The sequence below is a fragment of the Anabas testudineus genome, chromosome 9, assembly GCF_900324465.2.
Source record: "Anabas testudineus chromosome 9, fAnaTes1.2, whole genome shotgun sequence".
Classification (NCBI taxonomy): domain Eukaryota; kingdom Metazoa; phylum Chordata; class Actinopteri; order Anabantiformes; family Anabantidae; genus Anabas; species Anabas testudineus.
Genome location: NC_046618.1, coordinates 8810228 through 8926528, shown reverse-complemented (window position 1 = coordinate 8926528; position 116301 = coordinate 8810228). Strand labels below are relative to the sequence as shown.

Sequence of the window (116301 nt, the reverse complement as noted above, 5' to 3'; positions counted from 1 at the left end):
CTGACTTTAGACTGTGTCAAAGGTACAGCAGCTGTGTGTTTGGTAAAATGGGAGCAAGTGCACGATTATGAAGGTTAAAGGAAGGATCCATAAGAACGCAGAGACAGAAACCTTTTACTATAATAAACGTAATAAAGATAATTGTATGGACTCCATGTGAGAGAAATCCCCATAATGGCAGGTTACTGACTGAGAGCTCTCTCCCTCTATCGATTCCATCAGTCCTCTGCTCACACTTTGTCTTTGTTACTACAAACCTGTCCTTCTTATAATCCAAAATCCTGCACGCCATCTTATCAGCAGTGTTGGGCAGTGTACTGAGTCCGACCAGCATGCCAACCTGCATGAAGCAGGTCGTATAAAGTTGTACACTCACTTCTTAGGCCACATTGTTGGTATGCAGCTTTACAGTGTATTTATACTTCACTTTATCTAAATAAATGGAATGTGACTAGATGAGCTACATAGGTATATGAATAAAATATAACATAAATTGAATACTGGAGATACCAAAGTGGTGGTCAAATGCTTTGTTGTGTGCTGCAACACTTCAAATATGTTTGTATTGTTCTTCATTTTGACTTTTAATCAGTATCCAAATAAAGCTTGAAACTCACAAAGTCAACCTGGATTTTTTTTCCGTGCCATGATTTAACTTAAGTGCTGAGTCAGTGGTTTTCGGTCACAACAAAGACTTCATCAAGGGCTGTCATGGATTAGTTCCTGGTCTGGCCTGAAGGTGTATTCTGTTTTAGTTTCTCCACCACTTGAGCCTAATTCAACATTGTGGTGAGATATTAGACAAATTGCTCATCTGATTAATGCTCATCCTCGTCCTTTTACTTGTTAAGTTGAGGCTTGGTATTTTGTGCCTGTGACTATCTTGCAAACAAAAGTGAGCTGTGCTGGAAATGGAGCATAACAATCGTCATTACCTCAGATAACACATCCACAGAAAGACACACACACACTGAGTGGAGGAGGTGCAAACAGATGAATGTGAAGCATTTTAAATAGAGGTGAAATGGGTGCTGTCACGTTAACAGTCAGCTGACAATGTTCTGCATGACCGATGGGCAATTATTCAGCCAAACCTCATTCAAAATTTCACTTATTTTGTTTGCAAACCACGTTTTATTTAACGTAATCAAATAATATTTAAATAATTAACTTGAATTATAATGAAATCAAAGTTTATAAATATCAGAAATTACTACTGCAGTACAATGACTATTAATCAGAACATGGGTACAGCCCAAACACTATGTTCAGGAGCAGGAGCACAGGTAGTCAACACAAATTAGTAGTTTTTATTTGATCAACAAGGCCAAAAAAAAATCCAGAATCCAGCACCTACATCAGAACCAAAGCAATGTTTCAATGCAATGACTAAAATTAGAGACGTCTTATATTTTACATTTATGCAAAAACACAAAAAGTCGTTGGTGTAAATCTTGTTCAGTTCAATCTCCTTTTTCATGAGTACCATTTGAGGTACCACTAGTGTATTTCATCTATAATTAAAATGACTTCTTCTTCTTCTTCTGTGTGATTTTATGTAGTTTTTTTTCCATTGCATTAGAGCCTTTTGAAATAGTTTTCACATCTGAAAAAACATCTGAGATGAAATATATGTGGTTTACTTCGAATTATTAATTTTTCTATAATAAACAAATGTGCTTTGTTCTTTCCAGGAGTCAACTGCGGCTGCGGAGCCGTTTGTCACACTCTCTCCTTACGTCTCGCAGCACAAGACATGTTACTGAACAGGTTTTGTTACTGTAACAGTCATTACCACATGCAGCAGACAGGTCGCATGATGGATTCTCTACTTCTTATCACAACAGCACAAGCATTTTCTGATTAGTCTGTGATATTGGAGACAATGTGGGCTTGTTTTTTATTTAGAGAATAAAGAGCCCGGTGTGAGCCTGTTTCCACTGGAGTTTTTTTTTTTTTCTTTTGGTCTACATATAGTGCTTCCTTTAAGGGGATTTGTTTTTATTCATTTTATTTCTTTTAGGTTTTGACCTTTCTATGTAAAGTGACTTGAGATTCTGTCATGAATGTTCTTTCCTCACTCAGATGTTTTTATCTGTCATTTCCTAATGACCTCATCTGTTTAATATTAATAAAAATAGTTCAATTATAGGAAATTCTTGTGGCCAGGCAGCTGCATTTGAGGCATTCAGGGCTCAGTGTATTGTCCAGGGACACTTTGACATGTGGCCAGGAGCTGGGAACCAATCATGTGGTTAATGGACAAATGCCCTACCAACTGAGCTACGGTCTCCCACATGGAAATCCAGCACTCTACCAGTTGAGCTAAACTGCAAATCATCATGAAGTTGTAGCTCAGGTATATTTCCTGATATGCCTCAAATATAAAATTGTTGTTTCATGGTGTCATTCAGTAGCTTTCCTCATGTTGTTAGCTCGGGAAAATTGAAAAGCAGTTTACATGAGTTTAATGAGCTCACAGGCTCAAGTTTCATTCCTCAACCCTCCTTTCAGCCCCCATCTCAGTCTTAACTCCTGCTGTTGTTTTTGTGTCAGAGTCAAACTCTGCACATGTAGTTCACTGTATTTGTTCCCAGTGCACTCAAACACTCAAAAAGTCAGTATCAGTGCTACATTTACCATTTAGTTTAAACCCAAGCTGCTTCAAAGTTAGCTAAAAGTATTCTGAACATTATATCATTTAGGAATTAGAGATTTTTTTTCTTCTTTCCTTGTGTAATTTGACAAAAACTTAATGTAATTTTTTTGAATGTGGAGCTTTAATTAAATAATGAATTAATCAGCAGTTCTACACTGACTTAAATGATCAATCGTTGAACATTCACATCTTGTCAAAAAAAGCAAAACAAAACGGACGTATGATTATGTAGAAACATTGAACAAAACTTAGAAATGACAGGATGTGTTCATGAACAGCTATTTTAGACAGTGGTAAAGGTAACAAATGGCCATTCAATGGATTAAAACCCAGTTTCAAACTATCAGGAATTAACTTGAAGAACAATAAAGCCTAATTATCAGGGATGCAAATCACAGTTTCACCAAAAAGTTGGTCCCCAGGAGGGACTGCAGTCCCACAGGTACGGTCGGTACTGGTAAGCTTTGCAGAAGGAGCTGATCAGTGATGATCGGACCAAATCGTCTCTCAGCCCGTCTGCTTTGTGAGCATCCTTACAGAACTCCGATGTCTGCTGCTTTCGTTTCGTCTTGTACCTCCGGTTCTGAAACCAGATTTTCACCTGGGTCTCCGTTAGTCTTAAGGTGCTGGCCAGGTGAGCCCTCTCTTGGGCGGACAGGTATTTCTGGTGGTTGAATTTCTTCTCCAGTTCAAGCACTTGGAGGTGTGTGAACGCGGCTCTGGAGCGCTTCTGTTTCCCTGCTGAGGAGAAACTGCTGGACTCTGAGGAACTGGGACACGATGTATGCGGAGACTCTGTGAAGTACAGATGTAATCAGGTTAAGAGGAAAAGCTGCTCTGTACCAGTCAGTATGATGAACTGTGCACATTCAGCTGTGAAGTGACTGTTCAACAAACAGTTTATGATCATTACAATGGAAACAACCCCGGCAACTTCAACTATCCTCAACTTCTTCTTTAAAACAACTTGTTTATATTACATTGCTTCAACTTGTCTCACAAACATTTGTTCCATGTTTTTAATTATTATTCTACATTAAAGTCAAACACAGAATTTATCGGGTTAACTCCTGCTAGTCCAACACTGGACCTCAAACCTCACCTGTCCGCGCTCCGAATGCTGCGTCCTGAGGGCGGAATTGCTCTGACAGCTTTTCAGATTCTTCTTTCCACTCTGAACATCTTTCTGTCACCTGCAGACAGCATTTGCCATTAAAGTCTGTGCCGTCCTTGATGGACAGAATGTCCTCTATGAGAAAGGAAGTCAGAGGTTTGACTGTGTCAGTCATGTCCGTCCGCTAATCCACAAACCAGGGGCCTCTCAGTGCCACGGGGCTGCAGAGAGGGGATGTGCGAGCAGTGTGTCTCCTCACACACTCACTCAGAGTGAATTTATACAAGAGCAGGGGCGGATTCATCCAGACTGACAAGTGAGGAGGGAAGGACACCTATCTCACTGTGTTATCTGTTCAACGTATCTTAAGTCACTTTCACTTTCTAGTTGTTGTTGCAGTGACTACTGCTGCAATCAAATCATGTATTTGAAAATAAGAATTCATAATATTTTTACAATTTAAGAAACTATACCATGCAGATAAATGAACAAACAGATGTTTTGATCCAATGTGTTTTATATATTACCATCAGCTGGACATCCAGTGTCTTATTTAGGATCTGCCCATACTGCACTGTGCATATATGACAGGTACAGTGTTTCTATATGCACAGTAGACAATAAGTGAGTTAATTTATATCCAGCAGTTAGAAATACAACTTAATGTGTATGTCACAAAAGTTAAATGGGTGACTGCAGGGCAGACACTGTCTGCAGGAGGAGATGGTGGTATGGGGTGGGGGCGTGGGGGTCGGACATGGGTGGTCATACTTACTGGAGCACTAATGAGTTCGACACATTTAGGTCGGCTCCTGATCGGACACAGTCATTGTTCGGAGGTTGTTTATTTGTTGTTGCCTGTGGTTCAGCCTGACCTTTCTCCAGAGACTGGGACATTTTCTAGCAGCTTCTGTGTTCCTTTGGGGGTTTATGCATCGTTTGGAAATGCATGAATGTAGGAATGATAAACATGATCCTCTTCGCGCCCCCCCTGGCCCTGCTGGCTCCTCCAGTTTACCAAGCACATACCAAAGAGCCAACTACCGTATGTCACATAGATAAGTGTTTGCAGTATCTACAACTCTAGTTTGACGCAACAAACAAACTTCTTTTCAGATTCCTTTCATTAAGTGTAAATGAAAATATCTAAAAACTTGAATACTGTATAGTGTAAAAACTAAAAGTCACAGACATAAGCTGAATGTAAAGTGATATGTTTTAAATCTACAGAGATTCCTCTTAAGCATTAGTAGCTGCCCTGTCAACACAGTATTAAGATGAGATGATACGCTTCACCTTGAATTCTTTATCTCCAACCGTCTGTCTGCAAAAGTATGTTGAACTGTAAAGCTTTTACCCCCCTGTCTAGACACAGTATTTCTTTCTGGTTTCAAAGCCCTAAAGCGTATGTTTAAGTCACACATTAGTGACGATATAATAAAATGCAAAAAATAAATCTATGAATAAAATAAAACAAAACAATTCTAAATAATTAATAAATAAAATTACACAATATACATAATTATACAATTAATAAATATATTGAGTCTCTATCAAGTTTCTTTGTCCTTCAAACTAATTTTTAGATGTCAAAATGCTGATTTTGCATTAAATGCATGTTCACATGTCCCAATAAGAAAAGAAATGCTCTCTGTCTATCAGTGAGAGTGAGTGGTGTCCTCGTCTGGACCTGTCATCCACTTCCAATCACCGTTTTAAGGCTCTACCAGTGCTGCTGTCATCCTCTGCTCTAGTTTTTCTCACACTACTTTTGATTGTGTTGTGTCTGTCAGGGACAGATATTTAGCTCCATGGTTCCATCATTGGACGTGATGTAGTAGAACCTCTGACCTCTGAGCCTGGACAAGCGTTTGTCTTCCACAGCAGGTAACATGTGGTCAGAATGTTTTCTCGTAGAGAGAGATGCTGTGCCATCAATCTTCTGCTGTTTTCCTGCTATTTCTTGGTCTGAGATGAAGAATAACGAGACTTTGTTGCAACAGTTGTCAAATTAATCAGTTCAGCAGGAGATAATTTTGAGAATGTATATTAAAAAAATCATTTGTAGCTTCACACTCTCTCTTGCTAGTGGAGTTACTTGACCTATTAACGTTTATTCATGTTGTATTGAACATAATCTTAAAGTGATGTAGCAGTTTTCCACTAGAGGGAGCTTTAAAGCCACACAACAAGTCCACACAGGCCAGGAGCCACTTGAAGCTACAGGAACATTCACACAATGAGCTGTTTACCAAAAAAAAGAAAGAAAGAAAAGAAAGAAGAGCCACATCAGCCTCTATCAGTGCTTATTCTTCATGGATTGTTTAATCTTTGTTTAGCTCACATCTACAAAATCTGTTGTCTCTCATGCTGATTTAGCTGCAGCAGGGCGGATGGTTGGGCAGAGAAACACTGATGGCAAACACCAGATAATCAGGCATCTGCTTTTCTGAAGTTGACGTAAGGCTGTCTGAAGGATGAATTAAAACCTTTTTATGTAAACTATAATGGTGTCTTTCACCGACGGCCACTCATCATACAACATCCTCTATTTAAACTGGCCCTCATGCTGTGGGAATCATAACAGTCATACATCTTGATTTAGGGTTTTCTGATTTCATTCATACATTTCTCTCTCTGTGTCTCTCTCTCTCTCTCTCTCTCTCACACACACACACACACACAAAGTATAAATATCTAAAGCTAGTGAGGCAGCTGAGCATCCAGAGGTAGGTAGGTTAACGTCCCAATAGATCCATAACCCCCTCCCACTGAGTGATGTGTGTCGGTCCGTGCTTCAGCCTCGTGCCCTTATTTTACATCTCTCTCAGTCCACTGTCTGTCTGTCCACTCTATTTTACTTATTACGTGTGGACATCTCATGTCCATGTGCACACATTTTTTAAAAATTTAAAAATTACTGCATAAACTGCCTTTTAGCTAAAACAGGTTCGGCAACGCTGTGTTCACTGAACAAATTATTAGGAACAAGCTGAACAACAAAACAGCCCTTTCATTAACACTTACCTTTAATATTTAGATTATAGTTACATAGTGGAAAGTAAAGAAAAGTTGGAAAGCTCCATCTTTACCTGCTACAACATTAAAATGATAAACTCACTGATGTCTCAGTAATTATAATCTGCTGATGTTATATTCACTGATGTGAAATTTATTATTTGTAATATTCTTTAATACTTTTTTTCACTTAACATTAATTGATAACAATTAAATAACATTTTGAATGCAGGACATTTACTTCTGTAAAAACGTCTGTATTTCTATAATGTTATAATGATACTTTAATTTAAGTTAATTATACTTCTAAACCACTGGTTAAAGATAAAGGCATTATAATCATTGGTGTCTCTGTACTTTTGTTTTCCACATTTATACACTTGAGGAGCTCAGGATATCACAAACTCTAATTCTACTGTGTTTTAAATTTTGTATTGATCACGTGTACTGCCCAACCCCTAAAACCCCTACATTGCTCTTTAACCCCCCTCTCATTGTGAGGACCTGCTAAAACGTCTTCACTTTGTAAAAATGTCCTCAGTCCAATGGTTAAAAATTCATGCTGTTCCTCACAACGATGGCCACACACACACACACACACACACACACACACACACACACACACACACACACACACACACACACACACACACACACACACACACACAGATCCATTATCTGATCTCTTCAAGTGTCTCTGGACTCCTCTCAGTCTGCAGCTTCATCCTTATCTGTGAAGAGATGCTCCTCCAGCTCCTGTCTCCTCCCGGAGATGATTCTCCTCCTCAGGTCATTCAGCTCAGAGCTCATGTCCATTAAAACCGACACACTCAGTTCAAACGTGACCTGAAGACTTTATAAGACCTATAAATTAAATGTTTCCAATCCAAGGAAGAAGAAAACGTCATTAGTGTGACGTCGATATGTGGGACAAGGGATGGAAACAGCAGTAACAGCCTGAATTCACATAAGAAACAGTGAGTGAGTCCTGTCTGAGTGACAGCTCAGACTGGAGCCGTGTCCCGTCTGATTGAGAGTTTGAAAAAGTTAAAGAGCCACTCTGTCTGCGGGTTTGTTTACCAAGCAAAGCTCCGGGACAGGACAAGCTCTCCGGCCTTATCAGCGGATTTGTGAATGGGACAATAATGAGCTCAGTTTGATAGAGCAGCGCTGTCAGGTCGGATGTCACTCCATCCATTAGCGATTTGATGGCTCTCTTTGATAAAACAGCGTCGCGTAAAGAGTCTCTGCTCCAGCGCGTCCTGGAGAGGAAACACGCACTTTAACTGGACCTCACTGATGGAGACATCAAGTCACATTTCATATTGTTTAGTTGCATTTTATTACATAAACCTTCAGATATGTCGTCTTTCTCAGTGAGATAATAAATTCAAAAACACAATAACTATATGAAAAAACAAGGATTTTTAATCTTCGAAGCATGTTTGACATAAAAGAACTTGAGCATTAATTTACAAATATTAAATGATACATGTATAATTTGGGATTGTTAAGTCTGTTTAAAATGAGATAAAGGTTAAATACAACCAAAGAAAACTAAAAAAAAAGAATAATCTCTCTTGGAGAACCCCATACAAAATACTAATACAATAATCATTTGACATGTTTTCTATTACACAGGCCCTTTTAACCCTTCAGTCACCAGCCTCGTATGCCCTGTAATGAAGTCTGAAAGTGTCCGGTGCTGAAGGGCCCCTCGCTGCTGCCTGTTAAATCAAACAGCTGGTTATTAGACATCTGTGCTGCAGCCACGCTGCCGGGCGGCGACGCGCTGTGATAGCTGCAGCCGTACACGCTGCTGTTTCCATATCCAAACACGGGGTTATAATGTCCCACGGTCACACTGTAGGCTGCTGGGTGGGAGCCTGCGCCGCACACTTTACCGTCCCGCACCAGCACCGGCACCGCCACCCTCCTTGGTGCGGGGGGATAACCCACCAGCTCCAGAGACTTGTCCTGCCTTTGGCGCTTACACTTGTACCTCCTGTTCTGAAACCAGATTTTAACCTGGGTCGAGGTGAGTTTGAGGATGTGGGCGAGGTGCTCTCTCTCCGGGGCGGACAGGTAGCGCTGCTGTCTGAAGCGCCTCTCCAGCTCGGACACCTGGGACTGGGAGAACAGGACGCGGGGCTTCCTGCGCAACCTGGGTCTGCTTTTTGCGCTTTTGTCGCAGTCAGGTGAACTGTCAAGACCACTGAGCTCTGCACACCAGGAGAGAGAAACAGTAAAATAAGTGTGGGTGTCCAAAACCAACCTGTATTCAACACGTTTACATTTAAACATCATTATATCTAATCTAGTATTTATATATATATATATAATTCATAAATTGTCGCTTGACTTGAGATGATGTGTTTGGCTGCATTTCCTCAAAGAAAGTCATTTTCACTATGTTATATATTATTATTATTATCTATTTCACATGGTTTGTTAGTATATTTAAAAGCACAAGTCTTATATAAAAATGTAGTGCAAAGTGCAAAAAAGAAAGTTAATAATAATAATAATAATAATAATAATAATAATAATAATAATAATAATAATAATAATAATGTGTCTACTTCTGATATTTTTAAAGGAGACACAAATGACCGATTTTAGTATTTGATCATTTTCCACTTGACATTACTTCAGTTTTAATATTTTAGTTATTAGATGGAAAAAAACTTTAGGAAAAGGTCAATATAAACATAAATAAATATCAAATAATGCACCTGTTCATATACAACGATTGCAGCTCATATTAAAAATTTGAATTTTCTATTAGTTTGCACCATTTTCCTTATGTAGGTGATTATTTTATATTTTATATTAATAATGTATGGCAAATGGTGGCAAAGCACGTTAAATACATGGGATACCCCACACAACGTAGGATTACTGAGTGTAAAGTCTTAATAATTTGATTTCTTTTTGCCAAAATAGAGATTTAAAGGAACATTATAAATAGGCCTTCACCCCTTGCGTCGAGCACCAAAGGCCGGCGGGCGGCCTAACTCCACATAAACAGCCTGATTAAGTGGCTTTACTGGGCTCAATAGATATGCACTGGATACATATGATTTATTTATTTAAGCATGTATATATTTTTACAGTGTTTATTTCTCACCTTGGTCATTTATCTCCTCGTCCGCTGCTGAGTTGGATGTCTCCAGCTTCTCCTGCATCCCAGAGACGCACGGCTCTGAGTAAAAGTCCCTTCTCCGCGACGCTGCGTGCAAGTGCTGGTGATGCATCGGAACAACCTGGTCAGTCATCAAAAAATCATTTTCATAGTCATGGTGGTGCTCCAGCTTCAAAATATCCTTGACAGAAAAAGGAGTCGAGGTGATTGAACTGGGATGCATTCCCACCCTTTGAGTTGGCCGCAAATGATTTTGCTCCTGGTTTATTTCTAAGCTGTGGTCGGGCTGGTGGTGATGCTGCTGCCGGACGTGCCTCTTAACTGACTGATGAGTGAGGGGCCTGGGAAGATTGGAATCATTCAAGGGTCCAGCTAAAAGAGCAAAGGTAGAGATATATCTGTCGCCCCTCTCCAAAACATAAGGCAACACCCAGCCTGCGCACGAAGCTCATATAGCACCCTCCTGTTCTCACCTTACAGGAACACCTCTTATCATGTGCAGCCTTGTGTCTGTGTGACGGGCTGTAATTAATAAGGTTAATTAAAAGTAGTTTGTAGCTCGCGTCGTTCAGTGCAATGGGTTATGGGAGACCAACAAAACAGGAGCTCTGCATTTGTGAACGATTTTTTTAAAACAACGTTTTACATAACTTTACTTTATTTGTAAATCTGTGTCAGGATAGGAAATTACTGTTGTTAAAGTTTTATTTGAAACAAAAGTTATTTTTAGACTGCTCATCAAATATTAGAGACAAACCAGACCATTCAATATGCAGGAAAATGCCCGTGGAGAAAAATGAAAGTTGGTGAAACCAGCTTCATTGAGCAGTTTAACAGGGCCTAATTTATTCAGTGCATATCTTGTTGAGCCCAGTAAAGCCACTTAATCAGCGCGCAGGTCCTCGGGGGCTGAGTGATCCTGGGTGATGTTGAACAGCTTCACCATCAACATTGTTTTCCAGCCACGTTATTTGCGCTCTCAGGCCACAACAAACAGTAACACTACACCTGATGTTGTGGAAGTGGAGTGGCGGCGGCGCCAGCCTGCGACGCATGACTGAGGCCGAGACGTGCGTCCACGCAGACAGGAACAAGGACAGACACGGGCTGTCCCACTGCGGGACACAAGGGAGATATATGGAGACCACTTAAGGGGCTTGTGCACGTGTTTTTTTTTTTGTAAAGCTGTCTGACTGAAACTGCTGATCAAAAAGATGAGACGCAAACCAAAAAGCTCCGCTTGTTACTTTTGAGAACCATCTGCACCACCGCCACCTGTCGAGTGAACAGCTTCCACAAATCTGCATCTTCAGGTTAATTAGCTGTTGGATCTGCGCTCCTCGGGTTTCACTCGGGTCGATCAGAGCATGAAATAAAGAGTTGCATGGATTGGAAATTGTTCCACTTAATCAGAATGAATGAAAAAGGACACAGCCTCACACTCCTGAGAAGACAAAAGACCTAAATGTCATTAACGAGCTGCTATTTATATTTTAGCACAGGGTTAGGGTTTAAAATCTGCTGTCTGGCACAAAGGGTTAGGGTTACCGCTGTGTTTTTGTAAGTTTAAATTGCCACTAGAGGGCACTGTTTCAGAGGGACATCTTCAACCTGCTGCAGATGAAGTTCCAGCTGAGGAGTAAGATTGAAAAGACAAATGAAACAGTTGGATATTATTGTGCTTTCCTGGTTGTAAAAGTAAAAATACTTTGGAAAATGATTCCTCTTTATGTGGAGAATATTGGCTTATGAAGGTTAATACATTGTCTCATTTGTTGTTTTAATTATAGGAGTTTCTCTTGGATACAGCACCCTACAGTTCCCCCTGAGACGAATCACCAATCCAATTACTAACCAGGGCCGACACTGATGATTTCAAATTACACCCTCTGTCCAGTTGATGAGGTTCACCTGTACCTGATTCTAACACATTCCTATTTGTACAATGTCATAATTTTCTCACTTTTACCTTGAAACTGTCAGAAAGGTGATTATTCTTCTATATGTTTACTATTGAGGTCAGTGGGTGGTGGAGTCGTACTGGAATAAACAAAAATTTAAATATTTTTATATATGGGTTCAAACCTCTGTCTACACTGTGGATGCTGCTTTACTGCATTTGCTTCCGCAGGCAAATGACAGTTTTATTGTAAATGATACAAGTGTAAAGGCACCTTATGCAATACTTAGGTTCTCAACAGTGGTATTCTGTGAAACAAGCACACTTTATTCTGGCAAACCAAGAAACCTGAACTTCAAAGGCAGAGGAGGAAAACTCAAACCAACTGTGAGTTGTTTGACACCTTAGGGATTTCAGGGTGTCCAGTTTGATGGCTAAATTACTTAATTACTGCAGCTGTGTTCTCTGAAGGCTTGGAGCAATGTTCTCTCTGAGCTTCTGTGACTCCTGTTCCTTAAAAGGCTTTTTCTATTGGTTCCACTATATGTCCTCTTACTGTAACATAAGAACTTAGCCAAGTACAGTTTACACAAAATAGCCCTAATTAATCATACGGCAAAATAGGAGGGTGATAGCAGCTGAAACAGAAGATGGCGTCATCTTGCACAGAGTGAATTTGAGCCCAGTCATTCTAAAGATACTCGTCAAAATGTTATAGAGACACTGACGTTTCCATTCATAAATGACCTACGTGTTCAACACTAGTATCATCATCCCTGTCAGCGTGAAGCCCTGCGCTGTATCCATATAACACGACAAAATACAGGGTCTCTGGCAACCATTCCCATCATTCATTTCCCACTCTTCACATTTGGGTCATTTGTACTTTAATCACAATCAATGCCTGTTTTTGACAAAAGTCATATTTGATCCTCATCATTTCAAGTGTCATTTCATGCAAACTGTCACCTGTAACAACTGTGATGCCAATGACCCGATTAACATCAGTTCATGATATAATAATTTCTCATCTCCAGCTCATCATAATTATTCTCTTGTGAATTCATAAACAAATATTCCACACTGGAAATTCTCATTCACAACATTTGTGGAATCAACATTAACGTGTAAGTTTATTATTTTCAAGCTAATTCCAAAATTTCTATTTTTTATTCACAGAACTTGTAAACAAAACTTGTTCTGACTTAAAGTCTTTTAACCTAAAATTATGAATTGAACAAATTAATTACTGAAATTTCACTCAACTCATTACGGTGATGAAAAAACAGAAGTGGCAGATTCCCAACATGCATTGCTTGACAGTTAGTGTTCTTCAGATATTGTTGTTTTTTTGTAGTTTAAAGAAAATAGTCATGGTTAAAATTTGCTGTCTGCCTTTAATACATATAAAAATTAGTTGATGGACGTTTATTTTCACAGTTAAAACAGTAAAAACAATGTGAAGCAGGATAAAGACAATGTTAAATTCAGTCGCTGATACACTCAGAATATAACTTCTTTTTATAACTTATAAAATCAGTTTAGAGTGAGGATTTTAATGTCAACAACTACATAGCCTCAGTTCAATAAACTAATAAATCAACATCAACCAACACATAAGAAATAAGGGATGTGCAAAAATAAATAAAGATGATGTACAGTGGTGTAACAAATAGCTGTGTTGACTTCTCAGCCTTTTGACTCATATTCTTGAGTTGAAACAACAAGTTCTATTTTAAAGTGCAGCAAAACGTATTCTCCTGAGCATGTACACCTGCAGTAACAAATCCCTGGTTTCATCCATCTTAGAGCTACATTGTGCTTGTGATTCAGATTACAGTGACATCCTACCTGAACTGTTATTGATTAACATATCCACGATTCATCTGGAATTCCTGGCCATGATACTTGTGGTGTAATGTAGCGAAATTGACTTTTTTATTACATGTAGCACTGATTAAACAGTAAATATCTCTCAGTGCTGTGCTTATGCATACTGCTACACTATAATAACACATTTTAATCAGCATTCATTTTGTTTCAATGCAATTTTGATTATTGTAGCAGGTTAATTATGCATAACGGCCCAACATCAAAATGCCTATTGTTTCCAGACTTTATCTAAAATGTGAAACGCTTGTGGATGTTTCCTTTCATACAGAATTACATTTCTTCAAATCCTGGATGATGAAAAGCTCAATCCTGTAACCTGTTTTCAACCACTAGATGTCTCTGCCACACAGTGTTGATTCGAAGGGCTGCAACAAAAGGATCAAGTTTTCAACACTTGATGATCAATATGTGCATTGGTTTATTGCTGTTCAGTGTCCTGCAGAGACACCACAGAACCATATGTTCAGTCCCCAAATTATGCAGAACAGTGATGCAGCAAATTCCTGATTTCTTTACCACTGGCAGCCTTTTTCATACCAACACAAAAGCAACATAGACACAAGCATATCTTAATAATACTTACATACTTTATTGATCCCTTGAGGAAGTTGTTGTTGGACTGCTACTACAGTAGTTTCAGTGCTACCTTGATGGGTAGCCAGGGAATGGGACCACCAACCCTGGGGTTTGTTGATGACTGCTCAACCGACTAAACTATTACCAACCCATTACAGCAGTTTATCACTTTCCTTTCGTTGAAACTTGAAATCAATTCTAAAACTTTTTCTAGCAGATCCTACAGGTGAGTTTCTCATCAATGACGCAATCCTGTTGTGTTCTGTTCCTGTGTGTATTAGCATTCCCTCCATGTGTTACAGGAGGGCTTAAGCAGACAAGTGCATTTGGCACTAAGGACAGTCATAAATTCTCTTGGCACAAAACTAAAACAACATTGTGTGGAATGTGGCTTCATCCATATTGGTGAAACCTGGACTTGTTCGGGCTCAGTGTTCACTGGGAGAGCTGTTAAAATAGTCAGGTGCTAGAAGTGAAAGCAACATTTAAGAGCATTCAAGAGCATTTCAACTGCACAAGTGAAGAGACTGAATATGATGCTCAGTTGGCTCCATCAGTTTGATTAGCGAAGGCAGATGATGAGTGCAAATATAGCTTGGTGTTGTGCAAATATTTATCTACCTATACATCCCACGCAAGAGTAAATGTTTAGTTGAACACATTCAGCAAATCCAGAACCAAAAACTGCATTGCATTTGAATCCGAGACAGATCTGGAGATGCTTTGGCAGAAAGGGAAAATGCTCTGTTTCATCTCTTTCCCCTGCCACTCCAATGCTTTCTTCAGTAAAATTTGATCCAATTTTCTTCCCCGTCCTTGGGTATTTCCCCACAGAAATGAAGGGATAGTGATTGCTGGGTAAGATTGGAGTGGATCTAATCTTCCACTGCTCTCAGTCATACTCCATTTCACTGCACATCTAATTTGTCACACTGCTGATGAATATGCCACAAGTTTCATGGGAAAGAGAAGGACATAATGAATATAAAACACACTGGGAGAGGGGAGAGGCAATTGCTGTACCGCACTAACCACATTGCATTGTTCATTTGTCCCATCAAATTGCTGACACTATGCATGCACCAAGGATACATTTCTTTCTTCCCTCAAAATTTGATCAAGAGGTTAAAACAATGACAAACAATGGTGGGTTTGTTGCTTGCCTGCAGATTGTAGACATCAGCTCCATGGTCGTTTATGCTGATCAAATACAGGGTCGCTGCTGGTCCAAGGAGGGCATGCATCACTTCTCAACCCCGTGTGCAAGGAATGCATGCGTTAATTGTTCGTATGTGTAGGAAGACATGTTTTACTGACTCGTGTGCAGATGATTTACACAGCATTGTGTAGAAAGAGATGGTACTGTAATATTCTGTAATATTGTATGTGGCAGAGCACTGTTTTATTACCAGCTTTAAAAAGCAAGTAAAAAAACAAACAAATAAAAAAAAAAAAAAAAGCAGATGCTAGGAATTGCATCTGCCTAATGATATTGTAATGTTGTCATTATTCATTATTGCTCTGCTTGTGATTGTCAGTGTGGTGATACACTCGGCAGCAGTCCAAGCAACAGGCAGCAAAGTGAATAGGCCGGGTCAAAAATGTGTTCAAATGTTTCCTGGCAACAAGACGTTTCTGTGTGTTGAAAGCAGTAATTCCATCCCTGTTTGCTTTTAAAAGTTGCCCACTACATAGCTGCAGCTCTGTAACTCAGCGAGAGACAGACATGTGCACTGACCATGTAGAGAAATGCAAAACGGTCTGTCCATCGTGCTTGTGTTAAACTCATTGATGAGTTGAGAGCGGAATGTCTCTTTAAAAAAGAGATGGCAGAATCTGTGTGCAGAGCTGCTGCATCACCTATCCATGAGGGGTGGAGAGCGGCTGATGAGAAAGCCCTTCAGGACTCTTCTCTAAATAGGCATGAAATTATATCTCCCTCTGACTGAGATTAGCGTCCACGGAGCCTCTTGCGATTCGGCCCCCTCTTTTCCTCAGGCTCTCAAACCAAACAGGCACTTTGCAGTTTCAGCTCGTTTGTGCTCAAGTTTAAGAAAGTTCGTTTTCATCGGGAGGTGCTCTCTGTGTCCTTCATCTTCCTTCATGGGTCTTGCTGGATTTGTCACACATACAGCATACCAGAGGGATGTGGTAAACTCTAACAGTGTTAGGTGATGGTGATTTGGACAGAATATGACACACTGTTACTTTCAGGACATGCAACACATAGTAATGACAAATTAGAACATAATGACAAATAGTTCATGTTTGGCAAACAATCAAAAAAAGTTAAAAGAACATACAGAACATTTATAGATGTGGATTATTTGAGTTCAGTCTCTGTCACACTGAATAAAAATCCCTTCTGAAAAGAACAAACTCTAATGTCACAATTGGGAACTCATACACAACTAAGACAAAGGAAGTCTATAGAGTTAATTCTTTAACTCTGAGGTGAAATGGACTAAATGGAATCAGAGTGGAGAGTGTTTATCATCAGAGCCTCTGGTAGAGACACTGTAGGCAATCAGGCCAGTTCACAACACCTTAGGAGAACATTTATTTGAAAGGAGGCAGTAGTGAATAGTATAGGGTAACTGGCAGCTCACCTCATACAGGCTTGTATGTCCTGGGTGGGGCGGCACGTTGGGATGGTTAAAACTGTTGCCTCACAGTTAAAAGGACCTCAGTTTGAGGTTTGATGTGCCTTTCTATGATCATGCCTGCCTACTCTGGTTTGCTCCCCCAGTCCAAAGACATGTAGTCAGGTTAATGGTGACCCTGAAGTACCTGTGGGTGTGAATGGTCGTCCGTTTGTCTATGTCAGCCCTGTGAAAGACCCGTGCCCTGTTCTGGGAGTATCCTGCCTCTCGCCCAGTGACAGCTGGGCTCTGCTCCAACTCCCCCACGACCCCCGTTAGGATAATGAATGGACGTCCTCGGTGACTACAGCAGCTGATACTAGAAGAGCAACGTTGCTGCCATGTTGACTCACCACTTCCGAAGTGAAACACGCTGGTGCCATTTAATGTTAATTGAGCTTCTGGGTCTTATCTTTGATATGTTTTTTTTTCTTGGATTCATGGTGGAGTTTTATTTTGCATTTATTAGTGATTTCTAGTACAGAGTTGTGTCTGTTTTTGATGCAACGCTGTTTGAGGGCCCGATAATCACTGCCATTAAGTATTTACAGTTTTCATTGTCACTTATGTACTAATTCCTCCAGTTTCTCTGTATCTTCTAATGACATGATGCACACACAATTTTAGGCTGAAAATTCTTGAATTGTTGAACTCCTCAACCGTTTTATTCATGCAGTCCTTTGCAGATGAACCTCGCCACGTACTTACAGAATCACGATGCTGACATTTTGCCAAATTAACCTACTTAGCTGTCAGATGTTGCACCAGGTGTTTTTCTCCTGCATTACACACTTTTTGCAGTTTTTGTTGCCACATCACAACTCTTGAAATGTGTTTAACTTCACAGTGACAAAATATTTCAAATAAATTCTAACTCCTCAGTTTCAAAACTTGCTTTGGAGTCCATCAAATATAGGTTTTAAATGATTTGCAAGTCATTGCATTGTTTTTATTTACATTTTGCACAGCACTGCTGTTTTTTATTTGTTTTTTGTTGATGCTGCTTTTTTGGTGTCTAGTGTTTGGGATCATGTCAAACTGATTAGCCCGTTTGCACTTTTTCATCTTGCTGAGGAAATTAGAAATCCTAATAGCTCTGGATGTTATTATGGTGTCATTTTGTGGTCTGGTCAGAGGGGTGGTGATGAAGGGAATCAGCAATCCAAAAAAATCCAGCAGAAGTGTTTCATAAAACAAACTGTGTGGCTTGCTTACACAACAGTGTATTTCATATTTTGACAAATAATTGGAAAGTGGTGGCAGTTTCCTAACTTTGTCTTTATGTGTTTTGTGGTTCCCAAACATCTTTCGGTGGGGGTTATATTTGTAATACCATCGCTGTGAACTATAAAATCCGAACTTGAGTACTTCTTGAAGCTGATCTAGCAAACAAGGGAAAATGAAAAACTTTCCTCACTGATCATCAGCTTCCATACATGGAATAGCACACTTTGTTTTGTTAATAGTTAAGTCATGAAGTCTGAATGTTAGATGATGCTGAACCGTGAATGATGATGTGTTCAAATGAGCGCAACAAGAGCAAAGTCACATATTTCATACCATATGCCAGATATGATCAATTTTATTTCCGATCAGCAAAAGACACACAAATGATGCATTTGTATCTTTCATGACTTTTCAGTACAGAGGAAAAACCCAAACATATACACAGTATGGGTATATATGTATATATGGGTATATTTTAAAGTGCAAGTGATTCACAAGGGTCAATCATGCGTTACACAGCATCTGTATCAGGAACTTCAGTAATCTCCTTAAATCTGTGATAACTTTTTGAAAGAAAGAAACTCTCTTTTATATATGAATACAAAATAAACTTTACTAGTCACCGAAGCTTTTTGATTTTGTTTAAGCACAACAACATTTATCAATTTATTTCAAGTCTTGAGAGGAAAGAGTACCATGAAGGTGTGAATGTGAGGGAGTCTTTAGTCTCTCAGGAGAATTAGTTTCACAAATCTCACCATGGGTCAACTGAACAATCCTCCAGTACCACCTTAAGCACCCTATGCTTGAATTAAGATCTAAAACAGAACGAAAGCAAAAGCCTTATACTTCTAACACTTTGAGTGTTTCTTAATAGCCTGCACGGGTCACTTAACTTGGGCATGTCCTCTTTGAAACAGACATTCATTATACAGGTACATTCTCTGAAAATTACCGTTACATTTGACTTGGTGGGGAAACAGTCAATTTGCCTTTGCCAAATATTTGACATAAGGAATGTTCATAGAAAATAAATATGAAATAAGACATTACAAAATGTTTAAATGCAAATGTAGACTGATGCTGAGCTCACTGTATGTTGACAGATCAGAGCGGCCACAGTAGAGGGGCAAGTGGACAGCATCATATGGGGAAGTAAGAGTTTAGCAGCAGCTGTTGGGTTTTGGATTTTCCCATGGGAAACAAATATACAGACATATGTATCAAGAAGCCCTGACCCTTAAGGATGAGAAATATTCAGACTGATTTCCATTCACTGGGTAAATAAAACATGTCTCAGTTGCACATGTGCTAAATGTTTCAATGCCCTTTATAGTGGTTAAGATGAAAAGTGCATATTTAACAGAAAATAGTAAGCTAGGATATACTACAGTTTGACTATAGCTCATTCCTTCAGAACAGCTGTCCTTATGCACCAAATGACACACAAAAAAAGATCATACTGAGAGAACAAAAGAAACACCAGTTTACAAAAATAAAACACAGAAATAGAAAGTAATACAGAGGAGCAAAACCTTCACACTGGGAGTGCAGGTCGAGAGCGCGCATGCTGCTGCTTTATTCGCACAGCATCAGCTGGCACTGAATGAAATAAAGGTCAGTTTCTGTGTTGCTGTGAATCCTTTGTGTGTGAGATTATTGCATAGTTTGGAAATCTTAACATAGCTATTACATTGACACTGAAAAATAAAAGGTCTCTTTTTCTGGTCTGTGCTTTTCAATCCAGGACAATATATAAATGTTTTTTTTTTTAAACAGGCCTGGGTACAATTCCTTTCATTAAATCAAAGTAAAAACTGTAATGAAAAGCAAAATCAGGTGAGCAGAACGTTTTGCTCAATTGTATTATAAAACAATTTGTAACCTTTGAATTTCCTGAATCAAACTGCTTGATAGTGAACTGAACTAAGCCCTGGCTCCAAGTTAATCTCTATATTGCATTGTCAGTGTGCACAAACATTTGGAAGTTACTCCCAAACAGAAACAAACTTAAGCCACTGATTATCTCATTGAAGTGAATTACTCCGAACCACCATCTATGTCTACCAGGTACCCAATCGATAAAACAAACACCAGCATGAAGACCCGAACTGTTTGAGTGGACTGATTCAGATTGATTGTCTTGTAGGGACGTTTTTTTAATCAAAGAAGTCTTTTTGTTACGTTTACATATGGTCATAGTGTCTTTTAATTTACAAAAACGAATCGTGTTTCTTACCCACTGACAGCCTAACGCCTGAGTTTGACTTTATTTGAATTTGCCCATCTAATAGTAATAAAAAAAGATAATAATAAAAAGGAAAAGTGAGCTAAATCATACACAAGAATATGGAAACTAAGCAGTCTGCTACTCTTCACTGGAAAATACTTCACCTGGACAAACCAAATGTGTTATCCTATAAAGTGTGAATATCTAAATGTTCTAGTTTAGTTTTGACTGTAATGTGGAAAAATGGGGCTTTTAAAATAAAAAACTGCAATCAAGGGCTGATACATACAATACAGTTGTTAAGACATGACATCTAGTTGGTTATATAGAATATATGTATCTGTAGCCACCTACATATTACTTCATTATTTCATCCTAAATACTGAGTGCAGAACCACCAAAAACATCCCTTTGAAGGTACTTGATGCTGGAGTTTATTTTACTATGATTACACCTGCTCAGTATTCAATAGTGTGCACAAACCCCACAGCAGTGAACAAGAGCATCTAGCAGCTGCAAAGACATTTTTTTGTCCTTCGTTTTTTTTTTTTTTTTGTTTTGTTGTTTTTTTTTTTTGTCTTTTTAACCAGAAACTGTGTCAAAATTAAGCTATAGGTTTGTTGTGGTCCCTTTTAACACCCATAAAGTAAATGAACTGACTTGAATGACCAACCTGTTCCCCTATGGCCAGCACAGAGTCATGACATGGGTCCCATTCAGTCACCAGAGTGTTAGCTCTTTTTTTTTTTGGCATAGAACTCATGTTCAAATAGGAGCCATGACTGAACTGTTGTTTAAATCTGTAAACTAACTAAAACTACAATAATGCATTAAAATAAAAAACAACATTAAATAATATAGTAGGAAAATAAATATCATTCCAACAAGGCTTTTTTTTTTAAATAGTCATTCTCTATCTTGACACTGGAAGCCAGTGTGTATGTCATGTGATTCACCTCAGAGAATGATGATCATCAGTCCAAGAAAGATGGCTGCTCTCAGTCTCATTGGTGAACATGCCAATCAGCTACTGCACATACACGACCGCTTCATACTCGGTTAAGAACATGGATTAAGATTCAACTAAACATGGTCCCACACATGGAGCTCAACAGTCCTATGCATTACAAGTATCTAGATCCAACATATGCAAAATGGACTTTTTCTGATCGATAGACTTGGCCACGACCTGGACAATCCTTACGTGCAGGACGATGATTTGAAACACATGGCTACATCTGCCATCAGAAAAAAATATAAGTGCTATAGCTATACACTATTTTGGTATTTCATGAATAGCAATCAGGGCAGTTTGAAGTTTTTTGGTCAGTTTACCTCTCAAAGGTTATCATGAAACCTCTACAGACCTCACTCCATATGAGCACTCTCCTTTAGAGGGCTAGCTATGGCTGTCTCAGATAACTCAGTATACAGTACATTTAAGTGTTATGTTGGTGTCAGAAAATAGATATGAAATTCATTTCCACATCTCATGCTCACATTTGACTGGACTCGTTGCTAAAATGTTAGATACATCTACCAATAATTTTCCATTTCCATCAATTGACTAATGATAACCTAACTACTGATTTCTATTAATGATCAAATGTCACAATTATGAGATTGTGTTTTTGTCTTTTAAAGTATGGACTTGTGCTCTAGAGGTGTGAACAACTATGGCTAATTTTTTTCTTTTTTTTTTTCCTTTTGCTCGACGTCAAAAGACGTCATAAGGATCTGTCTCTGATGGAGGAGGTGAAGAGGAGTGAACAGGATTATGTTGCACAGATGCAACAGCCACATGTTCAACAATAACTGTGAGTCGATGGAGTGGGGGGGGGGGGGTTCTCTCAAGCCTAAAGTGTAGGATATACAATATAACAACAATCAAACTCTGATATCAACTCTATGGGCGTTCCAGCATTCCCTAGAAGTGCATATTTCTGCAACTTCCAGTCTAGAGGAGGAATGGATTTTTATCACCCCTAGGGAATAGCGGAGCTGTCATGATGTTTGAGGAGTGTTTTCTGAATCTGAGTGGAAGTTAGGAGCTATCAGTGGCAGAGCGCTTTTTGCCAAAGTTACTGGCAGAGTCGCTGTTTCGCAGATTAGGCTGGATCTTGTACATATGGGGACCCATGGAAAAGCGCCAGCTCCCACGGCCCTCCACTCCAGTTGGGATAGCGGCAGCTGCAGCCACAGCAGTGGATGGGCAGGGCTTGTTCTGCAGCAGCTGAATAAGCATGGTCATCTCTGGGCCCAGCCGCGACACCATGCTGGTCCTAACGCGGTCCACCGTGTCCTCATCACAGTCCATCAGGCTTTGAAGCAGCTTACCATAAAACCTGGGACGACAACAAAGAATTGCAGAATGAATTTTTTAGATGCAAAAATGTACAACAATCAATTCCTGTTGTGCTCAAAATCAAAATCTGTTGTTGTTTGTGTATATATATTGATATACTCATATTATGTGTGTATTTGTACACATGCTGAAAGGTCTGATGTCATCTATATGGGAGTGACCATCCCAGCTCCAGTCACTACTAAGCCCTGTGCTCCACCCTCTCCACCCTTTTGTATTCCCTCCCAAACTGCAATCCAACACGTATTAACACAACAATAGGAACAAAAACATCCAAACTTGATATTCCTGTTTTATATTTTATTTCATTGTATGAAAGAACTTATATTGCAGATGGTAACCAAAACATGGAAATCAATACAGACGTCATAATCTGTCATGCTAAATATATGAACCAGGGTTAAAAGGACATCTATTTATGACAAATAGCAGATACATTTCACTTCATTTCTTATTGTTCGCTGCAGGAAAACGGAACTATTATTTTTCAGTCTATTCTGGGGTCCGAGATCCTGCTGAACACCACATTACTCATATTTGGAACATGCAAAGTATATAAAGAACAGGACGAGCTCACCTATTGGGGAAGTGACTCGGTAGCTGTGCCACTTCACCAATAGCATCTGGATTAGATCGGGCAACAGTGCAGATATCCAGTTTGCTGTAACACTCCTCTTGGACGTCAGATATCATTCTTTGGAAGGCGGAACAGCGGCGGATGGTGGGGAATGCCTTCGAGGTGATGCCATTGGCAATGCACTTAAGGCTCTCCTTCACAAATGCTTTACCCTGTAAAAAAAACATCAGCAGTGCTTCACACATTCTCGCCCTGTCAGTCCTACATGGCTGAAGTCACACAGACACAGAGAGAATGACACATTGTATGCAGTCTTTGTGAGGTGAAGTAATGTGTATACCTGAGTGTCAAATTTAGCAGCACTATATAGGAAGGACTTGCAGATGTCATGCATGCCATCTGTATCACAAGTTGAGTTTTCCAGGCAGGCGAAGGCTCCACAGCCAACTTGGAGGGCACTGTTGAGACAGCGTGCCACATCTGCTGTGGGCACAGAGAATGAACCATCAGCAGGGGACCCAACAGTGGGTTCACTGGGAATCACTGCACACTCACTGAGCTCATTGCACAAGGGTTGCCAGGGTTTCAGCTAAAAAAATGCAACGAACAAAAGGGGGTTTTCATACTTTGGTGATTCACAAAAGACATACAGTCACTCGGGGCAAACAGTGACTTGACTGGAGATTGGACACCTTACAACTCAGCGTCTCAGACATTATTTGGCACTACTGTACTTTTCTCTTGGCAGGGACTCGTATTTCACTGTTTGGTTCTTTTCAGCAGAGCTTGGATGAACGGCACCAGAAATACCAAAGAGTTTCCTGAAAATTGTTGGCGTGCCTGTAGACACACATAAACATACACGTACTGTTGGCACTCACACATACAAATGCGTGCTACCACCAGACTCTGTATTCAATTATCTTACACGAGTCAAGATTGTCAAGCTGATTTTCAGCGCACTACTTCCAAACCACTTTAATATTTTTAACTATTAACTGCGCACAAGTGACAGTTCAGTTTAATATCCAGAACTGATCCCATGTGCGACTACGTAATGAAATACACATTCACAAATACACATTGGGAAAAATGCTGCTATACTCAGGAGCACCACATGACTGGAATAGTTATTAGGCTGATTAACCCACTAGTAACACTGATCCCCATCTTTGCAAAGCCTCTGAAACTGCCACCCTGCAGCCACAGTCATTCCCTCAATCCATTTGCCAAAAAAACTGATCTTGGCCGTAGGGGACATAACTCGGGCATAAAATTTTACAAGATGAAGCTATAAAACCTAATCTGTATATCAGTCTATCCAGATAGTTGGCTTTCCTTATACTTCATCCAAGAATTCACAGAGATGGCAAGCAGCCTGACTCAGATCCTTTGTAATAACCATTAAGAAATGTCACAGAGAAGCCTAAACCTACTTGGCAGACTTCAAATCTGGGGCCCCATGTTGACCTGCACAGTCAGATAAAGTATGTCTGCCATCAGGGACCAGAGATTGCTCTCAAAATACTGAGAATTAGCTGCGAATCATATGATGATGAAGCAATTCCTGTAGAGGGAAATCAGCATCCCTGTTACCCACTGCCTCTTATCACTGGGCTGTACCTTTGTGTTAAAAAGGAAAAGTCAACATTTGAATGGAGCCATGCACATTTCTGATTTGCAGTGTCATTTTCACTTACGCCTTGATTTTCTTTAATAGGTGACAAATGCTAACTAAGGGGGATGCATTGATTTGTCCAAAAAGACACAGCCCCAGTGACAAATGATGTAGCCTACTTTTCTGACTTAAAGGCTCCATACTGTAGGAAGGCTGCACAGGAAGCTTTTACGTTTTATGCACTGAAAGCCCCTTAAGTCCACTGTAATGCTGAACAGTGAGACACATGCAGCAGCCAAATGAGAAAGACTATCAGCATGACACAGCCTGCACTCTCAGGTGTCAGCACCAAGCTCCATGCTCATCTGTTGCCGGCAGGACACCGGCAAAAACCACAGCGTTAATCCCGCAGCCTTCTCCGAGAATCAACGCGCTCGTTTGGACAGAAAAGGCTGCATAGGCCAAGAACAAAAAAAAAAAAAAAAAAAAAAAAAAAAAAAAGAGATAGAAAACATATCCACATAGTGAGCGAGCAAAGGTAGAGACTGAGCACTGTAAATGATGTGTAAAATAAAAAGCAAGCAGTGCAGATGGGAGCAGCGTGGTACTTACAAGGGCTATTGGCAGAGAAGCGGGCTCTCCTGGGCGAATAAGACTCGTTCTGATCCAGTTCGTTTGCAGATGCGTTCAGCACCATCAGGAGAAAAAGTCCGGTCCTCAAAGGCATCGTCCTCTCAACACAGATAATACAACTAAATGGAAAGAGACGCCTCCCGCTTTGCGTGCAATTCATCAAAAGAACGCTCCAAAAGAAAATGTAGGCTAGTACAAGTAGGCTACCAGCAATGTCTCTACACTGGACTCCTCACTGTGCTTTGGACTTGCATGACAGATTGCACCGATGTCAAGTCTGCACGGGTTTATATGGGAGCGCTGAACATTACGAGTTTTGCGTTGGGACCAATCAGATCGCAGGATTCCAGACCGCGGACCTGGTCTCTCCACTACTAATTGATAAAATCATTTAACAGCGGCCAGGATTGTAGGTGCTACAGCATCGACATGTTGGTGATTACTTCTTGTAACAAAGCTGTGAAACGTGAACTGTAGTTTTTATAGGGGACTTTTGAACCCCCCCTTTCTATTACTACATGCGACTCTCCTTATTATAAGCTCATCCTTTCCAGCCACCTGTCACTCCGGCTGCAGCTGCACCTCATTAATACTATGACAGTAGAGAAGATCCCTGACAAAAAAAAGAAAGCAATCTGAGAGAGTAGAGAGTTTTCTGTTGACTGATGGGAGGATGAGCTGACATTTTGTCTTGTGAGGTTTATTTTCAAAATATGATTAATTGAAATCAAATTTTATGATCATAGCATAAATCATCCAGGTGAGCTTGGACATTTGTAGATGAACAATCCTGTCTCTGTGTGAGGACTTTATTTTCTTTAGCACCTTCATACCAACTACTCACTTTTTGTTAGATGTGAGTCTTTATAGTATTCTGCCTCCTCTAGTAGTATCACAGTGATCACCGGTGTTAGAGAGTTCAGTGGAGTCCACTCAGGTCCAGGTTAACACTAACATATTAAGTAACACCTCATTTCTGCAGAATCAAACATCAGCATAAACAAATTCCCTCATCTTGGGCTGAACTATCAGACCCAAATGTATTTAATCGACTGTTGGTACACATCCTCGTTCATATATCAACCCAGGACATTCAAATGACCTTTTTTTTATCACTCACTGGCATTTTCCTGAACCGTACACACTGATGACGCCATTGTTGCTTTAGCTAAAGGAATCTGCTTAACACGGAGGCAAATTACCTGTGTTATTGACAGTGTGTCGTATATATTCTCCATTCTCTTCCTCCCAAGCTGCACGTGTCAGCATACAGAGGATGATGTGTGGGACTCATGGCTTCACGCCTCTTCACTCAGTGCAACGCTCAAACATTATCAGACACCAGGAAGCTGGACTGCCCTGATAATCAGAGTGTGGAATAAAGGAAATGTTTAATTGTGACGTGATAAGACGCAATTTCATTTAGATTTACAACAGAAACTTTTGTTTTGTCAAAATAGTATATGTACCATCCTCTTCATTGTGTCTGTGTGTGGCGAACTTGAATCATCACATTTAGAAAAAACGTTTCTAGTTTGCGATCCGGTTCTGCCAAAACACTTTTCTTTCCTGTGGTGTTTCAGAGAGCCAAGAGTGCCCATTCGCATTTCTCTTCTGTGTCTGCGTTGTCTTTAGCAATCATTGTGCAGAGTGTTATCAGGAGACAGTCATGATGTCAAGCTGCTGGCTTAAATGTGCTGGGGAATCCCTGCCAGCTGCATCAATAGATACTGTGACCATTACACTAATAAATGAGAATAATATCTACTTTCAAAATCAATTGTTATCTACTTCTTAGCCTGAGAAGGGCATATGTTACATATTAGACATATGATTCGTGACTGTTTAGACCAATTTATCATTCGAGCAGGATGTCAAAGACCTAAGTTGATTAGAGGTTAAGTCAGCACTAAAGAAAGCGTACATTTCACCAGTGTCAGATTTGAGTCAGACATTGAGCTGCTCTCTGTGTTTCTTGCTCTCTGTGGGTATGTGGCTGCTCTTTCGTTTGTTGCTTCCCCAGGTTTCTCGTTCACCGAAGATGGTGAGGGTTCGGTGTGTCTCTCGGCTGAAACTGAAGATGCGAGCTGAGAGTTTATTCATGAGTTTGGAAGTCAGTTTCGTCCTTGTTAGCACATCACTGCAGACTCCTCCTTTTTGGAGCGCAGCCATACCACAAACACATTTGAGAATACCACTTCTTCGTCCTCTGGGGGAAAAGATAATGAATTCCTTTGTCAGGTAGAAGAAGGTGATTCACTTTGTTTTCAGAAATATAACAGACAATATTGGCATGGCACTGAAGCAGCGCAGAGTTCACTGAAAGGACAAATGTGTTAGAGGGAACGAACCTATAGCAAAAAGAGTTTTGCATTGGTTTACACTGAGATGGATGAACTGATTCTCCGATTAGAGGTCACTTTGCATCTAAGTTGAATTTTGCCCTAAAGCTTATTGCTGTTTGCCTTACAGCAACTTCCTCTGTAATTATGAGATTACCAGATGGCTCATTAAAAGCAATACTTTTGAAATTGGTGTGATAAAGGGGAGGTTGATCACATATCAAGCTCAAGCAAATTTGTCAAAAATATCGCTTATGTCTGCAGTAAAGCTTTTTAATGGGTTTATGTAACCAGTGATATAAAAGCACAGCAAGATGTCACCTAAAGGTCAGTGCTAGTACTTCTGTGTCCACAAGAGGGACTTTAGTCAGATGTTACTGTTTTAAATGTGCTATTACTGTAAAGCACCACCTCCAAACAGTCTGGTGTTCTGGTGTATTGGAGGCTTGGAGAGTAAACCTTATGATTAATGTGATTTGAGAAATGGAAAGGATGCAATATATCCTGCAAGATTATAATCAGCCACATGTTAGCCATGTGTACACACCAGTCAGTGGTGTGTTTTTACAGTATGTGTTATGCTAGGGTGATAATGCACTTTTCTCTCAAGTGTCAGATAATAACATAATAATAATAATTTTGGGGGAAATCTTTTGAAAAGAAAGTGGCTGTGGGGATTGCACAGTAATCATTTTGTTGCAGCCCGGTGGAACTCACAGTTCTTAGAAATACAACATATGCTTATTGTCACGTCACCAGAATCGAAGGCGTAATTCTTTCAGTTCAATTTTAAGAGCGTTAAATCCATTTCTTCCTACACCATCTGAACGGATGGTGTATTAATGAAACAGATGTCTGCATGACTTGAATGTAACACAAAAAACGTAGAGAATGTAAATTCCTGAACATGTGTCCAATGCGAGCAGCATAGCAGGGCTATACATCTGGAGGCTGGAATGAAAACACACTGCAAGTCTGCAGCATGAGACTAGCACCAAAACATTGCGTTAAAAGGTTAATCACCGCAAATGGTTTCACACTTTCCAAGTTCCAGGTTGCAGCTCTGCAAAAAGAATAAGAAAGAAGAAAACGTAAAAACATACAAACGTCTTTTAGAAAAAAAAAGTAAAGAAAAATGATTATGCAAACTTAGAGTTTGATGCTTACATCACTCTCGAAACAAGTTGGGACAGAGGCAAAAGAAGACTAGAACGTTTATAAGATAATAAGTAAGTAACACCCTTCTGGATGATCGCAAAATTAGAAGCTTAGTTAATAACAGGTGAGCCATTCCACCACGTTCTCAGGCTTTGTAAGCAACAAACTTTGTGCCAAATTTCAACACTATTATGTAAGGAGAAGACCATACATCAGTTCTGTGCAGCGGAGGTCTCCGGGCTCGAGCTCATGTTGGATAGACCAAATGTTCTGTGGTCAGACGACTCCATGTTTCACCCATTCTTCTTGTCAAATACAAAACAGACATGAAGACTTTCACAAAGTCTTTAGCAAAGCCAGTATCTGTTATGGTAGCACACCCACAGCTTGAGTGACTTGTACATGTGTAAATGTATCATCAACAAAGAGGCATGAATTAGGATTTTAGGGTGACATGCTGCTCCCCAGGTCTAATTTTCCACTACTACAACAGCATGGCTTCACAGACACATAGTGTGTGTGCTTGACTGGTCTCCCTGCTGTCCAGATCTGTCTCCTATTTAAAATATATCATTAAGTGAAGTGGAGAATCAGAAGATGAAGAACAGGGACTGTTGAGCAGCTCAAACCTTGAATTCAGTAACAATGACCAAATATTCTATTTGCAAAACTGCAACTTGTTCCCAAAAGTAGATTTTTAATTGCACTTTTAATCTTTTTTTTAAATGGGGTTTGTGCATAATCAAGTTTAGAATCTCTTTGCATATGCAGTAACATATCAATTGTATAGATGTGATGATATTTTTTTCAGATCCATCTGTTGAAACTTGAAATTCCACTGACTATATGGAAGACCTTGTCCTTCTAGTTACACTAAATACAGAAACAACAAACTGTACTTGTTAAGGAAAATGTTAAAGCATTGCACCCAACAGTTTATACATTCATTTCTGTTTACAGATCTATTCAATTTAATTTAATATTATTTTTATAGCGTCAAATTACAACAAAATCATCTCAAGGTACTTTACAGTATTTAAGGCTTAAGATCCTACAACATTTTAACTGTATACAGAATTATAAAGAAAACCCAACAACCCCATTTGAGAGGACGTTTGTGGTGGGCAATAAAATATGAATAAATATTATCATTTGACTTAATCTGACAAAACAAAACACATGAAAATGCAAATCATCATAGAGATAACCTGAAAAATGTGCAGTGAAAGTCTGTGTAGTCAGTCCCTTAAGAGATACACGTCACTTTTCTGCTTCCATACTGTGTACTGGAGATGTGTGTTCACTTGGTGTTGGGTGGGGCAACTGTGACTGAAGGGATGAAAAAAGTTTATTTTTCAGGCAAACATTTCTTTCATCATACATTAACAGATAATAACCTGATTACACCTGTGAGACAACTGGAATGACTTACCTCTCCTTATGGACACGACTTGTCTTCCCACAAATCAGGAGCCCAAAGCCATTTTCCAAGAACAAAAAGTGTGGTTCTGATATTGTGTTTGCTTGTCTATGTTTTGCTTCAATTTTCTGTTGCAAGCAGCTGATTGGAAACATTTTTAATGGGAATGCGTTTGATGTAATATGGTGGGTTTTAAGTATTTTCTACTCGCGTGAGCCACGCTGTTAAAGATGCATTCGAAATGAATTAATTTATCAGACCCATACTATTTCCCAAAGGGCAGAGCCCAGAGATTTATTGCTCCATGTCATGCAGTGGTGCTTTTGCTGTTCATTCTGGGAATTATCCACAGGTGAACATGTGTGTATGCCATTACGGTTTCCAACAGCAGCAACACTGATTTTAGTGCAATGAACTAAGACTTTACTTTGTAAAGTCTTAGTTCATTCACTCGAATATCCATACGTGATAGTACATAATTATATACCAAAACTTTTTTTAATATAGAGAGGTACTGTTATTGACTTCAGTGGCTGAATTAAACAACCTGGCACCATTGCAGATGTATAGATATATTTCTTTCTATGTTTCTGAATGAGCCTCATGCTTCTAACCAATCACAAAATGGCAACATTACAGTTCATCACCCTCAGTGAACTCCTTTAGGTCGACTGCTCTCCTTGTATCAAGCCCTCATATTTGATTTAATATTATTTCTGTTTGACTAGTACGTTTAGTTGGATCCTTCTTAATGAAACGTCTTTTCAAGTAACACCTGAAGGGCTGGGCAGAGCGTTGTGGACTGGGCACAGTGGACTGATTTAGAAACTCATGCTATCACTAGCATGTGACTGTGTTTAGTTTTCTAATACCTCATGTGCAGTTTTTGGTTTACTAACTGGTTGAATTTCTCTGTGAACTGATTTGAAATAGTGGTGTAATTGGTCTTCCCTTTCCGTTGACCAAACTCTATGCATTTGCAAATGTGCATTTGTACGTAGACACACACCAAACCAACCAAATCACAGTGCCTGTACCTTAGAAGGAGTCTGTCTGTAGGCACCATGCAGTAGTACCTAGGCTGTGTTTCCTTTAGTAGCCATCTGGTTTCAGTTCAGATCCATCTGGATCTCTCTCCAGCCCAGGCATCTCAGGAATACATTTTGGATGGGTGCCCACATCCGTTCACACAGACAAGTGTTTTCAATTACTCAATTTTAAATGTCTTCAAAACCCATGTGAAGTGATTGAGCATTTTTTTTAAAGGCAGCAGTGGTGGTAAACACTATGTTAAAAGAGCCGCTTCAAAGGGAAATGGCCAACTGGTACCTAACATGTCAACTGAATTACACCTTGATGACTGGCAGGAGCCTGTCACCGCTCAGCTCTGCAAAGCGAAGCACAACCACAGCTCACAGCCTCCAGAATCACAACCCATACTTGTTTGCTGATTTCAGTGCTACCGCAAATATCCTCTGAGCCGACACGAAGCAAATACAGAGCCCAGAAGTGATGAGAACCATGCGAAGAGCTCATCTCATATTAAAACTGAGTGATGACTGATGATTCCACAAGCTCCCACACCAAAAAGAAAGAGTTAGCTTTTTATGGAGCTGAGGTTTGAATCATAAAAAACAGAAGCCAATTTAGGTTTTTAGCAATTCACTGCATTTATATGGGCCTTGTATTAAGGATGTTTTTGATTTTACTTGTACAATTTTCATGATGTGATGTGTTGACTATATACACCAAAATGTGAACAGCAAATGTAGTAATATACAAAAAACAGCAACATTTGAAGCATCTTAACCATTTCAATACATTCTACTAATGACTAAGAGCAATACTCTCTGAGTGTGTGTGTGTGTGTGTGTGTGTGTGTGTGTGTGTGTGTGTGTGCGTGTGTGAGTGTGTTAGTTCATTTTGATGAATTCTGCTTTGTCACTGTGACATTCTTCCTGAATCTATTTTAAATTGAGACCTTCCCCAGGATACCCATGGGCATGTACTCAATACTGCTACAGTATTTCACATAGGTGTGTGATAAGGTCTATAACATTTATACAGTGTCACAGGCACTGACAGTTAATCCAAAGGAAATACTGCTTCTTTTCCCATTTGCATGTTAATACCATTGCTGATTTAATGTGATATGAGCTGCACAGTTTTAACCCTCATATAAGTTCTTCATCAGGCATCCAGTCCACATCATTCACATCTATTTTGCATTAGTGCTTCAGCAGCTCTCAGTATCTTATTCAAATGTTTTAAGGCCTCCTTTAAACCAACTGTGTCGAAAAAAGTAGCCTAATTCATTTGAGTGATATTGCTGCACTGCTATAGATGTGGCCAAAAGTTGTTCCTGTCTCTGTTTTTGCTGCATCACAATGCATTGTCATCCAGCACTGCAGCACACTGGGCACTCTTAGCACAGAGAATCAGCAGCTTTTTTTTAAATAAACTGGTTTCTTTTTTATAAATAAAACTTCTGAGCATCTACACTGATGCTAACAGCTCTGTGAAGCTATACAGAGGTAAAGCAGTGCTTTGAGCTAATACAGTTTGTTAGTCTGCTGCACCGTGCACACAGGTATACCACATGCTAACATACCGTTCATGCGTTGACAATAGTAACATGCTGATGTTTGGCACATATATGAATGTCTGCATAAAATTTTGTGTCAGGAAATCACCTAGATCTTAGTAAATGAGTGACAGGCTTGACCTGCTGGTGGTGCTACAGGAAAAGTCATTAGGATTTATCCTCTGGGGTCTACAAACCCAACATCATCATAGGTCTACAGCTTCAACATGGGTAAAAATGAAGGTACAAGATTGTGCACATAAGTCATTTAACACTTACTGCTCTAGTTTTTGCAGAATAGTTAAAGACTCTTCATACCATCTGAATCTGTTGACTGCAGAATAAAAAAAAAAGATTTCTTTGTTCTGTTTGGAAAGTTGCAGCTGTTTGTCTAATCTAAACAGAGATGATAATCTCTAGACTATCATGATAATTTGATTGACGTTTGATGTTACATTGATGTTGCTTTATGATATTCTATCTCTTTTCCAATTTAAAATTCTGTGTTTATATTTTTATTATTTGGTGCTTTATCTTTTAGTTAGCAAAGAATTGCAATTTGGGAAACAATATTATTATTATTATTATTATTATTATTATTATATCTGCAGTTGACATAACTTTTTTTCCATCCAGATAGTTAAAGAAATGTTTAAATGGTCGTTTTGGGATCATTGTAACTTTTCATCTATTAGAAAAAGCTGTTTTATTTTACGAACGTCATGAAAATACATGGTACACACACTGGGCATAGACTGGCCTGAATGCAAACTAATTTTAAACCATCTAAATTATGGCTGTGTACTGAAAATGAAAGAGAGCATTATTTGAATCCACAAAGTATGGGCAGTCTGTACTTTGTGGATAGATTTCCATTAAGAACCATTAGTTAAGTGAAAAAAGATCAAACTAAGTTATGAGTTTAAACATTACATCAGATTTTTATGGTGCTCTTGTTGTCTACTTCTGTGTGTGTGTGAGTGTGTAAGTTGCTGAAAAGTAAATAAACTCTTTCCACATCCAACAACAAGAAACTATAATTCTCATCACTGAACTAATTCCAAGTTGTTGAATGTGTTTATACAGATTTTTTTCTGATATCCAGAAGTGAACAGAGCTTGAAATCTGTAGGATAACTATAGTTTTGATTTATGAGTGCTTCTCAATGGTCTTGTGGTATTCATCACTTCTATGCGTAATCCCTAATCAGGGTTATGTACATGGCACTCCATCAAGAGCCCTTCAACATCACTCAGAGAATGTTGACTTGGTAATTGAATTTGAGCATAGCTTACGATGGGAACATAAGCCAGATGCCAGGATGTTTATGATGTTGTTGCTTTGTGGGCAGCAGTGTACACAACCTCTGTCTCTCCTTGCAGCCCAATTTTCCATGCCCAGTGCATCCTTATGGTCGAAAACATCTCAAGTAATTTATAGTAATGAAACTGGTGTTAGCAGTGATATGCATCATGTACATTCATTACAGTACTCTGACAGATGCTGACAACAAAAACATGGTTGATTATTGTTCTTGCTCAACTGGATAAATTGTTATCTTCTACAGCGAAATTAATGGAAAAAAAGTAAATCAGTGGAAAAATGCACATAATTAAATTTATGGTACGAGGTACACTGAGTCCACTGAGTTAAACATACTTGTACAGTCTGTTCCATGGATAACTAAAGGTGTTTTCCTGGTTGCCTTGGTAAGATAGTTTAATTTGTTGCATATCTTTGGCCTTTTATTAGGAACACTGTCCAGATTGTTATGATTTACTATGTGTTTTCATACTGTTAAAATAGTTAGCTGGTGCAACTTCAGTTATATAGGTAGAGGCAAATACTGTATATAGCTCACAGCAGACCATCTATCAACTAAATATGTTTTTATTTAATACAAGCTAATACACACAGCCTGTTGCTTCAGTTTATATGATGTTGCCCTAGTGTATTTAACATAACATCCTCCCCCAAAATTTGTGGTCCACCATGACAGCCATGAATCAAACCAACATTACTACAGTCTAATTACAAACATTGCATGTAATTAGACTACAAATACATAAGTCAGCATAAGTGAAAAATAAAACAATCAACACAACTAAACCATTTACTGCAAGATACAAATGAGCTGGACACTGAACACCACCACACTTCAAAACCAGCATCAACTAATCCCACACAGCAACTGACGCTATAGCCAACTCTGCACCCAGTTGTTTGTCGTTCAGCGTTGCTCCTATCAATTCATTGTTCTGTTTATGTATCTGAGTTGCTTGAGCTAAATGTGTGGGTTTCATTTTCCCAATGCTCAATTAGGATTTAGTACATTGCTTGTTTTGGATTATACAAAGTACGTATGAGTGGAGAATTTGATATTTACAATGCTGGTAATTATAAAGGGACAATTATTCACTCATTGGCAACATAAGCCACATTTCTACACTGCTGCAGTGATCTAGCTGTGTATCGCATAGCCTTGACCTGCCTTTGCATAGTTAAGCTTGAAGCAAGCAAAAAGTGTGTTACCAAGCCACAGCCCACAAGTTTCATGGCAGACACACTAACCACACAACGACTGCGATGGATAATGGATAAAGCAATGGGATTTGTAGTAAAAGCGTTGTGCATCCACACTGAAATACAGCCTCCATGTCTTCCAGAGGCTCCGCAGCTTGGCCAATTGTTGTGAGTGAATGCAGATGGGAGAGATGCCCAACAGTGGAAAACAGGGAATAAACTAGCTTAATGAAAGCATCATGGCACAGTGAAAATCCAGTCTAAGCCATCAGTGAGAATGTCCTGGGGGTAGGAAGATGGGCTGGTGTGCGTGCTGGCGGCTGGAAGCTTGCCTAGATCCAGGAGCTCTGTTGGCCCTCTGTGGGCTCGTGACATTCCACTCCCTCACCGTGCAGTCCATCGTAGGAGCAGCCTGGAAGCTGATGTCCCATGTTACAGGTTAGGCCTCAAGGTACTAAGCACAATATCAGTAAAATTAGACGCTTAGTTGAGAATGGAATTGGTCCAAGCTCATCTGTTACAGATGTAGTTGCATCTGCATTCAACACCCTTGACAGTGTCAGAAGAAGAAAAAGCTCTTCTGTTGTTCTCTGCAGAATCTCCACACTAGTCTTGTGCTTCTGCAGAGTTGCAGGACTGCCGATTGGCATCAGCTGTTGACCTAACATATATTTCCAGTCATTCAAAGTTAAGGGTAATTGTCAGATTTTTATTTTCCTTCCATGTTAATGCCTAGAGAATTTATTCTTTTTCATGCTTGTGTTGAAATTTTTTTGCTGTTGCCTTTTGTAACATGGGAGTGCCTTATACTTTGAGCGACGTTGTAAGCTGCAGCTTCTGATTTGTATATTTTGGATAGTCTAAAGCTGCACCACCTGATTGATTACTTGGGTCAAAAGACCAGCACTCTCATCACACTGAGAGCAAAGTTAACATGGCATAGTGGAAAGTTTAGCAGCTAAAGAACCAGAATGAATAGGCCAGACTTAAACAGAGTTAAATGGAGAGTGTATATTGGACCCCATAAACATGAACTCAAATTTATAACACGACAATAACATTTATTGCTCCATGTCTGCTTGACGTGGAATCAGGCAACTTTGTGTTAGCATGTTCAATCTTTCTAGACTATTTATCAATGTTGTAGCTACAGTTTCTTTGACTGCCCCCTTGTGGACGACAAATTCAGTTACTGCTGCTTTAATGTATTTTATACTTCTCATATTTGTTTTATCGCATGAATAACATTTTGTTGTGAGCATGTAATCAGTGTGGGAGTTTACAATTTGAAGAAATGTAGTGACTGCTGCTCAGCCTTTATTCAAGCAGCTCACCACTTTCTCCTCTCTGAACTCATCAACCTTTTCTTAAGGGTTACCTAAGTTTCATTCACAGGCCTAGATAGAAATCCAATTCAGCTGAAAAGGAAAAAGGCCATTTATTTATAACATCTATTAGACCCAGTCAATATAATTTTAATTAACTATTTTTTTTTATGCTCTTCTCATTGACTTTCATTCCCACAACTATGAATAAAGTCTGTCAATAGAGGCCACGTTCCCCTCTTCACAGGGGCAGAGCCTTCATGCTGAAGTTATCCTCTCCAAGGCTCCGTTGTACAATGCCACATATTCACTGGTTGTTGCTGCCTCACTCTAATAAATGTAAAGCTACTCAACTTACCTCACCATCAGGTTACAGCATCTATCAGACTTTTCTTTTATCTGGAAAGAGTGTGTAACTTTAATTTGAATCTGACACCAGAAAAGTTGGATCTGTGTTTCTAGTATTAATTCATTTGTTCGTACCTTTATATAAAAAATCATTTACAGACGTTAGATTTCTTCTTCAGACTCTGCAGCAGAACATATGGACAAACAGTCATATGAACAAAATGATTCTTATTCAGTTTCTGAATGCGTAGTTAAGGGGATGGACAATAGTGCATTGTCTCAAAGACACAGAGTGAAAGCAAAGTTCAACAAAACATCTGTTAATTGTTAGAGTCAAGTGGAGAGAAGATATCAGGAAGATTATACTCTTGTAAAGAGATGAAGCTGAGAGACTTTTAATAAAAAAGGTCCTGGCTAAATCACAGCAAGAGTCAAATGTCCATCACTGTACACATGTCCTGTCTAACTGCTTCTCAAAGCAAGAGAGTGATTTTCCACTCTCCATAAGCGTAACCTGTAATGCTTGTTTCTTCTTTCTTCACTCTACTCAGTGACATCTCTACCAACAGGAAGCATCAACTATACCCCCTTGCATCTGTTCGCAACTGGCTAAGAAGGAACATTTTCCATCGATCCATCAAGAACTGCATCAAACTGTGAGAGCAGTGGAAGTGCAAACACGACAAGGCCGGGTCACAGCCTCTCCTCTTTTGTCTCTGTTCACAGGTGAACGGATATTAACCCACAAATAGTACTTAAGTCAGATAAATTAAAAGGTGACACAAAGAGAAATGATGCATTCAGGAAAGACACAAATGGTTATTTTTCCCCTGTCACTCATCTCTGCCAAAGATAAGTGGAGACTTATTAATAATCATTGTTAGTGGTTCAATATTTTCCAGGACATCAACATGATACAGTTTCTGGACACATTTTACAAAGCATGGCTATAGAAATGATTCATGCTCATATCAGAGTCAGAATCAGCTTTATTGTGCAAGTATGTTTGCAAAATACGAGTAATTTGACTCTATGCATTCTAGTAGTTCTCAATATACTTTCATGTGGTACCAATAACAACGTGTCAGGAAGATGCACATGGAAAAACAACAAAGCGTGAACAAATCTGAACAAGATAGCTAAACACAAACATATGGCCATTACACATGGGCAAGGAACAAAAAGATGAGAAAAAAGAAACATGTATAGTGTATAGTTAGGTAGAAGATAGAAAAAAACACATATACATGCACATATGTGACAAACACTCAAGGCGTATAGACAAAATGATTCTGAAAGGTGTAAAGAAGGACAGAAATGGCATAGGAGTGGATGAGTGCAAGAAGTGCTGGAATAAATATCGAACGGGTAATGTAGTAAGATTTTTTTATATGCACACAGCTGGTGGTTGTATGCACATAAACATGTCTATGCACAGTGTATACAGCCTGCTTGTAATTACTGTATATTTCGGAAGTGATGAATGACATAAACATGTTTTTGGATGGATAAACGTTTTAGTGTTATAGGGTTATTGCACAGGAGTTGTTTCTAATATTGCAATCAGTGGGTTGTTCATTAGAAGGGTGGCGATTTATTGGAAATAGAACCGGCTGTAAACACAACGTGATGCTACAATGTATTAAGTTGTTTTAGCAATCATGTTAGCAAAAAGATGCTTAAATACACGTCCAGTAGGCACAGAGGAATATTACTTGGCGGTAAATGATCAAAGAGGTAGACCCCCCGCCCCTGACAGAGCTGCCATCTGTAGAGAAAAAAACATAAATTAGCGCAACTTTAACATGCCAGCGTAAGAGGCATTTAACATTTAACAGCAAGCAGGTTCTGGAGTGGAGAATCTGGATGAAAATAAAACAACTAAATTGCTAAGAGATTTATCATTTTTCCACTGGATGCAGCGTGCCCAGCAGACGTGCTTGATCAGGGAGTTAAAACAAGAAGTCCAGTGGCTTTGGCACATATTCACAACATCTTTCAGTCTTCTCGTCCGACCTGTTTTGGAAAGTTTGAGAGCAGTTTACCCCTCACTGTCCACAAGCATTACATGTAGACGACAGAGGACAAGAAAGTATCACTAAAGGTATTTTTCTTGCATGGCTGTGATGTATACTGTATGTGTGAGTCAAAGGGAAAGTAAACGAGTGCTGTTTTTTATGACTGCTTTTCTGTAGCACATTGGACCCATGGGTTTATATAACTTTGTAGTACAAACCACACTGAACACTTACAGTGAGTGGGCAAAAAATGAAAACAAGCCAGGTCCGTTTAACCTTTCATGTGAGCACTCCAGGAAATAAATGTTCACTTTCATCTGCCCAGTTGCGGAGCTCTTCAGAGGGCCACATATGTGTGTTAACTGGCACATACATTTAAGTAGGATTGTGTGTGTGTGTATAAGCTAAGGATAGAAAAAGTGTGTCCTTTCTGTGCTATTACAAAAATGTCCACAAGGGATTTAACCCGACAGTGAAACCGCCGATCTTGACTCTAATTCAGAAACCTTGGTTGATTATCACAGTTCAACACTTACCACAAGTAACGTTCATGACATTCTCACCTGGTATGTGTTAGGCTGTGTGTGTTTGCATTCTCGTCCAGGATGACAGATAAATCAGCTTTGCTTGTATGAAAAGGAGAATTGAAGAATGGCTTTGTGCACTTTGGAGAATGTGTAAACCACAGCGTCTGCAAATGTCCTCATTGGACCCCAGTGAGGTCTTTCAGGTCCCCGCATTTAATAACTACTAAATTTGTACTTCTCTTGTTGCTCTACGGTCTACAAAGATAATAAATATCAGGATTGTCAAACATTTATACCTTTAAACAGTAGTAGTAGCCTATGTTGTATTAAACAAGTCAAAAATTGACCTTGTGGAGACTAATATGACTTGAATTCAAATAACTTTGTAAATAGTTTATTGTGCTGATTCTCTTCTCTACTGCACGTGTTTCTCTTCTGTTCTTCTCAAATCTGGATTTGAGGTGGAGACGTGATAATTCAAAGGTGGTTTAACTGAAAAATCCACAATTTGGCGATAGCGGTTTTATGTGGAAAAGGAGAGACTTGCACTGAGCAACACTTCCAACAACTCTGGCGGTGACTTTGTTGGGGGTGAATATTTTCCATTGAGAAATTCATGAGCTTGTAAACAGCTCAGGTCCTGGGAAGCATAGTTACAACTGGGATGAAAACCAGCCTGTTTGAAGGAATACTACTCACTTAGTTTTCATTGACATGCCCGTCTCTGTTTTCTGCACAGGGACAGCTCCTGCCTCGCTTTCCATTAAGCTGTAATCCTGCAGGAGTGTTGACCCCTGGTCCTGTGTTCACCTCCAACCCCACATTTTAATAAACCTTTTCAGCAGATTTAAGTGAGAGTTACTTTGTGAGCACATTCACAGCTGACTTTATTTCGGTCTGTGGCAGCCTTTGTCTGCGTGTGCACATGCAGGTGCACACAGATCCGTGTCCTGGTGAAGATGAGTCAGTACAACGTCACTTAGCAGCTTTATAGAGGATGTTTGTAAACTTTAAAGGGCCACCTGTGAGCAGCCATAAAGCTGCCATTGTGCCAACCGTGTGTGTGAGCTGAGTCACTTCATTTTGCCTTGCTCAGCTTGCATTTCTCATGTTTTCACTCTTGGCTCAAGCTCTTTGAGGTGGCACCGCTTGCTGCGGCTGATGCTAATATCACAGGGAGAAACCCCTTCATCTGTGGATGATGTCTCCTTGACTTGCACGAGATGGATTTGAATCATAAAGTCAGACCGTAAGGAGAGGATGTATTATAATAATATATATGTTGCTTGAACGACAAAATAATTACCAAAGTGAGCACTAACATAAAAGCAAGAGGGAAACCTACTTGTACCGCTGTCCCAGCTTTTTGTATTGAACGTGATTACTAACAAATGCCATGTTGGTCCACCAGAATGTGGGTCTATAAAGCATGATAGCACATGGTTGTAGTCTAAGTCCAAAACAAATCTGCATTGCAGAGTAACTACTTGTTCTAGTGGATATCTTTTATGCTATACTAAATTTTATTTTATTTCTTTTTTTTATGTCTTTAATTGGGTGCAAAAGTCTGGCATTCATTTTGTGTTCCCCCCATCCCCATGTGTGGTGCCAGAGGTTGTTGAGTTAACCTTCCTGGAATACATCGGTTATGTTGCTAAATATGAGCTGTATGCCTGCTCTTACTCACTTTAGTGTGTTTTTTTACACTTTATTTGTGTTCTGTGGAAAGTCTAGCTTTTTTATTTTTTTATTTTTTAGTGAGGAAGACTCTTGCAACAGCAAATGTGTACATGAGAAAAGCAAAAGTGGCAGCAACTTAACCTTTCGTATGAAACAGTCAGCATGTCAATTAAATGACAAAGTATAGCATTGTTATGTTTGAGAGCACTACTGATAAATTGTGTGAAAATACCAACAAGCTGTGAATGACTGCCCTTTCAGCACTCGGAATCATTAACACCAATTATTCACATCTTGAACAGGAAGCCGGGCAGCTTCCTGTTCACTTGACTTCATTTCCTCCTGTTGCTGTTACTGTATTGTTTACTCCGTGTTTCTTCCTCCGCGCATTCTGTTCACACGTAGGTTCATGCAGGCATCCAAGATGCCTTTCCAGGATACACTCTATCCATCATGAACACTTCAAATGACTTGCCCTTCACTCTGCACTAAATAGTCTTTCCCTTTCACACTTAAGTTGGTTCCCATGTGTTTGGAGAGCTGCTCAATCCTCACTTGCTCATACTGGGACTCATCCCAGAGACGCTCTCTCCAGTCTTCTCAGGATGCACAGCTGCTTTTCTGTGCTCCACTTGCTGGAAAGTCTATCTCTGTGTAGATAATATTAGCTACATCCCCTGTTTACTCATTGCTGAAAACCGAACCATTGTACAGTGAATGTGGAGCAGTCAGCGTCCCTGGTGGCTCAGAGTCACGTCTGCAAATGGTGGAAAGGGCGTAGGATTCCCTCAAAGATGAAGGAAAACATTGTTCTACCTGCTGTAGAGGTTTGCAATAAAGGAGTGAGATCTGTGAGAATCTCACATCATGGTGATAGTGTTGCAAGTACACTATGTCCTCCAAAATAATCTAAACTAAACAAGTCAAGCTATCAAAAGCAAATGTTGACTTGAAATCCAGGTTTTAACTCCCCATTGCTGCTCATGAGAAACTTGTGGGAAAAAATCTTCAAGTTTTTCGTTCTGGCTACAGTCCTATCTCTGTATTTGGACTGTCTTTGTGGTAATAATGTCAGATTATGTTGTATTTTTGTTAGGTCTAATGTGTCTAAATGCTTTTAGTGAGGATCTTTTTCTACCTATAGTAATGAGCTGACATAGTGTTATAAGTTTACAGAGGATTTCAGAACTCATGGCAGGTTCCTGCTGGTGGCTGTGGGGCTTATTAGATGTGAACCTCTGGTATTTTTTTCCCTTCTCAGTGGTTTATGACATGTGTATTTTATTTTATGATGTTTGGCAGAATGGTAACAAATTAGGTTCCTAGATCTAGCTCTCGTCCCGTCAGCCCAGCTTTCTTCTTCTCTATGGTGTGTGTGTGTGTGTGAATGGGTGAAAGAGAAGCAACATTGTAAAGTGGTTCAACTAACGATCAGGTAGAAATGCAAAATTTAAGTGCAGATCATTTAGTCTACATGTAGGTTTTGAGTTTAAAAGGGTTGGATTATACAGCGTTTTACATTAAAACGGTCATCAGAGCCAATCAGATTTGATTTTCTGTACTTTATACTGTTTACTTTAAGAATTTAAGTAAGTTTATAGGAATTTGAACTGGATGCTACTAAGATTCTTAGTATATATTTTGCATTAAAGACAGAAATGTGCACTGTTGTTTGGAGTAGGACTTCATATGGCAACATGGAGCTGTTAATTTGAGCAGTCACCACTTTACAATTCATGGGTGACATAAAGAAAATGTGGAAGTGATACAATTTGGAGCTAACTTTATCTTGGTCAAACATTGCTTCCAAGAAAGCCACAATGAATTACAGTATTTGTAAAGTGGGAAAGCAGTGTAGCTGCTTTGTGACTCAACATGAATAAGGTGGAAGTGGTACAAGGCAACAGGGAACGGTGCTTTCCTCTGGGTTATAAGTGCAAAAGCTTGGTGTGTGTTCTTGTTGAGTCATAGATCCTTTTCCAAACCAAACTACACTGAGGCCACATTACGTCTTGAAACTGCTGCACAAATGAGATTTGAAGCCTCTCTCTGATCTGCCCTGCAGCGCCGTATCACATGAATGTTGCAGTAAACTCAGGATCAATTATTATTTGAGTTTAAAGAAAAAATAACTCAAAGCAGCAACATTTTATTAACCTGTCCGACATTAACGAGAGATTCTCACTCTACCACCTACCGTACCCTCAAGATCAACAAACATAATTTGTGATCGCTGAGTGCTGACTGCTTTCTTTGGCATAATGTCATACACTGAGAGATATTTTTAGGCTGTTCTGTATGAATTAGGCAGTGTTCAGTGCTCTCTCTGTGGGGCAGTTCAGATCTACCTGATTCTAGGGTTGCTATTAGCCCTACTAATAAAGGCCAGATTGTGGGAAAACTGGTAGTTAATGTGACCCGGCTGTGGCTTGCTGACAGACGTTCCCACCAGCAGTGTAGGACAGAGGCTGCTCCATTTTCCTATCCACAGGAAAAATGCTATCAGCTCTCTCAGTGCTGCAGACTCTTAACGTGCATTATTTTCCCTTGAGAGAATTAATAGCCTTCTAGCTTACTCTTGACATCAGCTGCAAACGTCAATGGCTCCATTTTCAATATGAGTCTGTTCGCTGCTTCTTTGACATAATGCCTCAGAAAACTCAACTCTTCAGCTGTGGACACAAAAACCCAGCCATTTATCAGATTCAGATTATCTCTAAGTTCTCAGGTTTGTAAAGACCTGCTGTGTGCACTCTCTGTTGGTGACAAGTCCAACCTTCAAATGTAATCCCATTGTATAAGGATTCTATTGTTACATGTAAAAGTGACGAGCACGGACCATCATGTCATCCTAAAGAGCTTTATCTACCCCCCAGGCTTCCTCGTTTGTGCATGTTGGCACTTGTTTGAGTTGTATATACCTGGGGTGGCTTCTCGGGGCGTGGGTGTTATCTCACACATGTATTGTCTCATGTTCTCACAGCTCACATTAGGCAGAAAAATACTATAGTGGAAATGATCCACAATATGAGAAGAAAGTAGGGGATGTCCACTTCTCAGTGCTGGGAAGGCTGATTGGATTTCCTTCCTAACAGTGTTATGCACGGTTCCGACTTCATAAAATAACCCTGGTAATGGCCTGACCCAACAGATAGGGCGCTGGGGCAGAAAGTGCAGTCAAATGATACAATTGATCGTTTAATCATCTTTAGCGTCACAGACGTTCCACCATTCTACATCCGTATTGTTTCAGTGAACACCTTGAAAAACACAGAAGCTTGATTTTAATGTGGTTACAAAAATGAAAGATGGAAGCCCCACAGCTGGCAATATCTAAACAAAAAAAAGAGACATTAACTGAATTTATTTTCATAAATTAAGAAAATTGTTATTATAGTCCACCATCACGTGGATTTAGTTATTAAGAACTGTTTAAACTAGACTGGCTACTTGATAGTTAATTTGTATGCTGTGTTATTTAGGTAAATTTAAGGATAAACCATCAGCAGAACCATATGTGCATAAATTCACTTTTGCAAAATAGATCATCTTTACTTTGTGTTTGTTTTTCCATGACTGATACGATCAACGATATTCTTATGATTCACACACTCTTTAAGGTCTGTCCTGAGGCATTGTGGGAAATACAGCTGATGTAGAAGTTGGAAAAGTAAAAAGATATTTAAAAGAATCATTGTTATAATACTATAAAAAGTTACCTTATTTGATTTTAACGCATTTGCATAATGGCAAAGAGCTCTTCCTGGAATGCCAGGTACTATGATGCTTAATTGCAGTGTTGTACAATAAACAGGGGAACATGCCTGTCTGCACGAGACCTTTTAATTCAAGCTGCTGTGATAATTTCTTCTGGGTCTGGTTGGTTGGTTCGAGGCTAGCAGGTGAGGACTACACAGCCAGAGAGCATCCTGCTCCATCTTCCACAGCTCTGGTTCCCATAACACTGTATTAATAACTTGGCTCATTTCTCAGAACTCAGGTGTGGATTTCATTTGTTTGCTGTGAAGAAGCAGCTCCAGTTTCCAGGCATTTTTCCTATTTATACTATACAGTAAACAAGATGCCATAAAGTCTGTTTATCACATGTGGATAAAATTCTTACATTGTAAAAGATGAATTTAGCAGAACTAATGTGGCAGCATGGAAGAAGGTTGTTAGCCGCGATCAAACTCAGCACTCCACTAGTACGTGACACAAAAAGCGCTGAGCTAAGAGAGAGACAGACAGTGACTGAACCTCATAAACATCACTCAGTGTACAGCCACAGTGCTGATGTTCTTTAGTGGAGCGGAGGCAGAAGCATCCCTCACAGCGGGACAATGTGCTTGAGGATAATCAGTTCAATAAAAGTCCATCTGCCTCTCGCACTGCTGTGTACTGGGACTGCACAGGGACACAATGTCCTGTTGTTTTTGATGTTGCATTGCTCTTGACATGCTGGAGGATGAATATTAATCCAGCTCTCTGACATATGAGGATCTGAAAAGTGTTTTATTATCTCCAAAGCAGTTATGATAAATATATTTATGATAACACGATGAAAGTGAGTGTGAGAGAGGTTGCTTGTAGTTCGAAACTTATGATTATCACCAAAATCAGCTCTCTGCTCGAATTTCATTCGTCAGGTGGCCAGAAACTCAACTCTAAACGAATGCCAGAGTTCTCTTGTAAACGGCTAAATAAAACTGTGTTGAATATGTATTGCATTGTGCTTGTATCAAAGCCAAGCACACCGCAAAATGCACTAAAGGACAGAATAAATAAATTACAAGAAAGGATTTCGACAACTTACCACAGGTCTCATCTGTGTTTTGTGGTCTTCTTCAGCAGCCCACCCCCCTCCACATCTGATTGTGTCAAACAGGACACAGTGCACTGCAGTGTGTTACCACAGTATGTTGAGGGTAATTACTTTTTATAGCCCCTCTTGCGCAGAGAGTTTTTTGAAAAGTGAAGATTTGGTCCCTGCTGTAAAGGATTTACTTCCTCTCTCTGTTGTGTGTCGTCCTTCTCACGTCTGTTGCTACTTTGACTTCTGATTTTTACTTCTCCAAATAACTTGTCAACTGATTTTTACACTCAGGCCTTTTTAAAGTTTCGGAATTAGCTTTGGCCAGACACACTGTCTTGACACGGAGGGCAAGTATTTTTGTAGGAAGGCTTAATTTAGTACTAAAAATAATAACAGAGCAAATAACCATCAGCAGGTGAAGCTGAAGATGAGAAGACTGAAAAATGACCTGCAGAAGCCAGAATTCTTCTCACGTAAGAATGAAAATAAATTTTTTTTTGACCCTGGAGTGAGAACCTACAGCTGTGAGTTTGTTTTTTTATTTACTAAGCTTTTCTTTACACTTGTCCTCTTTGTTTCCTGTGGTCCTCTGTGTCAGCTCTGAACATAGAGATATATGTGATCAATATAAAAACTGTTGGTGAGCACAAACCCTGTACGTGTATGTTAATACATTCTTTGATTATATAGCAGCAAACTCAACAATTGTGTATTTGCACACCACAGTAGTTAGCCACATGATACCACACATGAGACTTCCAGAGCTGGAACAATATTCCTGGGGTTTCCTGATTTTTTCAATGGAAAATACTTTTGTTCTTAGAAACTAATTTTATCCTCGAAAATACTGAACAAAAACATTTGGCAAACAGCTATTTATATATTTTGCATTAAGCCCACTACGGAAACTGACAATATTGCCTTCTCCAATTTTGTAAATTACATGGCAGAAAGTACAAGGTCCTAAATCTAAATTTGGTTGGTTTTGGCTTAGGTGAAAATATTTTGGCAGAACAAGTTGTAATGGTTGTTTTATGAACACAGTTTTTCAGGACATGGTGTCTTGGGAGCAGAGACGAGCAATGCTCCCACTGTGTGGGCAGCAGAGGGCCAACCTCGAGACCTGGTTGTAACATATTGTCCTAACAAAATTAGCAAAATAAATTATATATTTTTAGTGATGTTAGTTTCCAAGACAACCAAACTAGACATCTGCTTTTAAGCCCCACATGGCAGCACCGGTCTCCCGACTGGTCTAAATCTTTGGTCCAGGCTGAAATGTCTTGACAGTTATTGGATGAATTGCCATGAACTTTGGAATTAATGATTTTCATGAACTGTAAAAACTTTACCAGCACCTCTTCTTTTTCTCTGGTGTCATTACAAGTCCAAATATTAATTTAGCCCAAAACTCTGTTTAATACCAAATACCTGCAAAAACAAATAGCATTCCCGTCAGCCTCAGCTGCACTTTGTGCTATTGAGCATGTCATGACGGTTACCATAATAACACTACACCCGTTAAATGTCAGCATATTAGTATAATCTCATACATGTTAGTACACTGGCATACATTGTCACAACGTATGGTTGTTCACTAGCATGGCTGTTGACCAATAGTGCAGGAAATACCGCATCTAAGGGTGTACGTGCTCTGTCCAAAACATGAATAATAAACAATAATAAATAATAAAACATTGCAGGTCTGTAAAGAACATTAGCTTGATATTATGTTTAAAAGAAGCTACAAATTTGCCTGATGTCAGCTCATATGTTGCCAACACTACATTGCGGTGTAGCCAACATGGAGCTTGCCAAGGACACCAGACTTCATTCTTTCTTGTTGGGGGTTAAAAGGTGTTACACTATGTCGCGCCACTGAAGCCTTCTTGATGCCTGTAAAGTGATCGTGCATAAAAGTATGAACATGGTTTCCTTCAATCATTATATCTGGGCAAACAAAGCGGGATTTCTGGGATGACAGCGCAGTCCTCAGTCTTCCTGAAATGTTGTGGGCATCATTTGGTGAAAATAAGTATCTGTCTGCCAAACTATTCACCACAGTCTTGTATCTTATTTCTCTTTTGAATGGTGGCATTATCTGATTGTCTGAACAAAGACTTGAACTTCTATCTTAAGATTTGGCAAAATAAGATCTTATTTTGCGTTTTGACTAATTTAAAAAATGCCTCATACTGGCACTAACTCTGAAAATCACTGCATACTTGCACATTCCTGTACATAACTGAACAGTGCAGTGTCTTGTGTCAGTGGTCCCCTTAGGCCTATAAGTTGCACCTGACCACTCCTCCCATCTGCCTGACCCTATCTGTCTCCAGCTTGTCCCCTGGTTGGAGCAGCCCACCCCTCTGCCTGCCTCAACTCTGCATGCGAACAAGTCCGGATCTTGCCTGAGAGGAAGTGGAATGTTTTTACTGGGAAGTTTGGGATTAGACTGCCATTGCAGGATTTTCATTCCATCGCTCGGTAGCTGCACTCTAAAGGGAGCCCCTCTTTCCTTGCACAAGTAAACCATCGCAAGTGTGGATTAATGAGCACAAAAAAGCAAACTAGACTCTGTGTCCAAAAATGTCACCACATAGTGTCCACACCACTGAAAGGCAACCAGATCTGGAAGGAAATACTCTCTTCTCTTGTAGTACATTCAATTAAATTATTATTATTATTATTATTATTATTATTATTATTATTATTATTATTATTATTATTATTATTATTATTATTATTAACTATTAAAAAATTTCCTTTTTTGACAGTGAAACTTTATTTGCTAGTGTTTCTTAAATGTGTCTATAACCTGTAGCATAGCTCCAGTCTTGCTGGAGCTACCTCACTGAGGTGTGAACATCCCAGTGTGGATGTTATCTCCATTTCCTGAGCTTATTGGTCTTATCTTCAAACATCTACAGTGTAGTCTGTACAGTACCCCTGAGCTCACTCATAGCCACCTTATCATGCAGTGCGTCTCTTTATGTGGCATGGAATACACGTGAGTATGTGACAGGGAGAGATGGACATTTCTTTTCCATGCTGGAGACCCCTGGGGAACTTCCTGTATTTTTGTAACCCGGATGAGAAGTTGTTGATAACATGAGTGTGTGGGCGCCAGCGGGGAAGGTGACATTAGCGACAACTCAGCGGAAGAGGAAGTCAAGTTAGGAGGACAATGGCGTGGCATGAACAGCAAGAGGGGAAAGTGGGAGTAAATACACCAGTACAGTATCTCTGCAGTCTGCAGTACATGGAGTAAATGCAGGACTGTGTCTGCACGTGCATGCATGTGTGCTCATTTGGGCATGGCGTGCGTCTGTGCATTTAAGTACATTTGCATGTGTTTGTGTGTGCCTGGGTGCATGCGCGTGTGGGAGTCTGTGTGTGGTGTGTGTGTGTGTATGTGTTTTTAATCACGCAGCTCTCTGTTTCACACCTGGCTGGGCCAGTAGTGAGTCAGCAGTGGTGAGAGGTTGAGATGCATTCCCTGTCACACAGCTCAAAGTTGTGTTAACCTTTAAGACAAAAGGCTGTGACGCGTGTGGGCTTCTGCTAATCCTGTGAGGAAATCATCTGAATGTCACGTATTCTTCTTGCAGCCATCAAAATCTGATTTAAAACGTGTGTTTGAGTTCTCTTGGGAAACCATTCAGCAAGTGTAACTCATTTTGGGCACTGTGAGTCTAAAGAAAGTCTCTGACTCTGCTAATATTGAAGTTCAGGCCATTCCCATTTTTACATAGTCTTCTTTCTCTACAGGTCATTTGGATGGACCAACAGCACAAAGAAAATTATACAAGCCGCCGTTTGTCTTTCACTAACTCAAGTTGACTAATAGCTGTGCTAATGAAAAGCATCTGTTCCAGGATACAAAACTAAAGACTCAAAGAACACAACAACAACATTCACAACAATTACAGCTGATTGGTAGTATGAGTCATCTGCACTTTTAACATCTCTCCTAACTTCTTATTAACTTTGCAGTTCTTTTTTTCTTTTTTTTCACAAGTGACAGTGTAGAACCAAGATAAGACTCGCAGTGTAAAAAGTTCTTTGCAGATTTTGATAATGTGTTAAAATATCTATTGCCCTTGAATTCACTGTCTGGCCAACAACCACTACAAAGCGAAATGACAATGAAAGCATGAAGCAGATCACTGAGGGTGCAGTCGGTAGTGGAAATGTTTCTTTTTTCATTAACCTTGTCAAACCATATTTCACAGTTTAGACAAAAGAGACAAACACAAGAGTTTGATTGCGTAAGTGTATTTATTTGAAACAGGTCCAATTTTCCCCCTAACTCGAGCGAAGCAGGGGCAGGTCAGTAAGTTGGCTGTGCTGGGGGGGCAGTATGGTACAGTACAAGTGTCTGGTTGTGCACAGAAAAGTAAAAGTTTTTTAAAGTAAGGTAAAGAAAAGAGCATTGTCAGAAGGGAAAAACCTTTTATGTGGTCAATTTATTTCACATTTCAAGCAGCTAAAGGGATGTCGGTGTCCATTGATTAGTTGGTTCACTTAGTTCCACGAGAACTACAGTGAAATTAGCTTTTTCACATACTGCAGAAAATATAGTCTGTGGCCTGAAAGTATGTGGCTTAGCTCTGTTGATGACCTGCACGGTGGTCCAGGACTCACTGTAGCTCTGCTGATTACGATCAACAAAGCAACCTTACCTCTGAATTAAATAATTAAGTAAAGTGACGGATAAATGAAAGAAATTGGTTTGTGTGTTGCAATAAAGGAAGTTATTATTAACATTTTGACAGTAAACTTAATGATGATAGACTGTTACCCCTTTTCCAAGAACACAAACTAAGTGCTAGTACTGGGCTGGTACCAGTGCCGGTTCAGAGAGGGACCACAGAGCCATGAAATTGCTTTGTTTGTATAATGATATACTACAGTGTCTCCTTACAAATGTTGCTCCTGGATTGGCATGTGTGTGTTGGCATCCAAGTACAACTGGTCCAATGTATTTGTACTGCTCGTTCGTGATTGCTATTGGCAAAGGGGTGCCACGTTCAAACCAGTTTTCCTGGTCGAGAGCCAGTTCTTTGGTAGCTGAAATGCAAAGAACTCATTTGACATTAGGCTCCGGCTCTGAACCAGCCCTCAAACTGCCTCGGTGGGAAAAAGGGTACATATGAGAGTTTGTGTAACTTAGTGTTATGTCGTGTATGCTTCACTGCCAGTAGTAATATCGCAGCACTAGCTGCTAATATAGCAAATGTCAAAGTTTTCCCTGGATTAATAAAGGCTGGAATGTGACGTGTGCTTTCCTGTCAAGCCTGTGACGTTGTGTAGACAGGCTAATCAACACTGGCAACAACAGTAATTCTACACCTGAAAAAACAGTCTTTCAAGCTGCTTGTGAATATGACAGCTTCTTCTTTTTTTTTCTTTTTTTTTATGTCGGCATCCCGTTTCAGTCGAGTCAGTGGGAAGGAAGTCATAAAGCTGTTGCTGTAAGATGACTACATCAAAAGCTTGTTCTAACAGACTGCACAGGTGATGCACTAAGAGGGGATGAAGATCAAAAAATGGGGCGGGGGAAGGTGAAAGAAGAAGGTGATGTCGTGTTTAACGGTAACTAGTAGGAAGAAAAGTCTGTGAGCGCATCACAATACTGTGAATGTCAGCTAGATTTGCTTGTGTTTAGAGAGGTTTCGATGGAAACCTTCCTAATGGGGCGACTATCATAATGACAATTCACTCCAGTCTTGTGGTGATCATGGTATTAGGAGAGTTTATATACTTTAGGTGAAAAGAATATCTCTTTCAGTTCTTGTACTTAGACCCACGAATTGATATTCTGTGGTGGGGTCAACAGGGGTACTCATTATTTGCTGCTGAAGACTAAGATAGTTTTTCATGACTCTTATAGTCTCAAGAGTATGATTTTATTAAAAGAGACGCGAGAGGACAAACAAAAGAAAATTTAGACTATGAATAATGCTCATCTCAAGGCAGACTTGGAATGGGGGTGAGAAATTGTGATGACAGCATAATATTAGGATCTAAAGACCTCAGATTTAACACAAGTTAACCGTGTCCAAACTAATCACCAAGTGAACTGTGAAGACGTGACTGACCTGTGGGTGTGTCAACATCGATGTTTGACACAGACAGCGAAGTCGAGATGAGTAGAAAGTGGGAGAACGCCCAGAGTCACCTACTGCACTACACTTTCAGCCCATAATTTCCAACTACGCCCATCATGTGCAGGCCAAAGACAATCAATCCATAACTGCTGCCATCAAAGCAGTTCAATCACAGGGTGAGAAAAGGTCCTGGCTTTTCTTGGCTTGAGGTAAGCAGAAGCATCACAAATTCAATTTTAAAATAACAGAATCCAGGATATCCTGTGGTTAACCACCGAGGCACAGATATCCGATTGTCTGACCAAAACGAGAACCCACGCCTGTAATCCTGTCAACTCTGATAGATGGAATATGGATGTTCGAGTAGATTTCGTGAAAACAAGAGTGACTCCAGATGCCCTTTGGCCGTAAGGAAAATTGCTTGTTTAGCATGCTAAGTTAATTCTTGGGCGCGTTTGCTTGGCACGTTTCTATTCAAATCCTACTAAAGAACATTTGTGAGGAATTTATTGGTGACATTTAAGCCAGGATATTACTACGTGAAGATGACACCTTACACGCTTTTATTTTGTAGCTCTTATTAAATCATTTTCCGTCCAATACAAATGATTTGGTTTCCTGCTAAAACACCAGCCACTGTTGTGATACGAGGTGAAACTTCAACCGTGCAGGTCCAACCCCAACTACACAATGAAGACATCCTTAGAGATGGCCTGTGTTTACTGCCAGGTTGTCAGGGAGTCCTCCACATTCAGGCAATAAGGACGGGGATTATTTACTTTGGCTGTGAAATAAGGCTCTAATCAGATCACTGTGACATGTGAACACACTGTTTGTCCTCTGCACCACCCTGCACTCTCCATCCCTACGTAGTTTCTGTTCACCTTTCACCTCCTCACCTTTTCAGTCTTTCCCATATTTTATGTGAACAGTTTTTCAAATAGTCAAATGTGTCTGAGTGATGAGTGAAAACATCAGTGGTTATCAGTACAATTACTGATGGATTATGTACTTTTCATGTATTTGCTGGACATGAATCTTAATCAAATGGCTGTCTTCATGCAGACTCGCAAAAAACCTTTAGTGTCTCTCACAGGAAAACCTTGACAGACCACATGTGTAATTGTTTCCCTCTCGTTTGCTGTTCAGTTGTCTTACCTGCTACTCAGCTAAGAGAAAATACAAGACAAAGTACAGTAGATTGCTCAGGTTGGAGGGAACTGTCATGTCCAATTGCCACAAAGTCTGTCTTATCTGATCTCGCAAGACTGTTATTGTAATGAAACACCAGTGGAAATGAGCCAAGAAAGGTGTGTGAGCCATTCATGGCACAATCCATCCCTTCATTGCTCTGGGTTTTCCACACTCTGTGTCCAGGAAGTGTAGTAGGACGTGTGAGGGCTGGATGTGAGCTGGAGAAGGATGGCAGCAGTGCTGAGGTAACCACTGTGATAAGTGATGCATCTCCGCACTGCATTGTGCATTGTGTTTTGACACGATGACCCCATTGTGAAGCAGCAGCGTGGAGTTAAGATGCAACAAAGGATGATTATTTTATGAGACTGTGAAAGTCAGGTTCCAGCGTGTTGATAGTTCAGTGAGCAGGATTTTAACTAGTGGGGATTTTCAACACATCTTCAAATTGCAATGATTAATGATAAGTATTTTACATCAGGCCACTTTTGTGTTACAAGACCCAATCATTGGCTTGCATGGTGGCTTCAGGTATTGCCCACTGTTACAGTCTTTTAAAGGCAAACTCTGTAAAATGCTGCCCTTTAGTGCCCTGCCATGGTTACACAAAGTATTGCAGTATGGTTCTCTCAGTTATAGTTTTTACTTTTAGACCAGTATCAGTAACTGTAAAAGATAAATGCTGCCGTATTTTTGAGCTGTAGAAGACAAACCTCCTTTGTTACTTCGAAACTACATTTCAACTGACTCACAAACACCCGCTCTAGAAGTAATGACTTACAGTAAATTGTTTAATGTTCAAATGTTCTCTACACATGTGGGTCTGGATCAAATGACTGATGCAGTTTTTTTGTTTTTTACATTCCAGCTCAAGTTAAAGACAAAAATTATTGGTTGACTTGGAAAGTACGAGCACTGCTTTGAATTATGGTTTGGACTGAATGATGGGTATCACTCCTGTCTATTAAGCTGAGGTTTGTTTACAGACACAACAAAGCTACATGTAAAACAAGCATAAATGACCTCTCACTCTCATTTTGCCAAAAGGCATAATTTTAATGGGATAAAACAATTGTGTGTTAAGAGATCAGTGGGGATTTACTGCCTGTTTGTTTGGTGTAGTTGACACTCGGTTGTGTGTCATCAGTGATGACTTCACAGATTCATATTATTGCTTGTCTCAGACAAGAAGGCAATTTTTGTTTGGTCCCTCACACTTTTTAGAAAGGTCATGATGCCAGAGCCGCCAGTGCCCCTCTCCTCCAGTGCTGATGGTGCCCTGCTGATCATGGCCTCCTCTAAGTCCCGGCTCTGGTTACGGAGTTGTCGGGCACGCGCAGCAGGTACAGTGATGAAGCGGCTGACAACATTGATGTGGTAGCTGCGAAAAGCCAACAGTTTTGTGACACAGACTTGAAAGGCCTGGTTTAGCTGCTCGTTGGCCTGCTGCTGAACAAAATTCCTTAGGGAAGGTTGCAATGAAATGTCCTGGATCAGTTGCTTGTGAGCAGGCGGCATGTAGCTCCTCATGCGGGTTAGAAAGTCCCCTAAAATAGGCAGCATCATGACAGTGAGTCAATTGTATTCCTCCCCAGCATTGATGAGATCATTCAAAGGACACAAAGTCCCCCAGCATACCGTTTTTTGCTTCATGTTTGATCCCCAGAAGTTCGTCAAAGCAGTGCAGCAGGCTGCTCTGTGCAGCGCTCCCCCCCGAATACTCCAGCGGTTCAGTCTGGACCCCTTCATAGATCAGACCTTTGGGCATACAGGGATTGTCCTTCCATCTATGAATGTGTACATGAAAACACAGTCACGTTATATACAAAGAGATGACAAACAACTGAAATGAAAATGAAAAACAGATTACTGTACCCAGACAGGTAGATCCTCATAATGCCATAAAAGACTGAAGGATCCACATACACTTAAGAAAGATCACATCAATGAAAATATGTGTTAATAGGATAAATAGACATACATTTAAGTTATAGTCGATATGTGAGTGACTACCTTGCATCAGTTTGATTGCATCTGTCATGTCCTGTACAGACTGGCTGATGTCCTCCAGGGCTCTGGCCACAGCCTCACTGTCACCACACTTCACACCATTGATCACAGTGGGAATGCTCTGCAACACATTTCCACATTGGCTTTGTCTTTGAAGTTTCTGAACGCTGACTTTCACAGTGTAATTAATTTGTCTGTACTTAATGCCCACATTTTATTTTATTATCACAAATACACATTGTATGATCTTCACCCTCACTGCAGGAACTCCTGCCAACTCCACCAGCAGAGTGACCAAGAAGAACCCTTGGACACTGTCTCCACCTGGGAGTCTGACCAGCAGCTCCAGGTTCCTGTGTGATATAAATAAGAAGATTTGACATATATTGAGAATATTATAGTATGTTATGTGGACAGAAACACAATTGAAATGAAAATGTACTCACTCCATGTTAAATGGGCTGGCACAGGAGACGGACATAAAAAAAGAAACAGGGAGGATTGATACTTGACACCAAATCAGGACATAATAGAAGCATTTTCAGAAGCTAACTGACCTTACCCCTCTGGATCCTTCTTTCTCCAGTTAGCCAACACCCCATCTGCATGGGTGAGAATTGGGGGAAGTCCAAGGCGCTGGGACACCTCCCAGCATGGAACAGCCAGACTACATGGCAGCACCTCAGAGGAAGATTATTGAAAATGGAAAAAAAAAAATGAGGAAAACTGTTTATTGTAGGAGCACTGATAGCAGTGAGGATGCCGGTATGAGAAAATAAAAAACCCAGCAGGTACCTCAACTGTGTCGTTCTCTCCCTCCTGCCAGACGTAGCCCATGGTCATCATGCTGAGAGCGAGGTGAGCCAAGCGTAACTCCCTGTGTTTCTGCAGAAACTTGCTACTCAGCAGTGGCATCTGGACAGAATTAATAACAACACTAAATTATGGCTCCATAAACATAGTGAACTGTCTTTGTCAGTTTATTGTCCCCACTGACCTTGTTAATATGGGAGCGCAACTCGTGAGAGTGCACAAGCTCAGGAATTCGGAGGGTAATATCCATCCATGGCTGGTAGTAAGGCGGTAGCTCCTCCTTTGAAATGCATGGGAGAAAAGATCTGCGTTTTAATCTTACTGTTACTGTTGTTACATGAACAGTGACCTTGGGTTTGGTAAACAAAATGGGATTTTGTTGCCGCCTGTAGGAATAAAGTTCAATGCACAAAGTAAACATGAGCAATGTCTTCAACCTCTTTCAGTCAGTTTGTCTCAATCAATAGCCGCAAAGTTTGAAAACGCTAAGTATGAACACCAGCTTCGTGTCTCTGCTTAAAAGAATGAGCGTCACTGGCATTTTCATTTTAAAATCATGTTTCAAATGTCACCCATACACTGTAGTTTCCCAGCATTCATTGTACCTGTGTAAAATGATCTTTTCAAAAAAGAGGCTTTTCCACCTACCAGAGGCTCAGGAAGGATGAAGCCGAGCTCCTCAGAGACATGATAAGAGTCCAGAGAGAAAGCAGCTTTGGAGCCTGTTTTAGCAGCAGCCATTGGGAAAGTAGTACAAACCAATTCAAACCCAGAGACAGCAACAATTCTCTGACGATCTGAACGGTTCAGTAGACCCCAACCTGACTGGACTCTGGCACATAGTTCACGTTAATGCTTCTGTCATCAGTGGTTATCACTTACACAACATTTTCCCTTAGGTCTGCTGTTGCACAACTCAACAAGTAAAGTGCTCCAAATCAGTCCCTCTGCCTGACTTTGTGAATCATTAAGTAAAATACTTCAACTTGCATATTTTTTACACTGTCATAAGCATCTAAACTGAGAAAAGGTTTATCCCACTCATTAATATACCAGTATATACCATCACCGGCTGAAATTTACATCTTTGCAAAAAATATTTATATTAACCAAAATCACGTTATGTAGTTTATATATAAATATGTGTACACGAAAAAGCTGTTTTTGTGCATGTGAAACACCTCACTGTTATTTTAATGTTTTATTCATGAAAGCGCCAAAAACAACAACAACAACAAAAATGTTATGTAACATGTAAGAACACAACTAAAAGCTCATCTCTGCATCTGCAGTATCTAGTCCCATGTCTTTGTCCCTTTATACACACTAATTAATGGACAGAATTTAAAGTATAAGGCTGTAAAAACATATATGTAGCGATTTAGTGCAATGCGTTTCTTCAGTTTATTTTAATTTTAATTTTAACACGTGTTCCCTTCTGCTCTATAAATGTTTATGGCACAGAATCAAAGAGAATTAAGGAAATTTAGACTGTCAGCCTCACCTGGTGGAGCAGACGTAATATTGCAGGAGTTACAGTAAAACAGGCTACAGACATAAGATACTGCAAGTCAGTCTCCTGCTGCAGTTCACTAAAATCCAAACACACAATTGATTCCACTTTGTGAACTGACTGAGAGAATTCAAACCTGTTCAAGCTTGAATCAGTCCTTTCACAACCACTGCCGTGCAGCAATGGACTTAATGCAGTCTAAAATTTGCAAGTATTAAGGTCAACTGTAACTTGATCCACTTGGTCCCTGGAAAAAGTTAAGATGCACAACAGTGGATGGCATTGTTGGGTTTGTTTGGGTGAGTGACGGAGGGAAAACATAAAATATCTCGGTGGATTTAAAGCCTTTCCTGAACTGCACCATCTAAGGCTGTGAGCACAATTTACGGCAGCAAACTGAAGTGAGAACAACTGCTATGATCCACTGACAGTGAAAACTCTCTCTCCGTGGGCCTACAGCACAACGTTTGTGAGCTATGGCTGTTTGTACCTTTGAGTGGTAAGTAGCTTTACCTTCATCACATACTAATAATGCGTGAGCGATTTCTTTGCTGTGCAGCCTTTGCTAACAACTACATTATCTACACTGTTAAACAACAACTAAACTGACCAGTAAGAGTCATTGCAGTGTAAAGGCAACCAGTAAAACCTCCTAATCATTAATGCTATATACATTACAATAAGTGTCTTTGATGAATGTCACAGCAAATGTGACTCTAACACACTTGGAGATTAGTCAGTTTGGAAACTGGCTGCAGTTTGAACAACTAAGGTCATTAAAGTTATCATTAGATTGCAAATTTACACTTAGAAATCAACTTTTCTGCATTTACTCAGTCATTTAGTCAAATGACAGATAATGATGACTACAACCTCATACATGTTTCTTTTTACAGTGCTCTTAAATGACACACTGCCTTATGGATTGTGCAATAAACATTTGCCTTTCATACTGAATTTGGGAACCTATAGGTACAACATGTATGTCCATATTCACTGTATAGTCTATATCACTGTATAGTCTATATGCTGTATACACACAGGTTAATTACTAGTTATTTCTGCTGGTTGAGCTCCACTAGATTTAAGGGTCAAACTCATCACACATGTTGGAGTCAGTTGTGCAATTCTGTGCACATTTTACCTAACCCAGCCTCATCACGCTCACAACATAAACATGTTGTACAACGTGCAAAGTAGGCTCTAACCTACAACCCAGATTCTTTTAAGGGCGAAGGAGGAAAGCGTGTGGGGCTGGAGGCCACTCTGTCTCTGCTACTTAGGAGCTGTGGAATGAGATTTGTACGACTTTAAAGTGGATCAGTGTTTTGTAATGAATGGCTTTTTCTTTTTTTTCCCCCCCTCCTCCTCCTCCTCCTCGGTTCGCCTGCCTATTATTAGCTCCGGAGGCCTCAGTTACTGGAGGTGGCTCCATGACGGCGAGCGCTGCAGCTCTGCGACGCACCAACAGGCTTCACAGCAGCGTCCGTGCGTTTTTGGCACTGCAGTCGGACTCATCGCACTGACACGGAGGACATTTTCCCCAAACATTTGTTGGTCGGTTGCCTGCTTTCAAGCCTCTCGTTCACCTCGCCTTGAAGATGAAGTTAAATACGAGCTGCCGTCAGGTGCAAGCCGCATCCGATGGAGCCCTGCTTTTTATCTCGTCCATCGACCAACCCGATGCAGCACTTCCTTATGTTGCGGTATATGCACCCTTTCTTCTCCGCTGATGTTGTTTCAGTATCGCTGCTCTGGTGATGAACACGGAGCCAGATAAAGAGGCTCAGGAGTCAGTGACGGGGTGTTACATAATGTGTAATGCAGCAGAGCCTCATGACTAGTGTCTCGGTGGTGGAGGGACTGCTCGGTCCTCCTGGTAGGATATGAACAGCTTTACCATTTTAGGGGTGAGGAGTGAGCCTGCAAGCTTACTACAATAAGCATGCATTTAAGAGGATAGCTCGATATGTGTATTTTTAGGATATCTGAGCATTTCTAAACCATCCTTTAACACGGGAGCTGCGCAGCAGAGGCTGGACGAGCAAAGGGGAAATGAATGAGCGACATTAGATGTGGATCTCTTTAGTTTCACACGGGCCTAACCTAAGGTCAAGCTGTCAGATGTTTCTGTACCTTTATGCTTTCATGGAGGTGAGAGCCAGCCTATGGGAATGCAGACTGTGCAGTCAATGAAAGGATTTACGAATGACTGCAAGTGAGCGTCAGACAGACAACAGAGCAGCACTCGACAGTCATCCGTCCGATTTGCATGGAAATGTAAAAGTCCTGCTGTGGGAGGTGCAGTTTCTGACTGTACAGACTCAGATCTTTGATTGTAGTGTGATGCCAGAAGACTCAGACTGAGCTGTGTGTTTATTGTGGGTCCTTGTGAGCTGACAGCACTATCTGAGGATGTAACTATGAATGACCTTTCTGATGATCTCTAGTGCAGTAACAAAGCTCATACCGTGGTCTGGTGTTTGAACACATGCAGCAGGCTCTAGATCTGTGAGTCAAACATGTTATTGCCAGTTGTAAAGGCTGCTGTTGTGGTTGCAGTTTAAATAAGAAATCCGTGTGATGCATGAGGGATTGTCTGATATCGGCTGTGGCACACACTACAGACACAGACTACAGTTCCCTTGGAAACTAGTCCGCATACCTAAATCATCAGCCACCATTTTCAAGACGCAAAAATTGTCTATTTACCTATTCCCTCCATTCCACTTATTGCAGTCGCATTATGTGGAATTCATTTCTAGTTTTCTTTGTTGTGAATTGGCGCTGCGATGACTGAAGACACGCTGTAAATGCCTGGATTGTAATAGGAACTGTAAACAGGTATTTTAGGCTTGCAGATGGTTGATGGGATTACAGCAATATCTAGATAGGATTCTATTGGCCTCTTTTAACCCATTGTAGACGAGGTAAGTAATTTATTTTGAAAAGTGTTAGTGGTTTTGAAACAGGATGTGCTTTTGTCTGTCGTATCTTTATCACTTATTAATCATGTGTTAAAAATACTCCTGATATTTATTTCAGTACTGGGTGTGTGTGTGTGTGTGGGTGTGTGTGTGTGTGTGTGTGTGTGTGTGTGTGGGTGTGTTCAAAAAAGCATCCTTTTTCGCTTGCGTATGCCTTTATTTTTTCGTCAGAAGCAAGGACAGGGAATTGTGAATGGGTACAGGGAAGTCACAAGACCGTCCATTGATAGCTCTGCAGGCAGAACAAGCGGTGCAGATAAGGAGTAGTCACAGTGTCTAATATCTGTATTGATCAGTGCTCCAGTATTGTTCAGGATCATAGTTCAGGATTTCAAGCGCTGATGCAGCCTTTTGTGCTTCTTTGTATTTCGCCAGGTCCCAGTTGACAGTTTCTGATATGGACTATGAGAGGCCAAACGTTGAAACTATCAAGTGTGTGGTGGTAGGGGACAATGCAGTTGGAAAGACCCGCCTTATCTGTGCCCGGGCCTGCAATGCCACACTGACTCAGTACCAGTTACTTGCTACACATGTGCCCACAGTCTGGGCAATTGATCAGTACAGAGTATGCCAGGAGGTGAGTATTCAGGGTCTGACCTTTACGAAATTTCCATTCATTCACTAAATCTGGTGTTGTCCATAAATAAATAAATGTCCATAAATGCATTATTTCTCGGCAGGTATTAGAACGCTCCAGAGATGTAGTGGATGACGTCAGTGTGTCCCTTCGGCTCTGGGATACTTTCGGAGACCATCACAAGGACCGACGTTTTGCATATGGCAGGTGAGATAGTGTCAAATTCACTATTAGTCTTCTATTAGTCAGCACTTGCTTTAGTTCTGTCGAAGTTAAGAGAATTTGTCTTATATCTTCAGATCTGATGTGGTGGTGTTGTGCTTCTCAATCGCCAATCCCAACTCTCTGTACCATGTGAAGACCATGTGGTACCCAGAGATCAAGCACTTCTGTCCCCGGGCTCCTGTTATCTTGGTAGGCTGTCAGCTGGACCTGCGCTATGCAGACTTGGAGGCAGTGAACCGGGCACGGAGGCCTTTAGCTAGGTAGTGGGACTTATTCTTTTAACTCAAGAACTTGAAATATTTATGTGGTGATTGTTTGATATTTGTTTTTTTTATTTACTTCTCTAATGCCTGAATTGCATTTAATATATTTTTTTTTCAGACCCATTAAATCCAATGAAATTCTTCCTCCAGAGAGAGGTCGTGAGGTGGCCAAAGAGCTAGGAGTGCCATATTACGAAACCAGCGTTGTTGCTCAATTTGGAGTCAAGGACGTCTTTGATAATGCTATCCGAGCTGCACTCATCTCTCGCCGGCACCTACAGTTTTGGAAATCTCACCTCAGAAACGTTCAGCGGCCTCTCCTTCAGGCACCCTTCCTGCCTCCGAAACCTCCCCCACCTATAATCACTGTGCCTCCTCCACCAACCACCACAGAGGAGCATCCAGTCGGTCTTCTGGAGGACCCACACTGTGCCGATGTCATCCTGGTCCTACAGGAGCGACAGAAGATTTTTGCACACAAGATATATCTGGCGACATCCTCATCGAAGTTCTATGACCTCTTTATATTGGACACACACAGTGAAGAGACTGAAAGGCCCCCTCGTGGTCCTCTGTCTGGTCGAGAGCTGCTGATGCGTGCTGCTAGCTTTGATGTTTGCGAGAGCAGCGATGATGGCGACAGGGCCAACCTAAGGGCCTGCACTAGTGATGGGACCTTGAAAGACTCTGAGGGAGGCCGACGGGGCAGACTGCTCTCCTCATGGAGCCGAGCTTTCGTCAGCATCCAGGAGGAGGTTGTAGATGACCCTCTAACATACACCCCTAGGCCCATGACTGTGGTGCACATGGATCAGTCCATGCAGATCGGTCCTTTCCGGGCAGTGCTTCGCTACCTGTATACGGGCCAGCTAGACGAGAATGAGAAAGAACTAATGCACATTGCACACATCGCTGAGCTGCTGGAGGTCTTTGACCTGAGAATGATGGTGGCAAACATACTTAACAATGAAGCCTTCATGAATCAAGAAATCACCAAAGCCTTCCACGTACGGCGCACAAACAGAGTCAAAGAGTGCTTGGCCAAAGGCACTTTTTCTGGTGAGAGAAAATCATGAATCCTGCTCCCTTCATGTGCTCTAATTCATATAGGCTGGATATGAAGGTGTAAGTAAGGTGTTAGCAGTGCCTCTCATCTATATTACAGATGTAATATTCAAGCTCGATGATGGGACGATCATGGCCCACAAGCCTTTACTCATCTCTAGTTGTGACTGGATGGCAGCTATGTTTGGCGGGCCTTTTGTTGAAAGTTGCACCAAAGAGGTAAGTTGACCGACATCAGGGATTTATTGTGTAGCCAGCATGCTTAAAACTGCAGGGAGGACACCCAAAGAGCTGCGCAAAACCTTTTTACATCATTGTTCATAACTCTTAGTGGCATTCTTATTACACAAGTGCAGCACAGCTCAATACACATACTGACCCAAGAGCACTAATGAGCTATGTGTTCAGTGTACGAAGTATAATTTAATTAAAGGATTGGAAATCTGTTGTAATACAATTACGCTTGCTTCTGTGATCCAAGCAAACTCCATTACTTTGTTTTTCTCCACTAACTGAAAATCTTACTACTTCAGGTTGATATTTACAGTAGATATTGTCCTTTAAGAGGATCAAAATCATGGCTGTTCAAAGCTGTTTTAGATGTACTAATTGATTAATTAACTAATTGACACACTTAACTTCTATTGTTGATGCTGCAGAAGTGAAGAAATAGAGAATGATTTTGAACATAACTTTTTTATTTTCACTGCATCATGTAATGTAAAAAGGTGACAAGTAGGTCGTCTTGTGTTTTGTGTAAAGTGTAAAGCACAGCAGAAGCATCAGTTCCCTAAGTTATGAATGTTCCTGTTTTTAAGGTGCTGTTTCCCAACACAACGCGTAGCTGTATGAGGGCTGTGCTGGAATATCTCTATACAGGGAGATTTTGTTCTCGGCCTGACCTGGATGCGATGGAGCTTATTGTTCTTGCCAATCGTCTTTGCCTCCCCCACCTGGTTGCACTTACAGGTATTACGTTGTTACCCACTAAAACAGAGGACTGCATTACAACTATTGTGTTTGTCTCCAGTTAGTTCGTTTTTATATGTCTACAGTGAGTATCGTTTGTTTCTTTCAGAACTCTACACAGTTACAGTATTGACAGAGGCAGCGATGATGGGGGCTGACATTGATGGAGATGTGCTCGTGTACCTAGATATGGCCCAGGTAACATGACCTGTCAGTTATTTTAGCTGCACGTTCCCAAATGCCTTACTAGTGTCAGCATGCTAAAACTAGCTTTCTAATTCCAAAATGCTGATGTTAGTATTTAGGTGGAAGTGTAAGTGAAGATATTCAACAATTTAGATTTATTCATAGTTGTGATGATGTGAAGTGTTTTGGCTCCCATTTACTCAGCAGTAAAAACCCCACAACAACAACAATGCTTGTCAGGTATAAAAACATTTCACAAGTACAAAAATGACAAACATTGATTTTGTATATTGACAGTTCCATGGTGCCCAGCAGCTGACTGGCTGGTGTCTTCACCACATCTGCACCAACTACAACAGTGTCTGCCGCAAGTTTCCCCGAGACATGAAGGCCAAGTCTGCAGGTAACACATATATGACATTGAAGCACACGAGGGACCTGATAAAGTTGGCCAGTTTAAAATGTAAATTGAAAAAGCAGAAAAGCTTAGTGTACTACTCACCTCAGTAAGACTTATATGTTTTTTTTTTTGGCACTATAGTATTAATAGAGTATTCATTCTATGAATTATAGTAGGCCTATTTAATAGCACGTTTTACTTTATTAATGTTATTTTTGGTGTGATACATGTTTCTATATGAAAATATGATTAAAAAAATACAGTATATTACATAAAATATTGTGAAAATGTGCAAATACCACTTAAATCTCTTCCTCCCAAATGATATCTGTTGTTGAACAGAATTTTAGAGAATTTGAGAGTTGATAAAGGACTCTTATAATAGCATTACACAGCATGTTGAGATTCTTAACACAGTTTGTTTTGATGCAGAGAACCAAGAATACTTCGAGAAACATCGCTGGCCACCTGTGTGGTACCTGAAAGAGGATGACCACTACCAAAGAGCGCGCAAAGAGCGTGACAAGGAGGACTACCTGTACCAGAGACGGCAGTGTAAACGCAAGTGGCTCTTCTGGAACCTTCCTTCCTCTCCTAACTCAAATTCTCCTTCTTCTGGTTCATCTGCTGTCATCTGACTAAGTGGTAAGACCAGGTCCAAACTGGAGAACATGAGTAGTAAAAGATTCAATAAAAGACAAGCACTGCTCACTAGGTACGCCCCAGTTATTCAGGCCTCCTGTTTGTTTGCCTCTGCAGTCAAACGGCACTCCTCCAGGTTTGCAAGGTCAGCTCAATCTGGCAGTTAAAGTAATGACTTTTGTTTATTAGATTTGTAGCCTGGTGTACATGAGACTCAAACCTCAGTGATATGAACCGCATTGACAAATGGCACAGTGATACTGGTGCGGATAAAAACTCTATTAATTGTTATGTGTTCCACCACCCGAGTTAGAAAAAACAAACAAAAAAAAAACAGGACTCTGCTGGCTCAGATCGTTCCACTTATAATCATAACTATCATTACTTAACCCGAACTGATAACCAAGTGCTGCTCATCAGCTACAACAACCAGCAATTCAACACAGAATTTACATCTCAGAGATAAAACACTTTGCCCTTAAGTGTTTGTACAATCTACCAAACTATGTGTACAATATGACCTCATCAACAGGATGTGACAACTGTATAGCCTGCTAGAGTTGATTATTGTAGTCATTCACTATAACCATGCTGATTAATATCATGTATGCATAAATGGAAACACTGGCAAGTTTATTTTTGTGCAGCCATTCTATATTTGAACGTTTGTGTACAGCTAGCACGGATAAAAGTGATATGAGTCTCGTCACACTCAGCATTTGCATATTGTAATCTTGTGTTTTGTGACCTCTTGTCACAAAAGGGCTTTAGTTTACATGAATGCATTCAGTGTTCTGAGACACAAATCAAATCAAAGAAATTATCTGCATTTTTGGCAGCAAAAACAAACCAGATCACTACTTTTCTTTTGTGTGATGAGGCTTATGAGTGCACACACTTTCCCTGAGTTCTTTCAGTTCTACACTGAATGGTCCCACACGTTTGCTCACCTGTCATCCTGAAAGCAACACATAATAAAAACACAATAATGTCAGAACCAATAGCAGCATTTCTAGAGCTGGAGTGACCATGTGTACATTGCCATCCTCCTGTGACCATGTGTTTGATGGTGGTGACTTGGCCTTAGTGGAAATTTATCATAGATGATGATCTGAGGATGCCCCCCTGATTGTCTGCAGTTGGCTGTATAAGACTTGTACATGCAGGAGGCTTCATGTGCCTGGGTGGAGTCATCCATACTCTTCTACACACCTCAAGCACTTTCAGGACTCTTCCCCACAGAGACACACATGAAAACCTCCAGTAGCAGCACCCTGGTAAATGCCACTAAAGACAGTACAGTGTCATGACACGCTGTGGCAGATTTTAAATAAAAGAATCGGGGGAGGAGACGAGACCAGGATACTTCAATTTTTTTTTCTTTACGGCGTGAAGAGGTTTAAATCAAATAATTTTTCTTGATTTGTTTTGCACACTCCACAGTAAATGTTCAAGCTTGTCATCTACTGTTGTACTTGATTGTAGGATTGATGATGTATGATTTGTACTCACGGTTTTCAGCGAAGATGAGTGGTATTGTAAATTGTACAAAATAACAGAAGTGCAAGTAACTTGCATCACTCTAACGTGCACTGCAGGCAGTGAGCAGTATTACTGAGTAATACACATACTAAATATAGACTTGACTTATCCAACTTGCAATTAGTTACTGTGCAGCTACAAACTGTTGTTGAAAATAACTGAATACTCATTGTGCTGACCTCTAGTTACATCTATCATATACTGTAGTATACATGCAAATTACAGGCAGTTTAAATCAGCAGTTGACTAATAGTAAAATAGGATTACAGTGCGTAAGTAAAGTAGAGACATGCTTATATAGTGACATTGTGTAGACTTATCATACATCATAAAACACCACATTGTTATCACAAGTCATTTCTGATTGCAGCATTTGCTTTTGCAGCCTCAAAGAAAGGCTTGCTTTAATTCTGCATATGATTGGTTGTATTTTTCCATAACTCCCTTGACTAGACAGATGCTAAATAGAGCCCAACAAAGAGGTTAAAATGCTTATATGAAAAAGCTAATTTCTTGCTTCTATGAATTTCCTACCTAAGAACTGCACTGCATGAATAGGACTCCCCCAAATTAGATAAAGTTCATTCATTGTCATTTAAAATGTAAGATGTAGACATAGACGGTGGTGCTGGTGCTCTAAGCAGTAGCTTTAAATTGTTCTAAATTTTGTCTATTGCTAATCAAACAGCTGCCATTTTGAAAATCATAGTTGTTCAAATCTGTTGGCATACTTTGTTGAGACTTTTAGAGCCAGCTTTACTCTAAATCTGAATGTTTCCACTTATCTGAGTAATGAATATTGTCTGTTTTCACAGTTGATCATACTAGTTTAACAGCAGGAGGGTCTATATCATTATAATTTGCCTTAGTGCTGCATTAATACACATGCATTTCATTCCTCAGTGCATTTGCATTTCTCAGTGAATCTTCTGCTGGTGTTTTGCATCAACAACACCTCATGCCTTAATGTACAGTGTAGTGTATGAATATTGAACGTGAAGTAGTGTTACTGTGGTTCCTAGTTTGTTTGCTATATGTTCAGTTACCATGGTGCTCTCTAGGCTGTGTGTGTATTTGTATATGTACATAACCCATCACTTTGGATGTAAAGCAGTCAGTGGGTGTGCGGGTTGAGGAGTCTGATGGGTTTGTTTTAGTTTGAACACTGCATACGGCTAAATGTTCTTTTAAAGCTGAAACACAAAACTAATTAAAGACTCTGATCATCAAGGCCACACTAGACTAACACAGTGACAAACCATTTGTCATTTGTGATATTGTAACCATGAAATGAATGCAGGGATTTCAAATTTGTTCCATTATTTTAAAGCTGCTTTATGCTAATGAGCTCCACTTTTGGAGTGTGCAAAATTACAAAATGCTGGGACAGCGGCGTGTGCATTGGAAGTTAGATTGTAACTCAAACATGTAAATAGTAGGAATGTGATGACTTGCAGTCGAAACTTGGTGTAGCAGTTGATAGACGCTATTGCATAGTTTAACACAAATATACAGTTTTTGTACTATGCAGAAACTTTTAAACTACAAACTTGCACTGCTTTGTAGCACCAGGTTCTAAACAAATTGCATTGGAGGGTATTGCAACATCACTAGAATTGTAGACAACATCAGGAAAAAAAAAAGAAAGGGGAGAAAAAACATTTGATCATACATTTAAAAGATGTTGTCACTGGGGCCCTTTTCCATATGTTTGGGTGCTAATATCACAGCTGCAGAGAAGCACAAACCAAAGGGAGCTTTAGCAGCACCAGGAATATAAAATATATGCTGCACAATCACCACTGCATAGTTTAAGAGGCCTTGTTCAGAAATGGTTGAAATTTAAACAAAAGTCAATAAATAAAAAGAAAAAAACTTGAATGTTTTCTCAGTGTTCAAAGCCTAGATGACGTTTTCTTTAGTCATCAGGGATTTTTGTTCTCAGAAGCTGTTTTTATTGTTTAGGAAGCTGTAAATCTGAAATTCTGTAGCATGTGTTCTTGAAAATGTGTAAATAACATTTACTAAATAAAAGAATGAGCAACTATCGAGTCTGGCTATGACGTCAGTCTGTTTCGTGTTTAGCTGTGTCATATGAAACTTTTGCAGAGTCATGCGTCAGCAGGATCCTGTACTGCGCAGTGGCGGCGACGGCAGCAGCAGCAGCTGAAGCAGCAGCTGAAGCAGAAGAGGAGGAAACCTGCAGGGGACAGCGGACAACTTCTGAGACATGGTAACGCTAAAGACAAAGCTCATGCTGGAGGACAGCGCCGTGTCAGCTCGGGCCTGTTGTCTGTGTGTGCGGACCGACGTGCCAACCTGTGACGCACGAGTACAAACGAGCTAAAACGCGCTAATGCCAGTGTTACTATCACTTTTAACAAAGTCTGGAGTTTGTTAAAAGTGAGACGAACCTCAGCAGAATGCAACTTAATCAGATGCACTAGTTTAAATATAGTAACACATTAGCGGCGTGCTTTTTTTTTAATTATAGAAGACCGGAAGTTGTAAAGAAGACCGGAAGTACCGACAGCTGTCCTCCCCTCATCATCTGCTCTAATGTGGTCCAACAGGTGGTAAACAGCATCATTAACCACTCACAGCAGTAAATGATACCAGCTGAAATTCACACAATATCCTGGATCTGCTTTTTGCATTAGTTGTATTTTTCTTAAAGAATCTAATATTTGATTTTACATTGTTAGGTTTGGAATTGTTGAGTCTAAAGAAATCAGGATGTTTTGCTGTGGGATCTTGTGTTCGCCATTTTAAACCATTTTCTGACCTTTTCATCAGTCGATGGATCGCATTAAATGGGCAGATCATTGTTGCTGTTGAAAGTGAAAGACTTACAGTAACTTGCTTCTGAACTTCCATTGTTTACTGAGGATGTGACAGGCTTTGACACTGACTAAACCTGCCGGTACAGACGGGCCTTGTTTGACCTCAGTTGTCACAGTGACTGTTCTTATTGCTTGACAGAAGGACAATGATATTTGAACAGTTTTCAAAATTTGAACATGAACTGATTTGATAATATTATTTGTTTCTTGCGTAACTGAACAAAATTCTTCTGCAGGCTGCACCGACACCATTTCTGGTGTTATCTGTCTGCATTTGGGGAATCTTCAATGTGGACGCAACACCAGACACCTTGAGCTCTCTGGATTCATCTTTCTGTCAGTAAGTAGGTTGTAAGGCCTTAAGCAATTTAGTAATTGCTAAACCATAAACAAAATGAACTTGGCAAAGACAGAAAGGATGTGCTTACTTTTTAAATATGCTGTCTGAGCATATCAGCCTGTTTTGTCAGGTTCAAAATGTAACACAAAATTGTAAAAAGGAGTTTCAGCTTTATCTCTTTTCCATAAAGAGGTGGACTAGAAGTGATCTATCCAGAGCTGGACATCGACAAATGCCTCATAATTCCAAGGGACCAGCAACTCAGAGAAAAAGTCAGCACAGTTTGGAAAGCCCCGCAGATTTACTTCTCTGGGGCACAGAAGGTAAAACATATATACATCTATGTAATTGTGTGTGGGGGACTTGTCAATTAGTAGAGCAGCAAATAGTTCCAGTAGGTCTGTACAGGATTTATGTGTACAGTTCTTACATTTCCACCATAGTGAGTTATCAATAAGAAATGAGTCCCATGTGCTCTATAGGGCAGAAAAAGAAACTGTCTCACACCACAAAAAATTAGATCCAGTGGTAAAATCCTAAAAGTACAGACTGCAGACTGTAGTCCGTTGTAATAGAGCACATTCATCTGCTTATCATTTTTCTGTTCTTATGTAACAGAAGTAACCTTTGACAAGAATTCTTGGTGACATATTGTCTTTGTGTAGTCCATGTGTTTGGCCAGTGTGCATGCGCTTATTTTTAACACTAGAGTGCAGTAATGGCTAAAACAAGCTGTAGGATTGCTCCACCAACTAAGCAGGCTGTTGGTTACAGCACAATAAATAAAACTTTATGCGTTTATGGAAAGATAATAAGCACTAAACAACATTTTGGCAAAATTTGAATAGACAGTGTGGCCTGCACGTTTGAGCACTAATGTCACCTTTTGTTATCTCCATCACTTTTTGCTCATTACCGCTTCACTGCAGTAATCTGTGTCCCCAGAGGGTGGTGCTAGCACCTCATACTTAAAATCCTTTATTGCGTTAAATAAATGTAACGTTGCATCTGCACCGTAGTTTATACTATTCCAAATGTCAGACCTTAAATTAGATTGTTATTAAATATCAAGTTAATTCAACACAATGAACTGAATTTACAGTTTAAAGTTTGAGTATAATGTTTTACATTATATTTTAGATAAAGAAAATGCTGTGTCACAAGGGTGACTTGCTAATAATAACTTAAAATCATTGTAAATGCTTGTAAAAAGAGCCTGATGTTAACTGTCAGCAGCTCCTGTACTCTAATGCTTTTCATGTCACATAGGGGAGAAAACATGTTGGGAAAATGTTGTATGTTCCTCTCAAAGTGTTTTCACTTACGCTTCTTATGGAAGAGATACAGTTATCACAGATTAATTTACATGGCCTCTGCAGCATTCATTTATTAACATGTATTTTTTTGTGAGTTAACCTCTGTGTAGCTTTACTGTTGATCAGCAGATTGAGAGAAACGCTTTCCAGTCCACAGAGACCCTGGTGAAGTTGACAATGGAATTACATCAAGTGTACACCAAATCCTATATCTGTAAATTGAAAACTTAAATTGAAAGCCACCTCGATTTAGGAGCTAGTTTATGAATTCCAGAGCTAAGCAGTCTAGCTTGAACATGATCTATTGCCCTTCTCTTGCCCAAACTCCTTTTGATCTATGGTCGTATTATCTGTAATGCTGTCTTACATGATTCTCTTTTATTGCAAGAATCAGTGTCAGACAGAAAAAGTGATTACATGTTAGATTAAATCAATACAAACTTTATTTACTGGGCTTTTAAATGTAATTCTCCATTTTTCTTGACACTATTGAATCTTCAGATTGTTGCCTGCGGTTCTGTGGTTGCTCTGCTGGTCCACCACGCTTTCTGTCACCATGCCATGCTGCCAGCACTGCTGCTATTCTCTGCCACTCAGCCCTTGTGCCCAGTAGCAGGAATACAGAATAGTGGCCGCTCAGGCTCAAATCCACCCACTGTAACACCCACTTCATTACTGGGATGGGATGTATGCCTGCTGAGTAATTGTAATTGAGCGCAATGGGCAGTAGTCCCATAAACCCGCCTCTAAATAGGTACTCATGACCAAAAACAAAAGCAACGGGCCATAAAAACTGCAGATTTCTGTGTCCAAACTTCTGAGTAACAAATCAGCACTCGGACTTATGTGTTTGCAAAACCTGGCATGTGTGTTAATGAAGCATATTTAGTAGTCCTAATTACTCCGAGAAGCTTCAAAAGCATCTACAGTTGGATACGTGCAATTTGACAATAGGATTGAGCTGTATCAGCCTGACTTGACTGCAGTTAGTCTGATAAAGAAGTTGGAGAAGTGCAGGGAGGCAGTGAAGATCGGACCCGACCTGTCCATTCATGGCAAACATGTTTAAAAATTATTGTCATGGCTTCAAAGGACATGTTGAAGGCCGCAATCTAGACCTGAAAGGACGTGGACCTTCACTTAGTTTAATGTGTACATTTTCAACTCGACATATGACAATTCTTGCTGAAGAAGGTTTTGAAATACTGTACAGTAACTGTACTATATTGACTGAGAAAGGTTTTCCACTCAAGGATAAAGGTGGTGTTTAGAGAGGAATGCATAATATATGTGTGATTAGAATTTGCTACACTAAAAGCTAAATTCTTAGAAACACTGTGTTAAAAGGGTTTAATCCAGGCAGAGCTTCAAATGATGACTGTTATTTGTTCAAATTGAGACCCACACTTTTCTTGACTGTAGTCCAATCCCAGCTTACACAGTGCAGCGACCTTATGGTTAGTGTGCTTTTGAAAATTAAGGTAATTACTTCAGTCACAAAAAACCTCGCTTCTTGCTCTAGTCTCACACCCTGATAATATTTTCTCCATAGTAAACACAAACAGCAACGTCTTCTCAAAAATAAGTATCAGTCAGGATGATAAGCAGATGATCTATGACAGAAGATTTAGATAAAAAAGAACTCAGAGACTCAGAGGTTAACATTTAAGCTTTGTCACTTTTAAATGATACTCAGTAGGTTGAACATGAGGGCTGGTGCATGGAAACAAGGAACCTAACCAGTAATTGGAACAAGCTTCTGTGAGCTCACTGTTAAGAGTTTGCCTGCAGGGAACATAAAATTTACCTTTTGGTGACATTCTGTTACCTGTCCAAAATGTTTTTCTTTATGTATTTTTACATTAGGCTATGGATTAGCAATTATTGAACAAACATTTAGATGAATGTGTAGGTTATTTTTAAATGTTTGTAGATGTGAAAATAATTTATCAGCACCTTCCAACGTTAAACACAGCTTTTTAAATTTTATACCCAGTGTGTTTAACATTATGTCTGCTAAATGCCAAAATGCTTTTAGGAATTTTTGCTTCACAGTAAGGATGTGCCTTACAGGTTCTTGATATCGACAGAGGCCTTTTGAAAAAAAAAACAGAAAACTTGGCTGAAGGACATAAAACCTTTGAAATAAAGCTTTGCCCACAGAAAAGTATAAAAAATAGAGAAAATTAAGAAGAATCCAAAAATAACCAAAGAAATCTGCTCTAGAAAGGATTAAAAGGCTACGTATATTTTTGGCTACATGTCAACTCATCCAGGTGTGCCTTTGGAACAACCGTAAAACCTTAAAATTAGTTTCTACCTCATTAAATCGACTTAAAATTGTGTCTACGTTGTTGTTTTTTTTATCCTGTAAACAGCTTGATTATATGTATTTTAGCATGATGATGATTTTTTTTTCTGCATTTATCAACTACTTACATTATTTATTAGCCATGGAGTTGGGGATCATGAGAACATTCTTATGTTTGATTTCACAATTAAACACGCTGACATTAACGTAGCCTATGTATTTCTCTAAATCATTTTGAGTCTTGGTTTTGTTACAAGCGTGTCCATCTTTCCTCAGTTTCCTTGGTGTAAACAGCGCGGGCCACAGGAGCTATCTTTACTTTACTCCAAAAGTGGAGTCAGTTTTGTAGTTGTTGTTTTCTTTTTTCAGTAAGGACCATAGCCACAGGGCACATTCTTAGACATGGGGGATTTCAAGGCCTTGTTTTTGGGTAGACATTTCTTGCATCTGGTGGATGGAATGAGGGTTTAAACCATTACTGCGATTAGAGCTGCCTCACTATGATCTCTTGAGCTTGCTTACTGCTGCTAATAGCTGTTTCCTCTCTATTTCCCTCTATCTTTTTCTTTTTCACTTTCTCTCTCTCTGTGAATGATTTTTATGCTTTGCTAAAGCATGTGGGGGCGTTGAGAGAGGATTTAAATGCAACGATCCCCCTCCTCTTTTTTCGGTGAATCTTAGCGTTCTTTTCTGCAAGCCTCTGATGACGACAGGGCAGCTTTAAGCCTGGCAGTGCCCACGGCAGGCTGCCGTCTCAGCGCTGCCCACTCTCCTCTGTGTTGGCATGCCGGAGAAAGCGAGGGTGGGGTTCCTCTCTAACAGACCCTGTCATTCCTAGGAAAGCCTACATGTCCACCCATGCAGGATTCCTGATAGGTCTTCATGTTGGGGATGTGTAACCGCAAAGATAGGGATTTTGTTTTCAGAAGGCAATGGTCTTCATTCAGCGAAGAGACAAGGATGGATATTTAGATAAACAGACAAAGCACTTCTCTGAGCCTTTATATGACAGCGAGGGTCAACAAGTGAAACATGTACCGTAATATCCATCTAATTGCATATTCAGTGTCATCAGGTGGGTGTTTTTGGCTCTTCTGGATTAAATCAGTGTATTTGGCTGAGATTCAGGGAGTTTATTTCCTTAGCTAATGTTCCCCTTTGTCACCATAACACCCTGTTAAGCTGACCCGTGTCCCACTCCGTTGAGTCATTGCCCATTACTACACAACATATATGATTCATGCAAGCTGAAGAGGGAAGATTTATAACCTTCTGCTACTAGGAGTGCTGGATTGATTATGTATATTCAGAGGAATGAAGAGAGGCAATAAACCTCCTAAGCCACCATCTCACATGGAAGAAAAATAAGTTGCACCTTGTGAAGCATGTCTGTGGCGTACACAGCACTGCAGGTGCAAGTAGTATTCAGTATTCATACAAGCTGTTGCACAGAAAGGTTTTGCCCTCAATTGACAGGTTTGAGGGCAAAGGCATAGGTCTCTTATGCATTTCCCATTCCACTAACCTCTTTTTCTTGTTGTCCTCCCTCCACTCACCCATGTATTCACATGTATACCGAAAATCTATTTTATTTTTTGAAGCTACCCTTTTGTACGCTGTTGTTGCAGTAGCATGGTATTCCTTCACCTTACATCTGGTCTTAGAGCGTAGGCAGCAATACTTTTATTCCGACTGTGAGTAAAATATGATTTCTATTACCATGAAAATACATTGTGTTATAAATGGGAGGATAAGAACAGATTAAGGAAGCTCTGGGATGTTCTTACAATTGACAATGGTCAGGTTTCTATGCAAGCGGCAGTGTTAGAGAAAATGATTTTCAACCACAAAAGCTAGGAGAAAAGGAGGTGGTTCAACATGTAAAGCCAACACAACAAACTCTGATGAGGTTGAACATGAGGTTATTAGTGCTGGTACTTTGGAACTTTTTTTTTTTTTTACTATTTACTGGACATTATTTTAAAAGGTCAACTCTCTCTGCAAAGCAAACTATGATGTAAAAATACATCCAGCCAAATCATTTTCCACCAAGTTTATTTCCACATGTTGGAATCGTTCAATTTTCCAACGTGAGACAGCACATGACTCTTATGACATTCATTAATTAGATCTAAATTTGTGAACAAGCTTCAGTGCACAGAGGCCATAGCAAAGACCTAGAGAAGCAGCAGGTCTTTAATAAAAATACCACCTGAAGCTGCTCCTGATTATTAGTCAGTATTCGCACAGAAACTCTATCTTGTCAGTTCATATACATTGATGACAAGATCTGTTCAAACAGAGATTCATAATCTGCATGGGAAGTGCATCTGCTGCTGTGGATACTTAGACAAACATGCAAGATTAAATTTCTATTTATATGAGCCACAGAAACTTCACATTTGCCAGGGAATCATTGTAGGATCTGGTTATGACTCGGTCGCACTTTGACACTAAAACCTGTACCTTTTCCTGATGTGATTTGTGCAGCCACCATGACACCCAAACACATCACACTGGAAAAAAACTAAAATCAAATCATCCCGAAAGTTTTCATTTAGTATCCTTATCTTATGTTTTGTATTATTTTAGTAAATCTCAGTGTTTTCTGGATGTTGTGGTGTTTTTTTACGTTCAATATATTTTATTTTCAGATCTTTATTTTAGAAACAATTTACCTCTAATATGTGTCTGTGTTAAAGTTTGAATAGAAGTTTACCAGCAGGAGTACTGTACCAGCTACACTTGAAACTGCTGTAATGAACTTTGTTTCTCTTCGGCAGACTCTTTTCACAAAGTTAAAAGTGATCATGTGTAGTTTACTTAAGAACCACATGCTTGGCTTAGAGGCATTTTGCCCAAAATGTTTTGTGCTTCTCATTTGTGGTCCGGCACAGGGTTTAGTTACAGTTGTGTCCCAATCCTCTGATTCACCTTCTTTAAGAACAGCTTCAGGGCTGATCATAACGCTTAACTCTCCATAATGCCATCCCCTTCATCTCCCCAGTGGTCTTATTGTCTTAACTCTGGATGGAGAGACAGAGTGTGAAAAAAACAGGTTAATACACATTTGGCAAAGGGAAAGTAAAGCATCTTTTCGAAGATGCACTCTATTCAAGTTCTTCTTTGGAAAATGTTTTTCATCTGATGATTTCTCGTTTCTTCCAACTTGTTTAGTTACCTTGTCGGTCTGTTTTTGTTTCTTTGCTTTTTTACAGTTTTTAAGATATATTACCCGTGATTCATTTTGCTTTTGACATAAAAAGGCTGTCGCTAACGGTAGAAGCAGCGAGGTCCATTGATGCGTTGATTGATCTGAGAACAGCGGGTGATAAAACTGCCTTCCTTGTCATTTTCTGATCCTGTAGTTTGGAAGCAGAGAAAATGTTATGCAAATTATTTGTTAATCCCTTTACATTATTTGTTCCATTTCTCCTTTTCATTTTCACACTCAATTTCTAGCACAGCGAGCTGTCAGGCAGACACCCTCAGATTGCTAATTCTTGCGATAGAAAAAAGCCCATGTGATCCATCACATTTTGAATATATGTGCTTCAATTAATTAATTTGACTTGATTGATTTACCTGAAAAATGCAGCTGAGAGCCCTGCAAGTACTTCACTTTACAGACCTGCAACTTTAGCTCTTTCTCCTTCTTTGTGTGTATTTTCTTGAATGTCTTCACTAACAGATTAACAGACTCTCATGAAAAAAAAAAAAATTGACCTGCACAATTAAGGCTGTAATATCAGCATAAGCAGGATAAGACAGCCGAGTCTAAGCTGAGAGAGCAGTGGCATATGAAACTGTGACCAGTGTTTTGTTTGGGTTTTTTTTTTTTTTTCTCAGAGTTTTGTTGTCCCAAAGGTTGGTGTTAAAAATAATAAGAAAGAGGTGGGATGGTCTTAGATTCAAGAAGCTTAAAATGCAAAATCTCAAATAAGCCCAATTTTCCCTATCCAATCCCGTTGCATTTTTGTGGGTTTGTGTTGATCGTCTCAACTGACTCACATACCGCCCCTCCCCAAAGAAAAACACTAGAGATTTACGTGGCTTTGCAAAAAATGTATCTAGACAGTTATCCAGCTTAATCTTCTTAACATATTAAAGTGATTTGCTTTACCCTGAAGTGGCTGAAGCTGAGAGCTCACCGCCCCTCATGGCACTAAGACCTGAGAGGCATTGTGGCCATCTTCCACTCTTGAATAAGAGAGAGGTGGGCAGAAGTCAACCTGCTTCTCAGCTGTGGAGCTGTGGCTGTCCCCGCTGTGTGTCCATTTTATTTAATTTTATTTATTTTTTGTTCTGTTATTAGTCCAACTGTTGCACTCAGTCAGTGTTCTTAGGCACATGGCTCTGCCAGCACTGCCCACACTGTGGTGTGGAGGTTTGGAGCTCTCAGCTTCTGAGCTGAACTGAAAGAGCTCTCTCACAGAGTAGGTGTTGGCAGGATGCTTTGTTTCTTTCTGTGAATGTCATGAGAGGTATGGATAATGAGAAAACTGAAGCACAGTGATGGCATGATTTATCTGCGTGCCAACTTTATGCCAGATTGCAGATTTGGGCATTCTCAGATATATGATGTGCTTAACCTTTTCTTCAGAGGCGACACAAATCTGAGAATCAGTTGTGACGGTTACAATGTGTTTCTCCTTAAAACACCACTTCACAGGCCGGGCAGCTGAAAGGTCTTGGTCAAACTCTAGTACTGCTCATGTCCTTTATTGTCATAATGCTCTATGAATTTGACTTAGGGCAATAATTTTGTCAGACTGCATCTCTACAACTTTAAGTTTATACTTGGAGACATTCATGGTAGCAGAAGCCTGAGCCCATTTATTGTCCTGATGGTATTTAGCTTAAATCAGACTTGATGGGGTCGAAGTAAAAAGTAGCTGTGCTACAAGCTTAATTCGTGGAGGAAAAAGACTTCACAGAGTTGCCTAAAATATAATAGCTTTTTAGATAAGATCTTAAAAATTACTCTGTAAATTTTTTTAATGCATGTGATCAGTAGATTACTCACTACTGTCCATAGCAGGTTTCCCTCACTTATCTACATTAGTCCACTATAGCTCTACTTTGTTGCTTTTGTTTCATATGCGGCTGCAAGTAATGATCATTTTCATTGTTGATTAACCTGCAAGTTAATTTCTTGATTGTTGTGTTTTGTCTGCAGAAAACATCCAATCCAAAACTAACCAAACTTGAGAATCTTTAACATTTTTTGCTTTAAAACAAATAATTAACAATTAAAATAGTTGCTGCTTAATTTTGCTTTGATCAATTAAGCAAATGTTTCAGTTTATTGTTTGTCTTTCATATTGTTTATGATGGATCAAAATAATCATGTTATCATCCGACTAAATAATCATAGTAGTGCACTGTGAAACAGTTGAACTCTCTCTGCACAGAGGTTTATTAGTAATGTACCAAAACTTTTTTGACTCTTCATGGCAACGATTGCATATTTATGCAATTTTAATTTAGGTCTTTGGTAAGTATTGTATCATTTTACACATAAAAAAAACTGTACGCGCTGACAACAAAGTGCCAGCACCGTGTGTGCAAGACAGTATAGAGTAACTTTAGAAAGAGTTAGACCCCACACCTGAATACGTCCAGAGGTCACTGTGTATCCCTGTCCTCCATGTGATGTACAGTAATGATTTATCTAATGTAATGTGTTTCTGTTAAAGTGTCCACTTATTAGGGTATCTCAGAAATTAAATGCAGTGTTTTGTTCTGTCTACTCTTTTAATCAAACTGGCAGGTACTTGACCTCTTGTGCTTGGACTGAATGTCTGACAGGTGTTAAAATCATACACTGGAGCTGTTCATACAAAATGTTGTTGAACATAGTACAGCTCTGCACAGACAAGCACTTCAAACAAACTATGAGTGGCTGCTTCTTTTCATATCACAGAGAATAGGAGAAATTGATTGGAACTGGAAGGCTTAGGACTGGATTTTCCTCCGCCATAATATTTTTCTTTAACAACTGCAGCTTAAATTTAGATTTTTTTTTTCTGGCTTTGTTTTTTATTTCTTTGTCCAAATCCTATCGAGTGGTGCTTCAGGTTTTTCCTTGAGAAAAAAGTTGATATTGTTGTAGGGAGGGAGAGAGGACTTTTTTTCATGTGTGCAGGAATGTAGATTTCTTCCCCCCGTGAAATCCTAATTGTGCCTTGGAGGGCTGGTAGGGTATCTCTGCTCGGCTCAGCTCAACAGGATTTGTGTCTGTGTATGTTAGAGTATGTCTCTTAGCTTGAATGCGGATATAACCCTTTCATTGCAAAAGCTGCTGATTTTTCATATTTGCCGATAGGCTGATCCTGTGCATCTGCAGCTTTTTGTGGAAGACATTGAAAGTTTTTGTTTGGGAAGCATCCATATTTAAAAATTTCCCTTAAATATTTGATATTTTCTAAGAGTTAATTGCGATAGCTAGTGGACCTGTTTCTGTGGATCAACCACATTTGAAAATTAAGCTCCTCAGAGCAGATCTCGTCAATAATGTGTGGTCACATTGAGAAGATATCTCGGGTCAAAACTACGTCTGTCCTGTGTGCTTCTTGAATTATTTCCGAGCATTTATCTATGCAAATCCAGGATAAGATCCTATCTGCCTGCAGCAACATATCCCCCTGGATTTGGTTTATGTGAGTTAGGCAGGTTATGGTTGACAGTTGAAAAGGAATTGCGACATATATTTACATTCAGTCACTTTTATCAGACGCTTTTTATCCAAAGCGACTTACAAGTGACATACAAGGTACAAGGCAAAGGCAGGGTAAGCATAAAGAGGTCTTGCCTAAGGACCCCCACTGGAGGTAGACCACAGCGGCGACTTTACCACTACACTATCCAGTCACGTATATGTGAAGATCATCGCTGTAGTCATTAATTGTTGCTTGAAAGGGGATTAGGATTACCAGTCCTATAGAACACTAACACCTGTCCTTCCTCACATCCAACATTGTTACTTCAGTTTTCCTTATTTCAGCATCAGTTCAAGTTGGCAAAATAAAAAAGGCTTATTTATTCAAATGAATCATCAACGCTGGAAATGTTTCAATATGTGCCACATTCAGATGGGTGATATATTATTCCCTTGGGGAGAGGCAAAGATGGAGCTGTGGAGCTGTTTTATTTGTGCTGTCTTTATCAGTGTGTCAGGCAGAGAGGCTGAGCTTGTTCTCTATGAATGGACAAGCCCTTGAACCATAAACCTGTACCTCCTCTGATAACAGTTTCGGCATTGTGATGTAAGTGCCATTCTCTGTGATGTCCTCTCTGACAGTGCTAAATATGTCAACGTACACAAAATGATCTGTCAGATGAATTATTTTATTTCAACCAGTTATCCAAAACTAAGGATTTTCAGTGTTGCGTGTGCGATGTGTGTGTTTTTTGTGGATTTTGCAAAGGATTCAAAGCAAAGCACAGTATTGTGGCTGCATTTCACCAAGCGTTGCTGTTCATGCTCTTAATGTTTTGCCTGTAGGAGAGCTTTTTTACTGTACTTTCATACCGTGTGCTGGATATCACTTAATGCTATTTCTGCTGCCTGGACCGCAGACTGCTCTGACGTCTGAGATTGCCACATCTTCTAAGGTGATAAGAGTGCTCCCTGATTTACTCAGAGCCCGTGCGATGACATGGCCCTGATTGTCAGACGGGTGGGCTGGTGACACTGGAACACAGACGGTGCTTGTCTGTTTGAAACATTCTGTTTCAAGCTTCCAAGCCCTGGGCAGTCCTCTCTCCCAGTCTCCCAACACCCAGCTTCGCCCACTGAAACAAGACTCTTCCATACTGGAAAATCCGGCCCTGTCAACTGGCAGTCTGGACTAGGTTCAGCCCACACGCCAAGCACCCCCCACCACCACTTCCACCCCTTAATAGGCACTAGAGTTTGCCACCCCATGTAGATGCCTTTTGGTCGCCATCCATGGATGGCGTCAATAGCATCTTCCTACACAACAGTGACTGAACGGAGGGCACAAGAAAATGTGGGAATAATTTACACTTTCTCACTGTACTACCATCAGAAACCATAATTAATCATGATAGAAAAAATGTGGAAGCCATCTTGGCTGGTGAAACACACAGTGCCTGTGAACAGCCCTGACACCTTTAACAGCTCTCATGGCCAAATAGGAATGGGTGTCAGAGTGCTTACAACTAAGCTCCCTTCGTGGCAGCATGTATCCCAACGTCTTCAGGATTGTGTTACTGTGTGATGGTTCTCTAAGAAATTCAACCTTTTGTAATCATTTCACATGTTTTATTGGAATAAAATGCAATGATATACACAGTTATTATGCTGTTAAATGAAACTAAAAATACAGACAATCGGTCTCCAGCGTTCACTCTTCTCACCTTGTCATCTTCTCATCAAAATGGGAGAATTGGTTTCCTATGAGACTGAAATAGCTGCCAAAATAAAATGTGAAGACCCAGATAAAGTTTTACAGCTTTGAAATATCTTGTCATACTGGGGGGTCTCGGGTTACATACACGTAGCACACAAAGCAGTAGAGCTTTATTATTTTACTTTTCATCCCCCAAATTCCCCTAAGTGCTTTTAGAATCAAAATAGTTGATTTAGATTCCCAAATCCTGGTGAAGTAATTAGAATGTGCTCACCATTAACTTTTATAGTCTGCACTTGTTGGTAAAATAGTAGATCTGTGTCTCTAAGTGTGTGACATGCTTGACAGACTAATTATGGATATGAGTCCAGTGCTGTAATTTGCCCTGTTTGACTGTGTTGTGTTCTCAGCAGCCAAACTACATGACAAAAATATTTCCCTTTTGCCTCATTTAGCACGGGCTGGATCTGAGGCTCATATCCCAGCGCCTCGCTGCATATTACTTCAGAGTACCTGTTATTGGTAGTTACTGTGTTTGAGCATGTGCATTTGCAGAAATGCTTTCATGGCAGTGAGTAGGTGTATGTGTGTAAAGCCACCACTAGAAAGTGTTGAAAGCCTCAGCTAGCAAGATCGCATCCAGGGTGACTAATAAGCTTAACATGAGCACGGCTGTGTTCGCAAGCACGGCGCGGTGAAAGAAGTCTTCAATGTTGAGAGAAATGCAGAAATGGTTCCTTAGGCTGCTACTAATTCCTTCACCCCCCTCAAGCTTCAATCAGACTGTGAACCATCTTACTGTTAGCTATGGCTTCATAACAGTTCCAAACTGCACTGCAAAAGTACAAGGCATTACACACAGTTCAGGACAAACTGTATTTAAACATTTCCAGTTTTTGTCAAAGAGCTGTTTATTTGTGGTTTCTGAGGCTGAAATAAATTCAATGTTGATGGAAGCGGAGTAAAATTTAAGGTGCAGAATCTATAGGCGACAAATGATATTGCATTGTCTCTTTCTATCTTCTGTCATGTGTTAATATGATTGAAATATTGTATTTTAATAAGTTTGTACGTTTAAACGGAAAAAGTGTTATGTAATTATGTTGTTTCATATTCGTCTGTGATTCCTCTTGAACCTCTACCTCCTCATGGCTCACACTCTCCTCTGTTTGGCTAGATCGCAGGAATATAGTAGTTGCATTGTATTTAGGCCTGGAATGAGCATTTGTATCCACATGTGACTTTTCTTTGACCATGTGGCTCCTAGAAGTGTGGATTTATAAGCCACTTCACACTCCACTCCTGTGTGGGAGGGAGGCTGAGTTAAAAATAGGCAGGTTTGGAGGTAGTGAGCAGCCTGCACTGTGTGAGGCGCTTAAGAACATACTGAGTATTGGCATTCTCTTTGCATATCATTTATATGTGTCAATAATCAAACTGAATGTTACAGCACTTACTGTAGTTACCATTGGCTTGTAAAATTGCACAAATCATCTTTAATAATAGTCTCAAACGCATCAATAACTTTCAAGTTGCATGAAAGTTACAAGTAGAACGTGGATTTTTATTTTTGTTTTAGTTTTTTTTTTGCAAGAAACCAGCTTTAGCTCATTGTGCCTATATGCAATTGTTTGTGCATGAGTGTGTGTGTGTGTGTGTGTTTGTGTGTTCATATTAACTGCATTTCAATAATACCCTATTAAAATCCAGTGATTTAGTTTGGCACTCTTCATAATGTCAGGGACTTGCGAGAGACAATACCATAAATAAAGCAGTGAAAACTAAAAGTGAAGTTCTTGCTTTTACTCCTTATACCATTAATTTGTTTTGCCTGATATGGTACATTTGACATGGATTAGGTGATCTGTCTTTTTGTTTGAGGTTCAGATTAGGTTAGGGAATGTTTAACCAAGACCTTAAACTTGTTTTGGAAACACTGAATACTATATTTCCCCATAAAGCAATTAAATAACATGACATATTTTGTTTATTGGGTACTCCACAAAAATGTGTTTTCATGTCTCCATAGTCATAACAATACTTTTTTTTTTATCACTAGAACAATGGGATCTCTAGACTTTCCTCATCCGATTCCTCTGTGGCAGATGACCGATCTGCTCTTTATGATTAGGTTTTATAATGGTGCTTGCAGTGAGAAACAATGAGGTTTCAAAGCCTCTGCAGGTGAGAGGTGGTGGAAAGAGAGTGGGGGAGTGTAAGGTTGGTGACCTCTAGGTGAGAGTCACAGTCCCCCTTCTATCTCCATCTCATCTTTGAGACGACTCCCCACTGCTCTCTGGTCAGGATTCAATTACTGCTGCCTGGCTGACCCCTGACCACGAAGATGAACCTCATCTTCTGACCCTGACAGCGGTACCAATGTTAACCTAGCCCATCACTCCCCCTACTTATTACCTTATTACATTGTCATTATTGTAAAACGTCCCCACATTACTTAACACTAAATTATGTAGCATATTTAATTTCAAATCTTTTAAATTCTGTTTGGCTGCAAAAACAAGGAAATTTCATCTGAGATTTATTTCCTCCATCATCCATCAAATTTACTTCTACTGCCATGTTTTAGTTTCTATTTTTCTGTATTTTACAGATCGATCTTTCAACCTTGCTCTAAGCTGCAGTCGATGGTTGTTAAGCCGTCGGCATTTCTTAATCACAACACAGATACCTGTTAATTACCAAACGAGTTCAAGTGTTTTTGCTTCTTAAACAGGGATTTGGGATTGATGCATTGCGTTGCTCTGGGTCGAGCGCTAAGCAGAGCTGACCATTTAATGAAACATTGTGGGTTCTGTGCACAGAGGTTGAAGTAGATGAAGAGCGGGGAGGATAAAGAAATGGGTATATTATTAGGCAGCTGCATAAACGACATTGTTTGGTTTTGGGTCAGGGATAAAGCCTGAACTTGTAAACTCACAGAGGGGCCTCTCCCCCCTCCCTCCTTCTCGCTAACTCACTCTAGCCCTCCGTGTTGTCATCAGTTAACAGAGCTGGGCTCAATTGCCCAGGCAGCTCTACGAGAGCAGCGATTAGACATCTCTCTGATTCTCATCCCCAGCTGAGTTCACTCAAAGGTAAGCCAGTAGTTTACATCCTCAGAGACACTGGTCTTCCTCTGCCTTTGTTCTTTGCAGTCTTCTGCTTTGCGAATACTGTCTGTTTGCTGTTGGCATGGAGTGGGAGTTTCATGTCTATTCTTTAAAATGCAACAACACAAAAATGTATTTAAAAAAACTATATCTGATATAAATTATAATCATAGGTATACAGTTCATACATTCTCCAGTAAAAGACTCCTCCCTCAATCTCAATAGGTGTCACTGAAGAGAGCACCTCCCCCTTTCTTCTCTACCGCCGAGTGGCCATGACAGAGATGCCCCGTTGGCTGCACGGTTTATTCCAGCCGCCTGGCGTCTGAGGTGTGGTCCCACTGGGCTGTTTTGCTGTGATCACAGCAGGCAGTGGGAGGTTAATGCCAGGAGAATGCAAGCTCAATCTCCCCCCACCTCCAGCCTGCACTCAGGAGCCTCACATCCTGTATAATGGCTCGGTAGAGCTCTGTGGTCTGTGGCCGACACCTACCCAGATTTCACTTCTGCTTCGAGCTCTCTGATTCTTATGGCACAGTTAAAGTCCTTTATATACCATTACAGAGCATAAGAGAGTGGGCAGCTGACCTCTTATCGCTTTCAAGATCCAAATTAAGTAGACAAAAGAGATGACACAGGAAACAGAAACACTAACTCAGTTTGAAGTCTAGTTTTATGTGTCCTCCAAAAAATACAAATTTAGCTGTCATCAGGGATAGATTTGATTAGCTGCACAGTCAAAGCAAATCAAAATTTCTAATTATCATCAAGGCTAAAATGTTAAGCTTCTTCATTAGTATTAGTGGTTAATGTTGGCGGTAGCACTGCAACATGTTGCTGGTCCAGCCATGAGAATTATCCCTATTAAAACATGTTTTGATATACATTTACTTTGTTCGAGCCCTGATAAATAATTTCAGATGGCAGAAAATGCATCTGTTTTTCCCTGGAGTCTTTTGCACATATCTGTGTGTAATTAATGTGGATTTTGACAGATGGAGAAAAAAATGTCCTTGTAAGAGAGAAGGGTACATGCCACAATGTGTGAAGTGCAAGCATGGAGGGAGCTTCTTGTATTATTTGCTGCCCGTGCCAGCTGGACCAGCCAGATTCTTACAGGTAGAAATTGAGACACTAAATATGTGCAGAAATCATTGAAATTCAGTGCCCACAATAAATAGGCCACGTTGTTGTTGCTACAGTTGGAAACGAATGTGAAATATACTTAATGCTGTTCTAAATTTGGCTTTAGGAGAACGAAGCCTGTCCTATACAGTGTATCGCCATCCATGGTAACTTTCGTGAAATATCCGATGAAGTGCTATTTCTTTCAGTGATAATTGTGACTGGAGGTCATTTTTGATTTAAAAGCTTTAAACTGCCTTTGAGTCAGCGTGTGCGTGTGTGCGCGCGCGTGTGTGTGCTCTTGTTTGAAACCATGTTATTTCTGAATGCATCAGGGTCTGACTTAAATATTAGTGTAACTACATTATCACAGTGTCTTTGCCTGGTAGCAAACATGTACAAATGAGGATTACAACTCTTGAGAAGGCAACAGGTCATGGTTGGTAAGCTGCCCGGGGGGGGTCACTGATATAGAGTCACTTTTGACAGGCTGTGGAGGAGGCTCTATTGTTGCTGGTGTGTCTGGATGTTACCTGCAGGCACTATCACTGAGACTACAGTATTATCCTATTATTAGGCTTAGTTGTTTACGCTTATTACTGCTTGTCAGGTAGGCAGAGAATCCTTCGGAAAATGAGCATCTGCAGAAAAATACATGACTACTTCTTTATCTCATTCAAGTACATCGGCTTAGGATAATTTTCAGAGGCCTTTAAGAATGTCTTGATAGGACACAACAAACAGAAATTTAAGATTCGTGTTTACAGGGGAGAATTTGATTCTATGAAACGTTTCACCCGACACAGACAGCGTTTGGCAGACAGCGTAAGAATGTAAGAAATGGCGCATCTGTTTCATATGTATTAAAGCTGATATCATTATGGTCTTCACTTGAAAGTATATATACACTAAGAGGACATTGTGGATTGAAACACCCTTGATTAATGTCTCTGTTTGTAGAGGAAGTGAACAAAATAAAAAAAGCTCATCATATGGTCTGGCAGATTTTGGGCACCAGACCAGGGATGACAAATGTGCTCTCGCAATAATTCAATCTGCTCTCATAATTCTCTAACTTTTAGGGAGAGACAGAATGGAAAATTTTCCGGCAATTAAGCCGCCAAGTCAACGTCCAATAACTGTGATCAAGTGTTAGTTAAGATGTTTTTTCTCTCACTTTATCTATTGACAGATTGGGGCGTATAAAGATACTGGGTAAATGGCAGAAAGTTACTGTGAATATGTTAACGAGAGGAGCTGGTATCAGATCCAAAACGCTGCCATTTTACTGATGTCACAGAAATGAAATTAAGTTTAAGGAAAAACAAGGAGACAGAGTAGTACTTTTACTACTACTGTACTGTAGTTTGATTATCAAAGCTATAGTGCATGTTGCCATATTTGTGTTGCCTTCTTTTAACAGATTTATTTCATGCTTTTGTTTTTATCACAGTTTGTTTAGAACATTTCAGCGTTTTAGCTTTGACAGTTAACCAACTTATGATCATGTGTCAAGCTGCAAAAACGCAAAACCCGCCTTTTGTTATCGACTGCCTTTGACAACACAAGCGACTACTTAAAAAAAACAAACCACAAATTGTATGAATAGAATAAAATTAACACAACATTTTTAGGTACAGAAAGTTAAGAAAGTAAAGTGAAGCATCGGTTTTGAGGTATTTAAACAATGCTGCTGCAGTAGCTGCAGAGATGGCTGTCGAGCCTTGGGCACTGTGATGCACAAACAAATGGCTGCATTTAGAAAGCGAAAGGGATCAGGTACTGCTGTTACTGGAACTGCCTCTGGGCCAATAGCAGTGTGTTTGCTACTGTTTGTAGTAAAAGTACTAATATATGAATCTTCTTCTGTTTGCAGAAAAAGATGTATGTTCTGGTGATGGTTGATCCTGATGCTCCAAGCCGCACAAAACCAACATCTGCTTTCTGGAGGCACTGGCTGGTCGTGAACATACAGGTACAGTAAGTCTGCAATAACTTATGTTGTCACTTAACAGCCTCATGTGGTTTGGAAAATGTGACACAGACAGCAGTTGTTATTGGTGTAGGAATAAATAAGGTAATGGTTGGATTTTTTTCCCTTCTTAAAATTGTGCATTTTCATAATCTTAGGGTCTCACTTGGCACATTTTGTGTTTACATCTGCACTGGGGCCGATTGCAAGGCTGAAAAATTATGAATGGTTTTTAAGCCTAACTTGGTGCAAAAAGGATGCCAAGTTCAAAAAATGTTAATTTTTCATATCATGTATCTTGTGCAATAAATGCCTGTGACAAAAGTGTGGGAGTAAGTCTTTCTAAATGGCTGTGAAAGTTTGCAAGGCCCTGTCAGCGGCAATTTCCCTCTGCTGCAGAGAGCCTGGGACGTGTCAATGCAGGCGTGTGAGACTGAGATTGAGGAGAGCAGCATGCGAGGCGCACACTCTTTCTCCCATAGAGTTCCAGTCCCTCAGCTCCCCCTCCAGTGGAGAGATCTTGGCAGAGTGTCCTCCCTTCATCTGTTCCCCCAGGCAGAGCAGCTCCCCCAATGATCCACACTTCTCCATATTTTACACCCCCGAAATGGGCACGGCTCCGATCCCCTTATTTCTCTTCATATTTCTCTCCTTTTTATCCATTCGTTTGTGTGTTTTCATATTCTTGCATTCTATCGCCAAATGCGTGTTGAGTTGTTGATTGCCGCAAATATTTGGAGGTTTGCAGACATGATATAATCCCGCGGGAACCAGGAGATCAACCCAGTAGATTAAGACTAGTGGTCTGAAAAACAACCACACAAAGACGCTTCAGCTACGTATCGCTGCTCCCATTTCATTTTATAAGTCGCCATTGTACGCTAAGTAAATGCCACATTGATTCTAGATTCAAATGTGATGCATCTGGCATATATATTTTACTGAATCTGCAGTAGGTAGAAATTCAGAATATTGTGATTCAGCTCATTGGTGCAGCGCTTAAGAGATTTATGCGGCCACATTCCTGCTTGCCTTTAGGAAATGCTGAATATTTAGCTCATACCACTCACACAATGTGCATGAATGATATACAAGAAAGCAAGTCATTTCCACTTTATAACATTACATTAAGCATCACCTTTGCTTCTAATTTTTGAGCCCATAAAGTCAATCTGGCCACCTGACCAGCTGTGAATAAACAAACATCTTTCAAGTGCTCAGACAGACCACATTCTCTCTAGCAATTCAATTTCCTGTCACTTGTGTGGGTGTTGACCTGTGTTGCCCATGTAGGGATTGGTCGATGTGGCTGGATGTTTTTTAGTGACTGTGTCTGGTGGTTGGTCAGAAGGGTTAATGAGCCTTTTGAGTGATGCCAGCCCATAGTAGGAGGTGTTTAATTGACCAGGGTGGCCAGGTGACATCACGAAACCTCACTTTTGTTTTTCAAAGTTTTGTTTTGTCATTGTGAATGTATCAGATTTAGTTTCAGTGCAGATGTGATGGACCAAAAACCCCAGTGTGTAAATTTGATTGGATAATTTGTTCTCTGTGGTTTTGTTTCATCTACATATATCTCGTAAAGAGAGTAGAGTTCTCCTATAATTACATGTTTAACATTTAAATTGCCACTACTGCCCATGTGTTTAACTGTTGATTGTTTTGTAAAGCAATGTAGTTTCTTTACCTGAAGTCAGGGGTCTTTCCAATATCAAATGGATGAATTTTATTTTAATATATTTTTCATGTCAGGCCATCTTGGCCTACTTCACAGATGTTTCATAAGTAGTGTTTTCTTTATCCATATTCAAGGAAGGTAAAAGATTTCCCTTAATTAGCCTTAGGTCAGGCTGGACTGACCAACGAGTCTTTCAGTGGTAGCACAACAGGAGCACACTGGACTACCCCGTGTTTTATAGATTCATCCCTCTGCTTGATTTGAGCTGCATTATGGGCCTCTTTACTTGTATAAACATATGCTGAGGATCTCCTCACTATGACAAAACCCTCTTGAACCACAAAAAGCGGTATTTGAGAGCCTGATATTTGTTGCCACACATCCATATAGTATCCATCCATAATTCAAATCCATATGATGTAACACCTTCATTTTTAAACTGACTTAAAAAAAAGAAAAAGGCTTTTTTTTTTTTATTCTACACAAACAGATGTAGCTTCTCTGTCTTATTTTAGTTAAAGGATAGCAACTACAATAGGAAAGAACGAAGAAAATGTTGATTACAATTTGTATATTTAAATGTCTGGAAACAGCCGGAGGAGGAAAAAATGCATTTGGCTGTAGCCTTGGCACGCTGTGTCTATCTCACCAACTCACTCTAGCCATACACTGTACATAAAGATATATAAATATATACAGATCTTTATATACAGTCTATGGCTTTAACTGGGTTTGACTCTGCGCTTTGACTGGTTTGGTTATAGCTGTTTTTTTTTCTTGAAATCATATATTTATACAGTAAATCATAAAAAGAATTATATGTTAAAACAAATGTCAACAAGTCAGACACTGGTCTGTGAGCCAGAAATGTTTCACCACTGCAGGGGTATTTTTGGTCGTACAGTATACGTCTATGTGGGCTGGACTTTGCATGTGCATGATACAGTAAATAGCATAACTATCTATACTTGTTTGCATGCATGCAAACACACATTTATAAAAATGCACTATAACCGTCCACACTACACATGTAAGACAATCATATTTTAACGTTTAAGTCAGGTGTCAAATCTTTTATTTAAGTATACTGCATCACTTATCACATCATTATTTACTGCCAAGAACAATTTACTCCAGAAATTAAGTGTAAACTGTGTGACTGCTTGTTTCGTTTTCCCTCACCAGCTGTCCAGTTTCTTTCAGAACTCACATTATTAGATGCTGTATATGCATTTTCATCGCAACTGCCCATTTTCAGTGACCCCTCGAGCTACAGAAACAGTAATTTAGAATCTCCTGCAACACACTCTGTGTTTTACATCAATTATGGACAATTACCAAAATAACCATCAACAGATTGTTGTCTCGCTCTCGAAGTCGAATTCCAGATTGCGAGCCTCTCCCTCCCTCTCGCTGCTCTCCCAGAGTCTAAATCAATGCAGATGTTCCGGTATGGTCTCGCAGCGATAATTACTGTAACAAGCAAATCATTAGTATCTGAATAGAGGCAGCTTATATAAATACTGCACTGGGTGTTACTTTTACTTGTTAATACTTATTCTCTCATTATAGTTTTGGCGGTTTGTGAGTCAACATGATGCAATATGAACTTGCAGAACAGTGCTACAGTTAATGCTCTTTCCTGCTCTGAGAAAAGCCAAGGTGTTCATTATTGCTGTAAAATCCCATTTAAACAGATATGTTATAGCCTTAGGTTTTCATGGAGTTTTTCTTACTTTTTATAATGTGTGAACTTTCTCTGCTGATGTTAGTTGGTTGACATACTTAACTTTTCTCTAATAATATGCAGAAAAGGTAAAATAATGATAATTAGTGGGTTGTCTGTACTACAATAATTTTTTTTCTGTAGTTTATATGGAAAAAATTAATTGTGCAAATATTCATACAGTTTACAGCAGATGCAAAAGCGCTGAGGCCATTCAGTTTGTTATACTTTGACTGGAAAGAGCAGCAGCTTCTCTTACATTTTAAATATGATTTGATTTGAAAGACCCATCATAATCTGTTCAGACAGTGTTGAGTTCATTCATTATAGTTCTTCACTTCCAGATTCATTTCAATACGGACTGCAGATTGGAAACCGTTGCATGTTTGTTAACATCCCCTCAGTAGCTAATTGAAGGCCAGTTGGACAGTTCAGCACACAGTGTACTGTGCTCATTATTCGGATGCATGTGGGATATGCATGCTTTAACATCCATCTCTGTTGTAGCAGCTCCCAAAGGGGGGACAGAGCCTGTGTTCTGCTGCTGGTCAGGAAAATATCAGACCAGCTGGCTTTGTGTTTGTGAATTCTGTGGCCTGCGGAGATCGTCTGCTCCACACCTCAAGATGTCCTTTAACTGCAAACTATTAGGCGTGTAACTCCTCACTGAATTTCAGTCAGTGTTCGGATCTTAAAGGGATAAGACTGGTGTTGTTTTGTCTCCTTTGTTATTATCGACCATTGACCTGAACAGTCAAAAACCCAAAACAAGTGTTTGGGGTGTTGTTTGTGCAGCTTTTATGAGAATGGAGAAACACTGCGTGACAACTTGTTTTGTGATATGGCTCCGTTAGTAGCATCTCATAGGTTTGGCAACTACATGTATGTATGTACGTGGCAGATAAATGAGCTATATGATGTTGACATTGCACAAACAGTATTTGCTTGTATATATTTAGTAATGGTGTAATAGTTCTTCCTTATATGAGTAATTAAAAGATAAAGACGCACAGCTTATGCTTACAAAGTGCAACCAGAAGAGTTCCCTAGTCAAGCATGTCCTGCCCTTGTTGTCTTGTCAGAAAAACACTTCTGCATATACACTGAGTGGACTGAAGTATAGGTCTTTATCTTGTTAAGTTACAGTTTATGTCAAGTTTTGCAGAAGCAGTCTCAGCTGAACATCATTTGTGTCTGTGCAGCAGCAAATGATAGTTCTAGAGTGCTGAAATGACATTTTAACCTCTGCAATAGCCTTAGAGTTTGTTTTAGCAAAATACCTATCCAATATTGCAAATAAACATACATAATTGCATTGTTCTTTATCCTGTAATTATCCCTACTGTGGCACGTTATGATTTAAGCGTTTATTTTTGACAGACAGCTGCCCCCATATGGAAGCCAAAAACAATTTCCCAAAGGCCAGGCGAACCATAGCTAGCTTCATTGTGAGAACAAAGAACCATTGGTATTATTCATAATTAAACTCTTATTGTGTACTCTGCTGAATATTTCCATTCTTCTGCCTCTGTTCTGCTCACTCTCGTTTCCCCTCTCGGTACTTTGCACCTCGTGCTGGGAACATCTGTCTGGCGTCAGAGTGGAGCCTGGCTGTGCAGATTGGAGCAGGTAGAGGAGCACATTGTAGCCCAGCTAATGATGAGAGTGTCTGCCCTCTCTCTTGGAGGAGACGCAAGCTGCTGCTTCACGCTCGCTCACTCCACTCATACGCCCAGGGAAACAGATTTCCAAACATATGCAGTATGTTTTTAATCCAGTTGAGCACTTCATTTCCCAGCAAACACAAATAACCTTACGGGACATCCATATCTTATGACAAGGGGGTGGGCGCAAAGGAATTGAACAATTTTCCTTTCTAATGTGATTTTTTTTTTTTTTCCCTCCAAAAGTTGCTAAACATGCTCATAGCCCAGGTTAACAGTTTGCTTGTTTATGGTTTGACAAACTTTTACATAGAAGTGCCTCCTGGCTCCAAGTCATACGAAGCAACTTTATCCAATCTAAACTCCACACCTGTTGTCATCCTTTGTTTAAACTTAAACTGACAGCATAAACACATGTTCTTTGTGTGAAGTGATTCAAGAATGTGAACAGATTGTTGTCAATAATACATACGTGAGGAGTAAGTAAACTAAGCACCTGTTTATGTGATTAAGAGTTATGCCACAAGTTAAAGAAATATTTAGTTCTGATTGTGAATTAGCTACTTGTCAGTATACAGCGTCTTTGCTGCATTGTATATTTTTAATTGTTGCTTGAATTAGTTTGACCCCGATCAAGTTTACCTAAAAGTCAATTTTCATTTTTTATTTATTTATTTATTTTTTAATAACCACTGAAACCTCCCATGATACAAGTCAACAATAGCGCTTAACATGAAGGCCCAGCTGGAGGTGCTTAACATTTAGAGCAGTGCTCATCCTGCTGTCAGCTACAGCCAGAAAAATGTCAGAGGTGGTACTACGTGGAGTTCAGCTTGTGGAAGTCAGTCCCTCACTGAACTGCACAAATATATTTTAGACCAAGGCCTGTTTGTTTCAGGATTTTTCAAGATCACCTTCATGTTTGTCTCAATACTTGTGTGCGTGTGTGAACGGTACAGAGAGCGGCAAACAGAACAGAAATCAGTGATTTGCTAACTTTGGGATTTGCCGTCAATGTGGCTGTGCCCCTACTGCTCTCCTACATCTGTACCCCCACCCCTCCACCCTCACCCCACCCCCAAGCCTTGTGTACAAACACCCTGTAATAATTCTATCGATCTTATCTTACTTGGAGCTTATTAACAAACAGGATCTTCTTCAGTGTGGGCTGCTGCTCTTACTGTTCTCCGCCACCTAAAGGGAGAATTACATAAGAATCCTCCGCTCAATTGTCAGCTCCATCCCCCGTCCACATACAACAAACACACACTCGCACACACATACACACACTCAGTGCTTTAGCTGATAACCTACCGAGCCTCTTGCCATCTCTATAACAACTGACCTCCCTGCCATGGTTGCCGTGGTGAGATGATTGAGGAGGTTTCACTGCATGAAGAACGTGAGCTACTATGTTTCCTATCAAAAGTCGTGATTGCTGTTTGGACAGCGAGGGAATAATCATCCATAAATTACAGTTTTTACATGTTGCCAAATAGTTTTTGGCTTTTTTAAGGGAAACCAAACTCCTATTGAGTCTGCCATTTGATTTGTCTTTCGTTCTCTCAGAGAAAAGACATTCGTATTACATCTATTTATCACTTATCACTTATTCCATTACATCAAGTAGGCCTACTGTGCGTCAGGGTGCTACTCTGTCCTGGATATATCGTGATTACTCTCCAAGAAAACGAGGATAACCTGGAAAGCCGTCTTTGATCCAGTCTGTCACACTCCAGCCTAGTAGGGGAAAAAGAACATGTTGGACCTTGTCCATACAAATGAATTTTAAAAACCAGGAGCTGTGCACACTTAAAGGCGCTTCTTTTAATATGTGCCCCCTTTCTTCACACCCACGACCATTGTGTATAAAATCCTGTTTTTTCCTGAAAAGATTTCTAGTCGCAGCCGCAGACAATGTTCCCCCACACAAGCTGTCGTCTTTGTCATGCCCCCTCCCTACCTTCCCCTCCACTTCAGTCAGTAAAGCAGGATCTCTGGCAGTCGGCCCCACGTACAAATTTGTGTGTTTCAGGGTACAGGTGGGGGGCTTGCCGGAGTCTGCCTACCTGTTCCCCTGTAAACTGGTCAATTTTGACAGACATGGACAAGGAGGGGAAGAACGGAAGCATGGAAAGCAGAAGGGGGGTTAGAGGGGCGGGTAAATAAACAAATGTCAGGGTTGGTGGGGGGTTGTTGGGGCCGTGGCTGTCCTCTTAGTGGTGTCTCCTGATAGGGTGTGTTGAAGGGGAGTGAGGCATGCTGATAAAAACAACTCACTAACAATTATGCTCACCTAAAATAGCCCTTACTTAAGTATATAGCATGCTTGCCAGTTAATTGTACACAAAAACAAGGACTTCACAAAAGACCTCCTGCAGCCAATATATTTTCTTGTATTTTGGCATGATAATTAAGTGTGACAGCTATGAATGCAAAGTTGGCAGATATTATAGAGGCCTGTCTAACTCTATGTACTGATTATGATTGTTTGTATTCCAAAAGTTATACTAAACTATAAAATTAGAAAACTGCAGTATATCGCAGATAACTGTATTGTGTAATGAATGCTCAATTACAACTGGTAGGGCGGCTTTCATTGTGTACAGCAAAGCGTGCAGTCTCACACACACACACACACACACACACACACACACACACACACACACACACATATAAATATATATATATATATATATATATATATATATATATATATATATATATATATATATATATATATATATATATATATATGTGTATGTGTGTGTGTGTGTGTGTGTGAATACAGAACTACTGAATATATCACTGTCTCATCACAGATAGCCAGGCTTAGTGATGGAGGGTTGACAAATGTCTGTCAGTGTTGATAGAAATCATAGAACAAAGTCTGGCTCTGTTTTAATGAATTTTGGGCCTATTTTTGACAATTAGAAACATTGTACAAGGGATGAGTCCATTCTCTGCAGATTACAGCCTCTATCTGTTCCTTACCATGCAGCTGACTGCATGGGATTTAATGACAGCAATCCTAATATTCTCAGGAGATAATGCCTTTCATAATGGCAAGCAGAAAGCCACCTCAATACAATGCGTTCAGCACGAGCCAAAATTTTTATATGTGTTAGACGTGAATAATTTCAGTAAGATTGCTGTATTCCCACTGAATTGTTCCTCTGGATTTGCTCAACTTGTTCTTATTGAAATGCTGTAGGACTAACAACCATAAAATCTACTAAGACCTCTGATCTGTACTATTGACCATTATCATAGCCAAGAGGTTTTTTTACAATGTGGTATTTTTATGCTACACTTGGTGAGAAACCTGTTTACATTTCAGGGTGCTGTATAGTTCACTTCTCTCTGCAGCTCAGTCGGATTCCAAAGCACTGTATAGATTTCTTTCAGCTGATGAAATTAAAAAGACAGCAGTGTGTGTGTGGTGTGCCTTCCAGCAACGCGATTTGCCTGCGAGTTCACGATACGGGTTGAGAGGGGAGTTCCTTTGGGGGGGATTAAATAGCTCCCTCTCTTCCTTCCCTCCTCCCCTGCCCTCCATACTTGCAGAACACAAACAGCTTGCAGGGCTGTACAGTACTTGTACAACATGTTTGCCACAGTGCCGCTCACAGGTAACAATAAGCCAAGGTCAAAGGTTAAGAGGGATTGTGGAGCTTGGATTCGTGTGTGCTCCTCTGGCAGACACTGCGAACACGGGAACAGGAAACGGTGCCCATGGTATCGCTTGGAGAAAGAAAGAGTGAGAGACAGAGACCGTGAGTTGGCTCGGTGGGGGGGGGGGAGGTGTCAAAAAGAATAAGACCCTGGCTGGTTTTCACCAAGATATGTTAGATAAATCTGCAAGGTTAGGCCAGTCTTAGTTTGGACTCATGCTAGTCTAATGCCTGGTAGACTGATCCTAAGCTTAAAAGGAGACCTGCTGATTGTAACAATTACATCCACTAACAAATTCAGAAAAAATGCAGCTGCTTAAAAGGACCCATGTTTGTATAAGCATCTTTATATGAAGAACAAAGTTTAGGTGTTTAAAAGTTTTTGAATGTGTCTGTTGGTCGTGTCCTCCTACAGGCAGTCAATGTGGGCCTGACCTAACAACACTCTTTTCTTAACTTTGAACGGCTTTTATATCTCCACACAATGTAAAAAGAAGTCATTACTAGTAAAAGGCCTTCATTCAAACCTACATAAAAGCTGACTTATGTCATTATACTTACAGTATATACAGGATTTTATATATATATTATATTTTATGTTGTAAATTGCCAGGTAGGTGTTGATTTTAACAACTTTATCTACTATCTCTTAATAATAAATCATGTTTACAATTTACATGTGTATTAAACCCCTGTTCTAATGAGATGTATCGTAGCCACCTTTTGCAATGATTCCCTCTAACTAACTGACTAATTCAGGTTAGCGCTGACACTGTTACACATGGTCCTCTACAGCTGTCAGTGTATTATACCCCTAGTGCCCTGTTAAAATGAAACCCAGACCAACAGCGCATAAAATGGAACGTGGAAATATGTAGATTTTAAAATGCAGCTTTTTAAAATCCCTCATTCCCACAAATATATTCAGAATAAAGGCAGTTGTTTCGTAACATGAATTAGGTTACTGTACATTTTGCACAGTATATGTTCCCCAAAAGTAGGAATTAATAATGAAGATGCTTTTTGGCCTGAAATTGCTATTCAAACAATTATGTACTTAGTTTCTTCCAACAAATGCATTCCACATTATTGTTTTGCCTCATAGCAAAGCACCCAAAAGACTAAAACCTTTCATTCCAGCAAAGGCCGCTATTGGTCACCGTCAATAAAAGCATAAAAGCATTTATTTCCCACGTTTGTCAAATTAACAGCATACTCCATCTCCCATAGGACTTGTAAGGTTCATTAACCTTTCTGTGAAGTGGGACAGGTTTCCAGCAGTTACCATAACCTCTGTCTCGCTCCTACCTCAATTATAATAGAAGAATTAAACATCCAGCGATTCAAAACAGTAATGCTGCCTCTTAAATCCCTTTGTACCAGCTCTCAGTTGTTAATGACTAAAGACACTGAATGAACTATAGAGTTATCAACAGATATAACTGTGGACAGAAGCAAATCAAATGGCCACTCTTAACAGCAGGGATTACTGACTATACATGTATAGTTTTTGTTTGCTGCTCTGAATTCAGTTTCTAAAGCTGCTATTCTGATTTTTAAATTGTATGTTTGTCTTTTATGAAAAATTTAACTTTGGATTTGTTGTACATAAAACACGAAAAAAACGAATCTTATTTAATAATAAAAACTGTCCCACATCTGTATGGAAACACTTATATATATATATATATATATATATATATATAACTATATTCCTGTATATAGGTTTGCCCCGAATACCAGTCAGCAAATATCCAGCACTTTGGTCACTACAGCCACTGCGAACTAGAGGTGTGATATTCACTGCAACGAGTGAGAGGAATGTCTCTGATACATCTTATATTTAACTATTGAGAGAAGCAAAAGCCAAGTGAATGTTTTAAATTGAAGACTAAACACCTATTAAACAGACGCATACTTGAATATTTGAGTCCAGCCCTGGTATAATCTTATTAATTATGGCAAATTAAAGGATATTTAACCAAATTTTACCATCTCTCTAAACTCTGGCCTTTCCAAAGTCAAAAGAACAGACTGACCTTGAACTAATTAAGTGGTCAATTACACGGCTGTTGATCTCTTTTAATTTTGTAATAATTAGATTAATTGTGTGGACAAAGAATTCGTTCTCCTGTCCACCTACTCCTTCTCCTCCTTCATCTTCTTCCTCATACTTCTTTTCCTCCTCCTCCTCCTCCTCCTCCATGCCTAGGCCCACAAGGCTGAGATATTCATTTAATTTGTGTCACTGTTCACACCTCAAAAACTATTTTAATTCTCTTCCTTTGACTGTTTAATAAGCTTAATCTTCCTCTTCATCTCCCACCCCCTTACGTCCGTCCCCCCCACACCCCACACCCGGTTCCCTTTTGTGTATTACTCCAAATCCAGCACTTCTGGGTGTATTCGTAGGCATGCAGATCTATTATCATCTATCCTTTTACTGCCTTCCTGGAGTTTTACTCTCAGTGCCGGAAACCGCTGTAGCCATGGAGCTGTGAGGCCTCATGTTTGTGTGTGTCTTCTGATGCTACTTGTAGGCACGCTGAGGCTGGGATTTACCAGTGCCACCCCCATCAGTGGGAAGCCCTATATAGGGACATGTCAGCGCCTTGTTTGCTTGTTGTGCTGATGAAGCTGGGGGTGGGGCGAGTGGGCAGCCTTGTTCAGGTTCCAGGATTCCCTTCAAATGAGTCAGCCAGCCCCCACTCAAACTGACTGTTACCTTGGGAACTCAGGCTTGGGCTTCCCTCAACAGTACTAAAGTACAGACTCATCAGCACCTATACTTGCTAACACACACACAGTTAGTGAAAGGGAAGCAGCACCCAGGATGGATGAAATTACCTTATTAAGACACTCTCGCTTCGACCTGCATGCTGCCCTGTTAGGCCCAATCTGCTTTAAAAGAATGAGATGACCAACCCAGCACAGACGCTTTGTTAAGGTGGATTCGTAATGTATGTAAATTAGACTGAATAGATGCATGGAATAATGATTTGGGAGGCTAGTTTCTTAAGTCAGTGGTTTGAGTAATGGTATGCTTTCCTGCTAATGAGCAGAACTAAAGGAGTGTGTAGGTTTGGTACATGTGTCAGGTGATGTCAGTGATGGCTGGAGTTCACTTAATAACTGGACTGTTTATGTTTCCAACTCAGTTCATTATCAGAGCCAAATGAGTTTCTTTACTAAAGCCATTAGTCCTACAAGCTATTGTTAACTGGCTTAATTTGTAGATGTACTGAAGCAGATCAAGGGTGACTCCCTCACTGGCTTCCACCCTGTCCTGCTGAGGCCAGTCCACCCCCCTCAGCTGATCTCCATTAGTTGTCTTTGCCAACCAATCATCTTAGATTCAAGCATACACAACGCAGGCTCAAATACAATTTGGGGACTCTAGAAAAAATAGAATCTTCAGACCAGTGATTGATTTAATTAAGGTCATTATTGAAAAATGAAAAAAACATCCTTAAAGCGATCCTTAAAGTTGGAATTGAACCATTGCAGTATTGTTTATTTGATGTGTTATCCGATTTAACAAAAATAGTTAGTAGTTTTACTTTTCCCGTATTTTAATAGGGAGAAAGCAGCTACAGTACTACTTGTACTTTGAAAAACACAAATTGGTGTTACTCTCAGGACATGCAGCACGAGCTTTGCCAAGGTCATTTTAGGTGCATTAATGTACTGTATCAGAGGAGGGGCAGGTAGCCAGTCACAGCTTTTCATGACCATCTTTTGAGGACAACCAGAGAAGTTTGAGTAGAGGAATATAAAATAATTTGGTTTTGCAATGCAGTTGAAAAGATGAAGCCATCTGTTGGGTCCGAAGCCATTCTTCAGCATGTAGATTAATCTCTTCACACTTTCAGTCACAGAGCCATATATACTGTACATGTGTGTTCGATGCTCCTTTCCTTAATTACAGATAGGTGAACTCCAGGTCATTGTCTATGGTAATTGAAACCATCAATCAAAACATAACTCTCTGAAGTGTTTGAACATGCAGGTTGTGACAAACTTCACAGAGACCCCTTAAGGCCATTTGATGGTTTCCACATGCTTTCAGACAGACGGGGACATGTTCCACACATTCACAGCTCAGAATATGATGCAAACCTCTTTTGACAGTGAGAGCTGCTTATTGCATTTAGCTGAACAACATAACATGTCTAAAAAGAGAACAGTGTGTACAACATCTTAACAAGAATGGGTCCAAGAAGGGTGAACATACAGTACATACATAAAGTGCTCATAAAACAGCTTCCAGATTTCTTTTCTGCTCAACTGCTCATGTTGAGTCTGATCGCAGTTCACCTAGACTGTTGAGATCTTTGAGGGATACCTGGCATAGACCTACTGCACTTGGGACTCAAAAGGAATTGTGGAGCAATGCTGTTTTAGGAAAGAGCCTCACAGACCACAGATTCAGTAATAAATCCTGAGTACTCTGTGACCTGTGCCCCCATGTGGCTACAAAGACTAAACAGGCATAGGAGCTCAGAGTCTGACGTCTTTCAGGCAGGTTGACTATGAACACGTTAGATTTGAGTAAGGCACTCAAAGCCTGAGTGGCAGCCCAGACCATTACACAAAGTGCCCTGTTGTTGCTGCCATGGCCCAAGTCCATTCCCAGTATCTGGTTGGCACAATGGTATGATACTAGGAAGGCGAGTCCCTACTACATAGATTGTAAATTACTATAATATTTGAGATTACACAATCAATGCTGCCAGTCAGTGAGCAGGTTCAGCAGGAATTGCACAGTCCTTCTGAGGTGAAGGAACATCTTTTTTTTATAACATTTGACGCAACACCGACATATTGTTGCCTGTTGGTAGCTACGTTTCTGCTTGGGCATTGTGACCCAGTGTAACTCAATAAATACAGGGCCACAATGTCACACAAATGCTGTACAGACGCATTTAAATCGCTCTGCATTTTATACCTTTGGTCAGTGACTCAGAGCCCAGTCCCTCATCTTTGTTTAGGATCAGGGTGTCAGAGGACAGCATTGTCACTGAGAGCACAGACGTGCAGGGGACAGAGAGCTAACAGGATAGTGCCAGAAAAAGAAAGCCTAACTATCTAACTGCAGTTAGCAACAGATACACTGCACAAGTTGTAACTTAAAAGCATCTCTTGTCATGAATACCCATTGTAAAACATCAGTGCACATATCACGCTTTCTTCTGTTTTACTGCAGAACAGAAATTCAGTGATTTTCCTTCATCAACATAACCAAGTCCCCTTGTCAAGCACTGATCTCTTCCACTTTGGAAAAAAAAAAATCTTTGTTTAACTTGTAAATGGTAAGATTTCTTGTGAGACACATACTTTTAATTCACAATAACCCTGCAAATGAATGGGCTGATTACTGAGGCAAAGATGAGGAGGCAGTCATAAGCACTTGGCTTGAGTGAAATAGGCGAGGGAAGGGGAGGGGGGGGCTGTGGCGGTACAAGTCCAGCCTCAGAAATAGAGCTGTGAACACCATCTGTCATGCTCTCTCTCCCCGTCTGTTAGCCTGACTGAAAGTAAAAGGGAGAATGATGCTCTCAGAACTGCATTAGAAGGACGTGGGTGCTGATTGTCGTAGGTGTGGGTTTACAGGGTGTGCAGGGGAGGGGGAGGGAAGCGGTGGATATACAAGGAGGTGCATGAGTAACTCTTGCTGACAAAGGGAAGCACTCACCCACACAGAGAAGAAGAAGGGTTGTTGGGCAAGTGGGTATTCCTGGTGTAACCGCACCCAGGCACCCACCCACCATGTCCTCACAGACTCCTACCTATCAGCTCTATCAGAGGATTCCTAGCGGAAGCTAAGTCGACACATTATACAAACACACCGCTCATCTTCTCCTCAAAGGCCTGGAGAAGGAACAGTTCGTGAATAATGTTAAGCTTAATTTCAAACATTGATTAAGTTTATTTTGGAGGCGCCTTCAGCTGTTTTTGCTTTTAGACCCACAAGAGATGTGTCAGTTGTCACTTTGAAGAATTTCATATTGGTGATAAAACTGCAACCAACTCTGTTCTAATTCTGATTCATCATGTGGATAAATTAGCTGGTCTGGCTTGGCCTTGGTTGCGCTTCACTTACAACAGAGAGGCACTGAACATTGGTAGTTGGAGTGTCAGGCTATTACATGACACAGAAACGCTCTGCTGCATAGCTTTTTCCAGATTTTCAGAAATATTCATTGCTCATAACGTGTAGGTTGCTCGGAATCCTTTCTGCTTTTGTCTGAGTCAGAGTGTGAAATAGAGTCAATAAAACATGAAGGCAAGCTGTGCCACGGCGAACAGCGTGGAGAGGCAGGATGAAGTGTCCGTAAGACCACAGCTGGACCCGCGTTAGTTTGACCTTTTATCTAAAGAGGTAACTGATACTCCTACCCTGGAACAGAGCAGAGGCAAAGAAAGGAATGTATAGCAAAAAAAGTCATTTTAACATTTGGAAACAAGCAATAAATTATATATTGAGTCAAGTGTGATGACAACTTCTAGATATCTCACTAGATATCTGCAGTGTTGAAGTATGAAGACATTTTTTTTAATTTATTGCATTTCTGTTAATATTTGATATGTTCCAAAACATCTGTGCAGTCATTTTTCTCTCATTTTTACTGCCCACTGGTTATCACTCCACAATGTCATGTATAATGTTGTGCTCTACTATGGAAAGATTAAACCATCCTTCTCTATTCTTATTCTTTTCTGTAAATACCGTAGGTACAATAGTGAACAACCATATTGATGCTTTCAGTTTTTATATCTGTCAGTCTGTGCTTCTCCCACACTGCCCACTGTGTGATTCACTATCACAGCTACAAGTATGGGTATTCCCCTCGTATGAGAATGCAAATGTAGTCACTTTGTGTTCAACTCAACAACTCTTTTATTTAATCTTTCTTTTCTTTGGTTACAGTGTGAAAGAATGTTTGAATTAAAATGTTCCTATTGATTCTTTATTATATTTATGTCACTGATAACTTAAAATAATTCTTTTCTTTTGTCTTCTTAATTGCAGGATTTCTGATATGACATTTGTTATGACAATTCCCTTGTGTTGATATGATGTTATACGTACTACATAGTACTCATCCAAGTAGCTTCTTCAGTCTGAAGAGGCTACTTGGATGAGTAGCAAAACGTTTCAACCTAACAAAAGGAAGTCCATACATTCAGTATACCTTTATGTTGTATTTTATACCTATCACACAAAGAAAGTTCAAAAACCAAATATAACACACTTTACAGCTCTTGTACATATCTCTTCTCACAAAAACTACTTAGGGATGTGTACATAACAGCCCCAAATATGCAACATGCTCACAAATCTAGGTGGTAGATTCTCCATTCAGTTAAAGGAATGATTATGTGATGGTAAAATCTAAAGCCTATGAGAAAATGTTTAAAAAAACACTGATAGTGTGCTCCTTGGTAACTGCATACATAATGAAGCAACCCTAGTCTTATTCAACTTTCAGCTGTTGAAATGACATAACTTGCAAATGTCCAACAGTTGAAACACTGACACAGTGGCTGTGAGTGCTCCATTGGGCTTTCCAGGATACTCATTTAATATTCTGCTGCTTTTCTTTTACAAATGAAAAGTACTAGTGGATCTGTATTTCAGTTGTTTTATTCTGAAGCTGCGTGCGTCACATTTGGATTATGAGTAAATATATTGTATAGACTGAAGAAGCTACTTGGATGAGTACTGAAATGTTTCAACTTAACAAGAAGAAAGTCCAGTTGCCATAATTCAGCTTCCAGATAGCTTCACCTGGATGACTGAGAACCTTCACCAATATATCGTATATAGTGTGCAACAGGATCCCAAACGTCTCTTTTCTCTGACATCTGCATTATGTAATGTGATTTTTATCTTCAGCTCGAGGTCAGCACAGGCAATCCAGAAATATACTGTTTATAGTTGCACAGCAGAAGTTACACTATTTGTTCTTTGTGTATATGTTACAACATGTGCTTTGTGGTATTTTATAGAATAAAATATCTAGATGGTAACAAGGAAATGACACACTCATTCATCACTCATCACTATATATAATACGCTATTATATGACATACATCTGTTATCATATCTATTTCTAAACAATTATATTATCTGTTATTTATGGCAGGGTAATTTAACTTTTAATCTATATCCACATACTGTAATCATCCTAAATCTGTGCGGCTCTTGCATTCACTAAGGAGTTTTACAGTGCCAGGAGTGTGGCGTCTCAACACTTGTAACTTTTCTAACGCTGAACTGACGGTATCATCCTAGCCGAGAGCATCATTGATCCAAGATTAACTTCATCAATGTGTTATGTTGCTTTTGATTCCCCCTAACAACACTGTAATAGATTTACTATGTGAAAAATGTGTGTGCTTCAACAGCCATAACATCTGTCATCCATGCAGAAATATAAAACAAATGTAGTGACTGTATTTGAAAAAAAAATAAAAGGAGAGATCAACATAAAAGCTTGTCCACAAACTCCCCCGTACCATAGATGTTATAATACAATTGTACTACACCCCTAATTTAACATATCATCACTAAAATGTTGCATGGGTGGGTTAAACAAGAAAGTAATTCAGTTGGATCACAACACATTAGATTAATTTAATTAGATCAACTGAATCCCAAAACTGATAAATCCTATTTGACTCATTTCAGTCATGGTTAGTTTTCAGTACCTCTACATGCCTTAATTAGAAACATTTCAAGTGTGTTTCCAGCTGATGGGAGGGAACTGATAAACTGCTACTAAAGCCTATACTTTAAGTTCAAACTTTCTTAATAAACACAATTAACACAGCAAGCATCTGTCAATCATTTAGTGGTCAAAACATTTTGCACTCTTTGCCCCGCCCCCACAGCAGGAACCTTTAGGGATGCCGCCCAGCATGTGAGAACGTCCTGTAGATTAGTGTGAGCGAGTCCATCGCTCCCCAGTGAACGTCAAGAGTCAGCAGGCTGAACGTCATCCTGCCCTGTCACAACCGCTGTGATACCAGCTCTGCAGTATACGCACCACTACAACCACAAACTGATTATTTTTAAGATTTTGATATCTTGTGAATATTAATATATGTGATTCTGCATATGATTGACTTGTCTTTTATTATTTGGCTGAATTTCAATATTGCATGCTGTTGTTTTTACTCTATGTATTGTAATGAAATTAAAAGGGCAGAGGGTGCCATGGAGAGTGAGAGAGAACCGAGCATCAAGATATGGGAAAATGTTGCACGCTCAAATGTTGACTACCTGTTGCTATGGCAATGGGTTTGGATCCTGCGGGCTGCAGGGCTCTTGCTATTTCTAAATAAAGCTTTTTTTCTCACTGATCAGTGGATGAAGATACTCACAGTTGAAACTAATCTTCTGAATTTTATCAGTCTGTGTAAACACTGGTGCCGTGCGCTCTAATACTTACTGCTAAACCTTCTAAACAGCAGTTAGGGGATTATGGATAAGATGAGGCACAATAGAGGCCACAGTATTTACTACTGCTACATTCTTTGTATTGAAAGAGGCAGATCTAAATGATTAAATTGATGTTTAGAAAGCTATCAATTATTCCTCTGTTCCACATAAACAAAATCTTTGAATTTCCTCGTCAAAAATCACTGACTGAACCCTGAAATTTCAGTTTGAGACATCGTCAAAAAAGGCCTTTGCCCCGCATGTCTTTTGTCCTCCAGGCTAGAACAGTGCAAAGGTACTGTGTCTAGTAGCACAGTACCTTAGTTACCCTGTGGGGGGAGCCTATGTGTGGAGAATAGAGGACAGAAATAGGTACGGAGACCAGATATTTGATGCCTGTGATGGGGACTTCCATGCATACCTCAAGTGGGTTTTGGGCCATTTCACAGACAACATATTTAGTCCTTTTCCTCCCACTCAAGGATGCAACCGTCTTGCAGTGAAGCAGCCAAGTCTATTAAACAAACATTTCTGTGTGCAATTTGCAATGTTAAGTCCCTGACTGTGTGCTACCCAGGGAGGAGGGAGTTTAACCTGACAAATATACAGTAGAAAATGCTTATGAAAAATATCTGAGCTTCACATTGGGTTACATGGAATCTGTTTCTAGGCAACAAGAAGTTAATATACAATTAATAATATGGGAGATTGCTACCTGGAAATCAACTCGGTGGTTTGATTTGCTTGGGAGCTGTCTCTTGTCTGGGAATTGTCTCCTCGGATATTAATACGACAGATCTTTTATATATATTTAACTTTGACAAGTTTTAAGTTTTAGTTAATTTCTTTATCTTGGAAAATTTAAAAATTCTAATGACAAATGATTCTCTGTTTAAAGGTTAGTTATTTTTGCTTGACTCCCTCAGTATGACATTGCCCAATTTAGACAAATTTTAAAATTGAAGTCTAAAGAATAATATATTATAAATAGCCTACCATTCTCTTTCTAATTGGTACAGCTGATGCTAATTTAAAGGCTGACCACAGATCTGAGCAAGTGAAAAATATCTGTCTTGGGGGACACAATACTATTTAAACTGTCAGGTTTTGCCCTAAAGTGAACTCACCTAACTGATCTTCATTTATTTCCCAAATGTGTTGCCTGATTGACCCTATGTTTGCTTTAACAGGGCAGTGCACTCAACAATGGACAAATAGACGGGACAACTCTCACTGGTAAGGATGATTTTCAATTAGTAGTTCTAATTCTGTACCCTTAACCTGTAAGCTTACTGATTGTATCAAATAGAACTTTTATATTGTCTAAGCTGGTCCATGTGCTGTGATAAATTTATTTGTTGGAATGATTCTTCATGAAGTTACATTATTGTAAATTCAATAGATAGACACAGTTATTAGAATCATACAGTAAGCTGTGCTTTGTGAGATAATTCACCAATGTAAACTTTCTTGATTCTTGATTGATTCTTATTCTCCGTTTTATCCATGCAGACTACCATCCACCGACCCCACCACAGAAGTCAGGCTTACACCGCTACCAGTTCATGTTGTTTGAGCAGCATCCAGATGCACCCGTGTCACTCACGGAGCAGGAGAAGTCGTCCCGCGGTAATGACTCGACTCACCGGCATCTTAGGTTCTGAGTACTGTGATGAACACAGCTGGTAACAGTTTGTTGAATCAGCAATAGAAACATTACACCAAGGTGTTGAAACTCAAGCGGGACATTTCCACTCAAAGTAACCACACGTGTTTTCTGGTTGGAGGTTTTGTATTTTAGGAACCTGTATACAGTAGCTAGTATATTATTCCATTTCCTGTCACAGTAGGAAGTTGTCATTTTTTCAGCATTAGATTTATTTAGATAGTGCCTCATTTGTTTGAGTGGAAAAATATTGGGTTTTACTGACACTTCTGAAGCCGATGTTATTAGTAGTTTGACTAATTATACAGCACGATGTTCAACTGTAAACTGCAGCCAGACACCATCTAACCATCTTTAAGCCCAGATTTAGTTTCTGAGGCTGTCGCATAATTCAACATTAGACATTCAAAATTTATGAGCATTTAATTGAAGCGTTTGGATTTGCTTTAGGAAGATCGTTTTCTCCAAGTGCCTGAACTTAACAGGGGAAATGTTAATGAGGTTAGTGAATAAGTCTGCTGCAGTGTTAATGCCTGCGGGGTCAAGACAAGTATTGCTCGCTCCCACGCACACCTGCACGAGTCTATCTGACCATGTCCTCTTAACCTTCACTGAATCTGAAACTGTTTATTTAGTTTTAACCCTAATTGCTGTTCATATTGTTACCACAACATATCTTAGTTTGACGCCAAAAAGGCAACTGTGCTCACAGAGTTGTTCTGTTTAGACTTTAGTTTCTTTTTGTTTTGTTTTTTTACTGTTCCTCTTGAAGAATAGTGTCTTGAAGGTGGGCAGCCGTACTCGGATGCACAGAGCAGAACTTTACAGGAGGCGTGCCTATCTGTCTGTTCTACTCGGGTCACAGCTGGTGATTTGAGGGGAGATCAGGGCGGTTTGAGACTTCAAGCACCGCAGCCGTGAACGAGTGGAGCTGCCAGTCTCTGCTGTTTGCCAGTTTTGACAGCTATGTCAGCAAACAATCCAGGCACATTAGGCTGAGGTGTGTTTGATGTTGAAACCTCTGGAAAAAAAAAATGTCAAGAGATGTACTTTGGAATATTTTACGCATTCAAACGTACATTTGGGGAGGTTGAGGTGAACTCTGATCACATTGTTAGGGTATTCACTGTGTCAGAACGGATTAAGCTGAAGAAATAATAGTATGAATAATAGCCTGCTATTTAGAATAATTGAATATATTTTGATTGTGTAATAAACTGCAGTAAACCCCTTTTTTCTGCTACCAGATTCACTCCAGTTGCTGCTCTCACATCATGATGTGATTGAACTTAGTGGATCCACCCATCCTTAATGTACTGGATGAGTTTAAGTCTCGCTATAGCACTTCCTCTCTCCTGCAAACTGCAATCCCTCTATCCAAGGGAAATGAAATTAAGAAATTCACTCTTGGATAATCAAATGTTTCATTTGATGGGTCAATTCTGGAAAGGATAACTGCCCTTGTAAAGAGGGTAATGGAAATAGACACTGCGCGGCATATTAAGAATGAAAGCCCAGTCATGCTTTATGAATAGAAAAATATTCAATTTTACAGTCATTACTGGTTTGACTGAATTCAGTCGTGTACCTGCTGTATTATTATTAGCCTCCACTTGGCCATGAGCATGGTATTCCCGCACAGACAAGAGGAACGGAGGGAATCCCATGTCTCCCCACCTCCTCCGTTAAGTATGTTCACTTATTAGCGTCTGTCCTCCCTCCATGTGGTATGACACAGAGTAAATTTTTCATAGCCCATGACATTAATTGATGTGATTTGCAAAGGGAGGGCATTTAGCCGTGGGTGGGAGACTCCTAATGATCGTTTTCCACTTCCAGTAGCACAGTCATTGACTCAATTTTATCGCAAATTTGTCGTCTTTTTTCTTTTCATCTCTGATCATCACGTAAGTAATAAAGGGGTTGAGCAATGAGAGGCGGAGTAGGGCTGTTGTGAGGAACCGTGGGAGTCTGCTGGGCCTCCTGTGTTAAGGTTATGAATGTGTGTCAGTGAACTGATGAAGACAGCTGGCTTGTTACACAAGGAACTACAGGGGGGCTGCACTCTTGGCACTGGACACAGGGGCGTGAACGTAGGGAATCCCCATTGCTCTGGCTCAGTAAGGCTGTCCCTGACTAGAGGCTGCCCCTGTGCCAGGGTGGGGGGCAGGCTTAGGCACACAGGCCCTTGTGATACTTGTCAGCCGCTTGGCAAGTCCTCAGTATGTCCTGCTAGTGTTTAGTGCTGCCGAGTCAGATTGTGAAGGGAAACAGTGTTACAATGCTGAGGACAGAAACGCTGAGGCCTTCAGAGAGCCAACGTAGTGTTACTTCAGCCTACACAGTAGTTTGCACATGCTGTTCACACATCCAACCCCCGGTCTCCTGACTGTGACCTCAACATATATTGTAGATTGATCAGAAAGACAAAAGTGATGATAACAATCAGAACTACTGTCTCACAATGAAAGTAAAAGTTAAACATGAAAAAAAAAAAATCATCAGTCTTTCCCTTTTTTTTGTCATGGTGAATTTGAAGGGAGAGGATGTGTGTGACGATCAGGTTGTGTGAATGAATGGATCTCAGTGGGGTTAGCTGCTGCTGGATGGTGCGTGTTGCTCATCTTGCCTCCTAGAGCCCCTACTGCCAGCTCAGCACACTCCACAGTAATTGAAGCCATTTGCAATGTTTCAGTGTGGTAATGGGCAGATCCATGTCTACCACCCACCCACTGCCTCTACCATTAATCAGAGCTGCGTGGAGTCAAGAGAGCCAAGATTTGGTTGCTACAGCAGGCCTGAGTTTCAGCCAGGAGTCGGCTGCCTTAAAGGAACACTTTGACGTTTAGAATTTTGGCTCGATGTTTTTCGTTTTTTGTTGTTGTTGTTTTTTTTTTTTAACAGACACTCGTTTAGGGTAAAAGTTTTTGGACTTTTCTTCAACTTTACTCACCGAGGTTCAAAGTGTTCTCTTGTGAAATGTTAAGTGAAATCTTTACTGAAAGCAGTCGAGCAGAAACAATTTGGAAATAAAAAATAAGTTAAATCATGTTAGCTTGTGAAAGTATCACTATTTCTTAGATATTCTAGATGAAGTATAAACAAAATAATTACATATTAATCAATAATAAAAATAATAACTGTCCAATTGTTCAGTCAGAGTTGTTGTTCTTGGCTGTTTTCATTGTAAACTGATTTACTTTTAAGTTTCAAGACTGTTGTACATGTGACTATTTTGTACATGTGATAGACAGATAACCATTTTCAAATTAATCAGCGATTTTAAATGTTTCTCTTGGAACCCATGCAGCCTTTAATGTGTGGCTCCTCTTGATGCTGTTGCTTGTAATTCATCAGGACAAGCACTGCTATCACTGATTCAAAGGGGATTGAGGAATAAATATAAAACAGTTTTCCTGCAGTGCAAAGAAAAAAAAGCAAATATAATGCAACATGTGACACATCCCTTCAAGCTTGAATATGGAGTTCCCGGCAAGGCGGCAGCATTTGGTAACAATGTAGGCTGCTATACTGACAGCAGGCAGAGAGCTGAGATCGGCAGCCAAGCAGCGTGACACAGACACAGGTCCCTTCACAGCAGGCATCTGCCCTGCTGAAGCATCGCTGAGCAAGCCGTGTCTCTGCTCCAGAGGCACTGTTCTGCTGCTGACCTCTGACCTATTAGTACTACGAATTTCACGTGAAGAAGAAGCTCAGTTAAGCTCTTACTCTGTTTTGGCTTTTCTCACTCTGCGGAGATGAACAGGATCATTTGGGTTTGAGTATTTCTGAGACACTGTAAGAGGTTTAACAGGGACACCGCCCACACCACTAAATGTAGCAGTTCTGTGTCACCTCACAGCAGTCCTGATCTTCCTGCCATACCCAGACTGAGAAGCTAGGTGGAAACAAAAGGGAAGGCAGGAATACTTTAACATCGCCCTCAGGTCCCACACTATCTGTCCTTTCCATGAGCAGACAGATGGGAGAGTCGGAAACAAATCTCTGCACTACAAACAGACACCAGCCTATTTTAAGGTCACTTGTAAGTCTAGGTTTTTGACGGGTACCAGCCAGTGTGATGGCACCAGATATTGTGAATTTGCCTCATTTTGGAATGCGCCCAATGATTGCACAGCTTTAGACAGGATTATGTGTGTAAAGCCTCACAAGCGGTGCCTCCACTCCACTTGATCGTTATTCTACAATAAAATGATCTTCAGTGTGACATTTTCTGTTTGAAATGTTACTGTAAAACTGGCTCTGCCTATGAAAAAGGAAAGAGTCAAATCTCCCACATGCAAAATAAACCCCCATATCTTCAGTTTAAAGTTTGTTGTCCCCCAGCTGCTGAGGGACCTTGTCCTGGACATGCAGGTCATTTTAGGATCTGCAGAGGCGGTGCATTATCTTCCACTGAAGCACAGGCCAGAGGGGCCACCGGGGCCATGCCCTATCATACAGACAGGTCACTTAACTCCATTGCCCTCACATGATTATCGGAGCCCTTTCTGCAGGTAGTGCTCATTCACAGAGAGGACCTGGTGTGATTCAGGTACTTATCTGCACAACTCCCAGTTATTATTCATCATCTTCCCCAGCTGAGCTCAGGGCCTGACCTGACCTGACCTTATGGAAAACCCAGACACTGAAGAATCAGTTTCAGAAACTAAACATGTAAGGAGGATCAGGAATAGTGCATGAGCCCACAAATACTTGAGTGATGATTTTGTGGTAATCCTTTAATTTTCGAAATTCAAAGATGTTCAAATAAAAACTTCAACTATAGATCTGAGTTAAATATAATAATATATTCTTAAAAATCACAACCTTCAATAAGACTTTTTGTCTGAAATGTAAATGAATCCTCCTGATTTGTTTCTTCATTGATGTGAGGTGAGTGCAGCTTCTCTCAGGTCTACTTCAAGATCGTGAAAGACACAAAATTTTGCTCACTGATGGTGAAAACAGAGACATTGAATGCCTTTAAAGCAGCTGCAGCAAGAGGTCAAAAGCAGTAATGTGTCTATCCAGGAATATTCAAATTCAGCCCTTCACTGTGAGACCATTCTCTCCACAGATTTGGACCATTTCAGTTGTTGGCTTTCTTTTCAAAAGATTAAGTTTCCTACGCTATTCTTGAGCAGCTGTTAATGTAATTACTCCACATACGGAAATACCAGAATGTCAGCGATTCCCTGGATTACGGAGCAAGGCATTGTCTTATGTACGCCCAAACGTGAGGATACAGACCAGTAGGCAGACACTCATTCCCTCTAGAATCTGTTGAAGTTTGCAAGTTTAAAGCACACAGGGTTTTGTTGCCTTGGAATGATAATTGTGAATTTGTCTCTTTTTTTTTCTTCTTCTTCTTCTTCTTCTTTTTTTGTAAAGGGAGGGGAAGCTGCAGGGAATCAGCGGTTGTCAAAATCTAAGAAGTGATATTGTCATACCAGCCGGATGGCCGTCTGGTGTTTGTTTAAAAGGGGAGGGAAGAAAAAAAACAGTCCAGGCGATTGAATCATATCTTCTTGCCAATACGTCCTTGCGTTCCCACCTCCATCCATTACAGCAACATGTTTTATTTTCAGCAGTGCTGTTCTCAGTGACTCATATCCCAGAGCCATGTGCTGCTCAGTTAGGCCTCAGATCCCTTAAACATGGGCCGAGCGGTCATGAGAAATGCTCTTGTAATGCACCAAAGACTCCACTTAGACTGTGCTAAATTTATATAGGATACGGTTCAAATGTGATGAACTTGTGAAGTTTAACTGCTTTATATTATTTTAAATGAACTGTCTAATGTTAATACTAATGAATATTTGTTCATGTCATCCTGCTTCAACAGGTAAATGGGATCTTCAAGCCTTCATCACAAGGTCTGATCTGGGAGAGCCCGTGGCCACTCTGCAGTTTCTCACCCAAAATTACAAGGACTGAATTTCCTCATGTGCCTGAATGTATCTGCATGTATTTTGTATATGTAGTAATACAAAATAATATAATAATATAATATGTTTCCCTACTTTCCCCGAATAAAACAGAGTTCATTCTTCAAAGCATGCAGGTCAGCGCTCTTTGCCTCTATCTTATCGTCGAGTTAGAAAGAGATTTCCTCTTTGTGTTACATCAGCTGCTGGGTTTTGATGTTGCTCTGTATCTCTGCCACGTGGTCTGGAGCGAAGGATTTGGGAAATAGATTTTGACCTCACTGGGGATTTCTTATTAGTTTCCGAACACTGTCGACAAGAGAAGGAAGACAGCCTGATATCACAACTCAGTGTGGAAAGAGCTGATTCTAATTCAGGGGCGGAAACACGTCAGGGCCAAAAAAAGGAAGTAGGAGGTGAAACCAAGACCGCAACACTGCCGGATGCTGCAGTGGAACTTGAACCAAAATACTCTACAGAGTGACAGGACAGGGGGGAGGGGCTGTGGGGCTTGTGGTGTATTGAGTGAAGGGAACTTAGTGTTTGTGTAATTGTTTATCATATTTCCATTGACCACTCTCACCCCTACAGGAAACATTGAGCTACTTTCAGTCCTCGATTGATCAGAAATAAAAACCTCTCCGTCTAAATGCGGAAGTGTCCTTTAATGTAACTCGCAGCTAACAATGAACCTGTTTTGAACTTCGGACAGTTGCGTAAGAGACCCACCTGGCAGGTCTGCAGAGGATGGTGTGGATAAACTTTTCAACCCTTTTGCAAAGATACTTTTCAGACTTCACAGATGTTTGCGGAGGGTGGGTCAGAGTACCCCCCCATGAGGAATATTGGTTTCTAACCAGCAACTCTCCTGTGGGATGGGTTTGTATCAATACCCCAGATGTCTGAAAAAGGCTGGATTTACATGGGGGACTTTGATGTGCTGATGATCAATCTTTAGTTGGTGGTTTCATTGACCCTAATTTGGTGTCTCATCAGTGGGCTAGGCAGGAGTAGGTAATGGAGGTTTTTTGTTCCTTTGGTGGTTAAGCCAGCCTTGGTAAACCCCTATGTGCCCTCTCCATGAACTCTGGGAGATCATTGATCAAGTTGTCCTGCATCTGCTTTGTTTGTCTCCCCGACTTAGCAGTCAAAGCAGCAAGGGCCCACAAACAAAACAACTAAAGCACCAGAGAGCACAGTGCTTTAGAACAAATGTTAAGTAGTCCACAGTTGGAATATCGCTCTTGACCTTGATTTACCCATCTAATTTGACTTATGAAGTCACATTTTTAACAATTGGCAAGTGGAGTATAATTCCACACTCATTGTGCAGCATGCCAAGTGGGAGAGCATTCTTCCAAAAACCACCTACTTGAATCCATCAGTACACCACTGAAATGCCAAGATTTGTACTTCCAAATACACTGTGCATTTTTTTCTCTTTTATATCTTGCAGATATTCTGCCAAAACAGCTGGGTTTTGCCACTGAGCTTCCTTCAGTGTGTTTATTTTTACTCCAAATGTCAGGAGAGTTGCAATATTATGATTAAGAAAAACTGACAGCTGTAGTTCAACAGTGCAGTTTATTGTCTTCTTTGGAAAAAATAACTTCTCACATCCCCTGTTGATATGGCAGAAACATTTAATATTTTCTTAATTTATTCAAACTTACATTAATTAAAAGGAATTTGTATAATCAATTCAATTGCCTAACCGACACTGAGCGATCTAATATGCATGACTACTTGAGTCTCCATTCTTCTTTCCTCTCTGCTGCTGAACAAGTGCAGGGGATTTATTTCACCAGAGAATTTCTGCAGTTCATCGCTTGCTGTGAGCAGTGGCAAAATGGATTTCACTGTGACATCTGTTCAATGCATGTCAACAGTATGGTCTGCTGACCACTTTGCACATTTATTTACTGTGCGTTTGACCTCGACAGACTGGTATTGTTCTGCAACTCTGACTGCCGAGATTCAGCGCAATTCACTCCACCTGCAAATCTGAGTTCTGCCTCTGAAGAAAACTTATATGAATGTCCACATTTTACATTCGCCATCAAAGAATGTAGAATCTTAAAATGCACCTTTTGACCTCTCACGATTTTTGCTAAGGTATCGCTGGTTTGTGTCTTAAATGCATTTTTTCAAATCCCTGCTATGTACTGTAAAGAATAAAACTGGATACACATACAGCGGCACTTGGTAAACCCTTTACTATTTGTCTGTTTCTGTGTAAATATGCAGAAATATGCATAATCTGATTTTCACAAGTTTCACAAGTCC

General features: G+C 40.0%; 6 protein-coding genes across 9 annotated transcripts; 2 read left to right on the top strand and 4 right to left on the bottom strand.

Annotated features, from left to right (window-relative positions):
- Positions 1-1287: 1287 nt before the first annotated feature.
- Positions 1288-4043, bottom strand: nkx3-1 (NK3 homeobox 1). 2 transcript variants are annotated; one of them, XR_003297656.1, is made up of 3 exons: positions 3762-4043; positions 3007-3454; positions 1288-2950 (listed from the first exon to the last, which is right to left on the bottom strand). XR_003297656.1 is itself a non-coding variant. In XM_026342537.1 (2 exons), the coding sequence occupies exons 1-2, from the start codon at positions 3946-3948 to the stop codon at positions 3060-3062; spliced, it is 582 nt and encodes a 193-aa protein (XP_026198322.1). In that variant the 5' UTR covers positions 3949-4043; the 3' UTR covers positions 1288-3059. The 2 variants fall into 2 exon arrangements, 1 of the variants encoding a protein (XP_026198322.1); XM_026342537.1 differs by having other exon boundaries at positions 1288-3454.
- Positions 4044-8450: 4407 nt separating this feature from the next.
- Positions 8451-10159, bottom strand: nkx2.7 (NK2 transcription factor related 7). Its single transcript, XM_033326144.1, is given in 2 exon segments — positions 8451-9006; positions 9906-10159. Coding segments are annotated over 2 exon segments (810 nt in total).
- An 11136-nt stretch (positions 10160-21295) lies between these two features.
- stc1 (stanniocalcin 1) lies at positions 21296-25843 on the bottom strand. Its single transcript, XM_026342380.2, has 4 exons — positions 25577-25843; positions 23687-23829; positions 23347-23558; positions 21296-22749 (listed from the first exon to the last, which is right to left on the bottom strand). Exons 1-4 carry the CDS (start codon positions 25755-25757, stop codon positions 22449-22451), a joined length of 837 nt encoding a protein of 278 aa, XP_026198165.1. The 5' UTR covers positions 25758-25843; the 3' UTR covers positions 21296-22448.
- A 28698-nt stretch (positions 25844-54541) lies between these two features.
- Positions 54542-57272, bottom strand: ido1 (indoleamine 2,3-dioxygenase 1). Its single transcript, XM_026343555.1, has 10 exons — positions 57114-57272; positions 56650-56745; positions 56448-56567; positions 56215-56333; positions 56099-56113; positions 55906-56005; positions 55656-55773; positions 55518-55569; positions 55281-55429; positions 54542-55189 (listed from the first exon to the last, which is right to left on the bottom strand). The coding sequence occupies exons 1-10, from the start codon at positions 57204-57206 to the stop codon at positions 54798-54800; spliced, it is 1254 nt and encodes a 417-aa protein (XP_026199340.1). The 5' UTR covers positions 57207-57272; the 3' UTR covers positions 54542-54797.
- Positions 57273-58408: 1136 nt separating this feature from the next.
- LOC113149939 (rho-related BTB domain-containing protein 2) lies at positions 58409-68866 on the top strand. Of its 3 annotated transcripts, none has more exons than XM_026342278.1 (10): positions 58409-58477; positions 61341-61542; positions 61646-61749; positions 61842-62027; positions 62149-63089; positions 63196-63314; positions 63914-64064; positions 64174-64262; positions 64548-64653; positions 65083-68866. In XM_026342278.1, the coding sequence occupies exons 1-10, from the start codon at positions 58455-58457 to the stop codon at positions 65286-65288; spliced, it is 2127 nt and encodes a 708-aa protein (XP_026198063.1). In that variant the 5' UTR covers positions 58409-58454; the 3' UTR covers positions 65289-68866. The 3 variants fall into 3 exon arrangements, with proteins under 3 accessions (XP_026198063.1, XP_026198062.1, XP_026198064.1); XM_026342277.1 differs by lacking the exon at positions 58409-58477 and adding an exon at positions 59244-59684; XM_026342279.1 differs by lacking the exon at positions 58409-58477 and adding an exon at positions 60151-60489.
- Positions 68867-68940: 74 nt separating this feature from the next.
- On the top strand, positions 68941-114149 carry LOC113150637 (phosphatidylethanolamine-binding protein 4). The gene is made up of 7 exons (XM_026343227.1): positions 68941-69067; positions 69914-70017; positions 70208-70340; positions 88134-88232; positions 107610-107655; positions 107932-108048; positions 113934-114149. The coding sequence occupies exons 1-7, from the start codon at positions 69065-69067 to the stop codon at positions 114023-114025; spliced, it is 594 nt and encodes a 197-aa protein (XP_026199012.1). The 5' UTR covers positions 68941-69064; the 3' UTR covers positions 114026-114149.
- Positions 114150-116301: the final 2152 nt, after the last annotated feature.

Excerpts from the sequence above, each read along its gene's own strand:
- nkx3-1 (XM_026342537.1), bottom strand. The coding sequence starts at position 3,948 with ATGACTGACACAGTCAAACCTCTGACTTCCTTTCTCATAGAGGACATT. Across the intron at positions 3,455-3,761 it reads AGCATTCGGAGCGCGGACAG|AGTCTCCGCATACATCGTGT; the intron begins GTGAGGTTTGAG and ends TGTACTTCACAG.
- stc1 (XM_026342380.2), bottom strand. The coding sequence starts at position 25,757 with ATGAATTGCACGCAAAGCGGGAGGCGTCTCTTTCCATTTAGTTGTATT. Across the intron at positions 23,830-25,576 it reads CTTCTCTGCCAATAGCCCTT|CAGATGTGGCACGCTGTCTC; the intron begins GTAAGTACCACG and ends CTGTGCCCACAG. Across the intron at positions 23,559-23,686 it reads CTGCTAAATTTGACACTCAG|GGTAAAGCATTTGTGAAGGA; the intron begins GTATACACATTA and ends TTTTTTTTACAG.
- ido1 (XM_026343555.1), bottom strand. The coding sequence starts at position 57,206 with ATGGCTGCTGCTAAAACAGGCTCCAAAGCTGCTTTCTCTCTGGACTCT. Across the intron at positions 56,746-57,113 it reads TCATCCTTCCTGAGCCTCTG|GAGGAGCTACCGCCTTACTA; the intron begins GTAGGTGGAAAA and ends TGCATTTCAAAG. Across the intron at positions 55,570-55,655 it reads TGCAATCAAACTGATGCAAG|TGTATGTGGATCCTTCAGTC; the intron begins GTAGTCACTCAC and ends ATCTTTCTTAAG.
- LOC113149939 (XM_026342277.1), top strand. The coding sequence starts at position 59,623 with ATGGAGCCCTGCTTTTTATCTCGTCCATCGACCAACCCGATGCAGCAC. Across the intron at positions 63,315-63,913 it reads TTGAAAGTTGCACCAAAGAG|GTGCTGTTTCCCAACACAAC; the intron begins GTAAGTTGACCG and ends CCTGTTTTTAAG. Across the intron at positions 64,654-65,082 it reads CATGAAGGCCAAGTCTGCAG|AGAACCAAGAATACTTCGAG; the intron begins GTAACACATATA and ends GTTTTGATGCAG.
- LOC113150637 (XM_026343227.1), top strand. Across the intron at positions 107,656-107,931 it reads AGACGGGACAACTCTCACTG|ACTACCATCCACCGACCCCA; the intron begins GTAAGGATGATT and ends TTATCCATGCAG. Across the intron at positions 108,049-113,933 it reads GCAGGAGAAGTCGTCCCGCG|GTAAATGGGATCTTCAAGCC; the intron begins GTAATGACTCGA and ends CTGCTTCAACAG.